Raw genomic sequence first — 144179 nt, 5'->3', positions numbered from 1 at the left:
ACCACCAGGGAATTCCCAATATTTCACTCATTTTATAAATAAGGAAAAGGAGTCTTTTCCTTATCTGACAGCCCTTTCTGCCATCCAGTGCAACCTGCATATGATAAAGACAAGCTGCATTTGCCATCTGCATGCTGAGGGAGACCCTGCATCATGTCCTGACGCATGATGGCACCTAGGTGTTCTCTGCATCTGAACTGACAGAGCCCTAGTGTGGAAGAAGTTTCCCCTCGCCCTCTAAACAATCCCTTTTCTCTTTTTTTGCTGCTATATTGCCAAAGGCGTCTCCCTCCTGCATGTAGTGTTGTCTGAGAGGACTATGGATGGCGTTGGGCATGCTGGGTTGGCAGAGCAGCCAGGAGGGTGCCACCCCCTCTTCAGAGGGTGCTGGCTGTGCCAGGGCACGCACACGTCCCCCAGCATCTATCACAGATAGCCTCCCAGGGGAGGCTGTGGGTGAGCTAAGGAGAGCCAGAAGCAAGGTGGGCTGAGAAGGGAAGAAGGTCCAACAGGGGAGCGGGCATTTAATGAGCTTCAGAGGCTTGAGAGCTCCCAGCCTTCTGGGAGTGGCTCCTCCCCCAGCTGGAGCACAGTGAGGTACAGTGGGGGCCTGGGCTGAGCCAGCCAGAGAGTTAAACCTTTCCCTCCAGCCACGGAAAGCATGGAAAGGTTTTCATTTGGCTTAAGACTCAATCAGATTACAATTTAGACAGACCTCTTGGCTGAATATGGTGACTGGGTTACAAGGGTTCTTAACCTGAAGTCCTTGGAGACAGGGTCTGTGAACTTGGATGGAGAATATTACTTCTTTACTTTCACAAACCTCTAACTGAAATTTACCATTTGCTACAGTGGCAAAAGAAGGCAGCAAATCACAGGTGAATCACCAACAAATCACAGATATTTCCATATCACTTTTCAGTAGTTTTCTGTCATTTATAATCATCAAAATTATGGAAGTTATTGGACGCGCTGCTGGATTTTGTTATTTATGGTGTTAAATAAAGAAGCACACCCCACACACATATATTCCTAAAACACACATTTAAAAATATTTTGTTAACTATAATTGGTTTCTTTGGAATCCTACGTACATACCCTACTTTATGTATATCAGAACATTCTTCTGGCCCATAGGCTTCACAGAATGCCACAGGAGTCCACGGCACAGAAACGTTTGAGACTTCCTGCACTAACATGTGGGCCTCTGAAGGTGGAGTCACCGATTAGAAGGCTCTCGGTTATTGGGGTAGGGAATGAGGAGAATTTGATATCCAGGTGCCCTGCAGGGCAGGTAGGAAGGGCTGGCACAGGAGCTATTGGGAATGGAGACCAGACTGGACCTGGTAACTGGGGAGCCAACCTTAAGATCCATCTACACCTGCACTGACTCTTCAACCCATTCCCATCTGGCTCCACTGAGAACGAATGTCACCAACACCCCACATTTTGCCAAATCCTATGGCATCAGACAAGGGGGTGGGGACAGTGCTAGAGGAAGCATGTAGGGTGAGAAATGACATGCCAAAAAGTTGTAAGAAGTGGAAATAGCCAATGACCTTAAGAAGGCCTATCCAGAAAGGATGGAGAAGCACCAGGGCAACATCCTGAGGACAAGGAGAGCGTGTCAAGAGGGGGAAAGACTCAACAAGGGGCTCAATGGATAGAGAAGTGTCCACTGGATGTAGAAGCTGAAATGCCACTGGTCCCATTCAATCATGAAGCTGAAGTGGGTGGTCAGATTGCAGCGAACTGAGAAGCGTAGGGAGAGGAAGCAGCCACCACTTCTGACCCAGGTATGCCTGCTTTTCTTGGGGTCTAGGTTGCCTTTTCCACCTGGTGAGTTTGGACTCACCGTTGAAGATATGGATCAATTATGTTTTTCCAGTCTGCTGGAGCTGATCGTTAACCCCACTTGTCTTATAGCACGGTACATGGTGTGTGCCTCTGTTACTGATACCAGCATATCATGACAATTGGCAGATGTCCGCTGCCTACAGAACTGTGCACTCCCTGAAAGCAAGGGCCATGCTGTCATCATCAACACCACCATCGCCCTCAACAGCATCATTGTTACTGGTGCCTTCACCACTATCCCCATCAGCAGCCACCGTCATCACCTGATGCCTCCTCCACCATCTCTGTGCTGAAGGTGCTCAGTTAGGGATCTCCAGCCCAGGCCTTCCATGATTTCCAGGCTCATGTATCTAGTTGTGTGCTAGATCCTGAAAGACCTATGAGACATCCAGTGGAGATGCCCAGTAGTAATAATACAAACCTCCTGTTCTGTGCCAGGTGCTGTTATAGGCACATATCAAAACATTTCCTCTCACAACAATGCAGTGGGGGAGGATTTGATCATTATCCCCATTTCACAGATGAGGAAACTGAGCCACAGAAGCATTAGGTAACTTGCCCCAACTCACATAGCTAGTAAGTGGTGGGTGAAGTCAGGATTGAGCCCAGGCAGTTTGGTTCCGTATCTGATAACCTTAAATAATGCTGCATCAGTCTGAAGCTCAAAAGAGGAGTCTGAGCCAGAGATGATATCACTGTCATCCACATCATCACCACTGCCACCATCGTCATCACCATTACCATCCTATCACCAGTTCACCATCATCAGAGTTACCATTACCACCATCACTGTCATCATTATATCACCTTCATCACAACCACCATGATGATCTTAGCTAATGTTATAGAGCACACACAATGTGCCAGGCACTGAGCTAAGTGCTCTGCATGTTCTATGTCCTTTTCCCTTGTGATAAGCCCCAAAGTGAGTACTCTGGAGCTAGCAGAGAAAAAAGAGAAGTAGCTACATTGAGAGTGATGGTGGGGCAACAGTGCTTGCTTCCCAGGGCCCAGTTGTGGGCCCACAGGAAAGGAGGTGGCCTGGGATCATCTTCAAAGGGACATTGCCCTTCCTGCTAGAAGTCAGAACAGTAGTTGCTCTTGGGAAGGAGGGTGGATATAGACACTTGGGACATCCACTGGGCCAGACGGCACCATCCCCAGGTCCCAATGCAAGTAGGACCTGCTCAAGCCCTGGAAGGGGCTGCTGACTTGCATAAACACATGGGGAAGCAGGTGGTTGGAGAAATAGAGAAGACCCTGATGCCCCCAACTCCTCTTCTCACTGCAAGTTTCTCATCCTGGGCTTAAAGGAAACTTAACATGCATGAGAGTTTGAAGTTTTAACATTACTCTGGACAGGACTGATTTGCTTGATTTTTAGGCTGGATGGACTCTCTAGGATGTGCCCACCATATCACCCGAAGGATGTGGAGGAACAAGACCCCAGCGAGGCGTTGAAGGAGCAGTGGAAGGCAAAGTAAGGTCTGGTTTATCCTATAAAATAGTTATACCTATTCAACTTAGTGTAATGGGCAAAAATCAGTCACGTGCTTCAGGAACACTTACTTCGGGAAATGAAGGACCTGTAGGAGAGGCGTGTCTTGAAAGATGTGTGTATGGACAGAGGTAAGTGCTGGTGAATCTTGACAATCCAGCTGCTGCAGGTCAGGGGTCACCTTGAAAATGTCCCCCTCCAGGCTGTTCAGCCTGGGCATCTTCCTTAGGTAGAGGGACGTGAGCTTCGGCAGGTCTCTGATCCATCCTGACTGAACTGAAACACAGAGGGGAAACTGCCCACTACCTGGGAAGGCATAAACCCAGGAGGCCGGCACGGGATTAAGGAAACAATGAGAGTGACAAGGTGAGTGGTGAAGGTCATTGCAGAGCATGGGTACAGTGGGCAGCTTTGGGAATCTCAGAAGCATGAGCCATTTCAGCTGGAAGGGCCCTCGGAGATGACCAGTTATTCCTTTTCCAGCCCCAGGTGGCTGAGGCCCCAGAGGACAATGCCTGGCGAAAGGCCACACAGTGGGGAAGGGACAGGGTGGGGCTTGACCCCAGGACACTGTCTCCAAGTCCACTGTTGCCCCACCCTCTTGTTAAACCCCTCACAGAAGTACCCCAGCCTTTACTCTGATGGCTACTAGGAGCAAGGGAAATCTTTGAGGAATGTAAGGAAGGAGAGGAGGAGTGAGGTAGGAGGAGGCCCATGGGTTCTCCATTTACTAGGGTGCCCCTTCTTCTGTTTCCTGTTCTTTGTTCTCTTGTCGGTGGTGGAACAGGTGATTACAGTAAGTCCCCTACATACGAACATGCAAGTTGTGAACTTTCAAAGATGAGAACATGCATTCGCATGTCCAATCATGTAAGTTAGTTCTATTTGAGGAGGCGCTGTTAGTTTTTGAGGCACAGGACTGGAATGTAGAACAGTACATGAAGGTTGCAGCAGCCATTCAGAATGCAATCCAGTGCTACCGTGTCATCTATGATAAGAAAAAAAGAGCTAATACCCAGATATCACTGGATTTTTGTTTTAAGAGGGTAGATAGAATTGAATCCAGCAAGGAACCAGAACCTGTGCCATCAACGTCAGGCGTGAGTGAAATTGCATCTCACCCTCCATCTCCTATTGCTGATGATTCTCCAGCTCTACCATCTCCCACCTCCTCTCCCTCCTCCAGTCAGTAACTCTTCTTGCCTGTTCACTCGGTGCCAGCCCCTGTGTGCCAGCTGTTGTACTGTACTACTGTACTTTTCAAGGTAGTGTACTGTAAGATTAAAAATGTTTTATTTTTTGTGTTTTATGTATTATTTATGTGAAAAGTATTATAAACCTATTACAGTACAGTACTATATAGCCAATTGTGTTAGTTGGGTACCTAGACTGACTTTGTTGGGCTTACCAACAAATTGGACTTACGAGCATGTTCTAGGAACAGAACTCCTTCGTATGTAGGGGACTTACTGTGTAGATGAGAAGTGTTTTTTTAAAAATAACACCAACCTTGTGAATCAGAGTCAGAACATGCCAAGTACAGGAAAACAGGTATTCTCACCTCCCTCCTGTGTCTTATTGAAGGATTCAACATTCACAGAAAGAGTTTTAGCCAACTGAATAGAAATCAAAGAATGCATCCTCTGAGCATCAGGTGCTTCACGTTAACTAAATGTTTGGTACCAAGTTCTTCCATTCATCAGCCCCAAAGCGCTGCATCCACTCCCCATTCTACAAGCATTGACCAGCTCTGCTGGGGAGCAGAACAGAGAGGCTAAAAGTGTGGGCTCTGGACCCAGAACGCTTGGATTCGGATGTGGAGGCACCGCTAATGACCTGGGAGTCTGCGGGCCAGCCATTCCTCTTTCTCTGTGCCCTGGTTCCCTCACATGCAGAACGGAGATAATAGTCCCCACCTCTTGGAACTCAAGGAATGAAGCCTGGTGCGGCGCTTCGAACAGGGTGCCCTCGGCTCGGGGCGGGTCTTTTTGAGTGGTCTTGTGAGCAGGCGCCAGGGGCAGCGCCCCTCGAGGAAGTTCACAGCCCTTTCTCCCCAGATCGCCAGCCCCTCGGGCTCGACACCCGGCGCCCGCACTCACCGCGCCGGAGGAACGTGCCGCTGAGATCCAGGACCTCGAGCGCAGCCAGGGGCGCGCCACCAGCCCCCGCGAAGGCAGCGTCGGCGATGCCAGCGTGGTCGCCGCGGCCCAGCGCGGTGCAGGACAGGTTGAGCAGGCGCAGCGCGGGGAAGCAGGCGAAGGCTCCGGTCTGCAGCGCCCGCAGCGGGTTCCCGGCCAGCGCCAGCGTTCGGAGGCCGGGCAGCACGGGCCCGGAGCACGGCGGCAGGGCTTCCAGCAGGTTGTAGCTGAGGTCGAGCGTGTGCAGTCCCGCGGGCGCGCCGGGGCCCCAGCGCAGCGCGGCGATGCGGTTGTGGCGCAGCGTCAGCACCTGCAGCCGCGGCAGGTGACCGAGCTCGGGCGCGCTCAGGGCGCGCAGCAGGTTGTGGCTGCCGTCGAGACTGTGCAGCGCGCGCGGCAGGCAGCCCGGCAGGCGCTCCAGGCTGCGGTTCGTGAGGGTCAGGGTCGTGACTCCCGCGGCGGGGAGCCCTTCGCAGGGCGAGACCGTGGCGTTGCCGGCCCCGCTCCCCCAGGGGCCCTGGTGAGTGAGCTGGAAAACTGGGGCCTTCTGGAGTGGCCCCGCCCGGCTCGGGCGCGGTGCCGTCCACGGCAGCAGCAGCAGCACCAGCAGATCCCACCACATGGCGCTTAGCTGCAGACAGAAGAGCGGACCAACCCATTAAATGCATTGGAAACGCCGAACGAAGGGGCAAATGCGCCGCCCCCACCCCCCGCCGCCTCTTCCCCAGGAAGAGCCTGGATGTTCCCTGAAGGGCGAGAGCTGTTTCCCCGCGTCACCAGATGTGCGGTGACTTGGTCCCTGCCTGCTTTGCCCCATCATCTCCCGCATGTACCCCGCGGCACCTCCTGCCCTTCCTTCCCCTAGCTCTGCCTTTCCCTCTCATTCACTCGAGGATTTCCACCCACAGGTGACCTCTTGAGGAAGGCCTCCCTTATCTGCCCCTGAACTTTCCAGTAACCCTCTCCCTTTGCTTGTCCCCATCCCATGAGTTTCTGGGGGGAAGGGAACATGACCTTTCTCTTTGCAAATTCTCTCCAGGTGTGCAGACGCTGCTGCATAAACGTATATTAGTAACACGCCAGTGGATGGCCTCAGTCTGGAGGGAGCTCTGCTGGGGTATAATAAACATGGGACTTAAGGAAGACTTTATTTGTTCCAACGACACTCAGTTGCCCCAATTTTCCCCCTTAGACTACGGAGCCACAGGTGAGTCCAGTTTGCCTGTAAACTAGTTTGCAAGTCACACTTTAAATTCTGGGATCTCTTTCTTGGGAGGACACTCAGGGTTGCCTTCAGGGAAGAAGGGAGCCCACAGACCACTGTGGGGCTTGGGAACCTGGAGTCAAGTATTTCCTCATCCCATGTTGGTCCCAACAAAAGCTAGGGTTCCTGAAGTCAGCCCTGCCCAGAAGGGATGACTGAGGGCTGCTAGAAGTGGAGTTTCTGGAGTGCCCAGGATTGCACAGGGCAGCTGGGAGATCAGGTAGGGATAGATCAGGCAGCCACGGGCTGCTGTGGATGTGTCAGAGCTACTTCCAACTAGGTCCTGACCTTGAGGTCACTGCTTGACATCCCCTCATTTTTGCAGGTGTGCATTCCTGCTCCAGCTCTCTCTGCTGACTGCTAAGTCCCTGAGCAACCACCCTGGCTCCAGGGAAAGGGCCTCCCTCTTGCTAGCTGGGGGGTCAAGGCAGTGAAAAAGATCCTGGAAACTGAGGCTAGGAGTCCATGTGTCCAGCAGTGTGTCATACTCACCTGGAAGCTGTCCTTTCAGAGTGTGGCAGCCTTGGATGCCGGTCTACAGTCTTCAGTTTTGTCTTACAGATTCCAGGAGCCAGTAGCTTAGCAGCTCAACTTTGAATTTCAGAAGGAGGTCTGTTTCCCAGACGCCCCTGGCCCTGGCCCCACCCACCCAGGGATCCTCAGATACCCCAGCCCCTGCAGCCCCTCCTTCCCTACCGAGATATTGTGGTCTTTAGCCAATAACTCTCACTGCCTGTCTCCTGGGCCTGCCCCTGCCCCTTTCCGGGCATGGCACCTCCCCCCAACCCTCCCCCATCTTCACCTGGCCTTTCTCCAGCCAGAAAGCCAGCCAGCCAGCTGCCTTTCCCAGGCCTGAGAGATGGAGGGAGTCCGCTCTTCCGGGACAAGGTGAGCACTGAGGGATAATGGGGGCAGTGGGGCAGAGTCAGCCCCATCACTTCCCAGGAATCTGATCCTCCTGCCAGGTGGTTCCCATTTCCTGGGATGGTTGGAGGCTGAATGGTGAGCTGGTATGAGGAGGAAGCCCCCTTCCCCAAAAGTGGAAGGTACCCCAGTCTATAGGAAGGAAAAAGCGGCAGGAGTGGGGGGTCCTCAGTGGAATGTGAGAGCAGAGGCAGGCATGGACCGGATCCAGGAGCCCCAAGAAGGATGGGTTTGGTTTCTCTGGGACTCAGTTCAGTGACAGCGTGGATGTTTGTCTCTCGTAAGGGGTGGGAATCAATAAAGAGGGCAGAAATGCAGAAAGATCATTCCTGCCCCGTGGCTGGGGTGATCCATCCTGGTTACCAAAAGCCCCAGGTCTCCCTGAAACCCTGGGGATGCTAAATGTGCTTTGCTTAGAGCACATTTGTTTAGAGCAGTCAGTGCCTTTCTCCCCCAGAATTCCAAGACTGTTCATTCATCTGAGGGCCTTTGATCTGCACACCCTAGCTCCCACCCCAGGCCAGGGGTTAATCATCCCCAGCATTGTGTACACAGACCTCTGAGACCACAACTTCATCCTTCCTCTTGTCAGTTCTTATCTGAGCAGTGCTGAGGAACTCCAGGACCTCTGGGAATTGGCATGTTTAATTGGTTAGTTGCAAATCCCCGGGGATCTCTTTTGAGGCCTTCTCCACCCAAAGCCTCAAAAATATCCTTTCAGCCTAATTGCTAGCCCCGGGCCTTGCTGCTCAGAAGTATACCTTCATCAGCCCCACATGGGGGTGGGGAGAGGTCTGTTCTGTGCAGCCCTGTTTGGGGCAGTGCATTTGCTACCAGGGAGCCTGAGTCGCAGGCCACAGAGGTAGAAACGCTGTGCCATAAACAACAGGGAGGTCAAGAGGGATGCAGGAGTCAGGGAAAGGTGGGAAGGTGAGAGGACCAATGTGGGGGGTCAGTGGGCGGCCTCAGGTAAGGCCCTTACCTCTGCCTTCACTTGGTTCACGGGCAGAAGAGCCCCCAGCAGGTCAACTGAAGCCTCAGCTTCTCTCAGAGTGTAACAGCTGGGACTGCCCTGGAGGTGACTGACAGCCTGAGGCCAGCAGAGGTTTGGGGTGTTCAGGCAGGGGTGCCAGATGAGAGGGAGCCGAACCCACTGAAACATGCCCATTTGAACTGAGACTGAGGAGGAAGTGGCTCTCCATGGAGGCCTACAAAGGGACTTCCCCTGGCGGTCCAGTGGTTAGGACTCGGCGCTCCCAATGCAGGGGGCAGGGGTTCCATCCCTGGTTGGGGAACTAAGATACTGTGTGCCTCATGGCATGGCCAAAAACAAGAAAACATGGAGGCCTATGAAGAGGACACCAGAGAGTGATGTCAGTGTGCTCCTCTGTACACTAGAGGGGTAAGAGGTCTGGACAGGCCCTGGCTGAGGTCATCACCTGGCCAGCGTCATTGCCAGAGCCCCAGGCCCTCTGAGCTAGCTTCTTGTCCCTGCTGCTTGCTGGCTAGCTCACCAGTGTCAGCAAGGGCCTGGCCTGGACAGGCGGACCCGACGTCTGAGCTCGGCCCTTGGACTGCTCTGTTGCTCTGGTCATACCCAACCCAAGCAGACACCCTCTCAGGGGGCTGCCCAGTTGGGCCTTAGAGCCGGGGAGTCTGGTGGCAGATCCTGCACGGCAGTGTTTGCTTTGTGATCTCACCCAGGTGGCAGGTGGGCCTTGCCCCAGGGGTGCACTCTGCTTGTCACCAGCATCCTCCCACCTTTTAAAACCGAGCACTTACTATACTCAGAGCCTAATGCCATACGCATTATCTTATTGAATGCTCACCAGGTACGATTTTTCCCATGCTACAGGTAAGGAAACTGAGGCCCCCAGAGGCTGGCTAGGCTCTGGAGCACACTACCAGTTAGTCTGTCTGGCTTACCCACTGCTTTCTATTGCCTTCAACAGGCCTCAGCATTTGACGCTGTAATATCCCTGTAATCACAAAAGAAACTCTTCCAAATATTTAGATAGATCCAAATCACTCAGGAAGCCAGGACAGTTGGGATATTTCCTTTCATAGCTGAGCAGCTCATTCTCCAAAGAAACAGAGCCGACTTCCTGGTTCCCTGTGGACCCAGGACTGAGGCAGATGGCTGGGCAGGGCCACCGGGCACCTCTCAGGAAAGCCCTGGCTGTCTTCTCCAGCCGCTTCTCCTCTTCCAGCTGCATCTGGAAAAGATGACTGAAGTGTTTGTCCCCTTTGGACAAGGGTGCTAAGGTCCCACAACAGAGTCCTGGGGTCAAGTGTGTCCTCCACATGCTGCCCCATACCGAATGCCATGCCTCGTCCCACCCTCCAGCGCTGTTCCCAAGCAGCTCCTCTGTCTGGGTGCCCTCCCTCCGAACACCTTACTCTCCAATCCAGCTCACTCTTCCAGACCTACTGTGGCTTCCCTCAAAAGTCAGCCCTGATGTAAAGACATGAATCCATGTAGTTTATTCCAGAGACCATCCTAAGAAACATGGAGAGGGAGTAAGGAAGGGAGCCCGGGAAGGGCAGGCACTGCAGGTGTGTTAATGAGCAGGTCACTCAGTCCCCCTGGGATCCTCTGGGAGGCTGTGGCCAGGCGCCTTGGGATTATTTCATCACGTGGCCAGGTGGTGGGGTATTTACCCGCTAGTCTCTGCTGCTTGCTGGCTCAAGGCTTCTTCCTGTGGCTCTAACTGCCTGGCACATCTGGTTTGCCCTGAGGACTCTAAGGAGGGCTAGGGGGTGGGTGGGCACTGGCGGCATCTGCTGTAGCACCTTCAAGGTTTCGCTCAGGCAGGTCCTCACTTGGTGTTCTCTCCCAGGTGACCTGGGGTTAACTGCTGTCACTTGGACTGATGCGGCTCCTCCCCAATTTAAGACTCAACTTCCTGAGAACGGGCCACATTGTTCTTCTAGGCATCCCAGGTGCTCAGAGTAGAGTCTGGCACTTGGGAGAAACATTCAACAAATGGATGGGAAAAGAGTACATGGTGAGTTAGAATGTCCTCCGAGGTGCCCAGGAGTGGATAGGGCAGGACACAAAACAGCAAACATTAAATGCAAGTGCCTGAGATTTGCATCCAAGGTCTGCCAGCATCCCAGCTTTGAGAAGGGCTCAGGTAAGGGTTGAAATGGGCATGGCGGGTGCGGGTGGGGGTAGGAATGGAAGGAGAGAACTGAGTCACAAAGAAGTCTCCAATCCATTTTCCCAGTACTCCCATGGATCTTTGGGGGGAAGGCCTCTTGGAAGAAGATCACAAGGTTAGAGTGTTAGTAAACCCATAGCCTGCAGGAGAAAAACAATGAGCCAGTAATTAGACACCTGGCCACAGTTCTTTTCTGGATTTAGATCAAAATCAGAGTCATGGGTCCTTAGCCTTAGACGTGACTTTAGAACTTGTCTGATTCCACCCCTCCTTGTCCATTTTAGAGGGAGAGAACTGAGCACCACTGAGGGAAATTGGCTTGTCTGGGGTCACATAGTTGTGTCCGAATAGTCCAGTGAGAAGGAAGGGTGACCTAATTCTCACTGTTCTGTTCTGGGCTCTGGGCTCATTTGCACAGTCAGCCGGGTCTCACCTGCCCTGGCATTAGCATTGTGGGTCTTTCCCCATAGTTTCCCATGACTAAACACATCTGACTCATCAGGTGACCGGGCAGAGTTTCTAGGGGTTCTGACACCTGCTGTCCTGATGCCACCCCCAGAACCCCAGAAATAAATACCCCTAATACAGGCTGCCCCAGAGACCCAGAATTTGTGCTTTCCAAGGGGGTCCTGTCTGGCTCTGTTCACAGTTCTGGCAGCCTGAGTGGGGTGAGGGGCCTGGCCTAGATGACAGGTGACTGGGCAGCCAGCTCCCCTGCTCTGCCGTCCAGATGCCAGATAACTGTGCTGAAGGTTCTTCCCCCAAGTGCTGGAACTGGAATGTACAAACTTGAAGGCTCATTCTTCTCTGACACCAGAGATAAGCTGGAGGAATGGGAGGGTGATTGGGTGGGAGGAGATGGTACCAGGTTGTCAAGTCTCCAGGCATCAGCTCTCATGGAATGGTATGCAGAGCAGAGGTGGGGCCCAAGACATCTGAGTGGGCTCCACTGATGTGGCCGACTGCCTGTGAGGAAATGACCTTGAGGGAATGAAATAGTGACGGGTTGAGACTCATTTATTTTTCTATTGAGGCGTCACTCAGTGGCAGTAAAATTTTAGCGTGAGGATTTGTAGGATGCTTAGAAATAAAAATATATATATACCATTTGGGGTCTTGTTAAAATCTGTAGTGGAAAATATTAAAACTGAAAAGTCAGAATATGCCACTTTATTCTGCATGTGGCTGTAGGGAGATAAGATAGCATATAGGCTGTTCTTATAAACTACATTCTCGAATTTACCACAGCCCAGAGGCAGCGTACAAGTGAAAATTTCCTTAAATTGGGACAGGATACTGGGTTCGCATCCTAACAGTGCTAATATTTTATTGGGTACAATGTATCCTTAAACTTCTATCTGTCTCATATTTTTAAGTAAATGAATTGGTTCAGGCTTAGCAATTGAGCACATGTATCCTCAGAACATGCCAGCACCTGCCCCAGGTTCTCAGTATGTAAAAGAGGGACCCCGTCCTCAAGCAGTTCCCAGTCTAGAAGGGGCAGAAGACAGAAAACAATCTCGCACAGTGTGAGTGCACTGTTGCGTTACAAAGGGCTGAACTGTGAGCTCTGTTAGCCCCAGGGGGCATCTAGCCCATGCACTGCTGTTTCCAGGGTCTGGCTGTATCTGCATACAGTACGTACTTAAGAAATATTTGCTGAATGAATAAGTGTCTATTAACTGTGTCCTCCGCTTATGTTTCTGATCAGTTATATTTCCTAATTTGGGATTTTACATAGAAGAACAGTCAGGGTTTGCCTGTATATTTATTTAGATTTTTAATATGTTGAATAAAATTCTTCCAAAATCGACAGTTTGAGTTGCACAAAAAAGGCAATGATTTGGAATTTCATGGAGCTTGAATGTTATTTATTCCCATTGCTATAGCCACATGCACATGCAATGTGGACGTTCGATAACATTTTGTGGGATGAAGGAATGCATGCCATCCAATAGACATACAAGCATGTGCTCAATGTCAGTACTCACCATGGAAATGCAAATTTAAACCACAGTAGGATACTAATATGCACCCACCAGAATGGCCAAAATGAAAAAGACTGACAGTGCCATGTTTTGGGGAAGATGTGGAGCAGCTAGAACTCTTATACTCTGCAGATGAGAGTGTCAGGGGGTACAACTGCTTTGGAAAACTGGTAGTATCCATCCATGAATGCCAAGCATACATCTACCTAGTGACCCAGCAATTGCACTCTTGGGTTTCTTCTCAAGAGAAATGAGTGCATATATCCACCAAAAGAATGTTTGTAACAGCTTTATTCAAAGATTGCAGGAGCCATGGAGGAGGAGTGGAGGGAGAGAGAATGGGAAGGTTTCTTGGGCCATTTTGTAAAAGACCCTGTGGTCATCATTTGTGCTATTTGCTGCATATTTCAGGTTCTTTCCCTCTGGCCACTTGGTGAGACTGTACTCCTGGCCCTTTGTGGTTGAGTGGGACCATGTTTCCATGTTTTGTTCCAGCCAATGAGTTGTAACAGGAAGTGGTGTGTGCCACTTCCAGGCAATGCATTTAATTGGTGTATGAGACCCTTCAGGGATCTCTCTTCCCCTCTTGCAATTGGCACTGTTTGGGATAGTGGCTGCTCCATCAGCCTGGTCCCTAGGAAGACCAGAACTCCCCTGAGGCTGAACACAGGCATATATAGTGTGAGAAATAAACCTTGTAGTTTTAGGTTGCTTGTTACTGCAGCATATCCTTGTCTATTCGCATTGATACAGGTCTTGATTATGGTGTCAAGTTCATTTACTCATTTATTCATTCACTCACTAATTCATTAATTCATTCATTAATTCATTCAACACACTGAGCTTCTGCTCTGCACTAACCAGTGTTCTAAATGCTGGAGCAGATTTAGTTTCTTCTTTCAGAAGCTTTCATTCTGTCGGGGAATACAGACAACATGCAAACACATGAATAATTCACAATCTGACTTACAGATTGCAGTAAGAATTATAAAGGAAATAAGCAGGCTGATATGATGTAATGGAATTGGGGAGGAGAGAAGATGGTCATCAAGAGGGGTTGCTTCATTTGAACTGAGACACAAGTGGGGGATGGAGCTGTCATGCCAAGAGCATGGGAATAATGTCCCAGGGAACAGCAGCGAAGAGCCTGCAGGGAAGGGCCTGCTGTGTTTGAGTCACAGAAAGCAGATCTTTGTGTCTAGAGGAATGTGGGGGAGCAGAGGCAGAGGCAGGTATGCTATCTTTTTTTTTTTTTTTTTTTTTAGGGACGCTATCTTGCAAGTAAGTTGTGCATGGCCTGCTTGGTGTGTTAAAAGGTCACTCTTTTTCTATGTCTGTTGTAGGCAAGAGCAAAGCTAGGGAGTTATATTAGGAAGCTGTTGAATGTGTCCAAGGGGGAGGTGATGGTATTGGCTTGAGAGTGATGACAATAAAAGATGAGACAAGTATACACATTTGAAATATGTTTTGAAAGTAGAATCCACAGAATTTGTCAATGGATTAAAAGTGAGGTATGGTAGGCTAAATAATGGCCCCCGAAGATATCCATGTCTTAATCCCTGGGACCTGTAGATGCTACTTTATATAGCAAAAGGAACTTTGCATGTGTGATTAAGTTGATGATCTTGAGATGGGGACATTATCGTGGATTATCTGGATGTAATCACAAGTATCTTTAGAAGAGGGAGGCAGAGGCAGATTTTACTGCAGAGAAGAAGAAGGCAAAGTGGAGACTGAAGGAAGATGCTCGACTGCTGGCGTGAGGAATGCAGCTTTAGAGGCTGGAAAAGGCAAGGATGTGGAATCTCCCTTAAACCCTCTGGAGGGAGCGTGGTCCAGCTGACACTTTGATTCTGGCCCAGTGAATCTGATTTCAGAATTCTCACCTCAAGAACTCTTAAGAGAATACATGTCTATGCTACTGTTGTTGTTTTTATTGTGGTAAAATATACATAACATAATATTTAACATTTTAACCATTCATTAAGTGTTCAAGCCAGTGACATTAAACACATTCACAATGTTGTGTAACTATTACCATTATTTTTGCCTTAAAGACTTTATCATCTGCAATAAAAACGCTGAACCCATTAATAACCCCTCCTTCCCCCCTATCCCCAACTCCTGGTAACCTCTATTCTACTTTCTGTCTCTATATTTGTCTATTCTAGATACTTCCTATAAGTGGAGTCATATAATATTTACCCTTCTATGTCTGGCTTATTTCACTAAGCATAATGTTTTCAAGGTCCACTGAGTTGTAACATATATCAAGTTTTCATTTCTTTTTTTTTGCAGTACGTGGGCCTCTCACTGTTGTGGCCTCTCCCGTTGCGGAGCACAGGCTCCGGACCCGCAGGCTCAGCGGTCATGGCTCATGGGCCCAGCTGCTCCGCAGCATGTGGGATCTTCCCGGACCGGGGCTTGAACCCATGTCCCCTGCCTCGGCAGGCGGACTCTCAACCACAGCGCCACCAGGGAAGCCCCTCATTTCTTTTTATGGCTGAATAATATTATGTGTTGTTTTAAGTCACTGAGGTTGTGGCAATTTGTTATAGCAGCCATAGGAAACTAATACATGAGGGAGGAGAGAAAAGAAGGTATGAAGGATGATCCCTAGGCTTTTGGGCCTGTGGACTGGATGGATTGAGATGCCATTTACTGGGAAAGAGAACTCTCAGATAGCAACAGATTCAGGGTAGGAAAATCACAGGCTCTGTTCAGGCCATATTAAATTTGAGATGTTTGCTGGACTTCAGAGGAGATGTTGAGGAAATAACTAGACTGTGGAATTCTGGGGGGGAGGTCGGAGCTGGAGAGCTACACTTGGGAGGCGTCACCACATAGATGGTACTTAAAGCCAATAGCTTGGTTGAGACTTCCCAGGGAAAGTGTGGAGAGAGAAAAGGAGGGGGCTGAGCCAGCATCTGCGGGTAGAGCCGAGGAGGAGGAGTCAGCCTAGCTGGCTGAGAAGGAGCAGCAAGGGAGGGGGAAGAAAACTCAGGAAAGTTCTGTATCATGAGAGTTTCGGTGAGGAGGGCACAGCCAACCAGGCTTTGAGAGACCGAATAAGGGGAGGACACTTATGACCTGGATGAGAGCAGAGTTTGGGGTAGGAGGAAGGGACAGAAGCCAGAGAAGGAGGAGTTAAGGACGTGAGAAACAGGGAAGTATTAGCCTTCTTAACTCTTTGAAGAAATTTTGCTGTGAGAAGGAGCAGAAAAATGGGATAAGGTGAAGTTCGAAACTTTTTAAGGTTGGAAATATTGTTGTAGTTATCTATGGCTGCCTAACAAGTACCCTAAAACTTAGTGGCTTAAAGCAATAGTCATTATATTCTTTTCCATGATTTTTGTGGGCCAGGAATTTGGTGATAGCTTGGCTGGGTGATTCTTTTGCTCCACGTTGCATCAACTGGAGTCACTGGTAGTATTCAGCTGTTGAACGGGCTAGTTTTGAGGGTTCAGGATGGCTTCACTCATAGGTCTGGCACCTTGGTGAGCATGGCTGGAAGGCTGGGCTCCACTGGGACTGTCGACTGGAGTGCCTTCCTGTGGCGTCTCTAGCATGGTGGTTTCAGGGCTCCAGGTGTCCTGTGACAAGACAGAAGCTACATGGCCTTTTATGACTGACGGTTAGGCATCACAGAATATCACTTCTGCTGTATTCTATTGGTCAATCCAGCCAGAAGCCCACCCAGATTTAAGGGAGGGGACATAGCCCCCACCTCTTGATGGGAGGATAGTCAGAGAATTTGCAGCTATGTTTTAAACTCCTACAGATACAGAACATGTTTGCAGGCTGGATGGGAATGCACCATGAGATGGAAAGAGGTGAATGATGTGGAAGAGAGAAGAGGAAACTTCAGGAATCAACAAGTCCTTCAGAGGTCACGAGGGGACAATACTCAAAGGCTGGAGACTGAGCACTATTCTCTCTGGGGCAGGAGGGAAGGACATTGTGAGGACGGATGCAGAGTGAAAAGATGAGGCTGTTCCCTTCTGATGATTTCACTATGCCCAATAATGTACAGGTCATTACATTACAAATCATCAGCGGAGGGTAGGTGTTGAGGAGGGTTAAGAAGAAAAGAAGGTGTACGTCATAGTAATTTTAGAGAGTAGGAACATTAGGTATTTGTTTGAAAGACAGAGTTTAACAGTGATGGCTTTCTGTTATTGTTGAAAAGAATATAGATCATAAGTACATGATTATTTTTTCTTTCTTTTTTTTTTTTTTGTGGTACGCGGGCCTCTCACTATTGTGGCCTCTCCCGTTGCGGAGCACAGACTCTGGACACGCAGGCTCAGTGGCCATGGCTCACGGGCCCAGCCACTCCGCGGCATGTGGGATCTTCCTGGACCAGGACACGAACCCGTGTCCCGTGCATCGGCAGGCGGACTCTCAACCACTGTGCCACCAGGGAAGCCCAGTACATGATTATTAATCCTCAAGAGTATATTAACAACAAAATCAGTTTATTGGTGAATGTTAATTATGCCAAGTATTTATGGAACATATGAGAGATGCTCCAAATTCTAGGAAGTTGACGACAAATTCTTGCTCACCACACTCCTTTAGATGGGAGGTATGTGCTGTTATTTCAGCTTTATCGCTTGGAGGAACTAGAGTAACTTCATAAAGTAAGTCTGAGAAAGAACCCAGGATTAGAACTCTGAGATAATTTCTTTTTTTTTAGGAGTACTGAGGACATGGAAAATAACTGCCTGTTTTACTTGAGAGGATATTTGGATCATCAACTCCTGAGAGTAATTTAAAAAACTCTTTGGCAAGAGTTGGTCGTGAGCAGAGTTACTTGGTAGGTGGTATCCTTTTGCAAATGATGCTTTTAGTGTTGAAAATATATTTGTAATTCTTGTTCTGGAATTGCTTTTAGAAGGAGTTTATGATTTGCACACAAAACAATCAACAGGATTACTTTTATTTATTAGAGCATTCACCAAAATATTTTATCACAATCTTGTTCTAGGGGCTTCCCTGGTGGCACAGTGGTTAAGAATCTGCCTGCCAATGCAGGAGACACGGGTTTGAGCCCTGGTCCAGGAAGATCCCACATACCGCAGAGAAACAAAGCTTGCGAGCCACAACTACTGAAGCCCGCGGGCCTAGAGCCCGTGCTCTGCAACAAGAGAAGCCACCGCAGTGAGAAACCCACACACCAGAAAAGCAGCCCCCGCTCAATGCAACTAGAGAAAGCCCGCGTGCAGCAACGAAGACCCAACACAGCCAAAAATAAATAAAATAAATTTATAAAAAAAATTATCACAGTCTCATAACTCACCTTATTTAGTTTTAAATATTTCCAAAAACTGTATCCCCCATGAAAGTAATGAATATTCATCTACAGCCAGGATATCCCAAATAAGGTGAATGAGGGTTTGCTGAGAATTTCCAAAGGGGAGTTCTGAGGATACACCTTTGCCAAAGTCCACACATACTTCATAGAATTACATCATGTCAGGAATGATAGAGATATCAGACTCACCCAAAACAAACTCATTGTCTATGTCCACTGATTATTATCTATGCCTCCTTTCCCTCCGGTATCCTTTATATTTATCAACTGGGTTTCCATCCACCCAACTAGCCAAGTTAGAAACTGTAGGTAAAGCTCAACTCTCTGCTCCATTACTCTACAAATTCACTTGTTTACTGTTAACTACAATCAGCTGGGAATACATTCAGCCGAAAGTTATAGAAAACCTACATAATAGTGGCTTAAACACATTTGTTTATTTTTCTCACATAACAGAAAGTCCAGAATTAGGCAGCTGTTGGTGTTCCTTCAGTTGTCCCATGATGACATGGACTCCTGTTTTTAGGCTCCACAATCAAAGGGGATCCTTTCATCCTCAGGTTTGTTGCCTTTGGGTTGTAAGAGGGCTGCTGTACCTCCAGGCAACACATCCACATTCAAGGCAGGAAAAATGGGAAAGGTGAAGCCAGCTGCATATCCCTTTTATCAGTATAGAAAAAGCTTTCCCAGAAATCTCCACAGTGTACTTTCGCTTAGGCTTCATTGGTCAGAACCGGTCACGTGGACACCCCTACCTACAAAGGGAACTGGGAAGTGTGGAACAAGATTATCAGATTGGTCCAGACCAATAAAGATCCATGCCTGGGGCTAGCCACATTCCCTCAGCCAAATTCCAATTCTGTTAGCAAGGAAGAAGGGAAAATTGTGTTGGTAGGTAAAACTGTGTTGGTGGGTAAATAATAGTGTTGGTCACAGTTGCAAAGTCTGCTGATTTTAGTTCTGAGATAGCTCTCACATTTCCTATCTCTCTCTCCACTGTCTTAGCTCCAGTCCTCAGTGTCTTTTGACTTGTCCATCACAGAAGCCTCTGAACTGACCCTCCAACTTCCAATGTAGCCCTCCTACAACCATCCTCCATCAGCTGCCAGACTTATGTTTCTAAAATGCAAATCTGATTATGGCCCCTCAAATATAAGAACATTCAGTGGCTCTCTCTACTAGTGGCTGCTCTGGCAAGCTTGGCCTAATTCCCATCCATCTCCTCACTTGGCAAACTCTTACTCTTCCTTCGAAGCCAAGTCTAAATGTCCCCTCCTCTGGGAAATCCTTCCTACTTTGCTCCTGATCTAACAAAACTATTCTCTCCTTTTTTTTTCTCATATGTCTGTTTTATATATCAAGAATAAGGGGCTTCCCTGGTGGCGCAGTGGTTGAGAGTCCGCCTGCCAATGCAGGGGACGCGGGTTCGTGCCCCGGTCTGGGAGGATCCCACGTGTCGCGGAGCCCATGGCCGCTGAGCCTGTGCGTCCAGAGCCTGTGCTCCGCAACGGGAGACGCCACAGCAGTGAGAAGACCGCGTACCTAAAAAAAAAAAAAGAATAGTACATGTTTATACAGTATTACAAAGTTATTTGTTCAGAGGCCTGTCTCTTGCTAGATTATAAACTCTGTTCAGTAGATTCTCCTTTGCAGCTGGCATAGTGTGTAGCATGTAACAGGAGCTTATGGCAGAGGGAGCTCCTCATCTCCCAACAACTATTCTCACCTTTATCAGAAAAAGAGTGCTGGTTTTTAATTGAGTTCATGTTACTTTGAATAAAGACCAAATATTTCAATCTGCCTTGTAGCTAAATGAAGCCATGTGACATAATGCCTGGAGATAAAGCAGCCACATTAGAGATGACATCAAAGTCACACCATGAGATGGCAGAGTAAAAAGCTAAAAGGATGTGGGTCCCTGACATGGTATATAATGTCTTTTTGGCCTAGGCTTGCCTTAGCTTTAGGTGGAAGAGAAAAAAACTTTCTTGTTTTTGAGCCACTATTATTTTGGGTTTTCTGTCACTTGTAGCTAAACAATTCTAACTGAAATGTGTAAAAATTGTGTGTGTGTGTATTTAACTAAATTGGGTGAATTATAATTGGCTGAACCCTAGCATGGCTTGAAAACTCTTGGCCCATAGGCTGCATTACGTTCTCAGATATATTGGATATATAATCACATATTTTAAAGATATGCGAATACTAGGCTTGGCATGCCTCACGAATCCCTGTGGTCTCATAACTGACTTACTGTGTCCATGCACACTGCCTACCCCTGAATGCATTTGCATTTACAGTGCTTTAGCCTAGAGTGGACTCTGCTAGGTTATAAGCAATGGATTATTCAACAGCTTGCAAAGTGTTTGCCCATTTGTTCTCCTGATGTTTACCCATTTCAAAGAACCATTTACAAAGGGCAGAAAAGGAAGAATAAACACATTTCACTCAGCCTCTGAAAACAGAGCTCAGTCCATGAAGAAGAGTCACCTCTCCCTGGTTGAATTGTCATCAATCATTTATATGCAATGGCAGGAGCTAGGCCAACCCTTTGTCGGGGCTGGGGGTGGGGGGGGTGGGGGTGGTTGTGTGGTGGGAAGGGTTGCCTCCTGTCATGGTTTGGTGTTTGCTCTTCTGGGAAGAAGGCAGAACTCTTTCCCCCTCCTAAACCCCACCTCTGACCCAGATTTGCAGTCAAATGTCATATTGGACAGGTAGACCAGCTGTTGGGGTCTAAAGATTTTTTTAGAGGAAATTTTCACCATTTTGATATTTGAAATCTGATGTAATGTAATTGGGGGGAAAATGTCTATGGAGTTTTGTAGTCCTGATCTAATATGTTCTGGGAAAAGTCACCTCAGTGGTATATTATCACGTATAAAGACAGTCTAGGGCTCTTGGCTCACAAGGCCTTGCCGTTCACATGGGAATATCAAGAGCTGTGCTAAAGTCAGAGGTCTGAGTTCACATCCTCACTTCCCACATTTTAGCTGGGTGATCTTGACTAGTTGCTTGACCTCTCTGTATACAGTTCCAGTGTGTGCTGGAGTCAGGTCAGCCCTGTCAGAGAGCCAGGTGTTTGAATCTCTTCCCAACTCTGTGTTCACTGATGTCCTCTTGGGGTCACGTTGGCTGTAGTAGGAGTCTTTATACCAGGGAAACTGGCAAATCAGGGCTCCCTCCTGCCCATGGAGTTATTAAAAATTTACCAGGACTCCACTGCACTTTCCAGATCTGTACAATGGAGCTGATAATACCTATCTCACCTAGAGGATGAATTGAAAGACCTGGTGGGAAGCACAAGTGATAGCCCTTAATACGTGTTAGCTTCCTAATTCTTTTAGCTGTGGTCTGTTAACTATATTATTGTTGAGACTGTTCTTTGGGGAAGCAGGAGCTGACTTCAGCGGCTTTAAAATGGCACAACCATTTAACCCCTCAGTATCCCTTTTGCCCCTGGGGCATATTTGACTGCCATGGCAGGCTGTCAACCTGTCCTGATATTTGAGTCATCTATGTGGCCTGACACAGATAACAGGGTCCTGTTGGGAGAGTGATGCCAGAGCTTTGAGAGAAAAGCAAATGCGTGGTAGAAAGGCCCGGAGTGTTACAGCAGAGTAGGGGATGCAACTTGGCCTGATTGGGTTGGGGGGAAGGAATGGACTGTAATCACTGAATGCTGGGACGTAAGGGGCTACAAGAAACCACACAGTGCCAAACCCTTGCCTTACAGCTGAGGAGACAAACACTCTCAGACCGAGGCTTGATCTTCCTTTACTGTTGTTTTTCCAGTTTCATTTTTGACCAGGCTGTTGCTCTTAGCTTTTGATTATGGTGAAAACCAGATCAAGTTCAGAATCTGTAAGAGAATTTTCTGAATGGAATCAGAAAAGCAAGCGAGAAAATATCTTAAAATGGGAATGTAAATTGGTGCAGCCACTGTGGAAAACAGTATGGAGGTTCCTCAAAAAGTTAAAAATAGAGTTACCATATATGATCCAGCAATTCCACTTCTGGGTATTTATCTGAAGGAAATGAAATCACTCTCTTGAAGAGGTATCTGTACCCCCATGTTCACTGCAGCATTATTCACAATAGCCAAGATGTGGAAAAAAACTCAAGTGTCCATTGACAGATGAATGGGTAAAAAAAATGTGGTACATCCACACAATGGAATATTATTTAATCATAGAAAAAAAGGAAATGCTGCCATTTGTAACAACATGATGGACCTGGAGGGTTTTATGCTAAGTGAAGTAAGTCAGACAGAAAAAGACTAATACTGTATAATCTCACTTATATGTGGATCTAAAAAACCTGAACTCACAGAAACAGAGAACAAATTGGTGGTTGCCAGAGGTGGGGAATGGAAGGTGGGAGAAATTGGTGAAGGTGGGAAAAAAAAGAAAAAAAAAAGAAAGATAATGTCTTAAAAGATGAAGCATTATGTTTCCACATCAGAAGTTGTAAGCTTAGGGCAGGATCATAGCCCCACAATGTGCATTCAGACAGCACTCAAATAGCTACTTTTTTTTCCCCCAATGAATTTCTTATCAATTAATTAACCAATTTCCACGAGTCTGTAATACCTTAATAGATACTATATTGAAATATAAAAAAACAAAAACAAAAGCAAAAACAAACCAGGGTACAGGATAGTATAAAGACTGGAAAGACACTCAAAAATGCCAACAGAGTATGTCTTTGGATAGCGTTAGGGTGGATAGATAGATAGAGGATCGATTTTTTTTTCTACTCTTCGTGATACTTTATTCTGTGTTAGCTATTCCACAATAATGCTGCTTAACAAATGACCCCAAAACTCAGTTTCAATAGCAAGAATTGATTCCCATACTAATAGTCTGAGGGTCAGCTGATCTAGCTTGGGTCCAACTTGTGGATTAGGTTCTGACCTGCTGCATGTGTCTCATGCAGCATCTGTGGCCCAGGTGATTACTTAGGGAGGCTGTTCTCACAGCCGGTGACAGGAGTGCAAGAGGCCAGTCAGATTGTACAAGCACATGGAGGCCTCTACTCACATCAACCACTAACATCCCATTGGCCAAAGGAAGTGATATGGCCAAGCCCGTACAATGGGGCAGGAGGTATGCACTACCCACACTGGGAGGGGAGCAAGTATCCAAATTATCATGTGAACTTCTTTGAAAATAAGTACGTAAATACTTTTATAACTGAAAGTATGTCCTCATTAAAAATAACGATACTTTACCTTTGTATTGCATTTTATAGTTTTTAAAACATCTTTGCTGTCATTCCGTCCTATATTCTTTCCAGTAGCCCAGTGATATGGTGGGGAAAGCAGCAACCCCATTTTTAAAGATGTGAAAATTCTGGCTATGTTATTTTCCTTGAACTGCCATAAAAGATTATCATAGGCCTGGTGGCTTCAAACAGAAATTTGTTCTCTCACAGTTCTGGAATCTAAAAATCTAAAATTAAGATGTCAGCTGGACTGTGATCTCTCTGAAGGTTCTTGGGAAGAACACTTCCTTGCTCTGGTGCTTGCCAGCATTCCTTGGCTTGCAGCTACGCCGCACTAATGTCTGCCTCTGTCATCACATGGCCTTCTTTCTCTTTGTCTCTGTGTGTCTCTTCTCTTATAAGGACACTGGATTTAGGGTCCACCCTAATTTAGTACACCTCATCCTAACTTGATTACATCTGCAAAGACTATTTCCAATTAAGGTCACATTCACTGGTTCTGGGTGAACATGAAGTTTTGGGGTACACTAGTCAACCCACACACTGGCATGCAGAGTTTATGGCATTTATGCTCATAATTCCTCCAGTGTTTTGTGTCCTCTCCACCAAATCCATGCCACGTGTCTTAGGCCAGAGCTTCTCAAACTTAATTTTGTACACATAGCACCTGAGAGTCTTGCTAAAATGCAGAGTCTGATTCAGAAGTTTGGGGTGGGCCTTGGAGCTGGGACTAGGGTGAGGTAAGGAGGCCCTGATAGTAGGATCTCCTTAAATGTTGTGCCCTGGGTAACTTGCTAGTCCCGGCCCTGTGAGATTCGGCATTTCTGACCAATGCTGTGGATTCAAGCAACACACTTTGAGTAGCAAGGTCTCAAGTTGCAGTCTATGTGGGTTTAATGCTCGGTATCTGACCCTCAATAGTGAAGAGGATGCTTTCCATTTTGAAGCTGGGTGCGTGGGCTTTGTAAGTCGTAGAAAAGAACACTGGTTCTGCTATGTTTTTAATGCTGGGTCTTGTGGGCTGACCTGGCTGCCAATATTGGTGCTTTGGGAACATTGCAGGGAGTTAAGTGGTAGCATGGATATCTAGGGCCCCTTTGTAAGCCCCTCATCAGACCTCCATCCCAAAGCCTGACTGGTTCCTGGGATACCTGACTATTCCAGAGCTGGCTCCCCCACTTTCTATTGTGTTGCCTGCAAGAGCATACTTGTTCTCTCCCAATAGCCACAGTGGGCACAAGTGGGGGCTTCCTTTCCCAGCCAGGTGGTGGGCTCAAACCAGCCATCCCATCACCAACACCTACTGTTGAGCCCGGGCCCCCCAGGCTCTGTTGCATTCCCCGCCCCCTCTTTTCTCAAGGAGATATATATACATGATTTTTTTCCCTTCTGGAACCTCATTTGCCTTCCCTGCTTCCCTGTCATGGGCCCTGCTTGTGGTCATCAAGAACCCTGATGACACATCCTTTGAGTCAGAGGACACAGGCTTGGGCTTTGGACCCTCCCCTCCCCTGAGGCCCTGGGTCACCTCACAAAGGGCTTCGCGTCTTCCCTGGGCAGTTCCTGCATCCCAGGGATCTCAGAGAGCAGCCAGGGGCCCCGCCTCCCAACTCACTGGCCCAAGAAGAGAAACAACACCCTGCTGGGTTCCTGGACAGGAAAGCACCATCAGTGGGGGTCCCCTGAGAAGGAGGGGCTGTGGGATTTTTCCTCTGTAACGACTGGAGAAACCGAGGCCTGCTGGGGAATTATGGGTCTTCAAGGTCACATGTCAAGTCAGAAGGAAGTAAATTCATTTAGTTGAAAATCTCTTCAACAGTCGTTAGTGAGGAGCATTAGTGAGCCTGAAGAGAAACCTCACATTCCCATTCTGCTTATGTGCGTTCATAGGGGCTCTTCTGAGGGAACTGGGTCTTCATGCAACACGGATGTTTGGGCAAATGTGGGTAGGCTCCCGGAGGCTGTTTCTAAATCGTCCGATCTGGTGTTATGTGAAGTGGCTCCCGTGGAGCTCTGGGCTCAAGGGTGGCTTAATTCATTGGGATCCAACCTTTTACTCAGTAAAAGTGTTCAGCTCTGAAGAAGTCTGAGAACCCATCACCCCAAGGCCGGTGGGAGCTCCAGGGCAGCACAGGCAGTTGTGAGGAGGGAGAATGTGCAGGCTGGTTTTGTTCTCTTTGATGGAGCTCAGTAACTCCACTCGGCTTCAGGAAGGTACCTACTGTTGAGAAAGGGGACAGGAAAACTTGAACACAAGGAAGGGCCACGTGCTGACCTTCAGATTTTCCAGGATTTCCAGGGTTCAATGGCTCTTGAAGGAAGGGGGCATGAAGGGGAAAAAGGGGTGAAACAGAACAGGAGGCGGCTCCCTCCTACCCCTGCCATCCAGAGAGATTCTCGGGTGATAGTGGGGCGGCGGGGAGAGGAGGAAGCAGGAAAACCACATGTTTGTGTGGGATAATAATGAAAAAAATTCATATATATAGCATTATTTCACATGATCATATCTCCTGTGATTTCATAAAAATCATGTGTTTGTGTGGGAAAATGAAAGAATATAGTTCATATGTATTTCATTATTTCACATGATTTTCCTGCCTTTTCCCCTTCCTCCTGTCACCGCAGAATCTCTCAGGGAGGTTGGAGGTGTGGAAGGGAGCCTCCCTTTCTATTTTACTCTTTGCTGAATGTACTGAAGTGAAAAAGAAGTCTTTACTTACAAGTGAATTACATTTTTTTTTTTTAGCAATTTCAGAAAACGAATATTGCAGGATGTCTTGGCTTCAAGTGCCTACAACTCAAAGACGAGTTTTGAAATGAAAGACTCATTTGTTTATTTTTCTACCATGGGACTGAAAATGAAACTTGCCCAGAATCAAAATACTCACTTCTCTGACTCCCAGACCTTTTTTTTAAAAAATTAATTTATTTATTTTTGGCTGCGTTGGGTCTTCATTGCTGCACATGGGCTTTCTCTAGCTGTGGCAAGTGGGCGCTACTCTTCGTTGCAGAGCACGGGCTCTAGGCATGTGGGCTTCAGTAGTTGTGGCACATGGGCTCAGTAGTTGTGGCTCATGGGCTCTCAAGCGCAGGCTCAGTAGTTGTGGTGCACGGGCTTGGTTGCTCCACGGCATGTGGGATCTTCCCGGACCAGGGCTTGGACCCATGTCGCCTGCATTGTCAGGCAGATTCTTAACCACTGTGCCACCAGGGAAGTCCCTTCCAGAACTTTTTGATCCACCTGTACCTCCCCAGCTCCTCTGGGGCAGCCAATCCTCTGACTTCCCTGGCCCTCCCCCACCGGTGTGTGACATGGGGACACTGAGCTCGGGAGAGGCCTGCCTTGGGGCTGGGAGTGGGGCAGGCAGTTCAAGGCTGAGCAGGGCTGGAAATGGAAGGGTGGGGTTTGCTGGGTTAAGCTCAGTAGTCTCTGGAGTTAAGACCTGGCTCTGAATCTTGGTTCCACTGCTTACTCTTGGTGTGACCTTGGGCACGTTACTTCACCTTCGGAGCCTGGTTTCTCCTTTGTGAAATGAGAAGGCAAGCCGTTTCTGCTCCCTGTGGGTTGATGTGAGAATTGCACAAAGGGTTATATAGCACGTGGAACTATATTCAATGTCTTGTAATAACCGATAATGGATAAGAATCTGTACACCTGAAGCTAATACAATATTGTAAATCAACTGTAGTTAAATTAAAAAAAAAAGAATTGCATGAAGGGATATCTAAACACTACACATTCCTAACCCTTATGGACCATCTATCACTAAATCAGATGTGCCTGTGACATTGGGTCATCAAATCAGAGGCCCTCTGATGTCCCTCTGCCTCTGGCTACTTTTTTGCTCTATCGTGCTTTTTCTAAAAGGTGGACCCGGATAAAAAGAGCTCACGATATGTCAGGAAATCTAGTGACAGTCAATGAGAAAAGAGTTGAAACCAATGGTTAAGTGAGGTTTCTAAGTCAATCTCACTGCAGAGAATAGCTCAGATATTGGAATTGTGAGGAAAAGCAAATGTTAAACCTGAAAGTTGTACTCCTTTTTCATAATGGAGAAAATATTCGCCTTTTTAGAGGCAACAGACTGGAGAGGACACAACTAGACCATATTCAAATCCATATAAACCATTTAATTTAAAAAGTCATATAAAATAACAGACAAAAAAATGCAGAATTCCCCATGTACTGTAGATAAGAAATCAAACAGGGTTGAAAGGCACACATTCATTTCAAATTTCATCATAGGAAGTCAGGTGACCTTTGCACCCAATGTAAAAAAAAGTCCTTAAGTTGCTCTTTGGAATAGCAGTGTTTAAGGTTTTCCTGCCATGCTTGTTTATTCCTCTGGGATGTGACTGTGGAGTTGTGGAAGAAATGCTCCCCTGAAAGTCTGGTTAAACTGGTCAGCTCTTCTGAGTGTTTTCATGGAAATGTCAGACAGCCAGGAAAAGCTAAGGCAGAAGGTTGAACCAAAGGTTTAGCTTTGGTAAATTAGGCAGAGCTGCGTTTGACAGCAGACAGGGAAACTGTGACATCAAGGAGCATTACTTTAATGTCGGGCCCAGCGAGGCTCTAAAATAATGGAGCCCAGGACTATGGAGAAATGACCACCAAGTTCAACGCAGTTCACTTGGCACTGGTTTCTGTACAAAACGTTTCAAACTCAGTTCTTTTTGACATGGACCAGATTTTCCAAGTGCCCAAGCCACATCCAGGCTTTAAGCTAGGCCTCAGAAGTTCAGTTGCCTGAAGATTCTTCAATAACATTCACCTCTAAGGAGAGGCTGAAAGAGGAATTTCCAGTGACAGCTTCTGGCTCAGGGCCCAAGGGTCCCCAGCCAAGGCTGTCTCGAGGTGGCCCCCAGAATTGCAGAGATCTCTCTTCTCAAACAGTTTTGTTAGAAAATAAAGCAACAGCCAATGTTTTTGGGCATCTGAAATCCAGCCAGGCCCCCTGAGGTTTGCATCCTAAAAGAACTTCAAAATGGAAACAGAGTCTCAGCCTTACCCTTGCAACCCACATCCTTTGTGTGACAGGAGAATATTTATAAAAACATACTAAAATACATCTGATATTTCCCTCTAACCCCAGTACTGCCTTTTACCTTCTTAAAACTCAATCCTCCCAACACTGATGAACCAAAACAGAAAATGACAATTGAGGCAGCTGTTAACTGGCCCACATTCATGTCTCAAGGCAGAGACAACAGAGCAAAAAGTAGAGAAAAAAAGAAGTCCATTATCTGCTTTTGATTTACAAAGCCAAAGGCCTTCAGGGGAAAGGCTGTGAGTCATATAAACAGACACAAATCCAGAACACTGGGTAGTGATAAAAGCAAGGCTTCCCTACCCCACAGACCAGCCAAAGGCCCTAAGTAGACAGAAGCCCCTGGGGAAGCTGAGGGCCCTTAAGTTGGTGGTCTTTGGGTACGGGGCTGCCCTGTGTCCTGTTCTTCTCTCCCTGACTGGTTGGGATGGAGACCTCACTGGAAACCTTGATGCTGGGAGGTGGTTTTTATGAAGAGAGAACTAAGCCCATCTTCCTGAGCCTCAACCCAGAGTAGAAGCTGTTGAGACATGGAGTGGGTTTGAGAAATGGGTTTCCCTGAACCCTTGTGTCACTGTGTCTTTAGAAGGACTTAAGGGATCCCCTTTAATTGTGGTTGAAGGCTCCCCAGGAATGGAATGGGACTTGCAGGTGGGGCAGTAACCGATGTCCAAGACCAGATGGGTCAATGGTCACCTTGGCAGATGTCACTCGGGACTGATGACACTGAGGGCCACTACTCTGACCCCTTGTCACCAACTGGTACCAGGTAACTCCACCTTTCCCCAGACCTTCACCCCCAGACTTTGACCTATGGGACAAAAGTGTATGCGGGGGCTCCCTCTGCCATTTTCACAAGATGGTAGTTAAAGGCACTTCTGTTAAGGAAAGACATTTCTTTTCATACCTGAGTTTGGGGAATAAGATTTGTCCTTGCTACATGTGCTTTTAACCTGTCTTTCCTTTGACTTAGCAAAAAAGCAGATAAGCACACGGACAGCTTCTAGCCATGCACTTGCAGGTTCTGCAGGTCATAGCTACAGGTGGAGCCTTGGAGTAATGCCGAGCAGTGTCCTCTCTCCCGCCCCGCATTACAGAAGAGGTTAACTGAGGCCCCTTCCACAGCGGGTAGCAGAGGGCAGAGTGAGGAGAGGGATGTGCTAGGCAGGGTGCTGGAAATGAGGCGAGGGTCCGGGTGTCCAGTGGTGAATATATGCTGTCAGCCTGGAATGTACACATGGTGCAGGCTGTTGACCCAACGTCCGGGTAGGACTGCCCTCTGTGTAGGTCCAGCAGGCCTGCTTTGTTCACTCCTGGCCACCGGTCAACTTGTGGAACAGGTCCTCGTCGAGAGTTTCATTCTGGTCCTTGGAGCGGGTGGACAGGAAAATGTAGCCCCCGATGTACTCATGCACGACTTTGCAATCCGCGCTCAGGCAGGTGAATGCGATGGAGACGTTCTGGTCAAATTCGATCGCCACCTGGAAGAGGAAGGCACAGGTATACTTAAGCTCTGACAAAGACGAATGAGAAAGAAGCCGCTTGGCTGGAGATGGTCCCAGAGCTGAGGACTCCTGAGGTGCTGACAGATGGGTTTCCCCAAACCCTGCATAACCCACTGCTTGCATCAAAGCTTACAGAAAACGTCTCTGCTCTCTGGGCGCCCTCTTGTGGTGTCAGCTTTGCTGCACACCTGGCAAAACATTCTAACGCTCAACACAAAAGATATTTCCTGTCTGGCTCTTGTTTAGATGAAAGAACTGTCTAAGCACTCCCTGTGTGGAGGGGCAGAGTGCTTTGCAGATTTTTTAGTGGAGAGAAAAAGGCTCATGTGAATTTTCCTACAGCCACGGCCCTCACTCCTTCCCAGCTGGAAGTCATAAACTCTAACACTGGAAGAAACTGAAGCTTCACCCGTTCTCCACCTTGGCTGCCCAGTGGAATCAGCTGGGGACCTTTAAGAATCACTGATCTACACAGAAACATTCTAGTCTAGAACCCTTCATTTCTCCCAATTACTTCTTTCCATCATCCAACAGTGGGTGAGTACAGGCACATGTGTCACTTAGATGTGATTTACAATTTCATTTCCAAAGATCCTTTTCAAAAGACGGCCTTTCAATGAATTTTAACACAAAAGTGTACAAAATGTGTTAGTTTACCAACTCTACTTTTGTCATACATTGGCAACCCCTTTAATATCTAGAGACTAGATATTATAAAATTAGGACCCATTTGTCCAGTATGTACATAATATATACAGTAAAGTTAAACCAAAGGCATGTAACATATAGAGCAATGGATAAGTTGAAATGTTCAATAGTACACACCAGCAAAAGTCTTTTGCAAGGCTCATTCTTTATTTTGCAACATCTAAGCTTTTAGATATCCTGAGGTGACAATGTATGATAAAAAGTAGAGCTAATGAATTAACCAATTGGTAAATATCTTTGTTACAACTGATAAAAAAAAGCAGCATCTTGGATATGGAATTGTTAAACCGTCTCTGAGAAATGTACGTCAGGACTAGCTCATTAGGTTAGCAGCAGAGGGGCAGAAGGAAGTATAAAGGGAGGCATGTATGTGGATGTGTTTGTATTTATATTTTGCTTTCTGTCTCATTTTTAATGGAACATTAAGGAAATGTGGTATTTTAATCATAACTCTTCCAATATCTTTATCTAGAGGCCTGTTGCCATTTTTGTCTTTTATGAAATTTTTGTTGCCAAGCAAGGCAGGATTACATTTTTTTCCTTGTAGATTGAGTTGGTGTAGTGTATTCTTGGTTATCAAAATACTCAAATAGCTTTGGGACGTTGAAATGGTAAATATTCCTGATGTCTGAAAAAGCACAGTACATAACTGTATGATCTTACTTATATGAAAATGGATGCTTAGTTGTATAGATACACCAATGAGACCTAGAAGGACACATCAAACGGTAAACTGCTTATGATTATGGATGACTTTGCTTTTTGCTTCTTGTGTTTTTCGGTTTCCTATTATGCACATGTTAACTTTTAAAAAATAAATGTTATTTTAAAAACAAACAAACAAAAAAAGAATCACTGATCTCAGTAATTCCCAGAGTCAGATTTTTTTTCCAAACTGTGTTATTGAGGTATAACCGATGTATAATAAACAGACCTATTTAAGGTGCACAGTTGGATCATTTTTTTTTAAATTGTAGTTGATTTACAATGTTGTGTTAACTTCTGCTGTACAGCAAAGTGATTCAGTTATACACATATACATTCTTTTTTAAATATTCTTTTCCATTATGGTTTACCATAAGATATTGAATATAGTTCTCTATAACCTATACAGTAGGACCTTGTTTATCCATTCTATATTTAAAAACTTACATCTGTAACCCCAACTTCCCACTCCATCCCTCCCCCAATCCTCTCCCCCTTGACAACCACCAGTCTGTTCTCTATGTTCGTGAGTCTGTTTCTGTTTTGCAGATAGGTTCATTTGTGTCATATTTTAGATTCCACATACAAGTGATATCATATGGTATTTGTTTTTCTCTTTCTTTTTTTTTTTGCGATACATGGGCCTCTCACTGTTGTGGCCTTTCCCGTTGCGGAGCACAGACTCCGGACATGCAGACTCAGCGGCCATGGCTCACGGGCCCAGCCACTCCGCCGCATGTGGGATCTTCCCGGACCGGGGCACAAACCCGTGTCCGGTGCACCGGCAGGCGGACTCTCAACCACTGCACCACCAGGGAAGCCCTGTTTTTCTCTTTCTGACTTATTTCACTTAGTATGATAATCTCAGGCTGCAACCATGTTGCTGCAAAAGGCATTATTTTGTTCTTTTTTTATAGCTGAGTAGTATTCCTTTGTACCTATGTACCACATCTTCTTTGTCCATTCATCTGTTGATGGACATTTAGGTTGTTTCCATGTCTTGACTATTGTGAATAGTGCTGCTATGAACATAGGGGTGCATATATCTTTTTGAATTAAGAGTTTTGTCAGGACATATTCCCAGGAGTGGGATTGCTGGATCATATGGTAATGATCATATGGTAATCATATGATACTGGATCATATGGTAATTCTATTTTTAGTTTTCTGAGGAACCTCCATACTGTTTTCCATAGTGGCTGTACCAACTTACATTCCCACTAACAGTGTAGGAGGGTTCCCTTTTCTCCACATCCTCTCCTGCATTTGTTATTTATAGAGTTTTTAACGATGGCCATTCTGACTGGTGTGAGGTGGTGCCTCATTTTTTGTAGTTTTGATTTGCATTTCCCAGAGTCGGATTTACACGACCTTGGGGGTACAAGGTTTTCGAGTCACTGCCTTTGAGGCCATCTAATCTCAGAACATTGTTCTGCAAATGAGTCCAGATGGTCAACAGCCCTGCTGAGAGGAATCCATGGTTCTTAAAAAAAGAAAAATGTGAGTCACTTATCCTCGCTCTACATTGACAGCTTTATACTGGAAAAATGGGAATGCCAAAGGAATGCGATAAAGATCCTATATCAGCAACAGCAGAATGTTTTAAATCATCAGGACACTCAGGTGTGTCTGACTTGGTCTAGCACGTCCTGTGATGCAGGCATGGCCTGACCTGGTTCCTAGGGCGGGGACGATGGGGGCTCAGGGCTCCTGAACTCAGAGGCTAAGTTTCCTCCATGACCCCTGTGTACCTCGCTGGCTTCTCTGATACTTTTCCCCTTTGGGACTGGAATGCTCTCCAGGTGGGCAGTTGAGCCTCTGAGTTCTCAACCAGTTACATCTCTTGGCAGCCAGTCAGATGACGCCTGTTTTGTATTTATTTTGTATGATATTTACATCTCAGGTAGTTTCAGCTAAGTAATGGTCAGCCTAAATCTTACATAATCATACACTGAGTTGAAAGAAATTAATCAAACTGCTCAGCAATTTTAGAGTCTGTCTGTATGGAGACTAAGCCAACTTGTGTTAATTCAAAAGCATTTGGTCTGTGCTTGCTAGGAAACTGCTCAGAACTGCATGTGATTATTTTAGCAGACAATTACCACATGCTTGTGGTTTCTGAGTTCTAAGTATAATAACACCTTCTTAAAATCAAAATAAGCTGCAGTTCTGAGGGAACACACATTTATAGGCTCAATGCTGAATGTACCAAAAACTTTCACTTTACCTGCCGGATTTCCCAGTTTACATTCCACTGTTTCATATTTGTAAATCTCCATGTTGTAATTGGAATCCCAGTGGCTGCATCGATTCTAATCAACCTATTATATGAAACTCCCAGGATGTCATCTTTCTTGCTTCCTTTAAATCTGAAAAAAAAATAATTAAAATATGAAACTGCTTCCTGTAACATGATGTTCATTCACATACAACTTCTTAAAGAGAATACCAACATTTCAAATCATTTCTGAAGAACAGACAATGAGGGATTAACTTTCTATAGAAGGGCATTTTCATTAGGATAGAATATGAAGGCTGGAGAGTAGGCTGTCCTGCAGACATTATTTAAGTGAAACTAACATCAAAAGAAAGCAAAATAAGAGGCAGTCAAGTCAGTTAATTCGAATTAGCACGAACTGTGTATGCTAGGTACCTTTCTAGGCACTGGGAATACAGCAGTGACCTAAACAGACAGAAGATTCCTGACCTCATGCAGCTTGTGTTCTAGTTGGGGGAGAGGGTCATGAATAAGTGAAATATACATGCCAGATAAGGTCATAAAGGAGGATAAGGCACAGAAGTGGGACAGGGAATACTGGCAATGAGGTTGTTACAATTTTAAATCGAGAGGGAAGGTATCAGTGAGAAGGGAGATTTGATCAAAGAACTAATGTCTGTGAGGGAGTGAGCCATGTGGATATCTGGGGAAAAAGTATCTTAGGCAGAGGGCACAGCCAGTGTGAAAGCCAGAGTCTTTTTTTTCCCTCAGGCTCAAGGCCCTGCTAGGAGGCCAGTGTGGCTGGGCACAGTGAAGGAGGGGAGAGGATGTGAAATTCCAGCACTAAGGTCTTGTAGGGCCACTGTAAGGATTTGGCTCTTACTCTGAGTATGACACAATGCCTTCAGTGGTGGTGAGCAGAGGCCTGACGTGGTTTGACTGAGATCTTAAAAGGATCACTCTTGCTGCTGAGTTGAAAACTTAGGGGACCCAGGTGAAGCAGAGAGATCTGGTAGGCACTGTGAACAGAGGTATGGAAGATTGTCATGAGCAGCCAAAAGTGTTTGGGCCATTTGTGAAAGGACAGTATTCTAAAATTAAAAAAAAAAAAAAGAAAGAGTTCTACATTCTAGACCAAATGAGAATAAACTGGGCTCCATGAAACCACTTAAAATTGAACAGAAAGTGAGAGAGGCAAGTGAGCATTGTAATCACCTGACAAGGTAGTAGGTGAGGCCGAATTCAGGTAGAGACTGCCATGCCTGAATGAACTGCAGCTTGGCTTCGACCAGGGGCATCTGGGCCACGTTCTGATGGGCTTCCAGGATGCGGGCTGCCAGCTAAGCAGAAGTGGGAGATGTCAAATTCTCCTTAGCAGGCACTGACTCTCTACAGCAATCATCCCGTTGGCCCCGGGTCCCCAGCGAGAAGAATGAATGCAAGGCCCAACTACAGCTCCACAAAGACAATTCCTCCCATTCATTCATTCACTCTCTCTCTCTCTTTCTATAATACATGCAAATCACTGTGGAGAAACAGGAAGATGGACCAACACATAAATATCTAAGCTTTATGTAGATGAAGAGTCCTGAGTTCTTTCTGGGGTCTGTGGTCTCCATGGACAATGGTTCTACTTGAATCAGTTTATCTGTGTAACTTTCAACCCCACTCTTATGGAAGCATAACTTAAAATTTTAATTTGTGGGGACTAAATCATTATTTTTAAATTAGGTTTATTCTGAGAATATTGCCATGTTCAGTTAGCAGTATAGTCACTGCTAACAAAATTCACAATAATTTCTTAATATCATCTAATACCCAGTTCATAGTCAAATTTCCCTATCAGCTGATTTTTCATGATGATGATCTCAGTCATTTAAATTATTTATTTTATTTCAGAAAATACAGAATTTGCTGCAGACAATCACCCCAACCAGATTAGCAGTACCTGTTTAGACTTGTGCTTTTTTGCACACCTAGGTGACACAAAACATTCTGGGTTCATATCCATGTTTTCAAGACCGGAAGCCACCTGAGATGCTGAGTTCCGGTTTTTCATCCTCAGAAATGAAAGGATGTTAAGGACCTCTGGCTGGTAGGAGCTGTCCGCCATGGTTTTGCCCTTTGATGCCAAGATGCAGGCAGCCATCCACTGGGCATACTGACTCTCCTGCAGCAAACACCAGAGAGCTGAGAAGTAAGTTCAAATGCAAAGCAGCCATGCTGGGAACAGAGCAGGACCTGGGCTTTCATCTCTATGATACAAAACCGTCACCTTCCCAGCAAGGAAAGATATGAAGTGGCACACATTCAGATTGACTGTTAACCACGTAATTTAAAGTCCAATGAGAGCTTTTGAGTCCTGTGTTGAATTTCTAGATACCACGGGGCTAGAGAATATGAATGTCAACTTTAAGAAATTTCATGTGGAGAACTTTGCATTTAAAGATGAACCAAGGAGGGACTTCCCTGGTGGTGCAGTGGATAAAACTCCATGCTCCCAATGCAGGGTCCTGGGTTCGAACCCTGGTCAGGAACTAGATCCCACATGCATGCTGCAACTAAGAGTTTGCATGCCACAACTAAGGAGCCTGCGAGCCACAGGTAAGGAGACCGTGTGCTGTAACTAAGAAGCTGATGAGCTGCACTAAGGAGCCCACCTGCCGCAACTAAGACCTGATGCAACCAAATAAATTAAAAAAAAGAAAAAAGATGAACCAAGGACAAAAAGGAGCTCCACGGGGCACAGACAGGTGAAAACCCAAACTACCCGATAGCCTCCTTGACACATATTTCCATTTTCATATCACATCTTATCTCTATGACAGAAGAAAATGAGGAAAAATCATTAACTGACTTCTCACATTATTTCTCCCCTGGCCTATCCTTAGTAAAGATTCTAATCCCATAGCAGGAATCAGGTCCATTGGTGGTGCTGAACCAGTTAGTGGTGGCTTCTATTGTTCTTTAATGTCTGTGCTCATTTGTTACTTCAGGGAGCAAAGGGGAGTGGTCCCAGAAGCCGAGGGGATGCAGGTGAAGAATTGAATTAATTCTTCAGGGCAACAGTAGGTGTGGTTCACTGAATCACTGGCCTCAATCTTCACCCTCCTAGCATCCACACCTCTTGCCATGTAATTTTACAGTCCCTCCCACCAGAGCTAGAGTGTAATTTCCCATATCTTGACTTTGGGCCTGGCCATGGATGTGCTTTAGTCAATGGAGCATGGGTGGAAATGACAGTGTACCTACCGATTGACTGCAAGCTTAAGACTTAGGAGGTCTCACACGTTCCCAGTTCCCCTCTGGCACTTCTGCCATCACTATGAGAAGAGCCTCCTCCCCAGGCAGCCTGGGACCCAGAATAAATCCCATGAGCTCAGCCTGCGATAAGGAGCCAGCCGAGCCAGGTGGATGGCTTGAAGCAGATCTGCCCAGTTGCCCTCAGCCTGGATCACTCAATCCCCAGCCCACCTGCAGAACGTTTATTCATATGTGTCTGTGTGATTTTTGTGATTGTTTGTTACAAAGCAATAGCTGACTGATGAGTGCCCTCATTTGAGAAAACACCTGAGATGGTTTGTCCTGAGGCTTAATAAAGGTGAAGTGACTTACCATTTTTGTGGTTTTACTTACGTGGTCACATCTCAGATATACTTCATTCATACCATCAGCAACCGGGATTAGTAACTTGATTCCAAATTTTCTCCCTGCTACATTTACATCTGGCACAACTTCACAGCCTGAGTGATAAAAGGCAAGGACAGAACTGAGTTCTGAGAGATCTCTTAGACAAATATCAGATGTGCATCTAAAATAAAGACTTTGAACATAAGCTCCTCAGATTTGGTTCTCTTCTGAAAAACTGAGGAGCAGGCTGATAACATTAATTAAAGGATAACTAGATAAGTTATGAACATAACATGGATAAATAAAAATATTTCTTTTATGGATTTCTTAAATAATCATCAGTTGAATTCATTTTTCAGGTTGATTTGGCTATTCTAACTCATATAATCAGTTATTGAATATAAGCTTTGAAATGAATTAAAGCAGAGGGAATCCTCTGATTGTCACAATGATAAGGGAATTGAGTGCACTAGTTAATTAAATTTTTAGTTAATGGAGTTACCAGTACACTCACGGCCACTTTCAGAAATCAGGCACAAAAGTGATACTGAATTACACATAATTGTTTTGGAATTCAGAGTGTTTTTCAGGATCCAACAATGTCTAATGTACTATGTTTATGACACCAATTACCACCACTTCAGAGAGTTGGACACACTGGGAAAGAAGGGACAGCATAACACAAATAACCATTCACTGGTTTGCATTTCAGGTCCATGTTTCACAGGGAGGAGGAGCTGCAGGCAGGCGGTCACTGACAACCTGTGACATAAGAGGTTCCTCTGGGAGTGAAGCTGCTTCACTGGTGGGAGTCTTGGCTTTCATCCGCTTGCTGGGCCATGACAAGCCATACCAAGATATTGGACCCTCTTACCTCTAAGATTTAGTTTTTCTACTGGTTCTCCTTGTTCAAGTTCCTTATTTTTAAAGTAGGCTATAGACGTGTCTTTAAAGACGAACCAATATTGTTTGAAAGCTTTTAATATTAGCTTCTTGGGCCTGCAAATTAAAGTACAGTAAGCATTTGAAAAAGCATCCAGAAATGTAGGACACATTGCAAATTCAAGTGGATCAAGATGCTCTAGGGACCCTTTGAAACAACATCCTCTGTATTTTTAAAAATAATTTTCAAATTGCTAACTCATTTCTAAAAACTGAAAATGGGGTTTTGATATGAGATGCAGAAGTTAACGCAAAATCTCAGGAGCTAGACCACCTGGGGCTACACTCTGGCTCTGCTACTGTATAAATGTGTGACCCTGGAAAAGACACTTCATCCTTCTGGGCCACATGTACTACTTCTGTGTGATGGGAGAGTATCAGCCTCCAGTTCATAGGGCTTTTGTGAGGATGGAAAGAGGGAATCTCTATAAGGTACCTGGCAAACTGAAGTGCTCAACAAATTATTATTATTATTACTATGATGATGATGTGAGAAACATCCATGAATCTGGTGACATCTAAAATTTCAGTTTACTTCTTGAACCTGAAAAAGCTGTCTATACGGACAACACAATCTTCAGATTATCAGACATAAAAATCAGATATAAAGGTACTTTTCTGTACTTTCCTCTTGACCCTTAAGAGAAACCATGAGAAAATTCCTAGTGAGCCATGGAAATCACCAAAATCTACAGCTAATCTACATAGACTCACTCTTATTAAAAAATATTTTGGCACAACATTGTAAATCAACTATACTTCAATTTAAAAATATTTTGGGGGAAGACCTCCAACCATGATATCCATTGGGGCCAGAAAACTTTGTACTCTGGGCTAGACAAGGTTGGCAATGCCAATGGCAGGCCTCAGCTGGGTCATTCAACATAGAAAACAAGAGATCGAGCTGGGGAGTAGGGAAGGGGATACAGATGGACAGAGAAAAGGTAATAGGAATTGTATGTGGTTTAATGGAACAATCCCAGCCTTGGGGGTGCATCAGGGTATCTCATGTCTGAGGGGTAGATTTCTGCATTCAAGAACAGAGGAAGAGAGGAAGCTTGGGCTTAACTGCACTCATATATAATTTGGGGTAAGTCTTTTAACATGTCAGTACTAGTCTTTCATTAGCTAAAAATGTGCTATCCTTAACACCAGGATAAGAGAGAATATGTTCATTAAAAAACCAATGTATTACAGGAGATTATTATATAAAAATCACACAATAAAACTGAAAAACATTATACGGAGTTAATAGTTCTAGGATTTAGAAAATCACTACCTTAAAATAGTATTTATCATGTTGAGAGTTGTAGGTACTATAATTCTAAGGAACATATTTAAAAGATTACTTGTCTAAGAATCAGATTCTCTAAAGTTAATATTTTCAAAATAAAATCTAAAGACACAGCCTACAACCAAAAGACAGTGAAGTCTCAGTTTAGTCCTAGGCATCTAAATATTTCTATTCAGAATTAAGAATGAAACTCTGCTTCTCTATTTTAACTGGACTTTAAGAGTATCAAAAGATCTTAAATTCCCTCTACTATTTTCTTCCAGGTTGGTTCATCCTCCAGCTGCTTTTGCATATCCCCAAAACTAATGATGTTCCAGAGGCTGAGGCAGGGCAGGGAAGGAGGAGTGGAGAAGGTGGCTGGGTGGGGAATGGTGCACACAAGAATGAGATAGTTTTTTGTACACTGAAAACTAGATGACGCTGTTGAAAGAAATTGGAGAAGACACAAATAAATGGAAAGATATTCCATGCTCATGAATTGGAAGAATTAACATTGTTAAAATGTCCATTTTACTTAAAGAAATCTACAGATTATATGCAATCCCAAAGATATTTTTCACAGAAATAGAATAAAAAATTCTAAAGTCTGTATGAAACCACAAAAGACTCTGAATAGCAAAAGCAATCCTAAGGGGGAAAACAAAACAAAACAAAATGAAATGAAACAAAACAAAAAACAAACAAACAAATGAAAAAACAAAGCTGGAGGTATCACCCACCCTGACTTTAAACTAAATCACAAAGCCATAGTAATCAAAACAGCATGGTATTGGCAGAAAAACCCATGCAGTTATGGACAATTAATTTATGACAAAGGTGCAAAGTACATACAATGGAGAAAGAATAGTCTCTTCAATAAATGGTGCTGGAAAAACTGGACTGCTACAGGCAAAAAATGAAACGAGATCACCATCTCACACCATACACAAAAAACAACTCAAAATGGATTAAAGACTTGAATGTAAGTCTTAACCATACCTAAAACCATAAACTACTAGAAGAAAACATAGGCAGTATGCCTATGTTTGCTAACATTGCTAAGACATTGGTCTTAGCAATATCTTTCTAGATAAATCTCCTCAGGCAAGGGAAAAAAAAGCAAACATTTAAAAATTGGATAACATAAAACTGAGAAGCTTCTGCACAACAAAGGAAACAATCAACAAAATGAACAGACAACCTACTGAATGGGAGAAGATGTTTGCAAATGGTATATCCAATAAGGCATTAATATCCAAAATATATAAAGAGCTCATACAACTCAACAACAACAAAAAACAAACAACCCAATTAAAAACCGGGCAGAGGAGCTGAATAGACATTTTCCCAAAGGCATACAGGTGGCCAACAGGTACATGAAAAGATGTTCAACATCACTAATTATTAGGGAAATGCAAATCAAAACTACAAGGTTAAAATCATCTCATGCCTGTTAGATCGGCTATTATAAAAAATACAAGAAATAACAAGTATTGGTGAGGTTGTGGAGAAAAGGGAACCCTCATACACTGTTGGTAGGAATGCAAACCAGTGTAGCCACCATGGAAAAAAATATGGAGATTCCTCAAAAAATTAAGAATAGAACTACCATATAACCCAGCAATTTCATTTCTGGGTATTTATCCATAGAATACGAGAACACTAATTTGAAAAGATATATACACCTTTATGTTCACTGTGGCATTATTTATTGCCAAGATATGGAAACAACCAAAGTGTCCATCGATAAATGAACAGATAAAGAAGATGTGGTATGTATATGTATATGAATATATACATATATATTCACAATAGAATATTAGCCACAAAATAGAATGAAATCTTGCCATTTGTGGCCACATGGATGGACTTTGAGGGTATTATGTTAAGTTAAATAAGTCAGACAGAGAAAGATAAACACCATATGATTTCACTCATGTGTGGAATACAAAGAACTAATAAAAAAACAAAAGACAAAATAAATGAACAAACCAAACCAAACCAAAACAAACACCTAGATAACAGAGATCAAAGTAGTAGTTACTAGAGGGGAAGGGGTGGGGCAGGGGTGGCAAAATGGGTAAAGGGGATCAACTGTATGGTGATGGATAGAAACTAAATTTTTGGTGGTGAGCACACTGTAGGGTATACAGGAGTAGAAATATAATGTTGTACATATGAAACATATAATGTTATAAATCAATGTTATCTCAATAGAAATAAATTTCAGAAAACCAAAAAACAAAACAAGCAATCAATAAATGTTACCTGAAGTATGACAAAAAAAAAAAAAGAAAAAGAAAAGAGACAGTGTCAAATACTCTTGGAGCTTGTAATTAAAAGAGGGAAATGTATAAGTAAATAAATATAATAAAATGTGGTAAGTCATACCACAAGGACATAGGAGTGGTGAGTAACAGAGTACACAACATTTAAACATAGAATGAAGGATCAATAAGAATTTGATGGGAGGAACAGGGAAAAGAAATTTCAAAAAGAAAAGTTCAGGGACTTCCCTGGTGGTGCAGTGGTTAAGAATCCACCTGCCAATGCAGGGGACATGGGTTTGATCCCTGGTCTGGGAAGATCCCACATGTCATGGAGCAACTAAGCCCATGTGCCACAACTACTGAGCCTGCGTGCTGCAACTACTGAAGCCCATGTGCCTAGAGCCCGTGTTCCGCAACAAGAGAAGCCACAGCAATGAGAAGCCCGCACACCGCAACGAAGCGTAGCCCCCACTCACCACAACTAGAGGAAGCTCACATGCAGCAACAAAAACCTAACACAGCCAAAAATAAATAAAATTAAAAAAAAATAAAAAAGTTCAGGCAACTGCATGTGCAAAATGCAGAGACAAATCAGAGCCTGGCACCTTGCTGGTAGGAGTTGGGTCAACACTTCTTGGACATCTGCCTCATGCTGGGTGCCAGGCTGAGCCATGGAAATGGACAAAGAGGCAGTTTCTGAGGCTACAGCATTTCCATGTGTGGGGCTGATGGGGACCAGAACAGCAAGCAGACGAGGGACACAGTGGGACTCTGAATGTCCACCTAAGGAACTGGGCTTTATTTTCTAGAAAAATGGTTCTCAAATTCTGGTGTTCATCAGAATTGGGAGGGAACTTGCTGAAGACATACAAGCCTGGGCCCAGTCCCAGAGAATCCTTCCTATTCAGCAGGTCCAGGTTAGGGCCCAGGCATCTTCATTTTAAGTAACCTTTCCTAACATGGTTCCCTCGTTTGAGAAACACAACTCCAGACCAGTGATCTCCAAACTAAAATGTGGCACACCCAATCCTTAAAATATTTTGAGTACCTACCCCCTAACATATTTACAATTATTTATTTGTAATATATTACAATATATACATTACAAAACTTATATAAACCTAAATTAAAAATAAATATATGTGAAAAGTTTGGTTTGTTTCAAGAAGGGAGGTTGTTGCTCAGTTATACAAACCCCAGTGGAGGAAGCACACTGTTGGCCGTGTTTACTAAATCACACTATTCATATTTTAATGCCGTCTACCTGTTTGTGAAGGTTTTTGTTGAAACAAGGCTGCTAATTTCCATCTTTGCTGATGTCAATCATTCACATATGCAAATTGATCAGGATATGTTGCTCTTTAATATTTTTAATGAGTGGGTTTAAAATACACTATCACTCTTAATTTGGATGCTTTAACACAGCAAAATTCTGTTTCCAGGTTTTAAAGGTGAGCAGATAATATTGCTTTAATAGGCAGTATCATTACTGGCAACACTGTGGCAATGGAAACATTTCCAAAAAATTGTTTCAAAATGTTCTCTTCATCAGTGTCTTATAATTTTCTGCATACAGGTCTTTTTGGTAGGTTTATTCCGAGATATTTTATTCTTTCTGTTACAATGGTAAATGGGAGTGTTTTCTTAATTTCACTTTCATTTTTCATCATTAGTGTATAGGAATGCCAGAGGTTTCTGTGCATTAACTTTGTATCCTGCTACTTTAACAAATTCACTGATGAGCTTTCGTAGTTTTCTGGCAGCATCTTTAGGATTCTCTGTGTAGAGTATCATGTCATCTGCAAACAGTGACAGCTTTACTTCTTCTTTTCTGATTTGGATTCCTTTTATTTCTTTTTCTTCTCTGATTGCTGTGGCTAAAACTTCCCAAACTATGTTGAATAAGAGTGCTGAGAGTGGGCAACCTTGTCCTTTTCTTGATCTTAGTGGAAATGGTTTCAGTTTTTCACCATTAAGGACAACGTTGGCTGTGGGTTTGTCACATATGGCCTTTATTATGTTGAGGAAAGTTCCCTCTATGCCTACTTTCTGCAGTGTTTTTATCATAAATGGGTGTTGAATTTTGTCAAAAGCTTTTTCTGCATCTATTAAGATGATCATATAGTTTTTCTCTTACAATTTGTTAATATGGTGTATCACGTTGATTGATTAGCGTATATTGAAGAATCCTTGCATTCCTGGAATAAACCCCACTTGATCATGCTGTATGATCTTTTAATGTGCTGTTGGATTCTGTTTGCTAGTATTTTGTTGAGGATTTTTTGCATCTATGTTCATCAGTGATATTGGCCTGTAGTTTTCTTTCTTTGTGACATCTTTGTCTGGTTTTGGTATCAGGGTGATTGTGGCCTCGTAGAAAGAGTTTGGGAGTGTTCCTCCCTCTGCTTTACTTTGGAAGAGTTTGAGAAGGATAGGTGTTAGCTCTTTTCTAAATGTTTGATAGAATTCACCTGTGAAGCCACCTGGTCCTGGGCTTTTGTCTGTTGGAAGATATTTAATCACAGTTTCAATCTCAGTGCTTGTGACTGGTCTGTTCATATTTTCTATTTCTCCCTGGTTCAGTCTCAGCAGGTTGTGCATTTCAAAGAATTTGTCCATTTCTTGCAGGTTGTCCATTTTCATGGCATAGAGTTGCTTGTAGTAATCTCTCATGATCCTTTGTATTTCTGCAGTGTCAGTTGTTTCTTCTCCTTTTTCATTTCTAATTCTATTGATTTGAGTCTTCTCCCTTTTTTTTCTTGATGAGTCTGGCTAGCAGTTTGTCAATTTTGTTTATCTGCTCAAAGAACCAGCTTTTAGTTTTATTGATCTTTGCTATCATTTCCTTCACTTCTTTTTCATTTATTTCTGATCTGATTTTTATGATTTCTTTCCTTCTGCTAACTTTGGGGGCTTTTTGTTCTTCTTTCTCTAATTGCTTTAGGTGCAAGGTTAGGTTGTTTATTTGAGATGTTTCCTGTTTCTTAAGGTAGAACTGTATTGCTATAAACTTCCCTCTTAGAACTGCTATTGCTGCATCCCATAGGTTTTGGTTCGTTGCGTCTCCATTGTCATTTGTTTCTAGTTATTTTTTGATTTCCTCTTTGACTTCTTCAGTGATCACTTGGTTATTAAGTAGTGTATTGTTTAACCTCCATGTGTTTGTATTTTTTACAGATATTTTCCTGTAATTGATACCTAGTCTCATAGCATTGTGGTCGGAAAAGATACTTGATACAATTTCAATTTTCTTAAATTTACCAAGGCTTGATTTGTGACCCAAGATATGATCTATCCTGGAGAATATTCCATGAGCACTTGAGAAAAATGTGTATTCTGTTGTTTTTGGATGGAATGTCCTATAAATATCAATTCAGTCCATCTTGTTTAATGTTTCATTTAAAGCTTGTGTTTCCTTATTTATTTTCATTTTGGATGATCTGTCCATTGGTGAAAGTGGGGTGTTAAAGTCCCCTACTATGATTGTGGTACTGTCGATTTCCCCTATTATGGCTGTTAGCATTTGCCTTATGTATTGAGGTGCTCCTATGTGGGTGCATAAATATTTACAATTGTTATATCTTCTTCTTGGATCGATCCCTTGATCATTATGTAGTGTCATTCTTTGTCTCTTGTAATAGTCTTTATTTTAAAGTCTATTTTGTCTGATATGAGAATTGCTACTCCGGCTTTCTTTTGATTTCCATTTGCATAGAATATCTTTTTCCATCCCCTTACTTTCAGTCTGTATGTGTCCCTAGGTCTGAAGTGGGTCTCTTGTAGACAGCACCTGCTGAGACTGAACCAGGAAGAAATAGAAAATATGAACAGACCAATCACAAGCACTGAAATTGAAACTGTGATTAAAAATCTTCCAACAACAAAAGCCCAGGACCAGATGGCTTCACAGGCAAATTCTATCAAATATTTAGAAAAGAGCTAACACCTATCCTCAAACTCTTCCAAAATATGGCAGAGGGAGGAACACTCCCAAACTCATTCTACGAGGCCACCATCACCCCGATACCAAAACCAGACAAAGATGTCACAAATAAAGAAAACTATAGGCCAATATCACTGATGAACATAGATGCAAAAATCTTCAACAAAATACAAGCAAACAGAATCCAACAGCACATTAAAAGGATCATACACCATGATCAAGTGGGGTTTATTCCAGGAATGCAAGGATTCTTCAATATACGCAAATCAATCAACGTGATACACCATATTAACAAATTGAAGGAGAAAAACCATATGATCATCTCAATAGATGCAGAGAAAGTTTTCGACAAAATTCAACACCCATTTATGATAAAAACCCTGCAGAAAGTAGGCCTAGAGTAAACTTTCCTCACCATAATAAAGGCCATATATGACAAACCCACAGCCAACATTGTCCTCAATGATGAAAAACTGAAACCATTTCCACTAAGATCAGGAAAAACACAAGGTTGCCCACTCTCAGCACTCTTATTCAACATAGTTTTGGATGTTTTAGCCACAGCAATCAGAGAAGAAAGGGAAATAAAAGGAATCCAAATTGGAAAAAAAGAAGTAAAGCTGTCACTGTTTGCAGATGACATGATACTCTACATTTCCCATTTCCCATTGCAACAAAAATAATAAAATATCTAGGAATAAACTAAGTAGACAAAAGACCTGTATGCAGAAAATTATAAGACACTGATGAAATAAGTTAAAGATGACACAAATAGATGGAGAGATATACCATGTTCTTGGATTGGAGGAATCAACATTGTGAAAATGACTCTACTACCCAAAGTAATCTACAGATTCAATGCAATCCCTATCAAACTACCACTGGCATTTTTCACAAAACTAGAACAAAAAAATTCACAATTTGTATGGAAACACGAAAGACCCCAAATAGCCAAAGCAATCTTGAGAACGAAAAATGGAGCTGGAGGAATCAGGCTCCCTGACTTCAGACTATCCTACAAAGCTACAGTAATCAAGACAGTATGGTACTGGCACAAAAACAGAAATATAGATCAATGGAACAGGATAGAAATCCCAGAGATAAACCCACGCACATACGGTCACCTTATCTTTGATGAAGGAGGCAAGAATATACAGTGGAGAAAAGACAGCCTCTTCAATAAGTGGTGCTGGGAAAACTGGATAGGTACATGTAAAAGTATGAAATTAGAAAATTTCCTAACACCATACACAAAAATAAACTCAAAATGGATTAAAGACCTAAATGTAAGGCCAGACACTATCAAACTCTTATAGGAAAACATAGGCAGAACACTCTATGACAGAAATCACAGCAAGATCCTTTTTGATTCACCTCCTAGGAAAATGGAAATAAAAACAAAAATAAACAAATGGGACCTAATGAAACTTCAAAGCTTTTGCACAGTAAAGGAAACCATAAACAAGACGAAAAGGTAACCCTCAGAATGGGAGAAAATATTTGCAAATGAAGCAACTGACAAAGGATTAATCTCCAAGATTTACAAGCAGCTCATGCAGCTCAATGACAAAAAAACAAACAACCTAATCCACAAATGGGCAGACGAGCTAAATAGACATTTCTCCAAAGAAGATATACAGATTGTCAACAGACACATGAAAGAATTCTCAACATCACTAATCATTAGAGAAATGCATATCAAAACTACATTGAGGTATCACCTCACACCGGTCAGAATGGCCATCATCAGAAAATCTGCAAACAGTAAATGCTGGAGAGGGTGTGGAGAAAAGGGGACACTCTTGCACTGTTGGTGGGCATATAAAATGATACAGCCACTATGGAGAACAGTGTGGAGGTTCCTTAAAAAAGTAAAATAGAACTACCATATGACCCAGCAATCCCACTACTGGGCATATACCCTGAGAAAACCATAATTCAAGAAGAGTCATGTTCCAAAATATTCATTGCAGCTCTATTTACAATAGCCAGGACATGGAAGCAACCTAAGTGTCCGTCAACAGATGAATGGATAAAGAAGATGTGGCATATATATACAATGGAATATTACACAGCCAAAAAAGAAACGAAATTGAGAGATTTGTAGTGAGGTGGATGGACCTAGAGTCTTTCATACAGAGTGAAGTAAGTCAGAAAAAGAAAAACAAATGCTGTATGCTAACACATATATATGGAATCTAAGAAAAAAAGAAAAGGTCATGAGGAACTTAGGGGTAAGACGGGAATAAAGACACAGACCTACGAGAGCCTGGACTTGAGGATATGGGGAGGGGGCAGGGTAAGCTTTGAGAAAGTGAGAGAGTGGCATGGACATATATACACTACCAAACGTAAAATAGATAGCTAGTGGGAAGCAGCCGCATAGCACAGGGAGATCAGCTAGGTGGTTTGTGACCACCTAGATGGGTGGGATAGGGAGTGTGGGAGGGAGGGAGATGCAAGAGGGAAGAGATATGGGAACATATGTATATGTATAACTGATTCACTTTGTTATAAAGCAGAAACTAACACACCATTGTAAAGCAATTATACTCCAATAAAGATGTTAAAAAAAGCAAAAGCAAAAAATCCGCCCCCAAAACCCAAAATGTTCTCTTCACAGCATTAATATCTTTCAAAAACTGGTTATTTTCTCACTCATTTTACAATCACCTTTTCCTAAATGACAGATTAAGTGCATTTATTATTTTGAAAGTATCTGGAGGCTCACTACTGATGGCCACTTATCATCACAGAGAGGTCATAGATTTGGAACTTCTTTTTTTTTTTTTTGGCTGCCTTGGGTCTTCGTTCCTGTGCGCAGGCTTTCTCTAGTTGCAGTGAGCAGGGGCTACTCTTCGTTGCGGTAGCAGGCTTCACATTGCAGTGACTTCTCATTGCAGAACACGGGTTCTAGGTGCATGGGCTTCAGTAGTTGCAGCACGTGGGCCCAGTAGTTGTGGCTCTTGGACTTAGTTGCTCTGTGGCATGTGGGATCTTCCCAGACCAGGGATCGAACCTGTGTCCCCTGCAGTGGCAGGTGGGTTTTTAACCAGTGAGCCACCAGGCAAGTCCCTCTTTTTTTTTTTTTTTTTTTTTTAAGTATAACTCTTACAGGTAATTTTGCATGTGATAACCAGTGAGCCTTAGAGTAGGACTAAAGATTTTCGTAGTCACCCTCCATCTCTTTAAAAATACTGTAAAGATTCTACCAAATTTAAGAGTCTCTTATTTATGAACTAAATCACACTGACAGTCTTCTATAGCACATTGGGTATGTTTGACTGGAACTTCTTTGCTACAGTAACGATTATGAATGACTCCATGAATGAGTTTTATTTGTAACCTCTCCCTATAACCCTGCTGTGGAGCCATTTATTCCAAGGTAGTTTCTCCAACAGTGGTTACACCTTACAGTTTGGAGATAAATCATTGTTTTTATTAAATATGTAATTGACTATTAGGATTGTATCTTGCCTGATTTATATTTAAGGGTTTGTAGCAAGTAAAATGTTGAGAGATTGGGCATAAAGTTCTAGATTGATTGTTATCTTCTCTTAGCCCTTTCAAGATATCTTCCAGCCAACAAGAACAGTTTTTCCTTTATAGGAAATCTATCTTTTCTCTTTGACTTCAAAGACTTTCTCTTACCAATGGTTGGCCACACCAAGATGTACGTTTATACTGATTTATTTTGTTGGGATTTGTGATTCTTGAATTTAAGGAGTTTGTCTTCAACAATTATGGAAAATAAGCATTCTCTTTGGAATGTTTGCTTCTCCCCTTTTTTTCCTTCTGAAACTCCTAGTTGAACCTTCTCATTCTATCTATACCATATCTTCCACTTCTACCTTTCTAAGTCCTCTCTTTGTGTTTTGAACTTGATGTTTAATACATGTATTCAATTTTAAATTTCTATGACTATATTTTTCTTTTTTAGAGTTTCTAATACTGCCTTTCATTACAATTTTTACCTTTCAATGTACTTAATGATTCTAAACATACTCATTTTATGGTTTCTTCAGATTGTTCTATTACCTAAAATTATTAAAATGGCTAATCCTCTTATTTACTGGGCCTACTGACTTTTCTTTATGGTGGTTCATGAACTCACATGGTTAGTAATTTTTATTGGGAGGTTGTTTGTTTGTTTGTTTTGGGGGTGTTGCTGTTTTCTGTAGAAGGTCCACGCATCCTAGATTGTGAATATTTCCCTCCAAGTATTTTTGCAATTACATTTGCTAGGGTTTCATAGCTTTTGTGGTTCTGGACCAGTTTGTGTTTTATTTTTCAGAATTCTCTTATCATATAAGACATTTAAATTTAGATCTACATCTGTGTGTGGCACAGACCTTGGCTCTGACTTTTCAAGAGACATTTCATCTCCCCACACAGCACTCTATGCAAGGCTGAACTTACTCTTCCTTTGACTGATAGGCAGTTTTTCTACTCCCTGTTAAGCAGGGAAGGCAGCTCTTGCAAGTTTCTGGCTTTAGGCAGCAGATTCAGTCCTGGCTCATAACTTTACAGGAGGCAACCCCACCTTGAATCCTGTGTGGGGATTAAAATTCCAGCCCTGAGCCATGAGAATCAATGTTCATGGCCAAACCCCCCTGTGCAGCTGAAGCTTCATTTGTAGAACTAGTTCCCTCTTCGTTTCCTGCAAGCTGAGATTTCCCAGTCTCACTTCAAGATCAACTTTGTATTGACAATTCTTTTTATCTTACCCAACATTCAAATGAATTTATAGTGAGACTGAGATTTGCATCAGATCAGAGGCCATGTTGCTAGGAAGTGAAGTTCACTATTTATATAGTGGTTCAATAGATGTGTTTAGGGGGAAAAAAAGAGCTTCACTGTCAAAGAAAAAAAAAATTAAAAATCAAAGGGTTAGTTCAATGCTCTTCTCCTGCTGAGGAAAGGAGGCCCAGAGAAATGAAGGGTCTATAAGGGTCACACACCCACTAGCAGCAGAGCTCCACTCTCCAACATCTTTCCTCCCTTCCCTTCTCCTTTTCTGTTTCATCCTCACCCCCCGCTTCCTCCTTTATTATTTTCTTCCAGAAACCATATTATATTATACATTCAACGCCTTGAAACCTTTGGTAGATAAAGTGGCCACTGGTGAAATATGAGGACAACTTTGTGAGTTTTAGCATAATAATCACCCTAAAGTGATACGGATTCAGGGCTTAGTTTCAGGATATCACTTCCTTCATCAAAAACATCTATAGGAAGAATATTGTCATTATTTGGTTTGCGAAGAGCTCAATTTGCACTATATAGAGAAAACGGCAACTGAATTTCTTTTAAGAACAATTATTAATAATTTATTAAGATATATTTGTGGATTCAAATCCTTATTTTTTTTCTGTAGCTCTGACTATAACAATATGCATGGTTGCAACTATTTATACCACGGAAGTTAAATGAATGACCCTATTGTTTGGAACCATCTGCTAAAATCACACTAAAAAAAAAAAACCTTGTAGAAACCCAGTGACAAATATTGTTACCTCCAGACGCTTGTTTCTCATTTATAGCTGATTCATTGTTCATTCTTTCCAAGTCTTTCTTTGCATTATATGTTAAAAAAAGCGACTTGTGTTTCTTTTCAAGCCAACTGACTCAGTGAAGTGTCAGCTTGTTAAGAAAAGTCAACAAACCATAAAGTAACTGATAGAACTTCAAAAGGACCCTACTCTTTTCATCCTAACCCACCTTGGCACCATCACAAATGTGGCAGCCCTTTCTTCCCATGAAGAAGGTAAAAAACTTCTCTGCCTTTTTAACAGTTTCAGATTGACCTGAGGTGGCTGGGGAGTTTATCAGAAATACTTTAACAGGTGAAGGTAGATAAACTAAGGTGACTACTCTCTATAAGCCCAGGATCAAAGTTCTAGAGACAACTGATTTTTAAACCATGAAAGAGTTTTCAAATAGTGTGAGAGTCCTGAGCAGGTGGACCATAGAAAGAATTCCAGTCTGGCATATGTGTTTAGTATCACTGACACCAGCCGTGTTTACACCACCATTTAATGAGCCAGGCACCATGCTCAATGCTTCATATGCATCATCTAATTTAATTCTCCCAACAAGCCTAAGGGAAGGTATATCCCCACTTTATAGATCAGGAAACTGAGGCTCAGGGACATAAGGACAATACCTGAGGTCACCCAGCTGATGTGCATAGTGGAGCTAGGACTCCATCCATTGCCTGATGCCAAAGCTCATGCTCTTACCTTTGAACAATGAACCTGCCTAATGGATGTTCAATTTAAACTCCTAGACTCTTTACCTGCAAGATTTTGTGTAACTTCTTTCCTCTTCAAGGGTGACTTACCTAAATAATCTGAGATTATCTGCAAGTTTAGGGATATCAGTAATGTCCTCCTGAGGAAAAGCAGATAACATTTGACAAGCAGTAATTAGACAGGTGGTGCTGATACTCTGTACCTGCACTGTCCCACACTGTAGCCACCCGCCATGTGTAGGTATTTACATTAGAATTAATTAAAATTAAATAAATTGAAAAACTCAGTTCCTCAGTCCACCAGCTACATTTCCAGTTGTTACCTTGGGGGTGAGGTGGGGGAGGGTTAGGACTAGGATCGGGCACATGTGGGACTTCTGGGGTGATTGGTAAAGTTCTAGTTCTTGATTTGGGTGGTGACTTGGGTGATAAATTAATACTAATTTGTTAAGCTGTACGTTTTTGTATTTTTTACTTTCCTGTGTCATATATTACACAAATGAAAAAAGATTTTAAAAACTGCCACACACTATCACTCAAGTTAAAAATCTGAGTTAGAAACTACTAATTTGGGGCTTCCCTGGTTGTGCAGTGGTTAAGAATCCACCTGCCAATGCAGGGGACACGGGTTCGAGCTCTGGTCCGGGAAGATCCCGCATGCCGCAGAGCAACTAAGCCCGTGCACCACAACTACTGAGCCCACGTGCCACAACTACTGAAGCCCGCGTGCCTAGAGCCCATGCTACTCAACAAGAGAAGCCACCACAATGAGAAGCCTGCATACTGTGATGGAGAGTAGCCCCTGATAGCTGCAACTAGAGAAAGCCCACGTGCAGCAACAAAGACCCAACGCAGCCAAAAATAAATAAATAAAAGAAAGAAATTTATTAAAAAACTACTACTTTTATGTATAAACAAAATATTTTACAATGTTTATATCAGAGTGGATAAGTCTTGCTATATCTAGTTCACTGATTAAACTCTCAGAAGGAATCTCATTCAAAGTTCATTCTGCAGTGTAGGTTGGTGCCTTTTTTCAAACTGAAAAGACTATTGTTTGGCATCAAAAAAAAATACTGAGGAAGGTGAGAAGGGAATTTTTTATTTATTCTAAGAAGGATGACTTTTCCATTGTAAGTATTTAGTGGAGGATGTAGACAAAAGAGAAGTCCAGTTTCATGGGGCCCATGTCTCTAACAAATGTGATTCAGGGCCTGAATCTCTACAGAATCTGGGAATTCAGTTTGTATGAAGTATTTGCTTTGGCATGATACCAATTTCCTATTTTAAGGAATTTAACCATAATAGAACACACATTAAATACAAAACTATATAATGACTCATTTTTATCTATTACTATTTATAGCCAATTACAATGACTCTACCTCTCTGATTCAATGTGATTAAACTAATGACTGAAGAAGTTATACAAAAGAGTGGCTCCCAATGAATGAATCAAACAAGGAGGGGCACTGCAATTATAAAGCTGACATTCAGCCACATTTCTTGGATAAGGAGCAATAAAGATGATAAAACAGTGTTATTTCTTTATGTTTTACTGGAGAGTTTTTCTTTATTTACTAAAGTCAAAAGGTTCAGGAACTTTTTACAATGTCCAACCTTGCCCAGTTGAAATGTATGACTAAGTCAACAGATCATATGGTTTCTCTACTTTCACAGCTACCTCATTCTTCTAGACTTAAGTTAAAGGGCCAATTCATGTTCCACACTAGTGAAATGGAGCCCTCAGCAGTCTTTCCCTCATACAAGCTAGCTTATCTTTAAGAAGAAATACAATATGAAAGAATTGTCATTGAGAGTGATGAAAATACCTTACCGTCTCTTACAGAGCGACCTGAGAAAAGCTAGTCCGTTCTTGCTAGGTTTAAGTTTGTCAGATGAAGAGAGTATTTTCTATTTTTCAAAATCAGACAAAATATTCCCTTATAGTAATAAAAAAACTCATCTATGTTTGTCAATCAGAGCAAAGCCACAATTCCGAGTTATCAGAAAAATTCATACCAAAGTGTTGTCTGCTTTTCCACCTTCCAGGGTCACTTCCAAATTAGAAAGTGCTGCTTCTACTTCGTCGACCTCAGACTCATTTGTAAAATCCTGTATTTCAGTAGACAACGACAGTTTGCTAATGTGATACTACAACAAAAACAGAGGTTTTAGGAATGTTATAAACACAAGGGAATCCATCGGCCATTTCTTCTTTGAAGACAATTCCCCTGTAATACTGAACATCTCCTGGAAGGAGATCCCCCAGCTATGTAGGGAAAATGAAATATAATTTAAATTATTTTGAGATTTATGGTTAGTCATGTTCCAACTCAGTTCTTTCCCATCACTGGTTGACCTTGTAGTGCAGAAGAGATGAGGACGGCAAGACTGATGCTTTATAAGATGTGCATGTGGATGGGTTATGAGGAATATTTTAAATAATTTACTACCCTCATTTTCAGCTCTTTTTCAAAGAAAAACAATCAGTATGAAGAAAATGAAACTTTAAGGAGAACAAATTTGCTTTCTCTCCTTTCAGAGAAAGGTACCGAGGTTCCCATACCTGTAGTGCTGCAAAGATCAACATTTCTTCCTCCGTGCAGTCAATTTCTTCTAAGAGAATGGCCCACCTGGCTTGTTCATAAAGTTGGTTTATTCGGACAGCATCGTACTAGAGAAAGAAAGAGATATATGTGTGTGTATGTATGAGGGGGCATATTTACATTCCACAGTACAAAAGATCTAGAATAACTGAGGCCAATCCTTGTTAATCAGATGCAATAAACTTTAGTTCAGGTAACGGAAAGAAACCCCTCTATCTTTCCACTGCCCCAGCTCATTTTACTTCTGAATTAAGAACTTTCTTTCTCAAAATATTTTCCAGAGCTTCTTGAAGGGGCCAAACTGACCCAGCTTAGATTCCAGTATTTTCCCTTTCTTATCACACTTCTATTGTTGGGAAACACAGGTAGTGAAATGGTTTATGTGATAAGTAGTATAAGGAGAAGGGGTCCCCAGGCTAATCTGTAGACTCTGTAAATCTAATCAGAATCTGACAGGGGTTTTTAGTGGAACTTCATGCAAGCTGATCAAGTTGGGCTGGAAGAGACAATGTTCAAATATCTCCAAGAACATTTTGAAAAAGAACAATGCTGGGGAGACACTTGTCCTCCCAGATATTAAAATATATAATAAAATGGCAGCAACTAAAATAGTGTGGTATTGGTATAGCAATTCACAAAATGTCAGTAAAGCAATATCCAGCAACAGACCTATGTATGTATATAATTTAATATAAAAGAAAATGGCATTTTATCAGCAGGGGAAGAAAGAATTCAGCACTATAACAGTGTTAAAAATGCCAAGCAATTTGGAGAACAAAAATCGAAAATCACAAAACAATCTTACACATCCAAAATACATAAATTACAGATAGATTAAAGAATCTAAACATGCAAAACCACAATGAGATACCACTTCACATCCACTAGGATGAATCTAATCTAAAGGGAATGTGGACAAATTGGAACCCCTGTGCATTGCTGGTGGGAATGTAAAATGGTGTAGCCTCCATGGGAAACAGTTTGGCAGTTCCTGAAAAAGCTGAACATAGAATATGATCCAGCAATTCCACTCATAAGTATATACTGAAAAAAAATTGAAAACCGGGACTCAAACAAATACTATTACACCAATGTTCATAGTAGCATTATTCACAATTGCCAAAAGCTAGATACAACCAAAATATCTATCAATAGATGACTGAATAAACAAAATGTAATGTATATCCAATACATACAATGGAATACAATGGAGTATTATTCAGCCTTGAAAAGGAAAGGAATTCTGATACATGCTACAACATAAATGAACCTTGAAGACATTACGCTCAGTGAAATCAGACAGACACAAAAGGACAATTATTGTATGATTCCACTTACATGAAGTACCTAGACTAGGCAAATTCATACAGACGGGAAGTAGGATAGAGGTTACTAGGGGCTGGAGGAAGGGGAAAATGGGGAGCTTTGTTTAATGGGTACAGCGTTTCTGTACAGGATGATGAAATAGTTCTGAAAATAGTGGTGATAGTTGCACAACACTGTGAATGTACTTAATGCCACTGAATTGTAGACCTAAAAATGGTTAAAATGGCAAATGTTATGTTTTGTATATTTTACATTAATTTTAAAAAGTCAAAAAAAAACAAAACCGAGACTTGTACATGAATGTTCACAGCAGTATTTTTCATAATAGCCAAAAAGTAGAAACAATCCAGATGTCCGTCAGCTGACAAATGCATAAATACATATATATATAATGGAATATTATTTGGCAATGAAAAGAAATGAAATACTGATACATGCTACAATATGAATAGACCTTGAAAATTCTACGCTAAGTGAAAGAAACTGTCACAAAGTACCACATAGTTTGTATATTGTATAACTCCATTTACATGAAATGTCCAGAATAAGCAAATCCATAGAGACAGAAAGTAGACTGATGGTTGCTTAGGATTAGGAGGGTTGGAGGGAAATGGGAAGAGACTCCAAATGGGTGATGGACTTCTTGGTGGGATGATGAAAATGCTCTGAAATTAGATAGTGGTGTTGGTTGCACAACTCTGTGAATATACTAAAAACCATTGATTTGTACATATTAAATGGGTGAAATGTTGGTATGTGAAATGCATGGTATTATGTGAATTATATATCTAAAAGCAGTTATAAAAAATCTAAAGATAACAATCAAAACTATTAGAAGGAAACATGAGAGAAAACTTTTTGTAATTTTTCAGCAAGGAAGCCCTTTCTAAGCAAGACAGGAAAACTTTAGGTTATGCTGTATAAGGCTGACTTGACAATCAATAACTAAACTTTTTTTTTTTTTTGCGGTACGCGGGCCTCTCACTGTTGTGGCCTCTCCCATTGCGGAGCACAGGCTCCGGACACGCAGGCTCAGCGGCCATGGCTCATGGGACCAGCCTCTCCGCGGCATGTGGGATCTTCCCAGACCGGGGCACGAACCCGTGTCCCCTGCATCGGTAGGTGGACTCTCAACCACTGCGCCACCAGGGAAGCCCAATAACTAAACATTTTTAAGTGAAAAATCCCCTGAATAAGATTATATGTTTATAAGGTATAGATTGAAAGGAAATATCTGCAATAAAAAAGGTAATATCCATTACACACAAAGTGCTCCTATAAATAAAATACAAAAAATATAAAGAGTTCAATAGAAGATGGGGCAAATATATATATCAACAGGCAATTCACAGAAGAAAACAAAATGGCCACATAAACATTAGAAAAGATTCTCAACCTCACTAGTAATCAGAGAATTCAAATTAAAACAAGAAGACATAGGGCTTCCCTGGTGGCATAGTGGTTAAGAATCCGCCTGCCAATGCAGGGGACACAGGTTTGAGCCCTGGTCCGGGAAGATCCCACATGCCGTGGAGCAACTAAGCCTGTGCGCCACAACTACTGAGCCTATGTGCTGCAGCTACTGAAGCCCATGCGTCTAGAGTCCATGCTCCACAACAAGAGAAGCCACTGCAATGGGAAGCCCTCACACCACAACGAAGAGTAGTCCCCACTCACCGCAACTAGAGAAAGCCTGCACACAGCAACGAAGACCCAACACAACCAAAAATAAATAAATAAATTTATTAGAAAAAAACCCCAAAAACAAGATGACATAATTTCTATTTTCTTATGGGATTTACCCAGGCTGTAAGTGCTGGTAATGGCTGGTATTGGTGAGGATGTGGTGCAAACGGGCACTTACACATATGAGATCAGTAGGAAGAACTTTGGTGGGATATTTAAATGTTTTTTTTTGCCCTTTCATGAGCATGTCCACAGTTACTATTCTAAAGAAATGCAAAGCACTCATCAAAGACACTTGTACAAGAATGTTCACAGTTTTTGAAAGAGGAAAAATTTCAAGCAACCCACAGGTCCTGATAAACTATAGCCTTTCCTCTGATTATTTTGTACTGGTTAAAAAAAGTGAGTCAGACACATATGCTGACATGAAAAGATGGCTGTGATATATTATGAAGTAAAAAGAAGCGAGCTGCACAGCAAATACATGATCCTATTTATGTAGGAAGAAAAGATCCTGAAAATCTGTTCAAAAATACGTTTATAAATGTATGTGAAAAAATCTGCATGAATGATTAATCATTAAGCTGTTAACTGTGGCTAGTTCTCAGGAGAAAGGTCATGGTAAAGGACTATTTTCCATTTTTACTCTAAATAATTCCTTTTTAGTATTAGCCATTTTTAAGTGTATGGTTCAGTGGCATTAAGTACACTTGCGTTGCTGTGCAACCATTACCACCATCTGTCTCCAGAACTCATTTCATCTTACAAAACTGGAATTCTGTACCAATTAAACAATAACTCTCCTATGTTTGATTTTCTTTTCTTTTTTTTTTTTTTTCATATTGAGGCTATACTTTACTGTATCCTTTAAAAACGATAAACTGTTAAAGATAACATGGGGGAGAAATAGAAAGATAGAGTACCTAAACAGGTTTATCACGGGTTGGTTGGCATGAGTTTGTTTTTCGTTTTGCATTAACTTTATGCACACTAGGGAAAAAGGTGACAGGGAAGGTCAAAATCCGCAGTGAGCCCGAGCCTGGCAAGCGGTGCTGCTCTTAGGCCAGTGGGACCGTGACCTGTCCACAGGCTCCCTCCTTCTCAGCATTTCTAAAGCTGCTTGGAAAGGAGGGCAAATGCAGATCCAGGGGTGTGGTTTTCAGGAGGCTGGAATAATAAGAATCTTAAGAAAGTCTGTCCTTGTTTTGTGAACTTCAACGGGTGTCATGGAAATCCTCAGGAGTTTGCCCCAGAATCCTCCAAAAACAAACTAAAATATGACACACGTAAAAACATTCATGGTAGCATCATTCATAACAGCTCCAAACCAGAAACAACCCAATGTCCCTCAGCTGGAAAATGGATAAACAAGTGTATCCAAATGTGTCCATCCACACGATAGGACACCACTCCGGCAAAAACACAGATAACCTTCGAAGTCATCATGCCGAGAGTCCAGATACAAGATTACACACTGTATGATTCCATATGTGAAATTTCTAGAAAAGGCAAAACTCAAGACAGAAAGCACACCAGGTGCGGGCTGGGGCTGGGGGCAGGGACTGACCACAAATGGGTATGAGGAAACATTTTTGGGTGACACAAGTGTTTTAAAACTAGATTGTGGTGATGGTTGCACAACTGTATAAATTCACTGAAAATCACATTGTACACTTACAACGGGTAAATTTTATGGCATGTCAATTATACTGTAATCCAAAGACATGACAACTAAACAAACCACACACACAGTGCACACCAAAACCAGGCAAGCAACCCCCAACCCACTCCCCCATAGGCCCCTGCCTTTAATTCACAGCTGAAACACAAAATCTAAATAGTATGTGCGGTTGCCGAAATCTGAATTGGACTAACAAACTGTCATATTTGTCTATCTATCTATCTATCTATCAATCAATCAATCATCTATTTCTCCCTCTCTGTCTGCTGTAGGGGTTTTAGTGAGAGTAAGTTAAATCACCCTGTAAGGCTTCTCTCTCAAATGCAGTCAGTAAAGATTTAAAAAATTTAATAAGAGCTTTCTCACCTAAAAATACTTAACTCCCCTCCACCCCAAGCCAGATTAAAAAAAAACTCTTTGACAGAATATTGGTTAAACAAGAGTTGCCTGCATTTACAGACTAACATCAAGAGAAGATGCCGGGCCAGCCTGGCTCCTGCTGAGGAACCTGGATTCCTCTGCGGCATCCACAGAGCTCTGGATTTTCCTCTTTGGAGGCTTGTTCACATTCCCACTGAGGCTCTGGGACAGCACAAGGTCCTGGGTCTTCACAGGTTCATTCATTAACAGGTGTCCCAAAAGCTTTTTTCCTGAGAACTCTTTCAGTGGTTTCAGCTACTCAGAAACAAATTTTTCCCTGGTGGGAACTGGCTACTGCTGCCCTCTCCTTGGCCCTCAATTTCCTTTGTCTCCTGGTTAATTGAAAATAGAAACCACCAAAGCACGTGGTTTCTGCCAACCCCACTGCTTGAATCCCTGTTTCTCCCTATCTAGTCAATTCAGTAAACCCTTCCCTCCTTCCACCAACCAACAATATAAAAAATAACAAAACCTACCACCCATAGTTTTCATGCTCTCAGGAAAGGATTACTATTTGGATCTAATCACTCTTAAGTGATTCCCTAAAAACTTGGGTAGCAAGTTTTTTAAATTAATTAATTATTTTGGCTGTGCTGGATCTTCATTTCTGCGCACAGGCTTTCTCTAGTTGCTGCAAGCGTGGGCTACTCTTCGTTTAGGTGCGCGGGCTTCTCATCGCGGTGGCTTCTCTTGTTGCAGAGCATGGGCTCTAGGTGTGCGGGCTTCAGTAGTTGTGACATGTGGGCTCAGTAGTTGCGGCACGCAGGCTCAGTAGTTGTGGCGCACGGGCTTAGTTGTTCTGCAGCATGTGGGATCTTCCCGGACCAGGGCTCAAACCCGTGTCCCCTGCATTGGAAGGTGGATTCTTAATCACTGGACCACCAGGGAAGTCCCCAGTTGGATAGCAAGTTTTAGTATCTTCTAGGCCTCTTATTAAAACTGATGTACCTTTTCTCTAGTGAACATTTAAAAAAATACTATAAACTACTGGAGTCACAAAAGTTTTTTTTGTTTTTTTTAAATGCACACATTTTAAAATGCACTTAAATGGGGCAAAAGAGTATATAATGATGGAATTCATTTTGAATGAATTCAAAAGGGACAAAGGGTGTACAATAAAAAGTCAGTCTCTTTCCCTTCCTTGTTCCCCACAAAGTGTAGTTTCTCTACCGATTGTTTTGTACCTTGTTCTTTTTCATTCAGTAATATTCCCTGAATATGCTCCCCATCAAAAGAAAGCTGATTCATTCCTCCTAATCAAAACACTATATGAATGGACCATAACGTATTTAACCAGTTCCCTATTGATGGATGTTTAGGTGTTTTCCAATTTTTCCCTAAAACAAATAATGTAATAACTGTTCTTGTGTACAGACATATCAACTCACATATTTGAGTATAACTGTGGTATAAATATCAAGGGGTGGATTTTTTGGGTCAAAGCCATGCAGAATGGTAATTCTGATAGAAATTGCCAAATTGCCTTCCATAGAGGCTAGATTAATTCATAATTTGACCTACAAGCAGTGTATGTATGAGAGAGCCTATTTCCCCATACTCTTGCTAACTCAGATAGTGCATGAAACTTTTTGATCTTTGCCAGTATAAGACCTTATAAGAGCCATTGTAGTTCCTTTTCTATGAACTATGTGTTCACATCCTTTGCTTATTAGTCTACTGGGTTGTTGGTATTTTATTATCGATTTGGAAGAGCTCTTGATATATTAGAGACTGGCCTTTTGTTTGTAGTATGTGTTGCAATGACTTTTTTAAACTTCATTTATAGTTTTTTTGTCATGCATAAAATTTTCATTTTTTTAATTAAAATGTACCAATCTTTTCTTTATGGATTCTGGATTTTGCATTTTTAAAGTATATCATATTTGAAATGTATTCTAGTACTTTCATACATCTGAGATTTTAATCAGTGCCTGTTGCCTCAGCTCTATAGCTTGCTTGGATCTCTCCTCTGAAAGCCAGAGAAGAGAAGCTCCCTGGTCCTATTATATGATTTAACTCCTAAATGTAGGGTACCTTGTATGTTTGCAGTGGTTTCATGGGTGCTATCTTTGCTCTTCTTGATTTGATTGTAGATTCTTTGAAAGCACAAACTCTATCTTAATTTTCTATATCCCTCTACCCAGGAGCCTTAAACTTGGTTTCATTTATAGCACTCTGTACTTTAGGAGGGCAGAGAAGGGAGGGCTGCCACAACTCTAGAGTGGTTGGGGAATCATCCTGCACCCCAAAGTCCTATCTCACCAGCTTGAGTTTTCCTGTCACCTTTGGGTTGACAGCTGCTATTTGGCTGTTAGATTCAGATACATTTTGTTCATAGGCTATGGACACAGAACTCCTTACCAATTAAGCAAGCAGGGGCTGGAGGCAAAGAGCCTAGGACAACAGCCCTAGTAACATTTGCCTTCCGGGTTCTTGTTCCCTTCTGGAAGAATGATTCCTTTCAATCTTCCACTTTTTAGACAACACATTTTTAACACTGCCCCTCCATGTTTGATATTTATGCTGATGATCTGCCATGTCTGAATTCCTTGACTGTGATGTCACTTACATGTTCCTGACTATTATTTTAAGCAGTAGATGACTGAGTTTACTTTTAACATTGAGCTCAATTGCCAAAGCAAGGGTTTTAATGGGGAATCTCTTGGCAAGGAAATTGATAGGAGGGTCTCCAAGGACCAGCTGATCCCATCCTGGAGGAGGCGACTAGGAAAGTCTGACTCTCCCAGCATCCTTGCAGCACGTAGGGGTTGAGGGTAAAGGAAATATCAGAAGTGTTCCATAACTCCAAGGAGTTTGAAGTTTATTTGTAGAGAAAATCCATGAATGTGGTACAATTAGAGGTGTGAGTCCTGAAATTACACTCAGTTGTGGCTCAGAGAAGAGATGGGCCAGTGTGACCAAGAGTAGAGAAAAGCTCCTTTCTGGAAGGAATAAGACCGGAATGTGATCTTAGGGCAGGGTTTCTGAATCTGCGATTCTTGGATTTGGGAGTCTAAATCAGGTGGTCCATAAGCCTGGATTAGAAAAAACTACACCTCCATTTGCACCGGCTTTTAATGGAAATTTAGCATTTCCTTCCATGGTGAATGTAGGCCACAAACCACAGTACTACAGAGCACTTGTGACTTCATGACTACCAGAATCACAGATTTTTCATATTGCATCACAGTTGCTATTTTCAAACAATGCTCACCTTCATCATCACTTTGATATCAACTAATTAAACAGATATGTTACTTATATCCATTTTGAAAAATATTTTGGTTACTATAGTTCAATATAGTTCCATTTTGTAATCCTATGTATTTTATTTCATAAATTTGAAAACGTTATTCTAACGTCCAGCAGTTTTGGGCCCTCAACTTCTATTTTAGTTCTTGGCACACGGTAGTTGTTCGATAAATAATTGAATAAATAAAACAACAGGGGCACAAGGCTGAAGAGATAAGTTGGGGCCACATTCCTGACTTAGCAATTAGAAAATGCATAAGTATGTTTTGTTTATGTGTTATCTAGTTTCAGAAAAAAATTTAAGGCAGTTTATTAGAATAGATAGCATACAACAAGGTAGATTAAGTTACCTAGGAACTAGGCAAGGAAAGAGTAAAGCTGAGTCAGGAATGAGGCTAAAAAATGATGTTACAGAAAGTGTAAAGATTTGATTCTAGAAGGCAACACAAAAAGGAAAACCTGAATAATTGTATAATTCACATTGCCCTTAAGAAAATCAAAACAATTGGTTAAGAGAAGCCGTAACAGTAATTTCTCCTGAAGATTTTATCAAAGAAGAGCCAAAGTTTGCTTTCTTACCATGATTCACTGGAAGTGATGTACTCCAGATGCAAGTTAGGCCCATGGGCAGTAAGTTGGATCTCAATCAAAGACTGAGCAAGAGCTCCACAGAAACAAGGAAGAGGGCTTATTTTGAAGCAGATGCCAGTTAGGTAAGCAGTGGGAGTCCAGATGGGCCTCTGGAGACCAGACAAAATGAGGACCAAGCAGAAGACAGTGACACAAGAGGCGGAAACACTGCCGTGGATGAGGAAGGAACGGGTGCAGAAAAGGTGACCCGAGGCAGGCCCCTTGAACAAGTGCCCGGTGATAATTGAAGAATAGCAGTCAGCTCGGAACTGGGATGGGAAGGATACCATCATGCTGTGCACTCAGAGGACTGGTGACCCAGTGTGTGTTTTCTACTTTGGGCCACTTTAAGTGCCGATTCACAACTCTACAAAAGGGAGAATTGGGACAAGGAAGGGGCAGATGTTCAGAGGACTTATTTCACCATTCAGCTGTCCTAGGAAACTTCAGGTGGGAGATGTGCACTTAAAATGAGAGTTGGAAACCAGCTGGGGGTCTTTATTTATCCAGATAATCCCTCTGTCTCATCACCCAAGACTCATTCAGCACCGCAGTGGGGAGCCAGGTGTGTGCTATCATGAGGTCCTGGCTTCTTTGCCAAAACCCCTTCCCTTTTAACCTGGGCCTTGACAACTCCCTCCTTCCTAAGCATGAAGGGCTCCAACTCTGTGAGTCACTCTCTTTTTGTTCCTGCTTCACCGTGAATGGAGAGGGACAGCACATGCCTTAGAGACTCCCCTAACTCAGGGGTAGCCTACCATGCTCGCTAGAGACAAACAGATGAAAATCCAGAGACCAGTATACATTTACTGGTCTAACCCTACAGAGCTAAACAGAAGGTTACATAAATTAATCCTAATTTTGAAAACTAAATAACTCGATTTTACACTTTCATGCATTCACATTAAAAAAAAAAGGGAGAGACAGAATACAGAAAAAGTATCTTACTTTGGGATTCAAGTCAAAGAAAGTGTAGTATTTGAATCGTAACAGCAGCTGCTCATCCTCCTGGATGCCTTGCTCCATAAGGGAACGTGAGGAGTCTAGCCAACTGGAAAACAACAGGATGAGTTTTAAAAGTCAATCAATTTTACATACATAATTATAGTATTATACAATGTGTTTTTATATACATATACATGTATATCTACATGTATATGTGTGTATATATACACCCTTGGACAAAGTCCGGGTTAGTAATATAACCAAAACTCAGTAAGGGAGATGACTTGATAATAGCTTATATCTCCATTTTATCATACAGCTTTCCAAGTGCTTTTTTGTATGTATATATTTTCTCACTGACACTTTAAAGTAACCAACTGAAGGAGCCAGGGCAGTTCTTATTTTTATTTTTTTTTTGAGTTAATTTTTTTACAATTTAATTTAATTTATTTTGGCTGCACCAGGTCTTAGTTGCGGCATGTGGGATCTTTAGTGGTGGCATGTGGACTCAGTTGCAGCGGACGGGATATTTAGTTGTGGCATGCGGGCTCTTAGTGGCAGCATGCGGGATCTAGTTCCCTGACCAGGGATTGAACCCGGGCTCCCTACATTGGGAGCACAGAGTCTCACCCACTGGACCACCAGGGAAGTCCCCCAGGGCAGTTCTTATTTTCTCAGTTTTACGGATGAGGAAAATGAGCCTCAGCAACATTAAGTGATATGTTCAAGGTCACATGCCTCGTGGTGGAGCCAGAATTAGAATCTGCGCTTGGTGACTATTGCATGTACTTGTTCTGCATGTATTTGCTGACTGCTGACCACTTCTACACTAGGTGGTCCAACCCAGAACTGACTCTATCTTACAGAAAGTTCTATGTAGAACTTTCTGTAACGATGGAAATATTCTATATTGCCCTGCCCAACTGAGTAGTCACTAGCCACATGTGGTTACTGAAGGTTTAAATGTGGCTAGTGCCACATTTTAATTTTAATTAAATTCAAACATAAATGTAAATGTCCATATGCGGCTAGTGACTCCTGTACTGGGTAGCACAATTCTAGTGTTTGAAAAATAAATACTGGCAATGGTGAGGTGTGATGAAAAGTTAACAACAAAACAAGGTGGGAATGAAGGGCATCCAATACCACTGAAGGAAAATGGTTTGAACTTCTATCAAGTATTTTATATATGTTTATATATATTGATTATATATATTCATATATGTAATATTCTATTACATATTATATATTCCCTTTTGGGAGAATAAGAATAACCAAGATGCAGTCTCCAACCTAAAGGAATTGACAGTCCTGTGGGGTAACCAAGCCTTATACTAAAGGAACAAGGTAACACTGGAGCCAAAGAACAGAACTCAAGGGAAGTGACTGATCTTGAATGGTGACATCTCAGAAGGAAACTGTATGTGGCTGGGCTTTAAAGGACAAACAGGGACAGGCTGGTAGAGGAGGAGGGAAGGAGAGGGTTCTGGAGCAGGGGAAAAGCTGGAGGTGAGGCGGTGACACAAGAGTGAGCATGCACGTGGGGGGATGGGGTGCATGACAGCACAGCAGGACGGACAGATGGATATCTTCGGGACCAGATCTCACAGGGAGTGGAATGCTGTTAACAAACTTGACTTGACTTGGTGGACAACAGGGAGTGAAATAGATGGTGGTTTGAGAAATAAATTGTGTTTTCTGAGACCACTTCATACAAAAGCTGAAGGACTCACTTGTTGGATCACAGAATGGAGGAGTGCTCTACGAAAGACAGTGAGGTCACCTTGGGTCTCCCCTGCTGCTCCATGGGGACCAACCCACTTATAAGCTGTTCTACATTCCATAAAATACACTTTGCACACGTGTACGGTCAAAGAATTAGTATTCACATACAGTAAACCGTTGAATTAACCCAGTGAGTAAATGTTGTTACACTTTAAAAGTATTGAAATGATGAAAGGCTGCATTTTTCCCTTTTGTTGCTAAAATCAGCACTGACTTTTGTGAATAGTATACAATCCCTAGGTATGCTAACTTAAAAATGAAACACCCCTTCCCCCATCCCTGCAGCATCTCTCTTACTATATCAACATCAGTTCACAGAGACACAAAACAAAGTCATGTCCTTACCCTGCGTTAAGCTTGGCTTTGTCAACCAGAGACCGAGGCTGGTACATGTCTGCAAGAGCTTCTGGTGACTGAGGGGGCTGGCTGAATGCGAGGATACTGCAGTTTTGTTCAGTCAAAGGGCTGTCACTGAACCAAGTCATTGTGGATGACGCTGGCGTTCCGTTGATGGGGTCATATGTGGGGGTCATGGTTCTACTGTATAAGCCAGGACTTACTGCAAAGCAAAGAAGAGAATGAACTAGGATATGAGATTTGGGGTAGGAATCTTTAGAAAAATAATTACCAATATTGCTTGTACTAAAATGGATTTTGAAGTTAAATGTTTGTTAACATTGAAAATAATCAGATAAGTCATGAGTGATGGGGAGAGAAGTTAAACACAGGTAAAACTCCTGTCTGAATATTTAGCTCCTGGGAAGCTTGGGAACTCAGAGGCTGTAAAAATTTCCAAAATCAACCCAGACAGATGTGGGACTATCTCCTTCTCAATAATTCAAAATTCTCCTATTTCAGTAGTGAGTTCTGGCACTATTAGAAAACTGGAGCTCTCGCAGAATGCATGAATACACTATATTTTTTTGACAAATCCCCTAAACAAATCACAGTATTTAAAATTTTAAGAAACCAGCTAGTTGACGGTTTATAAATCATCTGACTCTATTTTGCATAAGGAAAGCATAAATAATCCTTTTCATTCTTTTCATTGGAATATACTATGCAAGAAGCCCTCAGAGTTGCAAGCAAGCTAGAGATTAATTCTTTTTTCTTTTTTTTACATCTTTATTGGAGTATAATTGCTTTACAATGGTGTGTTAGTTTCTGCTTTATAACAAAGGGAATCAGTTATACATATATATATGTTCCCATATCTCTTCCCTCTTGCGTCACCCACCCTCCCACCCTCCTTATCCCACCCATACAGGTGGTCACAAAGCACCGAGCTGATCTCCATGTGCTATGCGGCTGCTTCCCACTAGCTATCTATTTTACGTTTGGTAGTGTATATATGTCCATGCCTCTCTCACTTTGTCACAGCTTACCCTTCCCCTCCGCATATCCTCAAGTCCATTCTCTAGTAGGTCTGTGTCTTTATTCCCGTCTTACCCCTAGGTTCTTCATGACATTTTTTTTGCTTAGATTCCATATATATGTGTTAGCATATGATATTTGTCTTTCTCTTTATGACTTATTTCACTCTGTATGACAGACTCTAGGTCCATCCACCTCACTACAAATAACTCAATTTCGTTTCTTTTTATGGCTGAGTAATATTCCATTGTATATATGTGCCACATCTTCTTTATCCATTCATCCGATGATGGAAACTTAGGTTGTTTCCATCTCCTGGCTATTGTAAATAGAGCTGCAATGAACATTTTGCTACATGACTCTTTTTGAATTATGGTTTTCTCAGGGTGTATGCCCAGTAGTGGGATTGCTGGGTCATATGGTAGTTCTATTTGTAGTTTTTTGAGGAACCTCCATACTGTGCTTCATAGTGGCTGTACCAATTCACATTCCCACCAGCAGTGCAAGAGTGTTCCCTTTTCTCCACACGCTCTCCAGCATTTATTATTTCTAGATTTTTTGATGATGGCCATTCTGACCGGTGTGAGATGATATCTCATTGTAGTTTTGATTTGCATTTCTCTAATGATTAATGATGTTGAGCATTCATTCATGTGTTTGTTGGCCATCTGTGTGTCTTCTTTGGAGAAATGTCTATTTAGGTCTTCTGCCCATTTTTGGATTGGGTTGTTTGTTTTTTTGTTATTGATCTGCATGAGCTGCTTGTAAATTTTGGAGATTAATCCTTTGTAAGTTGCTTCATTTGCAAATATTTTCTCCCATTCTGAGGGTTGTCTTTTGGTCTTGTTTATGGTTTCCTTTGCTGTGCAAAAGTTTTTAAGTTTCATTAGGTCCCATTTGTTTATCTTTGTTTTTATTTCCATTTCTCTAGGAGGTGGGTCAAAAAGGATCTTGCTGTGATTTATGTCATAGAGTGTTCTGCCGATGTTTTCCTCTAAGAGTTTGATACTTTCTGGCCTTACATTTAGGTCTTTAATCCATTTTAAACTTATTTTTGTGTATGGTGTTAGGGATTGTTCTAATCTCATACTTTTACATATACTTGTCCAGTTTCCCTATCACCACTTATTGAAGAGGCTGTCCTTTCTCCACTGTGCATTCCTGCCTACTTTATCAAAGATAAGGTGACAATATGTGCGTGGGTTTATCTCTGGGCATTCTATCCTGTTCCATTGATTCTATATTTCTGTTTTTGTGCCAACACCATACTGTCTTGATTACTGTAGCTTTGTAGTATAGCCTGACATCAGGGAGCCTGATTCCTCCAGCTCTGTTTTTCGTTCTCAAGATTGCTTTGGCTATTCAGGGTCTTTTGTGTTTCCATACAAATTGTGAATTTTTTTGCTCTAGTTCTGTGAAAAATGCCAGGGGTAGTTTGATAGGGATTGCATTGAATCTGTAGATTGCTTTGGGTAGTAGAGTCATTTTCACAATGTTGATTCTTCCAATCCAAGAACATGGTATATCTCTCCATCTATTTGTATCACCTTTAATTTATTTCATCAGTGTCTTACAATTTTCTGCATACAGGTCTGTTGTCTTCATAGGTAGGTTTATTCCTAGATATTTTATTCTTTTTGTTGCAATGGTAAATGGGAGTGTTTTTTTGATTTCGCTTTCAGATTTTTCATCATTAGTGTATAGGAATGTCAGAGATTTCTGTGCATTAATTTTGTATACTGCTACTTTACCAAATTCATTGATGAGCTCTAGTAGTTTTCTGGTAGCATCTTTAGGATTCTCTATGTATAGTATCATGTCATTTGCAAACAGTGACAGCTTTACGCCTTCATTTCTGTTTTGGATTCCTTTTATTTCCTTTTCTTCTCTGATTGCTATGGGTAAAACTTCCAAAACTATGTTGAATAAGAGTGGTGAGAGTGGGCAGCCTTGTCTTGTTTCTGATCTTAGTGGAAATGCTTTCAGTTTTTCACCATTGAGGACAATGTTGGCTGTGGGTTTGTCATATATGACCTTTATTATGTTGAGGAAAGTTCCCTCTATGCCTACATTCTGCAGGGTTTTTATCATAAATGTGTGATGAATTTTGCCAAAAGCTTTCTCTGCGTCTATTGAGATGATCATATGGTTTTCTCCTTCAATTTGTTAATATGGTGTATCACGTTGATTGATTTGCGTATATTGAAGAATCCTTGCATTCCTGGAATTAACCCCACTTAATCATGGTGTATGATCCTTTTAACGTGCTGTTGGATTCTGTTTGCTAGTATTTTCTTGAGGATTTTTGCATCTATGTTCATCAGTGATATTGGCCTTTAATATTCTTTCTTTGTGACATCTTTGTCTGGTTTTGGTATCAGGGTGATAGTGGCCTCATAGAATGAGTTAGGGAGTGTTCCTCCCTCTGCTATATTTTGGAAGAGTTTGAGAAGGATAGGTGTTAGCTCTTCTCTAAATGTTTGATAGAATTTGCCTGTGAAGTCATCTGGTCCTGGGCTTTTATTTTTTGGAAGATTTTTAATCACAGTTTCAATTTCAGTGCTTGTGATTGGTCTGTTCATATTTTCTATTTCTTCTGGATTCAGTGTTGGCATGTTGTGCATTTCTAAGTATTTGTCCATTTCGTCTGGGTTGTCCATTTTATTGGCATAGACTTGCTTGTAGTAATCTCTCATGATCTTTTGTATTTCTTCAGTGTCACTTGTTATTTCTTTTTCATTTCTAATTCTATTGATTTGAGTCTTCTCCATTTTTTTCCTTGAAGAGTGTGGCTAATAGTTTATCAATTTTGTTTATCTTCTCAAAGAACCAGGTTTTAGTTTTATTGATCTTTGCTATCATTTCCTTCATTTCTTTCTCATTTATTTCTGATCTGATTTTTATGATTTCTTTCCTTCTGCTAACTGTGGGGGTTTTTTGTTCTTATTTCTCTAATTGCTTTAGGTGCAAGGTTAGGTTGTTTATTCGAGATATTTTCTGTTTCTTAAGGTAGGATTGGATTGCTATAAACTTCCTTCTTAGAACTGCTTTTGCTGCATCCCATAGGTTTTGGGTCGTCGTGTCTCCACTGTCATTTGTTTCTAGGTATTTTTTGATTTCCTCTTTGATTTCTTCAGTGATCACTTCATTATTGAGTAGTGTATTGTTTAGCCTCCATATGTTTGTATTTTTTACAGATCTTTTCCTGTAATTGATATCTAGTCTCATAGCATTGTGGTCAGAAAACATACCAGATACGATTTCAATTTTCTTAAATTTACCAAGGCTTGATTTGTGACCCAAGATATGATGTATTCTGTAGAATGATCCATAAGCACTTGAGAAAAACGTGTATTCTGTTGTTTTTGGATGGAATGTCCTATAGATATCGATTAAGTCCATCTTGTTTCATGTATCATTTAAAACTTGTGTTTCCTTATTTATTTTCACTTTGGATGATCTGTCCATTGGTGAAAGTGGGGTGTTAAAGTCCCCTACTATGAATGTGTTACTGTCGATTTCCCCTTTTATGGCTGTTAGTATTTGCCTTATGTATTGAGATGCTCCTATGTTGGCTGCATAAATATTTACAATTGTTATATCTTCTTCGTGGATCGTTCCCTTGATCATTATGTAGTGTCCTTCTTTGTCTCTTGTAATAGTCTTTATTTTAAAGTCTATTTTGTCTGATATGAGAATTGCTACTCCAGCTTTCTTTTGATTTCCATTTGCATGGAATATCTTTTTCCATCCCCTCACTTTCAGTCTGTATGTGTCCCTAGGTCTGAAGTGGGTCTCTTGTAGACAGCATATATATGGGTCTTGTTCTTGTACCCATTCAGCCAGTCTGTGTCTTTTGGTGGGAACATTTAATCCATTTACATTTAAGGTAATTATCGATATGCTGGTTCCTGTTCCCATTTTCTTAATTGTTTTGGGTTCATTATTGTAGGTCTTTTCCTTCTCTTGTGTTTCTTGCCTAGAGAAGTTCCTTTAGCATTTGTTGTAAAGCTGGTTTGGTGGTGCTGAACTCTCTTAGCTTTTGCTTGTCTGTAAAGGTTTTAATTTCTCCATCAAATCTGAATGAGATCCTTGCTGGGTAGAGTAATCTTGGTTGTAGGTTTTTCTCCTACATCACTTTAAATATGTCCTACCAGTCCCTTCTGGCTTGCAGAGTTTCTGCTGAAAAATCAGCTGTTAACCTTATGGGGATTCCCTTGTGTGTTATTTGTTGCTTTTCCCTTGCTGCTTTTAATATGTCTTCTTTGTATTTAATTTTTGACAGTTTGATTAATATGTATCTTGGTGTGTTTCTCCTTGGATTTATCCCGTATGGGACTCTCTGTGCTTTCTGGACTTGATTAACTATTTCCTTTCCCATATTAGGGAAGTTTTCAACTGTAATCTCTTCAAATATTTTCTCAGTCCTTTCTTTTTCTCTTCTTCTTCTGGAACCCCTATAATTCGAATGTTGGTACATTTAATGTTTCCCAGAGGTCTCTGAGACTGTTCTCTGTTCTTTTTATTCTATTTGCTTTATTTGGCTCTGCAGTAGTTATTTCCACTATTTTATCTTCCAGGTCACTTATCCGTTCTTCTGCCTCAGTTATTCTGCTATTGATCCCTTCTAGAGTATTTTTCATTTCATTTATTTGTTGTTCATCGTTGCTTGTTTCCTCTTTAGTTCTTCTAGATCCTTGTTAAATGTTTCTTGCATTTTCTCTATTCTATTTCCAAGATTTTGGATCATATTTACTATCATTATTCTGAATTCTTTTTCAGGTAGACTGCCTATTTCCTCTTCATTTGTTCGGTCTGGTGGGTTTTATCTTGCTCCTTCATCTGCTGTGTGATTTTCTGTCTTCTCATTTTGCTTATCTTACTGTGTTTGGGGTCTCCTTTTTGCAGGCTGCAGGTTCATAGTTCCCGTTGTTTTTGGTGTTTGTCCCCAGTGGCTAAAGTGGGTTCAGTGTGTTGTGTAGGCTTCCTGGTGGAGGGGACTAGTGCCTGTGTTCTGGTGGATGAGCCTTGATCTTGTCTTTCTGGTGGGCAGGTCCATGTCTGGGGGTGTTTTTTGGGGTGTCTGTGGACTTACTATGAGTTTAGGCAGCCTCTCTGCTAATGGGTGGGGTTGTGGTCCTGTCTCGTTAGTTGTTTGGCATAGGGTATACAGCACTGTAGCTTGCTGGTTGTTGAATGAAGCTGGGTGTTGGTGTTGAGATGGAGATATCGGGGAGATTTTTGCCATTTGATATTATGTGGAGCTGGGAGGTCTCATGTGGACTAGTGTCCCGAAGTTGGCTCTCCCTCCTTAGAGGCACAGCACTGACTCCTGGCTGCAGCATCAAGAGCCTTTCTTCCACATGGCTCAGAATAAAAGGGAGAAAAATTAGAAAGAAAGAAAGAAAGAAAGAAAGAAAGAAGGAAAGAAAGAAAGAAAGAAAGAAAGAAAGAAAGAAAGAAAGAAAGAAAGAAAAAGAAAGAAAGAAAAAGAAAGAAAGAAAGGAAGAAAGAAAGAAAGAAAGATAGCAAAATAAAATAAAGTAAGATAAAATAAAATAAGGGCTTCCTTGGTAGCGCAGTGGTTGAGAGTCCGCCTGTCGATGCAGGGGACATGGGTTCATGCCCCAGTCTGGGAAGATCCCACATGCCGCGGAGCGGCTGGGTCCCTGAGCCATGGCTGCTGAGCCTGCGCATCCGGAGCCTGTGCTCCGCAACGGGAGAGGCCACAACAGTGAGAGGTGGGCATACCGAAAAAAAAAAAAAAAAGTTATTAAAATGAAAAATAATTATTAAGAAAAAAAATTTTTTTAAAAGTACCAAAACAACAACAACAACAAAACTAAGGAACTATAGAACCCTAGGACAAATGGTAAAAGCAAAGCTATAGATTCAAAATCTTACACAGAAGAATACACATACACACTTGTAAAAAGAGGAAAAGGGGAAAAAATAATAAATCTGGCTCTCAAAGTCCACCTCCTCAATTTGGGATGATTCGTTGCCTATTCTTGTATTCCACAGATGCAGGGTACATCAAGTTGATTGTGGAGATTTAATACGCTACTCCTGAGGCTTCTAGGAGAGATTTCCCTTTCTCTTCTTTGTTCGCACAGCTCCCGGGGCTCAGCTTTGGATTTGGCCCTGCCTCTGTGTGTAGGTCACCGAAGGTTGTCTGTTCTTCACTCAGACAAGACGGGGTTAAAGGAGCAGCTGACTCGGGGCCTCTTGACTCACTCAGGCCGGGAGGAGGGAGGGGTACGATGCAGGGCGAGCCTGCAGCGGCAGAGGAGGGTGGGATGTTGCACCAGCCTGAGGCGTGCCGTGCGTTCTCCCAGGGAAGTTGTCCCTGGATCCTGGGACCCTGGCAGTGGCGGGCTGCACAGGCTCTCCGGAAGGGAGGTGTGGATAGTGACCTGTGCTCGCAGAGGTTTCTTGGTGGCGGCGGCAGCAGCCTTAGCAACTCATGCCTGTGTGTTAGCCGCGGCTCGCACCCGTCTCTGGAACTCCTTTAAGCAGTGCTCTTAATCCCCTCTCCTCGCGCACCAGGAAACAAAGAGGGAAGAAAAAGTCTCTTGACTCTTTGGCAGGTCCAGACTTTTCCCGGACTCCCTCCCGGCTAGCAGTGGTGCACTACTAACCCCCTGCAGGCTGTGTTCATTCTGCAAACCCCAGTCCTCTCCCTGCGCTCCAACTGAAGCCTGGGCCTCAGCTCCCAGCCTTGCCTGCCCCGGCGGGTGAGCAGACAAAACTCTCGGGCTGGTGAGTGCTGGTTAGCACCGATCCTCTGCGTGGGAATCTCTCCACTTTGCCCTCCACCCCCCAGTTGCTGTGCTCTGCTCCGCGGCTCCGAAGCTTCCCCCCTCCACCACCTGCAGTCTCTGCCAGCGAAGGGGCTTCCTCGTGTGTGGAAACCTTTCCTCCTTCACAGGTCCCTCCCACTGGTGCAGGTCCCGTCCCAATTCTTTTCTCTCTGTTTTTTCTTTTTTCTTTTGCCCTACCCAGGTACGTGGACAGTTTCTTGCCTTTTGGGAGGTGAGGTCTTCTGCCAGCGTTCAGTAGGTGTTCTGTAAGAGTTGTTCCACGTGTAGATGTATTTCTGGTGTATCTGTGGGGAGGAAGGTGATCTCCGCGTCTTACTCTTCCGCCATCTTCCTCCGACCGAGATTAATTCTTATATATAGGCATATCTTATTTTATTGTGCTTTGCAGATACTGGTTTTTTGTTTTTTTAGAAATTAAAGGTTTGTGGCAACTGTGTGTTGAGCAAGTCTACTGGCACCATTTTTCCAATGGCATTTGCTCACTTCGTGTCTCTGTGTCATATTTTGGTAATTCTAATATTTTAAGCTTTTCCATTATTATTATATTTGTCATGGGGGTCAGTGATCAGTGATCTTTGATGTTACTGTTATGACTTGCTGAAGGCTCAGATTATGTTAGCATTTTTGTAAATAAAGTATTTTTTAATTAAGGTATGTACATTTTTTTTAAAGACATAATGCTATTGCACACTTAATAGTAACAGTAGAGTGTAAACTTTTAGCTTTTTTTTTGCATACGCGGGCCTCTCACTGTTGTGGCCTGTCCTGCTGCAGAGCAGAGGCTCTGGACGCGCAGGCTCAGCGGCCATGGCTCACGGGTCCAGCTGCTCCGCAGCATGTGGGATCTTCCTGGACCGGGGCATGAACCCGTGTCCCCTGCATCAGCAGACTCTCAACCACTGCACCACCAGGGAAGCCCTAGAGTGTAAACTTTTATATGAGCTGGGAAACAAAAAAAATTCGTGTGACTTTCTTTATTGCTGTGGTCTGCAATAGCTCTGATGTACGACTGTAAAAATAAAAGGATGATGCCTTTACAGAATTTTTACTGCCCCTCCTGTTACACGCCCAACTCAAAATTTAAATTGAGTTCAGGAAAGAGTGATATGAAGGTAGGATCAGGAAGAGAAGTATATCTGAGTGATCTAACAAATTTCCTTTACTCCCCAAATTCATGGCCAATTCTACTAAAGTTTTACATTCATCCGTGACCTAATACATACAATTAAAATAATGAGGCATACAACATACCTTGTCAAAAAATTTCTGTTAGTTCTAAAATTAGTTGGATATTCTATCCTCATCACTGGAATCTTCAATTTTAGTCCTTCTTTGTTTGGGGGAGAGAAGAAAGGTGACCAGAGGGGAGGAGAGTTCTTGGGACTTAAGAATTTAAGAAATGCTTGGATTTAATAATGAATTAAAACAACAAAACACCTATCATAAATCTTACCTGGCGGACCCGAATTTGTTGGAGAACACTCCAGGCTTAAAATATCTTCAATTATGGGCTCCTTATTATTTTTTTCTTTTCTTTTTTTCTTTTTAAAATATTCACCAGAAGGCTTTAACAAGGAAACTTCTTCTGCTCTTCTAATATCTAAAAAATATATAAAAAAGAAAGAAGACATGCAAAAAGTAAAAAGAAAATTCCTTCTAAGACTCAAGAGTCATGTTGGGCATCTGAAACCATTTCTCAGGAAATTCCTGAGAGATAAATGGAACTAAATCGCATTCCTTTTGAAGAAATTGAAGGGGATAAGTGACCCCCAAAATGGGTGTGTGTGGGGGTCAGATAGTGGAGAGAGATTCAGTCTAGGAAAATTTCTAATTTGTTTTTTAATCTACTGTGAAAATATTTCAAACATATCCAATGTGAAGGGAATAGTATAGTGGCTCCTTCCTGTGATCATCACTCTGCTTAAACTGCTCTCAGCATTTCGCTATGCTTGTGTCATCTATTGACTACGTTTTCCCCTCCCTCCTTGCTTCTTTCCTTCCTCCCTCCCTTCCTTCCTTTTCTGTTTTTAGGTTTTTAAGCAACAACAAAAGACCCCATCTTTTTTCTTTATGGAACAGCGGTCTTCAGAGCCTTTCTCTGCCCAACAGCTACTTTCATCCCCGAGGCAGACATGGTAGGTGCCCCGCCCACCCCTTGGCCATCACCATTTCAGTGAGCTCTGACCCCCTTCCAATGGCAGCTAGGATGTGTCTCTCTATCCAAGGGCTTGCTCTGGATGCCAGAGTCCACACTGCTCAGATACAGATGCAACTGGCCACATGAGTTCAGTGAATTAATGCTCCCCAAGATCAGCCCTTGATGACTCAATGACTGATGAGAATGGTGTATTAACACCCTAGTTCCCTTGCCCCTTGGGTGGCACAGCCCCAAGACATGTCCACACTGCCTCCCAGAGGTCCCCAGTTGCCCAAAGTGTGACTTGATCAGTGATACTTGCTCATTAGTGGCCTTCTCTTCCCAGTCTCAGTTTCCCACTCCCAGCCAGTATTTCCTGGCATCACCTTCCAAATAAATAATATTTGTACTTGAATTCTTATCTCAGGTCTGCTTCTGGAGTACTCAAACTAAGAAGATAGTCCCCATTTTCCTCCATTAATCAAATATACTTATAACTGCCATTTCCAATCAGCACTGATAACTTTATAAACACACTGCGCTGCTAGGATCCTAGGTAAAAGCCAAGGAATGTGGATGTTAGAGTTTCTGGGCAGCTTTCCTGGAGGTAAATGCACTGATTCCATAGGTCCTCCTACCTCTTAGTTCAAACACTGCTTGGTGCTGAGGCTGAGGCTGGCAACTGGGCTCGATTCCCTCCCTTTAACCAAGCCTGACTGTCAGGTTGCAACACACACCTGTGACCATTCCAAATGCATAATTTATGCACAAAACCCGGAAATGAATCAAAATTTCCAGTGGAAGCTTTACAAACAAACAAAACAAAACAAAACACCGATATCTCCAAGCTCAAGATTTGTGTCTTGTCTTTTCTTTGAGGGAAAAAATCATCCTATTGCTAAATTTGATTTAGTTTCAATTGGTCACATATAAAAAGTGATTATTAGGGAATTCCCTGGTGGTCCAGTGGTTAGGACTCGGCCCTTTCACTGCTGTGGACTGCGTTCAATCTCTGGTTGGGGAACTGAGGTCCCACAAGCCATGTGACATGGTCAAAAAGAAAAAAAAAAAGGGTTTATTAGAAATGCCAAGTTGAGTCCTTTAGAACTACCATGAAGGTGTAATCTGGAAAAGAAAAGAATGTATGAATGTTTCTGTTTATTTCAAAACTTCCAAGTTTTCGGCCTCAGCTACAATATGTGCTTCCAGTCCACTGTGGTGTGTGAAATGTAGAATTTTATTTACTCATTTACTCTGTTTTCAAATTTTCTTTAGAATATTACTGAAAGCAAGGTGCCCTGTGCTTGTCATTTGCTCACCATGCATCAGGGACAATTCTGGAACTTATGTTTTGTAATGGAAGCTTCCATTCATTTGTTCAGTCAACAACCAGTTACTGGAGTTGAGGAAGATGGCGGAAGAATAAGACGCAGAGATCACCTTCCTCCCCACAGATACATCAGAAATACATCTACACGTGGAACTGCTCCTATAGAACACCCACTGAACACTGGCAGAAGACTTCAGACCTCCCAAAAGGCAAGGAACTCCCCACTTACCTGGGTAGGGCAAAAGAAAAAACAGAGACAAAAGAATAGGGACGGGACCTGCACCAGTAGGAGGGAGCTGTGAAGAAGGAAAGGTTTCCACAAACTAGGAAGCTCCTTCACGGGCGGAGACTGCATGTGGCGGAGGGGGGAAGCTTTGGGGCCGCGGAGAAGAACGGAGCAATAGGGGTGCGGAGGACAAAACGGAGAGATTCCCGCATAGAGGGCAGGTGCCTACCAGCACTCCTCAGCCTGAGAGGCTTGTCTGCTCACCCGCGGGGACAGGCGGGGGCTGGGAGCTGAGTCTCGGGCTTCGGTCGGATCCCAGGGAGAGGACTGGGCTTGGCGGCGTGAACACAGCCTGAAGGGGATAGTGCACCACTGCTAGCAGGGAGGGAGTCCGGGAAAAAGTCTGGACCTGCCAAAGAGGCAAGAGACTTTTTCTTGCCTCTTTGTTTCCTGGTGCGCGAAGAGAGGGGATTAACAGTGCCGCTTAAAGGAGCTACAGAAACGGGTGTAAACCGTGGCTAAGAGCGCGGACCCCAGAGACGGGCATGGGACGATAAGGCTCCTGCTGCTGCCACCAAGAAGCCTTGTGAGCAAGCACAGGTCACTATCCACACCTCCCCTCCCAGGAGCCTGTGCAGCCTGCCACTGCCAGGGTCCCGTGATCCAGGGACAACTTCCCCGGGAGAATGCACAGCGCGCCTCAGGCTCGTGCAACATCATGCTGACCTCTGCTGCCACAGGCTCGACCCGTGTCCGTACCCCTCCCTACTCCCGGCCTGAGTGAGCCAGAGCCCCCGAATCAGCTGCTCCTTTACCCTGTCCTCTCTGAGCGAAGAACAGACGCCCTCAGGTGACCTACACGCAGAGGCGGGGCCAAATCCAAAGCTGAACCCCGGAAGCTGTGCGAACAAAGACAAAGGGAAATCTCTGCCAGCAGCCTCAGGAGCAGAGGATTAAATCTCCAAAATCAACATGATGTACCCTGCATCTGTGGAATACCTGAATAGAAAATGAATCATCCCAATTAAGGTGGACTTTGGGAGCAAGATATATTATTTTTTCCCCTTTTCCTCTTTTTGTGAGTGTGTATGTGTATGCTTCTGTGTGAGATTTTGTCTGTAAAACTTTCCTTTCACCATTTGTCCTAGGGTTCTGTCTGTCAATTTTTTTTCACTTAAAAAATTTTTTTTCTTAATAATTATTTTTATTTTAATAACTTTATTTTATTTTATCTTACTTTTATTTTATCCTCGTTCTTTCTTTCTTCTTTTTCTCCTTTCTTTATTTATTTCTTTTTGCAGAACACGGGCCTCTCACTGTTGTGGCCTCTCCCGTTGTGGAGCACAGGCTCCGGACGTGCAGGCTCAGCGGCCATGGGTCACGAACCCCGCTGCTCTGTGGCATGTGGGATATTCCCGGACTGGGGCATGAAGCTGTGTCCCCTGCATCGGCAGGTGGACTCTCAACCACTGCGCCACCAGGGAAGCACAGTTTTTCTCCCTTTTATCCTGAGCCGTGTGGATGAAAGGCTCTTGGTGCCCCAGCCAGGCATCAGCGCTATGCCTCTGAGGTGGGAGAGCCAACTTCAGGACACTGGTCCACAAGAGACCTCCCAGCTCCACGAAATATCAAACAGTGAAAATCTCCCAGATATCTCCATCTCAACAACAAAACCCAGCTTCACTCAACGACCAGCAAGCAACAGTGTTGGACACCCTATGCCAAACAACTAGCAAGACAGGAACACAACTGCATGCATTAGCAGAGAGGCTGCCTAAAATCATAATAAGGCCACAGACACCTCAAAACACACCCCCAGATGTGGACCTGCCCACTAGAAAGACAAGATCCAGCCTCATCCACCAGAACACAGGCACTAGTCCCCTCCACCAGGAAGCCAACACAACACACTGAACCAACCTTAGCCACTGGGGACAGACACCAAAAACAACGGGAACTACGATCCTGCAGCCTGCAAAAAGGAGACCCCAAGCACAGTAAGATAAGCAAAATGAGAAGACAGAAAATCACACACCAGATGAAGAAACAAGTTAAAAACCCATCAGACCGAACAAATGAAGAGGAAATAGGCAGTCTACCAGAAAAAGAATTCAGAATAATCATAGTAAAGATGATCCAAAATCTTGGAAATAGAATAGAGAAAATGCAAGAAACATTTAACAAGGATCTAGAAGAACTAAAGAGGAAACAAGCAACGATGAACAACACAATAAATGAAATGAAAAATACTCTAGAAGGGATCAATAGCAGAATAACTGAGGCAGAAGAACGGATAAGTGACCTGGAAGATAAAATAGTGGAAATACCTACTTCTGAGCAGAATAAAGAAAAAAGAATGAAAGAACTGAGGACAGTCTCAGAGACCTCTGAGACAACATTAAACGCACCAACATTCGAATTATAGGGTTCCCAGAAGAAGAGAAAAAGAAAGGGACTGAGAAAATATTTGAAGAGATTATAGTTGAAAACTTCCCTAATAAGGGAAAGGAAATAGTTAATCAAGTCCAGGAAGCACAGAGAGTCCCATACGGGATAAATCCAAGGAGAAACACACCAAGACACATATTAATCAAACTATCAAAAATTAACTACAAAGAAAATATATTAAGAGCAGCAAGGGAAAAACAACAAATAACACACAAGGGAATCCCCATAAGGTTGACAGCTGATCTTTTGCAGAAACTCTGCAAGCCAGGAGGGAGTGACAGGGCATATTTAAAGTGATGATGGAGAAAAAACTACAACCAAGATTACTCTATCCAGCAAGGATCTCATTCAGATTTGATGGAGCAATTAAAATTTTTACAGACAAGCAAAAGCTGAGAGAGTTCAGCACCACCAAACCAGCTTTACAATAAATGCTAAAGGAATTTCTCTAGGCAAGAAACACAAGAGAAGGAAAAGACCTACAATAACAAACCCAAAACAATTAAGAAAATGGGAACAGGAACCAACATATCAATAATTACCTTAAATGTAAATGGATTAAATGTTCCCACCAAAAGACACAGACTGGCTGAATGGGTACAAGAACAAGACCCATATATATGCTGTCTACAAGAGACCCACTTCAGACCTAGGGACACATACAGACTGAAAGTGAGGGGATGGAAAAAGATATTCCATGCAAATGGAAATCAAAAGAAAGCTGGAGTAGCAATTCTCATATCAGACAAAATAGACTTTAAAATAAAGACTATTACAAGAGACAAAGAACGGCAGTACATAATGATCAAGGGATCGATCCACGAAGAAGATATAACAATTGTAAATATTTATGCACCCAACATAGGAGCACCTAAATACATAAGGAAAATGCTAACAGCCATAAAAGGGGAAATCGACAGTAACACGATCATAGTAGGGGACTTTAACACCCCAATTTCACCAACGGACATATCATCCAAAATGAAAATAAATAAGGAAACACAAGCTTTAAATGATACATTAAACCAGATGGACTTCATTGATATTTATAGGACATTCCATCCCAAAACAGCAGAATAGACATTTTTCTCAAGTGCTCATGGAATATTCTCCAGGATAGATCATATCTTGGGTCACAAATCAAGTCTTGGTAACTTTGAGAAAACTGAAATTCTATGAAATATCTTTTCCGACCACAATGCTATGAGACTAGATATCAATTACAGGAAAAGATCTGTAAAAAATACAAACACATGGAGGCTAAACAATACACTACTTAATAACGAAGTGATCACAGAAGAAATCCAAGAGGAAATCAAAAAATACATAGAAATAAATGACAATGGAGACACGACGACCCAAAACCTATGGATGCAGCAAAAGCAGTTCTAAGGGGGAAGTTTATAGCAATACAATCCTACCTTAAGAAACAGGAAACATCTCAAATAAACAACCCAACCTTGCACCTAAAGAAATTAGAGAAAGAAGAACAAACAAAACCCCAAAGTTAGCAGAAGGAAAGAAATCATAAAGATCAGATCAGAAATAAATGAAAAAGAAATGAAGGAAATGATAGCAAAGATCAATAAAACTAAAAGCTGGTTCTCTGAGAAGATAATGAAAATTGATAAACCTTAGCCAGACTCATCAAGAAAAAAAGGGAGAAGACTCAAATCAATAGAATTAGAAATGAAAAAGGAGAACTAACAACTGTCACTGCAGAAATACAAAAGATCATGAAACATTACTACAATCAACTATATGCCAATAAAATGGACAACCTGGAAGAAGTGGACAAATTCTTAGAAAAGCACAACCTTCCAAGACTGAATCAGGAAGAAATAGAAAATATAAACAGACCAATCACAAGCACTGAAATTGAAACTGTGATTAAAAATCTTCCAACAAACAAAAGCCCAGGACCGGGTGGCTTCACAGGCGAATTCTATGAAACATTTAGAAGAGAGCTAACACCTACCCTTCTCAAACTCTTCCAAAATATAGCAGAGGGAGGAATACTGCCAAAGTCATTCTACGAGGCCACCATTACCCTGATACCGAAACCAGACAAAGATGTCACAAAGAAAGAAAACTACAGGCCAATATCACTGATGAACATAGATGTAAAAATCCTCAACAAAATACTAGCAAACAGAATCCAACAGCACATTAAAAGGATCATAGACCATAATCAAGTGGGGTTTATTCCAGGAATGCAAGGATTCTTCAATATACGCAAATCAATCAATGTGATAAACCATATTAACAAATTGAAAGAGAAAAACCATATGATCATCTCAAAAGATGCAGAGAAAACTTTCAACAAAATTCAACACCCATTTATGATAAAAACCCTGTAGAAAGTAGGCATAGTGGGAACTTTCCTCAACATAATAAAGGCCATATATAACAAACGCACAGCCAACATTGTCCTCAATGGTGAAAAACTGAAAGCATTTCCACTAAGATCAGAAACAAGACAAGGCTGCCCACTCTCCCCACTCTTATTCAACATAGTTTTGGAAGTTTTAGCCACAGCAATCAGAGAAGAAAAAGAAATAAAAGGAATCCAAATCGGAAAAGAAGAAGTAAAGCTGTCACTGTTTGCAAATGACATGACACTCTACTTAGAGAATCCTAAAGCTGCTACCAGAAAACTACTAGAGCTAATCAATGAATTGGTAAAGTAGCAGGATACAAAATTAATGCACAGAAATCTCTGGCATTCTTATACACTAATGATGAAAAATCTGAAAGTGAAATCAAGAAAACACTCCCATTTACCATTGCAACAAAAAGAATAAAATATCTAGGAATAAGCCTATCTAAGTAGACAAGAGACCTGTATGCAGAAAATTGTAAGACACTGATGAAAGAAATTAAAGATGATACAAATAGATGGAGAGATATACCATGTTCTTGGATTGGAAAAAAATCAACATTGTGAAAATGACTCAATTCCCAAAGCAATCTACAGATTCAGTGCAATCCCTATCAAACTACCACTGACATTTTTCACAGAACTAGAACAAAAAATTTCACAATTTGTATGGAAACACAAAAGACCCCAAATAGCCAAAGCAATCTTGAGAACGAAAAATGGAGCTGGAGGAATCAGGTTTCCTGACTTCAGACTATACTACAAAGCTACAGTAATGAAGACAGTATGGTACTGGCACAAAAACAGAAATATAGATCAATGGAACAGGATAGAAAGCCCAGAGTAAACCCATGCACATATGGTCACCTTATCTCTGATAAAGGAGGCAAGAATATACAGTGGAGAAAAGACAGCCTCTTCAATAAGTGGTGCTGGGAAAACTGGACAGATACATGTAAAAGTATGAAATTAGAAGACTCCTTAACACCATACACAAAAATAAGCTCAAAATGGATTAAAGACCTAAATGAAACTATCAAACTCTTAGAGGAAAACATAGGCAGAATGCTCTATGACATAAGTCACAGCAAGATCCTTTTTGACCCACCTCCTAGAGAAATGGAAATAAAAACAAAAATAAACAAATGGGACCTAATGAAACTTCAAAGCTTTTGCACAGCAAAGGAAACCATAAACAAGACCAAAAGACAACCCTCAGAATGGGAGAAAATATTTGCAAATGAAGCAACTGACAAAGGATTAATCTCCAAAGTTTACAAGCAGCTCATGCAGATCAATAACAAAAAAACAAACAACCCAATCCAAAAATGGGCAGAAGACCTAAATAGACATTTCTCCAAAGAAGATATAGAGACTGCACACAAACACATGAATGAATGCTCAACATCATTAATCATTAGAGAAATGCAAATCAAAGCTACAATGAGATATCTTCTCACACTGGTTAGAATGGCCATCATCAAAAGATCTAGAAACAATCAGTGTTGGAGAGGGTGTGGAGAAAAGGGAACACTCTTGCACTGTTGGTGGGCATATAAATTGGTACAGCCACTATGGAGAACAGTATGGAGGTTCCTTAAAAAACTACAAATAGAACTTCCATATGACCCAGCAATCCCACTACTGGGCATACACCCTGAGAAAACCATAATTCAAAAAGAGTCATGTAGCAAAATGTTCATTGCAGCTCTATTTACAATAGCCAGAACATGGAAGCAACCTAAGTGTCCATCAACAGATGAATGGATAAAGAAGATGTGGCACATATATACAATGGAATATTACTCAGCCATGAAGAAAAACGAAATTGAGTTATTTGTAGTGAGGTGGATGGAGCTAGAGTGTCATACAGCATGAAATAAGTCAGAAAGAGAAAAACAAATACTGTATGCTAGCACATTTACATGGAATATAAGGAAAAAAAAAAGAAAAAGAAAGGTCATGAAGTACCTAGTGGTAAGACGGGAATAAAGACACAGACCTACTAGAGCATGGACTTGAGGATATGGCGAGGGGGAAGGGTAAGCTGTGACAAAGTAAGAAAGTGGCATGGACATATATACACTACCAAACGTAAAATAGATAGCTAGTGGGAAGCAGCCACATAGCATGGGGAGATCAGCTAGGTGGTTTGTGACCACCTAGAGGGGTGGGATCGGGAGGGTGGGAGGGAGGGAGACGCAAGAGGGAAGAGATATGGGAACATATGTATATGTATAACTGATTCACTTTGTTATAAAGCAGAAACTAACATACCATTTTAAAGCAATTATACTCCAATAAAGGTGTTAAAAAACAAACAAACAAAAAACCAAACAAGCAGTTACTAAGCAGTTGATGTGTGCCAGGCATTCTCCTAGGTGTTAGGAACACAGACATGTTCAAGAAATGGTTCTGTCTTCACCTTATTTAATACTATACCAACCTGCCCTGCCCAACACTGGCACTCTCAATCCTGTGTACACTATATACTTTTTCCTTTTTTTCTCCACTACCTATCTCCTTTTAACATCTTATTTTTTTACATGATTTATTTTCTGTCTCTGTATGCTACACCGTAAGCTCAAGGAGGGCAGAGATTTTGGTCTGTTTTTTTTGCTTAACCCATCCCTAGCACTCATCCTGGTGCCTGCCAAACCAATACGTATATATTTGTTGAAGGAATGAATGAGCAGTTTACAGTTTAATGGGGAGATAGATCACTCACTCACATACCGTATATACTGTGTTCAAATACTAAATCTTTGCCTTGGAACTCAAGAATATACCTACACACTTTCAAAAAATATAAAATAAGAACACCTTCCTGACCCAGGGTTTGCTCCTATTATGGAAGTCCCAGGAAGAAGAAATGTTTGGACAGTGTTGTCTCTAATGGCTGTTAAAGTTTCTGATCCATAATTAAGTGTACTTTCCTGCTTAAAATAAACTCCACAAATGATGTTTGCGGACAGAGTTATTTACTGGAGCCAAATGTTAGGGAAGCAATTAAGACATTGCATCACCATTATCTCAAAAACAATAAAGACACATTGGCTCTATGGTGATAATAATTTAATGGAACTCTTTTTTTGTCTTAAATATAATGATGATTTCAGTATGGCTTAGAGAAATGAGTTTTGCGGGGGGAAATCTTAATGGGGTTGTCTCTTCTGTTTACAAATCTCTTTGAAATAGTTTTAAGCTTTGTGGAAGTGAATCTGATTTATTCCAATAATTTTCCGTTTGGTTTAACTTCACTTAAATGGCTAAAGTCTCCAGAACTGGGCTCAAAAAGTATGCTCCTAATAAGGCACATGTTCTGTAAAGCCAACTGCTTGTGGACAGAAGTGCACGTATTTTCCTGTCCTCCTCTGCTGAGAGTCCAGAGGGCGCAGGCGCCTGCGGAAACTCACTCAGGGCTCTGCAGATGTCGCTGACCGCTCTGAAGACCACGGCTGAGAAGCTGACTCGCAGTCGCACTGTCTTCACGTTGGGCAGGCGGAGGCGAAGCATTTTATGCTGAGGGGTGAAGAGAAGCTTTGCATCTGCCTGGACCCCACATTTGTCCAGGGTCCAGTGCGTTTTCAGAAGCCAGCAGTGCTTTTGTTCCCACCAAAGGGCAAAGTCTGACCAGTCCTGGGCTATGTCTGCAAGAATGGAGAACACAGTGCAGTAAAGTGAGAGTGAGCACTCGCACCCCAGAGTCAAGTCTCTTGTGTGCAAAACTGAAGCCAACGCTGGTCTTCAGCTCCCACCTCCTCTTACAACCCAAGGTTTCATCATTCTTGGCTTCTTGTCAAAGTCCCTACGGCACGGCAGGTAGGAGACAGACTGAACCTTACCTTCTTTATATTTAAATACTATGGAAGGAAGAGAGACATACAATTTTTGTTCCTGATGAAATACTAAAGTTATCTTCTCCCAAGTCCCTTGGTGCCATGGTCCTTTCTGGGAAGGCCAGGAGCATCACCTCTGTTTAATCAAGATTATTTCTCTAATAGAAATGAATCTTTCCACAAGGGAATATCAACAGCTCCCAATCAAATTCCACGCAGAAGTACTGGGAAGCTGACATTTCACTCTTCTCAGGAATGTCCATCTCTTATTAGCTCCACCATATTCCCAATTTCCAAAGTGTTTACACTGAAATCAGAGCTGAATATTTTCTCTCTTAATGGTAGCATCAACATTGAATTCTTCCCCTTCTTCAATGCCCCTTGGTATCTAGGTTGAATCTTTCCCCTTTGCCAATGTTAGAGTCAATATTCAATCTTTTATTTTGCTAAATTAAGAGCCACCGGTATTTTTATTTACTTAAAAAATAGTTTCTCCCTCTTTCTTTCTCTCTATTTAAATTAGAAAATGTTTCTCTCAGTGCTGTTAGAAGTATAAATGCTATAACTATTTTGGAAAGTCCTATTCGGTAATTTTTCTCTGAGCTATATACCCATTAGAAATGCGTGTACTATATAGACCAAAAGACAGGTACTATCTGTAAAAGCCCCCAAATGGAAACAACCCAAATATCTATCAACAGGTAAATGGATAAATTGTGGCATAGTCATACAATGGAATATTATACTGCAATGAGAATCAATGAACCCAAACTATATGCAATACCATGGTTAAATCTCACAGACATAATGTGGCAGGAAAGAAAGCAGATGCCTAAGAATTATACTTATATAAGTATAATTCCACTTATATACAGTTTACTGTACAGTTTACTCCTATGGAGTAAGAATTCAGGACAGTGGTTACCCTTGGTGGGGCAGTGGCTGGGAGGGGTTAGGTGCGGGACTTCGGTGGGGGAACAGGTAATGTTCTCTTTCTTGATCTGGGTGGTGGTTATATGACTTTGTGAAAATTCACTGAACTGTACACTTATAATAAGTGCACTTTTCTGTACGTATATGATACTCCAATGAAAGCTTACTTAAAAATACTTTATATCACTAGTGTAAATGATAAGCTAACATCTGTGGTCTTAAGTAGAAGACAAAAAATAAATAAAAAGAAAATAGAACATTATTAAATTCTAGGTACCTCATGTTGACTCGTGATGTGAAGACTCTGACCCTGAAGACTTCTTTCCTTGTTTTAAACAGGGTAAGTAGCAAATGGTGGACAATGTTAAAAGACATATTGGCACCAGGCCGCCTGCATCTCGGAGCAATCAAGCATTAACAGAGAATCACACAATAATCTAAGGCCCCGGGTGTGGTCTAAAGTCACAAGGGAAGGGGTCCTGTTCTTGTGCAAATAGGTTTTTACACCTACTGGGGAGCTTTCGTTTGCCACCAAAGACTCAAATTTTCACATTGGGGGTCAGGGGGTGGTTTGGGCTCCTTCAGGCATTTCTCTTCCTCTTGCAGGCAGGGACCATTACAAGATGGATGATCAAAAAAATTTAGATGGTCAGACAATCCAGTTCAGCCATTTAGTGGTGATGCAACAGAGAGGGTTTCAAATGTAGAGAAACCATAAAGAAGCAGCAACTTACTGATCTGTTCCACTAACTTGAGCATCACTCCCCCAATGTGCAGGTCTCCAGACACTCTCAGTGTGATATCCTTCTGCTCCTCTTCATTTGGATGGTCAACTTGGATCACGAGCTCCCAAGAAGCAGACGCAAAGTCACTGGATGAGAGCATTGTGGCAAATGCAGGTGTCTTTGCGTAAAAAGGCAGATAGATCAGAAGGAGGGTGGGACTCGCCAAGCAGACCTTGCAGAGCAAAACATTTTTTCCCCCATTTTAGCCCCCCTTCAAAAATGCCACAGGGTTCCTGATATTAAATTCAGCATCTTAACTTTAAAGAGAAAAAGTCTTATAAAATTATCTCAGGCCTTCTAAATTTATGTACTTCACTTTTCCACCCTCCCAGGTCCACCTGGCTATTTTCTGTGCCTGCCCAGTGCATCCATCCCTCTCTACTGACTCTTCTTGACCTTCTCTGAACTATTTTAGCAATAGGTAACAAATCATGGCAATCCTTGACACTTAAAAAAAATCAACTTTATTGAAGTATAATTTGTATACAATAAAATGCATTGAATTTAAATGTACACTTTGATGTATTTTGTTGTATGCAAATTATACCTCAGTAGAACTGATTTTAAAAAAGGAAATTAAAATCTTTACCTTGGTACTTCCCTGGTGGTGCAGTGGTTAAGACTCAGTGCTCCCAATGCAGGGGGCCAGGGTTCGATCCCTGGTCAGGGAACTAGATCTCACATGCAAGCCACAATGAGTTTGTATGCTACAACTAAGGAGCCAGCAAGCTGTAACTAAGGAGCCCTTGAGCCACAACTAAGGAGCCTGTCTGCTACAACTAAGACCCAGCCCAACCAAATAAATAAATATTAAAAAAAATTTATCTCTAATGTATATATATATGTATTATTACATTCCTCCCACAAATACTGATGACATCTTCTGGTATGAAAATTCAAAAAATAAAAATAGAGCAAAACCGTTTCTTTTTTAGTCATATAGCATAGTTTTATCTTAAGCACATAGAGATGCAGGTCATTAGTTATTGCCACATATTTGATTTACTTGAATAACTGTTTTATATCATATAGAGGTTGATAAACAAGTGCATCAATTAAGTTTTTGGACACACCTTTAGCAACAGATTTAAAACAGGAGTGACAGACATTCAAACCCACTCTTCAAAGTACAGTTAGGGGTGAGAACTTCAAACCCATAGTGTTCTCCTCGTTGGAGGAACTATGATGAAAGAAGCTAAGCAGTATCAGAACTGAGTGTTGTGGGGTAATAGGAACACTGGGATCCAAATTGGCAGAACTTAAAAATGTCAGCTCTCTCTTAAATAGAAAGCAAATGATACTACCTCTCTTGGCTATCTTAAGATTTAAAATAAAAAATCAGTCATTTAAGTGATAACACGTGCTTTTCATTTTTCCAGGTAAAGACAGCTTATGAGAAATCTATGTTTTCATAAGGCCTGTTTTTGAGAAACATCTGTGCATGCAAACGGCCCAGGAAAGGGCTTCTCTAATGGAAAGTGCACATGAACCCTGAGAACCTTATTAATATGCAGATCCTATTCAGCAGGATCTTATTAACATGCAGGTTCTAGTCAGCAGGTCTGGGGTGGATGTGGAAACCCTGCATTCATAACAAGCTCCAGCTAATGCTGGTCTTCCTCTCACACCCTCAAATTGCAATAGCTACTTGAAAAATTAGCTCCAGGACTCATTTCCTCCCTTCAAACTAACTAGATCACTTATAAAGCCAGGTCTATGGTGACCTCTGAGAAGGTCTGCAGAAAGTGGGCATAGAGGGAACGTACCTTAACATAATAAAGGCCATATATGATGAACCCACAGCTAAAATCATACCCAATGGTGAAAAGCTGAAAGTATTTCCCTCTAAGATCAGGAACAAGACAAGGATGCCCACTCTAGCCACTTTTATACAACATAGTATTGGAAGACCTAGCCACATCAATCAGACAAGATAAAGAAATAAAAGGAAGCTAAATTGGAAAGGAAGCAATAAAACTGTCACTGTTTGCAGATGACATGATACTATACATAAAAAATCCTAAAGATGCCACCAGAAAACTACTAGAGCTCATCAATGAATTCAGTAATGTTGCAGACCACAAAATATATATACAGTAATCTGCTGCACTTCTATACACGAACAATGAATTATCAGAGAAATTAAGGAAACAATCATATTTACCACTACATCAAAAAGAATAAAATACCTAGTAATAAACCAACTTAAGGAGGTAAAAGATCTATACTTGGAAAACTATAAGACACTGAAGAAAGAAATTGAAGACAACACAAACAGATGGAAAGATATACCATATTCATGGATTAGAAGAATTAATATTGTTAAAATGACCATACTACCCAAGGCAATCTACAGAGTCAATGCAATCTCTATCAAAATAGCAACAGCATTTTTCACAGAACTAGAACAAATAATTTTAAAATTTGTATGGAAACATGAAAGACCCCGAATAGCCAAAATGATCTTGAAAAAGAAGAGAGCTGGAGGAATCATGCTCTCTGACTTCAGACTATACTACAAAGTTACAGTAATTGAAACAGTATGGGACTGGCACAAAAACAGACACATAGATCAATGGAATAGAACAGAGAGCCCAAAAATAAACCCACACACTTGTCAATTAATCCACAACAAGGGAGGCAAGAATATACAATGGAGAAAAAACAGTCTCTTCAATAAGTGGTGCTGGGAAAACTGGACAGCTACATGTAAAAGAATGAAATTAGAACACTCTCTAACAACATATACAAAAATAAACTCAAAATGGATTAAAGACCTAAATATAATCAGAAACCATAAAACTAGAAGAAACCATAGGCAGAACACTCCTTGACTTGAATTGTAGCAATATTTTTTTTGATCTGTCTCCTAAAGCAAATGAAATAAAAGCAAAAATAAACAAATGGGACCTAATTAGACTTAAAAGCTTTTGTATAGCAAAGGAAACCATAAACAAAATGAAAAGACAACCTATGGAATGGGAGAAAATATTTGTAAAAGATGCGAAAGACAAGGGGTTAATTTCCAAAATATACAAACAGCTTATACAGCTCAAGTAAAAAACAAAAGCAAAAACAACACAGTCCATTAAAAAAATGGGCAGAAGACCTAAATAGACATTTCTCCAAAGCAGACATATAGATGGCCAACAGGCCCAGGAAAAGATGCTCTACATGTTAATCATCAGGAAAATGCAAATTAAAACCACAGTGAGATATTGCCTCATACCTGTCAGAATGGCTATTATCAAAAAGACTACATATAACAAATGTTGGCAAGGATGTGGAGAAAAGGGAACCCTCCTACACAGTTGGTGGGAATGTAAATTGGTGTAGCCACTGTGGAAAACAGTATGGCGGTTTCTCGAAAAACTAAAAATAGAACTACCACATGACGCAGCAATAACACTCCTGTGTATATATCAGAAACAAAACAAAACAAAACAAAACAAAACAACTGAAAACACCAATTAGAAAAGATACATGCACTCCAATGTTCGTAGCAGCATTATTTACAATAGATATGGAAGCAACTTAAGTGTCCATCAACAGATGAGTGGACAAGATGTGTAATGGAATATTAGCCATAAAAAAATAATGAAATTTTGCCGTTTGCAACAGCATGGATGAACTTGGAGGGTATTATGCTGAGTGAAATAAGTCAGACAGAGAAATACAAATACTGTACAATATCACTTATATGTGGAATCTAAAAAAATAAAACAAACTAGTGAATATAACAAAAAGGAAACAGACTCACAGATATAGAGAACAAACTAGTGGTTACCAGTGGGGAGAGGAAAGGGGGGAGGGGCAAGATAGGGGTAGGAAATTGAGGTACAAACTATTATGTATAAAATAAATAAGCAGCCAAAACTAACACAACATTGTAAAGCAATTTTACTCCAATAAAAAAAATTAAAAAAAAATAAAATAAGCTACAAGGATATATTGTACAACTCTTAAAACTCTGAGCTAAACTCTCAATACCTTCACTAAGCATTCCTACTAACATAAATCTTTCCCAGTGAGGACACAATAAAGATAACTCTTTCATAGACAAACTCATAACACGCCATTGAAATATTTGACTTTAAGATCCTTACAATTTCTAAAATGCTATGATTTGAGGCTTTGTTATTTAAAATGTTTTGTACATAAAGAAAATAACCTTACTTTTAAGGTGATCCTTACTGCTTGTTTCGTGAGCAATCAGACAGAGGGTTTTTTCTTTTCCTAACCTGGGCAATCAAAACACTTCTCATTTAGGCAATAAATGGTGATTCCCTTACAACGAAATTCTGGCTAAAATTAGGCAATCTGGTTTCCCCACATTCCTCTCCTATCTTTTCTGCGCCTTTTTGAGCGAACTTCTCACGTTCAGCAAGCTGTTACTTGTTGAGGAAAGCACATCTAAGTTAAAGACAAGAACAAGAAGCAAAGCGCACCACCAGACCTGCCTTCCTCTGGGGAAGCCCAGTTGCCCACTTCCTCGGGTCCTTTATAGAAAACTCAATCAAGAAAGACAGACAGACGCAGGCAGGCAGACAGAGAGAAAGATGGGGGGAAATAGACCCAACGCTTCCCCTGGAAGATCAGAGAGTGAGTGGGTCCGAAGGCCTCTGGCCTGTCTTTTGCCAGCTCTGCAGGGTCCTGGGGCCCAGGGGAGTGTGGTGGGTGGGTAAAAACCTGCCCCCTACCCCCATAAAGGCCTCTGGCCTGTCTTTTGCCAGCTCTGCAGGGTCCTGGGGCCCAGGGGAGTGTGGTGGGTGGGTAAAAACCTGCCCCCTACCCCCATAAAGGCCTCTGGCCTGTCTTTTGCCAACTCTGCAGGGTCTTGGGGCCCAGGGGAGTGTGGTGGGTGGGCAAAAACCTGCCCCCTCCCCCCCCCCCCCCCCCCCGCGGCTGGACGGACAGTTTACTTTGCGCAGCCAGATACGCAAGGACGGAGAAGATGGTCACAAGCCGAGGACGCGGTTTTTAATTCACCAGCCATTTAAGTGCAAGGGGCTGTAGAAAGGCAGGGGCGGGGGTCTCGGGAACCTTTGGCGCCCATCGCAGCCTCCCCTCCCAGCCTGGTCCCGGCCCCTCGCCACCCACCTCCTTTCCGGAGCCTGCGGCGTGCGGAGTCGCTGTCCCCTGGAGACCCGGCCAGAGGCCACTGCGGCCGAGCCAGGGGCGCGCGGTGGCGGCAGCTGCTCCGCGAGGTTCGGCTGGCGAGGGCTGCGCGCGGACCTGCCACCTAGACAGGCACCCGCCCCCGCCGCCCAGTCTCCGCCCCGCGCGGCCCCCGGGGCAAGGCCGGCCAGCACAGCGGGCAGGCGGCTGCACGCCCAGCCCCCGCCTGCCAGGTCCCGCTGCCCTAGGAGGAGGCGCTCCGCAGACTTCACGGGCAAAGGGTGGTCGCCCGGCTACCGCGCGGCGAGAGGGCGGGGAGAACCCGGCGGAGGCTCAGCCCCGTGCCCCTCTTGCGACTTCTCATCCTGCCCACCCTCCCTTAGACCGCCTCCAGTTTCCCGGTTCCCAGAGGCCCGCCCAGTACTAGACCGGTGATTAAGGTCCTGCTACTTCCCCGCCCTCAGGGTGTACCAGTCACTCACACCCCGGGGTGCGTCCACGCGCCAGGAGCCCCGGCTTCAGGCGGGAACAACCGCCTCCCCTCTAGAGAGCCTGGAGGACCTGTGGTCGCCAGGTGGAAGAAACAAAAGCGGTTCATCTCTGAGTAAGAGGGTGGTGTAAACCCCTGAGAAGGGTGAGGCACCCCAAACATGCACGATGGAAGACCCTGGGGGAACCCTAGGCCCCGCCCCTCGCGGAAGTCTGGGTGGCTCACCTCACATTCACCACCCAGCGCTCCGCTCACCCTCCTGTGGGATTCATCCGAAGAGAGCAGGAAGGGTGGGTGACCTTGGGGAAGTTACACAACCTCTCCAAGTCTCCTTCGCCCAAATTACACACTTTTGTTGAGTGTTTACTATGCACCAGGCCTGGGGTTGAGCTTTGAGGATACAGTCAGTGGTTATAAAATAGACAGGAAATTATAGTTTTCTCATCTGTAAAATGGGTAAAGGGATGGAATTCCCACCACCAGAACTGCATTCAGTCCATGGAGGAGTTTTATGCAGTATAATAGTCTTTAGCGATTTTTGTCAAGTACATAAAGCTTTTGATAACTTAAATATTAATTTAAGATGTTGTAAAATTTAGAAATGGAATCTTTGTTTTGCTTGGACATTACCATATTCAGCCATTATTATGTTTTGAAAGTACTTTACATTTAATTTTAAAAGGTCAGTTGAACAACCGTCAGCAAATATGGGATTTTATAATTAAAATGATTAAAAAATTTGAAACTGAATTTCCTAATTTGGTAGAGTTTGTCAACTATAGGAAGGTGGTCAGCTGTCTTCTGATCTGACTTCCCCACATGCCTAATACCGACTGAGCAAATATGCACTTATTTGGGGCAGAAAGTGTCTAAGACTTGCTTTCTGGAGACTGTGCATGGTTGATTAGACCATAGACTGTCTTCAGGATCTTGGATATGATCAGGAAGCAGTAACGGCTTTCTTTACGCCAAATTGGTTTTCCATTTTAGTTGAAAATATCTGGATTGCGCTAAAGAATTTAACTGGTTTTAAGCTTTCTGCTTGGCCTAAATTCTTTTTTAAGCCTTTTAATGGAAATATTATATATTTATATGCAAGAACACAAATCATAAATATACAGCTGGTGAATTTCACATACTGAACACACCTGTGTTGTAATGAAATTCCGATCAAGAACCAGGACATTGCCAGTCCCCAGAAGCCCCCTAATCCCACCTTTTAGTTACTACCACCCCTCACCAAGAGTAACCATTATCCTGACTTCTAATCCTCAGATGGGTTTTGCTGATGTTTGTACCATACATAAATGGAGTTGGATGATGTATGCTATTTTGTGTCTGGTTTCTTTTGTTCAGCATTATATTTTTTAGTTTCATCCATATTGAATGTCCTAGGCTTTTTTTTTACTACCTAGTTATTATTGTGATGCAGGTCCAACTCATCCCCTAAGGTTCTAGTTTAGAAGTGTATTAAAAAGTATATTCTGGACTTCAAAATTTCATACATATATAAACAAGCAATACTCACCGTAATCCCTCTTAAAAAACAAGCAGAATCAACATTTTGAGTCTGTTATTTAATCCATACATACTCATCAAGCAATGAATAAGCTTATTTATTCATTCAGCCACTGTATAACTGTGAGCTAGACACAAAAACAAGTGCTGAGAATGCTCAGATTAGGCACAGACTTTATCTTCGTATCATAATATGATACGAAGGAATACAGAGGAGGGATGTGTACCTCTCCCAGGTGTGTACCTCTCCCAATTGTGTGGTGTGGTGGGGAGTATGAGAAAAGGCTTCAGAGAGGAGATGGGTTTTGAGATGGAATTGGAAGATTTAGTTGCCTACAATAAACTGTAGTCTCTAGAAAAATGTTTTAAGGTATTTTTTAGTTAGCAGATAGTTATTGTACTTCAAGAGATGTATTTCCTGATCTTAAAAATTTCCATGTTCATGGTGCAAATAGTGAAACAATAACTATTATCAGATACTTATATATGGCAAAGCTGGCCTGAGAATCATTACCCTCAATAGGTAAGTTAGTCATGTTTGCATTATCATGTGGGATATGAGTGTGTAACAGAAAAGAACAAACCTGAAATGTACATGATAGCCCATTCTCAAGGCTCTGCCTCCCTTTAAAGATATAACACTTCTCATTCATGTAGAGATAAAATGTTGTGGAACAGAGGTTTACAGGAACCTTGTTGGAGGTTTACAGGAACATGGTGACCTGACTTACATGGATAGCTGCAAGCACAAAGGATTCCAGCACCAAGAAGTTTGAAACAACCAGCCACACTGCTCCTCTTTTACTGTAAAAAAAGCCTGAATTCTAACTCCAGGAAGATGGTTCTTTGGGACACTAGTATACCATCTTCTTAGTCTGCTGGATTTCTAAGTAAATTCGCTATTCCTTGCACCAATAGCTTGTTTCTCGATTTATTGGCCTGTCATATGGCGAGCAGTATGAGCTTGGTAATAAGTACATTGGAGTGGATGAGAGATGTGTCCATGTTCTTAATCGCTGAACAGAAAAGGGAAATACAGCAGTAGAGGGCCTTTGACCATCCTGGCTACTTCAACCTGTGAAGCACAAGTGACTTTCTTCCTCTAACACCTTTCTACTTCCACCACATGAGCCCTCAAAGTTTAAAAAATTCTTTATAATTAACTTAGAGAGAATGAGAAAGCTGCTAGAAGGAGAAAAGAGGTGTTTTTTCTGGGTTGATGCTTTTATTTGACAAAAAAAATAGGCCGTTACCCAATGTAAACTTCTGTGTTGTGCATTCAGCTTATAAACATTCTGCAAGTCTGGCAACTAAGAAATGACAAGAGTCACCGAAAATGTATTTTTGTTTGCACTGAGTCCTTGGGACTCAGCAGTTGTGTTCACGTTTGTGGACAACACGTTCTATTGAGTGCAAAGAAGCAGAATGTGCCTATTATAGCTACACCCTCCTTTCCAGCTGTACAAATAATGAGCACTTTCTATGCCCAGGCAAGTTCTAAAATGTTCTCCCTGACAGGGTAAAGAGGTGTGTCTTGATGTATCGACAGGCACTGGATGAAGAAGTGTGAGGAAGAGCAAAGGAGGCCTTGCTCCCTGCTGTTGAGAGTGAGAGGAGCAAGAAAGATGGTGCCTCCCTCCCTCCCTTCCCCTCCTTCTTTCTTTCTTCTTCCTTCCTTAGCATCCATCTCAATCAAAGGGTACAAAAGAATATACACTGATAATTAAGTCTTCGTCCTCTTCTGATAATGAAGTTCCCTTCCCCGGAGAAAACTGTTACTATTTCCTCTTGAACCTTCCAGAGATAGTCTTTGTGCATAGACTATTTAACTTTTATATGGTAGTATTCTATACATATATTTTTCTGTGTTTTGTTTTCTCACTTTAAAATATCTTAGTTATCGTAGTGGACATCATTCATATTCATGGCTGCCTACCACCCTTGGAAAGTCCTCTTTACATATTTGTAGAAATTCTTATGTTATTATTTCAATCTAGAAATCGGAGCTCAAATTCTCAACCTCCCTTGCGGCTAGGGCACAGGCCTATGACCTACACCCTTTCGCTCGGGCACACATAGACATAACTTTAATTTGGAAGTGAGTGAGATGCAAAGACAAGATGTACCTGAGGTTTCCATCTGATAATCATAGGCAAGAATCATTGATGGATTATAAAATGAGTAAAAGTATGTTGAGAAACAGGATATTTGTAGTCTCAGAATATCTCCCTACAAAGTATTTGTCAATTACATAGGGAAAGATACATGGTAACTTCAGAGTGGAGAAAACTGGCAGTTATCACCTTAATCAAGTGATCAAAATGAACATCATCTGTAATAATGCATATTGACCTCACACACCTGAGAAGACACAGCATCACTTCTGTAGTATTCTTGCCCAAAATATACAACCTCAATTTAATCATGAGAAAATGTCAAACCCAAATTGGAAGATAGTTTATGAAATAAGTAGTTAATATTCTTCAGAAGTGAGAATGAGAGACAGAAAAACTGAGAGACTGTGTCAGATCAGAGGAGACTCAAGTGACAACTAAATGCCATGTGCGATCCTGGATTTAGTCCTGGAATGGAGAGCGGACATCGGTGGGGAAGGCCTGTGAAATGTGAACAGGGCAGTAGGTTAGTTAATAGTATTATTTCAATACTAATTTCCTGGTTTCCATAAGTGTATTGTGGTTATGTACAAGGGTAGACAAGTTCTCTGTGTACCATTTTTGCAACTTTACTATAAGTCTAAAATTATTCAAAGTGAGGAGGAGGAGGAAGGTGGTGGCAGGAGTATGCTCTGACCCTGAAGCAACTAACTAAGAGGATAAGGAGGGTTCAGGGTTCTGGATTCAGCTATGACCTCCAGTGAGCAAGGGGAGAAAAGTCCATGTACAGATGGTTGTTTGTTGTAACCCAGAGTTTTCAAACTGGCTTGGGGTTTGGAGCCCACGTCTGGTACTTTTACCCCGGCAGTGAATTTATAGCATGATGGTTCAGGACTTAAAAACTGACAAATTTGGGTTCACCTGTTGGTACTGCTGACAGAACAGAGCAGAGGGCTTGGGCATGTTTTAATCTGGATCTCTGACGAAACTGAGATCTGTCTGATCTCAGTTTCTGGTTCTGTAAAATGGGAGTAATAATACCCATCTCGTAAGGTGCTGTGAAATGAGAGAATGTTCCTGAAGCACAGAGCACAGAGCCTGAAACATGGAAAATGTTCAATAACTTTATTTATTACTGGAGTAATAAGTAAATAAGAAAGAGTGGGGGTGTTCTCTGGGAAAGAGGAGGAATTGGAGACTCTGAGGCTGTTGCATCTCATCCCAGTGAGGTAAGACTGTGCTTACCTCTCCTCCTTTCTTGCTCAGAGGTAAGGGACCAAAGAAGGGGAGGAACTGTCACTTAGGTGAACCCGTAGGAATTTATTAACTTTTTCAGACTGCATCACAGGGAAAATGTGACAGTTTACACCCAGGTTAGCAGGAAAAGGTTCACAGTGAGCTCTTTCCAAATCCCAGTGCAGGTGTAAGGTGATCTAGAAATATTGGAATGATTTCTGTCCTGCTTTCTTGTAATATATGTTCAATAAACACTAGCTATTATTATAGTAGTGTTTGAAAAATCCAGAATGCTGAGTGTGAGAACGGTCATGGTCCTTTATTTTTCTAAATATAACTTCATATTTTGATTTTTGGTTGAAAATAATTGATTGAAAACTCATACTTATCTTTCCTTCCTATTGACTCCCTGCTAAAATTATAGTATAGGAATAAAAAGGTATAAACTTACAATGACAAAGGTTAACAGGAGAAAGGCCATCAGCCAATAAGAGATTTCAAGATTTCCTAGAAGATAGAAAATTGAAGAAGAAATGGTTAGTAATGAAGCAGAGTAGTGAAATCCATAGTCTAGGAGTGAAAATGGGAATGTGACTGAGGCTTTCCAGAATATTCTCAGAGAAACTCAAGTCCTGGAAATATCAGGTGTGACAGACAGTGGATATGAAATGTGTTGTCAAAAACAAGGGAATGAATAGAAAATCTCTATAAAGAATAGTCAGTCCTCTCACTGTCACATTCAGGGTGAATATATGGCTGCCAGATCTCCACCCTGCGGGCCCAAATCCAGAGGGCTCTGGTCCTTAGAAGTTAAATGTTTCCGGGATTCCCTGGTGGTGCAGTGATTAAGAATCCGCCTGCCAATGCAGGGGACACAGGTTCGAGCCCTGCTCCGGGAAGATCTCACATGAAGTGGAGCAACTAAGCCCATGCGCCATAACTACTGAGCCTGCATTCTAGAGCCCGCGAGACACAACTACTGAGCCCGAGTGTCACAACTACTGAAGCCCGTGCACCTAGAGCCTGTGCTCTGCAACAAGGGAAGCCACCCAATGAGAAGCCCGCGCACCACAACGAAGAGGAGCTCCCGCTCGCCGCAACTAGAGAAAAGCCCGCGTGCAGCAACAAAGACCCAAGGCAGCCAAAAATAAAATAAATAAATTTATTTAAAAAAAAAAGTTAAATGTTTCCTTTGAAAACGTTACTTGGTATTAAGGCCAACTCCCCACTCAATTACCCTAAAGCAAAGCGTATCAGTGAAACCTCCCAAATAGATCAAAAAAACTATATCCTCATTCTCAAATGCTATCAAACATTTAAGGAAATCCTCCAATATAAGAGAGAAACAAACTTTAAAAAATCCTTATTTTATTTTATTTATTTTTTCCAGTTTTATTGAAATAATTGACATGAGAAAATTTAACACAAAAAAATGAGTAAAAGGATAAGAAACCTAGAGGGTCAATACAAGAGAAGAGCAAAAATACAGTGGGGTAGATTATCACAGAAATAATGTGAGAAACTGCCCAGAAATGTGGAACATGAACCTCCAGTTTAAAGAGTTTACTGGATACCCATCAAATAAATAAGAGATAGCTACACCAAAGTACAGCATTATGAAATGAAGATCACTGTGGAAATATAAAAAACCTAAAAGCTTTTAGGAAGAAAAAACAGCTTATCTACAAAAGAACCCAAATGAACACTCTATACCCAGTCAGACCATCAATCAAATATGTTTCAGACATGCTGGGACTAAGAAAATTTAATTCTCACAAAACCTGTCTTAGAAACATTCTCAAAATGAGCTCTAGAAAACAAGGAAGTGAATCAAGAGAGAGGAAGACCTAGGATGCAGGAAACAGTAGATCCAATCCAGAAAAGCAAAGGAGAATTGATTGCCCTGGGAGGAGTTCTCTGGGGCAAAAGAAGACATCGTAGAATATCTGATGTTATGAGAAATTCGGAAAAAGATTTGGGATATGGTAAAGAAAAGTAGGGCAAAAAAAAATAAACTCATTTAGAAAACTCAGGAAAGCAAATGGACATGAAAAAGGAAATATAACTTTTTCAATTTAAAAAATTAATCTATAAACAAAGCAAATAAGACTTAATTATAGTTATGAAACAGAATGTAAACATTGTCAGTGTGATATAATAAGAAAGATATTTGGTCTTTATCCGGTTCCTGACACACAGTTATTAAAACCCTTGGAATTTCCTGAGTGATAAGGGTGACAGGAGTGTCTTTCATTGTAACTGGTGGCTCTTGGCAGGGCCCTGGATAGCCTCAGGCTGGGGGCTGCTTGCCAGAAAGACCAGGCCTTGATTAAAATCTTGGAACTTTCAGTACTACCCTCTAATCATTAGGAGCCGGAGTTTGAGTTAATCACTAACTGCCACAATCATGCCTATGTATTGAAACCTCCATAAAAACCCTCCAGCGATGGGTTTTGGAGAACTTCTGAATTGGTGAACACATCCACATGCTAGGAGGGTGGTGCACCCCAACTCCACAGGGACAGAGACCCCTGCACTTGCCATCCTTCTGGACCTCATGCTCCGTACTTCTTTATCTGCCTGTTCATTTGTATCCTTTCTTATTAACTGGAGTAGTAAGTACAGCATTTTTTCTGAGTTCTGTGAGTCTTTCTAGCAAATTATTGGACACTGAGGGAGGGGGACTGTGGGAACCCATGACTTTGTAACCAAGTCAGACAGAGTACAGGTAACTTGGGGATGCAATTCTTGGAACTGGCATCTGAAGTGAGAGCAGTCTTGTGGGACTGAGTTCTTAAACCTGTGGGGTCTGCTGCTACTCCAGGTGGCCAGTGTCAGAATTGTACTGACTTGAAGAACACCCAATTTATGTCAGAGAATTTAGAGAATCGGTTGGGGTAAAAGCCCTCCAGTCAACATCAACAATGCAAAAATAAATGCACAGGTGACAGAATTTGAGGGTGGAAGAAAGAAAGAATAGATGAAGGCAAATGTTAGAGGTGCTAAAAGCCTCATGTTACATTGTGGGATGCCAGAGATATGGTTGATAAGCAAGTAATCAATGTTTTAGTATATTACTTGAAGTAACAAAAGTAACCAAGAGAAGAACTAAAATAAAAATAAGTCTAAATATAACTGTATTGGGAGGTGGGAGTTTTATAAGAGAACTTAATACTCATCTATTACACGTGGAAGTCCACAGATGATGTCCAAAATTGGTAAATTGAGAATTAGTAGTAGAAACATATTATATACAGTTGATTCTTATTATTCATGGGAATTATGTTCTATAAAGTTGCCATGAACACTGAATTAGCCAATAACGAACCATTGCTCCTAGGGAAAATATGTGCAGACACACACACACACACACACACACACGTACATATCTCACATAGATCATAATCTTAAATTTAAAAACAACTCATCCTTGTAGATCCTATTTTTAAAAATTTTCTGAAGTTCAGAAGTGTTAAGTGACTAACCCTAGGCTGCTCCACTAATAGATGCCAGAGTTGAGATTCATACTACATCCAAGTGACCCCAGAGCTGGAGCTTTTTGCAGGACACTGCACTGCCCACTGATCTCCATCCTCTTGTCATCTCTGTAGTGGAAGAAATTTTCACATATTGAAGTACGGGGAAATCATTCTGGCTTATAAATGATTTAGCTTAAACTTTATGCTAAACTATCGATAAAACAGCCTGTTTGTGGTCTACCAAACATCTGCTTTAATCATTAAAGGGTGCATTGATTAGAAGAATGTCCATATTAAAAATAAAGATTAAATGCCTCCTTTCCTGGGATGGCAGTGCTGGTATTCCTTCGATGATAAGATGCCCTTCCCAGGTGCCAAGGACTTATTGACTCGCTGTGTATGTGCTGTGCTGATCTGTTTAGTTTTGAAACCTTGAAAGAATGTATGCCTGACTTGTTTGATGTTCTTTGTTCTGACAAGATGTAAAAGTGCTGAAAACCATGCTTCTCCAGAGTGGTTTCTCAGAGTTATTGGAGAGGTTATCTCCCCAACTATAGTCCTCAATTTGGGCCAAATAAAACACTTTTCTATTCCTATTATAGATTGTTTATTGATTATTTCCAATGACATTGCTTGGCATAGCCCATAGCATGTCAGAGAAACCCACCTGAAATCGCCTGGAGTCTACTTTGGACCAGCGCTTGGTACAAAGAACGGGCCCTGTGAGCCCCTCCAGCTTCACAGCACCTTTCAGGTGCTTCAGTGAGTTTTTCCTGATATCTGGGTCTCCTTGCATTAAGTGACAGTCCATGAATTTTATTTGAGCTGTTTGTTATCTTAAGACTTGTAGTCTTAAGATAACAAACCAGTACATTTCCTAGTGGAAGGAACCTAGGGGAAAGTTACTAGGCAGAGAACCTAGAGGGAATTTCTAGGCAGGAAAAGCCTAGAAGGAACTTTGGAGTGAACTGAGTTGGCTGACTTCTTTTTAAAAAGTGGCATATTGGAAATATTTGTCCTTTATAGTAAAATGAAACTAAAAAAAACAAAACTAAGGGCGGGAAATTGTGCTTTTAATGCCTACCAGCTCCTGGACAGGAAGCCACCCACTGGAACTCCAGTTAGGTTCATGTACAATTGGTACAGAGCTAACACTTGAAAGTACTTATCTAGCCCTACAATGGCCAGGATGGGACACTTTTGAAATTCCAAAACTGTTTTTTTGTGTGCACAGTTAGAATAAGCTGCCTTGATAAAACATCTTTTTAAAATTCTGACCCTGAGAGAACAAAAGCACTCCTAGGAGAATATTGGAAATTATAACTCTTATCATGTCCTTGAAATGTAAACATAGCCCACATTGCCTGAGACTACAGCCCTGGCTCAATTAGTAGAACCTAAAACTTAAAAAAAAAAAAAAAAGGGAAAAGAGGCCTTTTAAAACTCAAGCAGGAAAACTATGAGATCTCTGTGTCTAGCTGGATGTATGTATGTCTGTGTGCACATTATAAATATGATGTTTCTACCTCCAGATGATATAAAATTAATTTTAAAAGAGCTCTACTAGTTGACTTAAATATTAGCACTTACAGATCAATATTTCTTTTTTTTTTTTTTTTTTTTTTTTGGCCGCTCTGCGCAGCATGTGGGATCTTATTTCCCCAGCCAGGGATCGAACCCATGCCCCCTGCAGTGGAGCATGGTGTCCTAACCACTGGACTGTCAGGGAATTCCCAAATCAAATATTTCTTTTTATTTTTTATTTTTAAAACTTTTATTAGGGTATAGTTGCTTTACAGTGTTGTGTTAGTTTCTGTTGTACAGCGAAATGAATCAGCTATATGTATACATATAACCCCTCTTTTTTGGATTTCCTTCCCATTTAGGTCACCAGAGAGCACTGAGTAGAGTTCCCTGTGCTATACAGTAGGTTCTCATTAGTTATGTATTTTATGCTTAGTATCAATAGTGGATATATGTCAATCCCAATCTCCAAATTCATCCCACTTCCTTTTCCCCCTTGGTGTCCATACATTTATTTCATACATGTGTCTCTATTTCTGCTTTGCAAATAGGTTCATATGTACCATTTTTCTAGATTCCACATATATGCATTAATATAGGATATTTGATTTTCTCTTTCTGACTTACTTCACTCTGTATGAAAGTCTCTAGGTCCATCCATGTCTCTGCAAATGGCACAATTTCTTTCATTTTTATGGCTGAGTCACATTCCATTGTATATGTACCATACCTTCTTTAGCCATTCCTCTGCTGATGGATGTTTAGGTGGCTTCCATGTCCTGGCTATTGTAAATAGAGCTGCAATGAACATTGGGGTGTGTGTATCTTCTGGAATTATGATTTTCTCTGGGTATATGCCCAGGAGTGGGATTGCTGGCTCCTACGGTAGTTCTATTTTTAGTTTTTTAAGGAACCTCCATACTGTTCTCCATAGTGGCTGTTATCATTTACATTCCCACCAACAGTCTGGGAGGGTTCCCTTTTCTCCACACCATCCCCAGCACTTACTGTTTGTAGTTTTTTTTTTTTTTTACATCTTTATTGGAGTATAATTGCTTCACAATGGTGTGTTTGTTTCTGCTTTATTTTTTTTCTTATTTTTTATTTTTTTAAGACAAATATGATTGAAGCACTTTCCATCTAGTATTTTCTATTTTAACATCTTTATTGGGGTAAAATTGCTTTACAATCGTGTGTTAGTTTCTGCTTTATAACAAAGGGAATCAGTTATACATATACATATGTTCCCATATCTCTTCCCTCTTGCGTCTCCCTCCCTCCCACCCTCCCTATCCCACCACTCTAGGTGGTCACAGAGCACTGAGCTGATCTCCCTGTGCTTTGCAGCTGCTTCCCACTATCTATTTTACGTTTGGTAGTGTATATATGTCCATACCACTGTCTCACTTTCTCACAGCTTAACCTTCCCCCTCCCCATATCCTCAAGTCCATTCTCTAGTAGGTCTGTGTCTTTATTCCTGTCTTACCCCTAGGTTCTTCATGACATTTTTTTTCCTTAGATTCCATATATATGTGTTAGCATATGGTATTTGTCTTTCTCTTTCTGACTTACTTCACTCTGTATGACAGACTCTAGGTCCGTCCACCTCACTATAAATAACTCAATTTTGTTTCTTTTTATGGCTGAGTAATATTCCATTGTATATATGTGCCACATCTTCTTTATCCATTCATCCGATGATGGACACTTAGGTTGTTTCCATCTCCAGGCTATTGTAAATAGAGCTGCAATGAACATTTTGCTACATGACTCTTTTTGAATTTTGATTTTCTCAGGGTATATGCCCAGTAGTGGGATTGCTGTTTCATATGGTAGTTCTAGTTGTAGTTTTTTAAGGAACCTCCACACTGTTCTCCATAGTGGCTCTATCAATTTACATACCCGCCAACAGTCCAGGAGGGTTCCCTTTTCTCCACACCATCTCCAGCACTTACTGTTTGTAGTTTTTTTGATGATGTTCATGCTGACTGGTGTGAGGTGATACCTCATTGTAGTTTTGATTTTCATTTCTCTAATAATTAATGATGTTGAGCATCTTTTCACATGTTTGTTGGCCATCTGTATGTCTTCTTTGGAGAAATGTCTGTTTAGGTCTTTAGCCCATTTTTGGATTGGGTTGTTTGTTTTTTTGATATTGAGCTGCATGAGCTGTTTGTATATTTTGGAGCTTAATCCCTTGTCAGTTGCTTTGTTTGCAAATATTTTCTCCCATTCCAGGGTTGTCTTTTTGTCCTGTTTGTGGTTTTCTTTGCTATGAAAAAGCTTTTAAGTTTAATTAGGTTTCATTTGTTTATTTTTGTTTTAATTTGCATTACTCTAGGAGGTAGGTCAAAAAAGATCTTGCTGTGATTTATGTCATAGAGTGTTCTGCCTATATTTTCCTCTACGAGTTTTATAGTGTCCAGTCATATTTAGGTCTTTAATCCATTTTGAGTTTACTTTTGTGTATGGTGTTAGGGAGTGTTCTAATTCTATTCTTTTACATGTATCTGTCCAGTTTTCCCAGCATCACTTATTGAAGAGACTGTCTTTACTCCATTGTCTATTCTTGCCTCCTTTGTCATAGATTAGGTGACCATAGGTGAGTGGATTTATCTCTTGGCTTTCTAACCTGTTCCATTGATCTATTTTTCTGTTTTTGTGCCAGTACCATATTGTCTTGATTACTGTGGCTTTGTAATATAGTCTGAAGTCAGGGAGCCTGATTCCTGCAGCTCTGTTTTTCTTTCTCAAGATTGCCTTGGCTATTCGAGGTCTTTTGTGTTTCCATACAAATTGTAAAAAAATTTTTTCTAATTCTGAGAAAGATGCTATTGGTAATTTGATAGGTATTGCATTGAATCTATAGATTGCTTTGGGTAGTATAGTCATTTTGACAATATTGATTCTTCTAATCCAAGAACATGGTATATCTCTCCATCTGTTTGTGTTGTCTTTGATTTCTTTCAACAGTATCTTATAGTTTTCTGAGTACAGGTCTTTTCCTTCCTTTGGTAGGTTTATTCCTAGGTATTTTATTCGTTTTGTCACAATGGTAAATAGGAGTGTTTCCTTAATTTCTCTTTCTGATATTTCATTGTTAGTGTATATGAATGGAAGAGATTTCTGTGCATTAATTTGGTTTCCTGCAACCTTACCAAATTCACTGATTAGTTCTAATAGTTTTCTGGAGGCATCTTTAGGATTCTCTGTGTATAGTATCATGTTATCTGCAAACAGTGACAGTTTTACTTCTTCTTTTCCAATTTGTTTTCCTTTTATTTCTTTTTCTTCTCTGATTGCCATGGCGAGGACTACCAAAACTATGTTGAATAACAGTAGTGAACGTGGACATCCTTGTCTTGTTCCTGATCTTAGAGGGTATGGTTTTAGTTTTTCACCATTCAGAATGATGTTTGCTGTGGGTTTGTCGTATATGACCTTTATTATTTTGAGGTAGGTTCCCTGTGTGCCCACTTTCTGGAGGGTTGTTTTTATTTTTTTAACATAAATGGGTGTTGAATTTTGTCAATAGCTTTTCTGCATCGATTGAGATGATCATATGGGTTTTATTCTTTAATTTGTTAATATGGTGCGTCACATTGATTGATTTGTGCATTTTCAAGAATCCTTGCATCCCTTGGATTAGTCTCATTTGATTATGGTGTATGATTCTTTTAATGTGTTGTTGGATTCTGTTTCCTAGTATTTTGTTGAGGATTTTTGCATGTAAGTTCATCAGTGATATTCATCTATAATGTTTTATTTTTGTAGTATTGTTGTCTGGTTTTGGTGTCACGGTGATGGTGGCCTTGTAGAATGAGCTTGGGAGTGTTCCTTCCTCTGCAATGTTTTAGGAGAGTTTGAGAAGTATCAGTGTTAGCTCTTCTCTAAAAGTTTGATAGAATTCACCTGTGAAGCCACCTGGTCCTGGACTTTTGTTTGTTGGAAGATTTTTAATCACAGTTTCAATTTCATTACTTATGATTGATCTGTTTATATTTTCTGTTTCTTCCTGGTTCAGTCTTAGAAGGTGGTACTTTTCTAAGAAATTGTCCATTTCTTTCATGTTTTTCATTTTATTGGTGTATAGTTTCTTATAATAGTCTCTTATGATCCTTTATATTTCTGTGGTGTCAATTGTAATTTCTCCTTTTTCATTTCTAACTTGATTGATTTGAGTCCTCACCTCTTTTTTTCTTGATGAGTCTGGATACAGGTTTTTCAGTTTTGTTTATCTTCTCAAAGAACAAGCTTTTAGTTTCATTGATCTTTGCTATTGTTTTCTTCATTTCTATTTCACTTATTTCTGCTCTGGTTTTTATGATTTCTTTCCTTCTACTAACTTTGGGTTTTCTTTGTTCTTCTTTTTCTAGTTGCTTTAGGTGTAAGGTTAGGTTGTTTATATGAGATTTTTTCTTGTTTCTTGAGATAGAATTGTATGGCTATAAACTTCCCTCTTAGAACTGCTTTTGCTACATCCCATAGGTTTTGGGTCATCGTGTACTCATTGTCATTTTCTTCTAGGTATTTTTTAATTTCCTTTTTGATTTCTTCAGTGATCTTGGTTATTTAGTAGCATATTGTTTAGCCTCCATGTGTTTGTGATTTTTACAGTTTTTTTGTAATTGATTTCTAATCTCATAACATCGTGGTCAGTAAAGATGCTTGATACAATTTCAATCTTCTTAAATTTACTGAGGCTTGATTTGTGACCCAAGATGTGATCTATCCTGGAGAATGTTTCACGTGCACTTGAGAAGAAAGTGTATTCTGCCACTTTTGGGTGGAATGTTCTATAAATATCAATTAAACCTATCTGGTCTATTATGTCACTTAAAGCTTGTGTTTCCTTATTAATTTTCTGTCTGGATAATCTATCCATTGGTGTAAGTGTACTGTTAAAGTCCCCCACTATCATTGTGTTACTCTTGATTTCACCTTTTATGGCTGTTAACATTTGTCTTATGTATTGTGGTGCTCCTATGTTAGGTGTATAAATATTTATAATTGTTATGTCCTCTTCTTGGATTGATCCCTTGATCATTATGTAGTGTCCTTCCTTGTCTCTTGTAACAGACTTTATTTTAAAGTCTATTTTGTCTGATATGAGTATTGCTACTGCAGCTTTCTTTTGCTTTCCATTTACATGGAATATCTTTTCCCATCCCCTCACTTTCAGTCTGCATGTGTCCCTAGGTCTGAAGTGGGTCTCTTGTAGACAGCATATTTATGGGTCTTGTTTTTGTATCCATTCAGCCAGCCTGTATCTTTGGGTTGGAGCATTTAGTCCATTTACATTTAAGGTAATTATCAATATGTTGATATTGTATGTTCCTATTATGTATGTATGTTCCTATTATGTTCCTATTATGTATGTATGTATGTATGTTCCAATATGTATGTTCCTATTACCATTTTCTTAATTGCTTTGGGTTTGTTTTTGAAGGTCTTTTTCTTCTATTGTGTTTCTCGCCTAGAGAAGTTCCTTTAGCATTTGTTGTAAAGCTGGTCTGGTGGTGCTGAAATCTCTTAGCTTTTGCTTGTCTGAAAAGCTTTTGATTTCTCTGTTGAATCTGAGTGATATCCTTGCTGGGTAGATTAATGTTGCTTGTAGTTTTTCCCTTTCATCACTTTAAATATAACCTGCGACTCCCTTCTGGCCTGCAGAGTTTCTGCTGAAAAATCAGCTGATAACCTTATGGGAATTCCTTTGTATGTTAATTTTTGTTTTCCCTTGTTGCTTTTAATATTTTTTCTTTGTATTTAATTTTTGATAATTTGGTTAATATATGTCTTGGTGTGTTTCTCCTTGGGTTTATCTTGTATGAGACTCTGTGTGTTTCTTGGACTTGATTGACTATTTCCTTTCCCCTCTTAGGGAAGTTTTTGACTATAATCTCTTCAAATATTTTCTCAGACCATTTTTCTTTCTCTTCCTCTTCTGGGACCCCTATAATTTGAATGTTGGTGAGCTTAATGTTGTCCCAGAGGTCTCTGAAACTCTCCTCATTTCTTTTTATTCCTTTTTCTTTATTCTGCTCTGTGGCAGTTATTTCCACAATTCTATCTTCCAGCTCACTTATTTATTCTTCTGCCTCAGTTATTCTGCTATTGATTCCTTCTAGTGTATTTTCATTTCACTTATGGTGTTGTTCATCACTGTTTTTTCTTTAGTTCTTCTGGGTCCTTGTTAAACATTTCTTGTATTTTCTTGATCTGTGCCTCCATTCTATTTCTGAGATTTTGGATAATCTTTACTATCATTACTCTGAATTCTTTTTTAGGTAGATTACCTATTTCTTCTTCATTTATTTGGTCTTGTGGATTTTTACCTTTTTCCTTCATCTGTGACATATTTTTCTACTGTCTCATTTTTGTTGATGGGTGGAGCTGTGTTCCTGTTTTGCTGGTAGTTCGGCCTGAGGCTTCCTGCACTGGAGCTTGTAGGCTGTTGGGTGGAGTCAGGTCTTGGTGTTGAGATGAGGACCTCTGGGAGAGCTCACACCGATTTGTATTCCCAGGTGCCTGAAGTTCTCTGTTAGTCTAGTGTCTTGGACTTGGCGCTCCCACCACAGGGGCTCAGACCTGACCCTTGGCCTGGGAACCAAGACCCCACAGGTTGCATGGCATGGCAAGTAAAAAACAAACAGAAAACAGACAAAGACCAATGCAAATAATAAAAACAAAACCGAACAAACACACAAACAAAAAAAGAAAAGAAAACAAACAAATAAAACCCAAAACAAATTAGAAAAACAAATCCAAGCAAACAAAAAGCAAAGCAACAAGCAAACAACAACAACAAGAAAAAAAAATCACAAGGAAAGCATAAAACCAGAAGACACCCAAACAAACAAGAGAGTTCAAAACCAATAATAAAAACAAAACTAACATAAACAGAAAACAAAAAATAAAATAAAAGAAAAGCTAAGAGAACAAAAGACAAACACACAAAAATGACAAAAACAAAAATAAAAAAAGAAATAATAAAAGAACATAAAAGCAAAAGAAAATAAAAAACACAATAAAAGAAAACAACACAAAAATATCCAAAGAACAAACCAACAGAAAACCAAAACAGACAACAAAAAAGAACAGAACAATAACAAAGAATAAAATATAAAATAAAATTAGAAAAGTTAAAAATATATTAGAAAAAATGAAAATGAAACAACAAAACAAAACACAACAACAGCAAAAAAAAAAATTAATTAATTTTAAACAATTCCCTGGTACCTCCACTATGAGTGTCCTTGTTCCCACGGTGAAGTGCATGCAACTCTGCCTCCCCAGCTGGCCCTCCAAGACCTCTAGGTAGGTCTCTGGACCTGCTGTGTCAGCCTCACCTCTGCGTGTATTCCTTTCAACCAGCATCTGCTCCTGAAGCTGGCCCAGAGCACATGTGCCTGTGTAAACCAGCTGGGGTGCAGGCTTCCATGTGTGTGCCTGCAGGGGCTTGCGAAACCAGAGAGGGCCTTGAAGGTGGGCAGTGCTCAGTCTGTCTGGACCCATAAGGCCAGAGGAGGCCCCATCAGGGGACACACATGGGCCGCCAGGACCCACGCAGCCTGTGGAGGCTTTGTGGGGTGTGCGGTGCTTGGGTCCACTGGGACCCACATGGCCAGAGGAGACTTTGGTGGTGGCAGGGCTCAGGTCCAGTACCCACGTGGCCTGCAGAGGCTTTGGCTGGTGTGGGGCTCAGGCCCAGGACACTAGCAGGCTCACCAGGGCCTGAGCAGGCAAGGGAGAACCTGGCTTGAGGGGAGGATGAGCCAGATCAGGTGTGCACCTGTGCCACTGCCCGAGGAGGTTGGGCCAGCAGGTGGGGAAGGGTGTTACAATGGAGGCCCTGCCAATTGTGTTCCACTCATCAATGGTGCCTCACTTCCTGCTGCCCCATGCTGCCTCCCTACCACCAACAGCCATCCCCTGCCTGGGTCCACCCTCCAAATTCCACTCTCTGGCACCCAGCCTTCCTCCCTACCAGGGAACACAGCTCAGGCTGGGGTGTGCAGGGCTGTGGCATGGACCATGTGCATAGGTCCCACTCTGTCCTACCCTCCACTGACTGACTGTTGCATTCCCCTCCAAACCCCCTATCCCCTGAAGGTCCCTCTCTGTCCCTGGTGATCCCCTCTCTTCTCTCCCAGCCCCACCTCAGGGGTGCTGGTCCCATCCCGCCTCCACTTTTCTTTACCCCTTCCTTCTCTCTCACATCCTAACCGGTTGTGCGGGGATTCCTCCCGTCCCCTTAGGTGTCTGAGGTCCCTCATTAGTGCTCAGTAGGTGCTCTGCAAGAATTGCTCTGATGCATTCTTGTACTTGTGAGGAGACACAAACTCCACATCCTCCTACTCCACCATCTTAACTCTACCCCCAAATCAAATATTTCCAAATATAACAAAAAACTATTCCCAAATCTTTAGAAGATCATGTGATCTAGGATTAATCTTTAATGAGTGAAAACAAGTATAAGTTTTTGGTTTGATTAATACAGACATGTCTTTAGAGTCATAAACATTAACTATAATACTTTTACCTAGGTTTACTAAAAGTCAATAAGCTCATATTATCTCTGTTACAAAATTTGTCGACAAGAAAATTAACTTGGTAAGATGATATTTTTGTAAGTAATAAATAGAGGATAAATGGGATAAAAGTTTTTAAGTGAACTCTTTAAGAATGATTGTTTTGTGGTATGTCTACCTAAAAATAGTTTCTCCAGACTTGAAACTTTAGAATTTTCCTAGGTTAAGTTAAATGATAAGAGTTCATTGAATATACAGATCACTTCCAATTAAGGTAAAATACTAAAACATTAATTGCTAAGAAAGTCTAAATTTACCTACTTTTGTCTCCTTATTAGAGAAAAACTAAAGATGCTTGAGTTTGTTGGAAAGACGTCTTGTACCCCATTGAGGGAAGAAATTGGGTTATGAGAAAACGTATGTTTTTAGAGATTATGGAATATGTTCACAAGTTTGCCAATCAGGAAATGCTGATATGACAAACAGTTCACAATTGCTTGCATCTTGGTTTTTGCCAGAGATTAAGGTTTTTTTAAAGGTTAAAATTGATAATATATAGGTAATTAAAGATATTAGAAATAATAAGGGAAATATTTCAGTATACAATGAAAATAAGATGTGTGTTTTCAGTAAAAGAAAGTATGAAGAATGGAAATGCATTTTGCTAAGGGAAAAGAAAGTGATTTTTGTCCTGAAGCATCTCAAAGAGAGATATTAAACTAATTAGGTTTATTCAGTATGTTAAATTATGTGGGAAGCATTGTCAAATAAAAGGTAATATTAAGTCTTCTTCATGTTATATCTACATAAGTGTATATTATGAGTTCCAGAAATTATATGAAATTCCTGGAAGTCTTATATGTCCTGACATAAAATGTTATGTTGTCATCAAAATTGAGGCTTATGCTAAAGGGACTGAACCCAAGTATCAGGAGAATGCCCTAGATGACTTTCATGCAAAGGCAACAACAACAGAATCTGTATAGATAAAATCCATTCCAATTCTGCAAGAAAATTGACCCCTCATTGGCAGGATTTTGCCACCCTGATGTCCTTGTAACAAGGCAACAGTCTGTTCCTAAATGAGAGATATTAAGGTGGGTAAGCAATACCTGTGAATTAAACAGTCAGGGTTATGGGAAACCCAAGATGGCTACTGGATTCTTCCCAGTTCTCTGATGAACCCCATTTTTCATGCGATGGGTTAAAGCCTTCTCTTTCTGCAAGGCTGATGATGTCACAATGGTAAAGAAACTGTTAGAAAATGTATTTTCCACTTGGAGAATATTTTCCACAATCCCCAGTGATCAAGACACTCACTTCATTGGGCAAATCATATGAGTCTTAAAAAAAAAACTTGAAAATTTCTTGAAATTATCACTGTCACTGTCACCTTCAATCTTCAGGCAAGGTCAGTAAAACTAATGGAAAAACTGGACTTGAGCAGAACAAAAATTAATTACATGGGATTGAATGAACTGGTAAATACAATTTTTATGACTTTTTGTCTGAAATATTACTGGCTTTTAATTTTTGTCTTCCAGACATAAGGGAACCTTTCCTCTTAAGCTAATTATAACTTACAGCAATTATGTAAATTATATCTTTATAAGCAGATTGAAGCATTTATCTTTCCTCTCTACTTGATCCCTCCAGAGATTGGAAATCCTTAGGTTCCCAGAAGCATTTCCAGGTGAATAAGGAAGACCACTTCCTGGCAGGTGCAGGAACCTCAAGATATTTTAGACTTCAAGAAGAGAGGTATACACCTAAATCTGTAGGTATTGCAGGCAGAATCTGATGGCAAGTTCTTGGCATGGCTTTCCTCATCTTGAGAGGACTTTTAAAAGTTCAATTTGAGATTCCTCTTGAAAAGTTCCAGCAAAGCCAAATTTAAAAGAACCTATACGATCAATTCCACTTATGTAAATAATCAGGCCAAGTTTATTGAAATCAGACTTATTTTTGAAAATAAATCAGTCTTAATTTGACTATATTTGGTGAAAAATGAAGATAATTTAGAGAGAAAAATCATTTTTCCATAATATATCTTGTGGATATTGAAGTTTTGTATATACCGAGGTTTTCTATTTACTACCTACATCCAAGATGCCTCTTTGTTGCTATGTTACATTATTGTAAAGTTTATTGAATTATTGAAAGGATATTCTAAGCTTGCTTCTGAAGCTAATCACAGTAATCTATCTTTGGATGAAGATCAGATGCCACATGACCTGCATCCAGGAGATCATGCTTACTGGAAAATACATCATAAAAAGGACACTCCAACCTAGATGAAAGGATCCTTATCAGGTATTCTTAAGTAGCTCATGTACAGTGAAACTTACGGGAATTGACTCTTGAATTAATATTTCTGACTTAAGAAAGCCTCTGCACCTGAGTGTTGTATAGAAAGGACTTCTGACCTCAGATGACATCCACACCAGGACAAAAAGATGACAACAATGGTAGACAGCTGACCCAAGAATCTGGACTGGGCCTGTAAGACTCATCCTATTAATTCAATTGTACTGTTTACCAAATACTCATCTCCCTATCAAAATTGAAAGTTATTGTTTTACTTCTAGCTATACTTTTGATGCAATGTTCAAAATGGAAAGAAAATTCTTTAGTAAAGTTGTCACAGAGTATAGCTCCTGGAGGCAATCTAACTGACTGTTGGATTTGTCATCAAATTCCTCCATCAGTACAAGACCAATTTGGCCCCTCCTAACACCTATATCATGACTTTTCAGATGTTTCTAACATTACCACCCACCTTGACTGACCTCCCTCTGGCCTAACCTTTCAGGTTCAAATTCTTTAACATATTAATTTGTCTATCCTTTGTCTGATACTATCCATGATCCTTAGAGACCTGACACAACTTACCCTAGGACACCTCACTCTGTTCCTTACTTAATTAACAAATGTCTTAAAGAGAAAAACATAAGAAAATTATGCCAGCAACTCCCTTACATCAAATACCATACAGATAGGTTTTGGAAAGCCTACAAGAGAAATGACCCATGGTTTAATACCGCATTAACAAAACTTCCAACTGATGAAGCTATCAATGAGAGCACTCTAGGAGGGATCACTTGTGCTCCCCCATGTTTTGTCTTCGTGTGGTATTGGAATTGATCCACTTTCCTAAAGATGGGCACATAGTCTTACTAGCTGGCAAATAGAAGGTTTATTTTTACTAGGATAATATGTTACTCCATTGTCTATACATAAGTAAGTAGATGAACCTCCTTTCTCTCTTCATTACAGAGTCAAGAGATCCATGTTAGCAAGATACCAAGATATCTCATGACAAAATCTTTTGGCAATCTTGGTTCCTAATGCAGGAGTATGTGTAAACAGAGATATGATTAGAAATCTATCACCCACCATTGGTCAAATAGTTGAGGAAACTGAAAAAAAGCATTGCAGCATAACAGACATCCCTAAATTCCTTAGCCCATATAATGTTAGATAACAGAATTGCCTCATATTTTTGTTGGTTAAACAAAGAACCATTTATGTTATTGCTCGCACTACTTGCTGCACTTATATCAACAGCTCTGGAGAAGTAGAGGCACACACACACACAATTTCCCAAAAGAGTGAAATGGCTACAAGATCAGACATTTTTTTCCCGTTTTGCTTACAAATGATTATCATTGTCATAGTATGTATTGTTATTCTTTTCCTGGCTATGAAGCTACTCAGGACATGTATCACTACTTGCTTTAAGCCTACTGTTTACAGCAGGTGTAACATAGCCAGGTCATTGGAAGCAACCTAAATGCCCATCGACAGACAAATGGATAAAGAAGATGTGGTACATATATACAATGGAATATTACTCAGCCATAGAAAGGAATGAAATTGGGTCATTTTTTGAGACGTGGATGGATCTAGAGACTGTCATACAGAGTGAAGTAAGTCAGAAAGAGAAAAACAAATATCGTATATTAACACACATATGTGGAACTTAGAAAAATGGTACAGATGAACCAGTTTGCAGGGCAGAAATTGAGACACAGACGTAGAGAACAAACGTATGGACACAAGGGGGGAAAGCGGCAGGGGTGGGGATGTGATGAATTGGGTGATTGGGATTGACGTGTATACACTGATGTGTATAAAACTGATGACTAATAAGAACCTGCTGTATAAAAATATAAACAAAATGAAATTTTAAGAAAAGCAGGTGTAACAATGTTTATGTGACAATTCAACATAATTGATAAAATGTATAGCCTATAAAATGTTTCCCCATTAGCATACGTCTGTGCTTGTTCACTATGTCTGATTAGACACCCCCTCCCTCCCACCCCCCAAGTGGATAACTAGGCAAATCTCTTCTTTTTTTTTTTTTTCTCATGAATGAAAAAAATGTCAAATTTTGGTCACAGCTCTAAGGCAGACGTTACATTTTTCACAAGGATGGAAATGGAGACACCTAACGCTGGGTGTTAAGGAGGTGGGTTCATACGGCTCTCACAGCACTATGGCCTGGATGATGATCTCTGGGATCTTGATGTCCTTCTTGCTCTGGACAGTCCTCAGCTACAGCTGGGCTGGGCTGGGCTTCAGTCCTTCCACAGCCTTGGCTTTTGCACACTTGATGGTCTGCTGCAGAACATGGTGCATGGCCGACACAGTATTTTCACAGGCCACCTTGAGACTGTTGAGTTGCTTGTGCATCCATGCCAAGAGCACGGCAGTGAAGAGGTCCCCGGTGCCTATGGAGACTGTGTCCACCTTGCACATCTCCATGAGGATGCTCTGCATCATCACGGTGCCGTCAGGGGTCTGGGTCATCTGGCTCCCTGGCATGATCAGGTAGTTAATGCCCCTTGGGGATGGCAGGTCTAAGCTGGTGATGACCACTGTGTTGAGGCCCATTAAGTGCAGCACGTCCATCACTCACTGCTAAGTCTTCTTCTTGGCTGTGAATCTTTCTGCTGCTCAGCAACTCAGTCTCAAATTGGTTGGGGGTTATGATGTCTGCAACTGGCATGTCCTTCTCTCTGTAAACCAGAAGAAGGTCCTCAGGTAGGTAGATGGAAACTTCTCTGTTCCATTTGTCTCCCATCACGGGGACGCACATGATCAAGAGCCTGGAGTTCTGCTGCTTCAGCTCCTTCCTGGTGTCCACCACCATGGCCAGGAAGAACTTATCTTTCATGTAACCTGTGAGCACATAGTTATATTTGTTCATGTTGTTCAGCTCCAGCCCGTCATACAGCTCGTGGAGCTCATCTGAGTTCAGCACTTGGCCATTCCAGTGTGAGTAGCCTGTGTGGTTTAAAAACTGGACAGAGTTCACTACATCAATCTTGAACCCCAAAACATGTAGTGGGAGTGTGACCGCCTGATTGCCCATGTAGCCACAGATGACATGGCTCTGAATGGAGAGCACCTGACAATCTTCCTCCTTGCCAGGTCTGCCTCAGGGGCAGGGCCAGGCAGGGTCATTGTCTCCGCCGCATGCTGGGGCTGTGCTCCACTTGGTTCCAGCTGCACTCAGGCTCTGCTCCGCTGCAGCCCTGCTCAGTGAAGGCACTCTGCTTGAACGATGGGCCACCTCCCTCTTAGGCAAATCTCTTTACATGTATAAACAACAAAAACGGAAGCCTAACACTGAGGGACATGATGGACCCAGGGCAGGCAGAAACTACCCTGGCATTGAGAGACAAATATTTTGATCATCAGTGCTTTCTATTGAAAGATTTTCAATCAGAAGGGAGAAATAATGGAAGGAAATTTTCACATATTGAGGTATGGGAACGTCTGGTTTCTGGATTATACATGATTTGACTTAAATTTTATGTTAACCTAAACAGCCTGTTTGTGGTCTATCAAACATACATTGTACATCTGCTTTAATCATTAAAGAAAAAAGTACATTGACTAGAAGTAAAGAATGTCCACATTAACAATAAAGATTAAATGCCTCTCTTCCTGTGATGCCAATGCTGGTATTCCTTCAGTGATAAGACTGCCTTCCTAGGTGTCAAGGACATACTGACTTGCTGTGTATGTGCTGATCTGTTTATTTTTGAAACCTTGAAAGGATGGTGTCCCTGACTTGTTTGATGTTCTTTGTTCTGACAAGATGTACAACTGTGCTGAAAACCATGCTTCTCCAGAGCAGCTCCTCAGATTAATCTGAGAGGCTGTCTCCCTGACCATAGTCCTTAATTTAGGTCAAATAAAACTCTTTTATTTTCCTATTATAGATTTTTTATTGATTATTTTTGAAGACATCTGTGTGAGAGCTGAAACAAGAAGGCAGACTACTGCCTTGCTCTACCTCACCTGGGCAAAAGCATGTTAGAGATGATTCAAATTTTTTGTTTCTACCACAAAAGCACCTTGAGTATTAATTCTGGAGTTACAAATAAATTTTAGCTAGTAGACAAATTCACAAATATGGACCCATCGAGTAGTGAGGCTTCACTGTATAGAGATATGGACTTGACACCCAGGAGAAAGAGCTAAAAGAATTAGAAATAGTTGTCTCTGGGAACAGGACACTGGATGGCAAGGAGTGAGTTATGGGACAGTTGCTTTTAATCAAGTATAAATTTTAATTTGTTAACAAATTTAAAATGAATAATTTTTCAAAAATATTTTAAACCACTCCTTCTTCCATGACTTCTTCTCCCCTTCGTCCAGACTGGTGGAAAATGTAATCCATCATTATTGGGTTTCACTTCCCTGACCTCCAGCATCTCAAGAATATCCTGAGATTATTTTAGAAAAGGCAGAGCTTTCTGGAAGGGCTCTCTGGACTCCAGTCTAACTGGTCTCTAAAAATTTGTCTTCTCTAAGTACTTACTTGAAAGAAATGTCTCTCTTTTTCTGAGCCCAGTTTGAGACTGGGTCTTGCCCTGTGGCTTCCAGGGCCACAGTGAATACCTCTCTTGCATTTTTCTGGGAAGAGGATGGTTCTTGGGAAGGGGGCAGGGGCAGATGGCAACCTCAACTTCTCAGTAGGAATTGCAAATGACAGTTGTTTCCAATCCTTGACCACTGGGAAGGGTAAGTTCAAGCTTGCTGTTTCCTGAGTCATGAAGGCAAAATTTAGCCTTTTGTTGAGCACTATCTGTGTCCCAGGCACAGTGTCTAGTTCTTTGTATGCATTACGTTACTTAATCCTCACAACCTAAGGGGACATTTTACAGATGAGGAAACTGAAGCTTAGGGAGCTTAAGCAATTTGCTCAAGGTCATCCAGCTACTAAGTGGCAAACTTGGGATTTGAACTTACACCTGGTTAACTCTCAAACCAATGCTCTCAACAGCTCACAATACTATTGGCACACACATGCAGTATTCCTTTTGCAAATTTCAAATTCTACTTAGTTTTGATAGGTTGAATTTCTGGCAGCTTCTGAGAGTTTATTGTCATTTATGAGGACTTTATCTTGGCAGGATGGTTTCCTTAGAGTCCACCAAGGAAGGTGTGCTTTTTGTTGCTTCTCACTTTGTTTAGACTGTTCCTTCCATCTGTACTGCCTTCCCTGACCCTTTCTTTGTGTATAATTCCTAGCCATCCTTTAAGAACTAGCACTGTAGGTGGTGAAGCTGTGGGAAGCACAGGTGGAGGAAGGAGAAATTTTAACCTTGAATGAAGATTGACATTTAAATTTTTACTTGGAACTGGACTATCTCTTACGAAAGTGAGATTTTTTTTTTTAAAAGGACCACTGATGTTGGGAGCACTTTTCATGATCTAAGAGGGTCCAAGTGTTTTATAAAAGTTGCCCTGATTTTCATCCAAGGAGCGAAATATAAATACCTTTTCTCATGTCAACAGGCAGAATGGGAAACAAATAAAATAGTTTTAAAAAATTATGCTGCATGAGTCTTGCTTAGTTATTGTATTAATAATACATATATTTGTACAATACTTAATGTGATTGCAAGCTTTCTACTGTTTGGATAAACATAATTTATTTTAAACCATTAAATCTACTGTTTCAAATTGTCTCCATTTTCCCCCAATTTAAGACTATGCTGGACATCTTGTTAAATTTTTTTTCATGTATGTAAAAATGTAAAGGGTTTTGGTATGATTGTAAATATTTTTTGCCAGAATATTCTCTCTAGAAATATATCAGAGCTCCTCTAAGATTATTATGCATTGTTACTATCACTGTCCTGTATGAAATATTGTGCTTTACTAGGTCCTTGGGATACCTGCCTTTGACACTCAACTGAAACAGCAAGGGACATATGGCAACACTATAATAATGACAATGTATGTGTTTATTATTTTACAGTTTCATTTACCTTAATAAATGAACAGTTTCATGTACCTTTCATATTCAAGGCTTCTCAAACTATACTGTGCAGATAAATCATTTGGGTATCTTTTTTTTTAACATCTTTATTGGGGTATAATTGCTTTATAATGGTGTGTTAGTTTCTGCTTTATAACAAAGTGGATCAGTTATACATATACATATGTTCCCATATCACTTCCTTCTTGCATCTTCCTCCCTCCCACCCTCCTTATCCCACCCCTCAAGGCGGTCACAAAGCACCGAGCTGATATCTCTGTGCTATGCGGCTGCTTCCGACTAGCTATCTACCTTATGTTTTGTAGTGTATATATGTTCATGCCTCTCTCTCGCTTTGTCACAGCTCACCCTTCCCCCTCCCCATATTCTCAGGTCCATTCTTCAGTAGGTCTGTGTCTTTATTCCTGTCTTACCCCTAGGTTCTTCATGACATTTTTTTTGCTTAAATTCCATATATATGTGTTAGCATACGGTATTTGTCTTTCTCTTTCTGACTTACTTCACTCTGTATGACAGACTCTAGGTCTATCCACCTCATTAAAAATAGCTCAATTTCATTCCTTTTTATGGTGAGAAATATTCCATTGTATACATGTGCCACATCTTCTTTATCCATTCATCCAATGATGGGCACTTAGGTTGTTTCCATCTCCAGGCTATTGTAAATAGAGCTGCAATGAACATTTTGGTACATGTCTCTTTTTGAATTATGGTTTTCCCAGGGTATACACCCAGTAGTGGAACTGCTGGGTCATATGGGAGTTCTATTTGTAGTTTTTAAGGAACCTCCATACTGTTCTCCATAGTGGCTGTACCAATTCACATTCCCACCAGCAGTGCAGGAGTGTTCCCTTTTCTCCACACCCTCTCCAGCATTTATTGTTTCTAGATTTTTTGATCATGGCCATTCTGTCTGGTGTGAGATGATATCTCATTGTAGTTTTGATTTGCATTTCCCTAATGATTAATGATGTTGACCATTCTTTCATGTATTTGTTGGCAGTCTGTATCTGTATCTTCTTTGGAGAAATGTCTATTTAGGTCTTCTGCCCATTTTTGGATGGGTTGTTTGTTTTTTTGTTATTGATCTGCATGAGCTGCTTGTAAATTTTGGAGATTAACCCTTTGTCAGTTGCTTCATTTGCAAATATTTTCTTCCATTCTGAGGGTTGTCTTTTGGTCTTGTTTATGGTTTCCTTTGCTGTGCAAAAGCTTTGAAATTTCATTAGGTCCCATTTGTTTATTTTTATTTCCATTTCTCTAGGAGGTGGGTAAAAAAGGGTCTTGCTGTGATTAATGTCATAGAGTGTTCTGCCTATGTTTTCCTCTAAGAGTTTGATAGTTTCATTTAGGTCTTTAATCCATTTTGAACTTATTTTTGTGTATGGTGTTAGGGAGTGATCTAATCTCACACTTTTACATGTACGTGTCCAGTTTTCCCAGCACCACTTATTAAAGAGGCTGTCCTTTCTCTACTGTACATTCCTGTGTCCTTTATCAAAGATAAGGTGACCATATGTGCATGGGTTTATCTCTGCGCTTTCTATCCTGTTCCATTGATCTATCTTTCTGTTTTTCTGCAAGTACCATACTGTCTTGATTACTGTAGCTTTGTAGTATAGTCTGAAGTCAGGTGCCTGATTCCTCCAGCTCCGTTTTTCGTTCTCAAGATTAATTTGGCTATTCGGGGTCTTTTGTGTTTCCATACAAATTGTGAAAATTTTTGTTCTAGTTCTGTGAAAAATGCCAGTGGTAGTTTGATAGGAATTGCATTGAATTTGTAGATTGCTTTGCATAGTAGAGTCATTTTCACAATGTTGATTCTTCCAATCCAAGAACATGGTATATCTCTCTATCTATTTGTATCATCTTTAATTTCTTTCATCAGTGTCTTATAATATTCTGTATACAGGTCTTTTGTCTCCTTAGGTAGGTTTATTCCTAGATATTTTATTCTTTTTGCTGCAGTGGTAAATGGGAGTGTTTTTTCTATTTCACTTTCAGATTTTTCATCATTAGTGTATAGGAATGCCAGAGATTTCTGTGCATTAATTTTGTATCCTGCTACTTTACCAAATTCATTGATTAGCTCTAGTAGTTTTCTGGTAACATCTTTAGTATTCTCTATGTATAGTATCATGTCATCTGCAAACAGTGACAGCTTTACTTCTTCTTTTCTGATTTGGAATCCTTTTATTTCCTTTGATTCTCTGATTTCTGTGGCTAGTACTTCTAAAACTGTATTGAATAAGAGTGGTGAGAGTGGGCAACCTTGTCTTGTTCCTGATCTTAGTGGAAATGCTTTCAGTTTTTCACCATTGAGGATGATGTTGGCTGTGGGTTTGTCATATATGACCTTTATTATGTTGAGGAAAGTTCCCTCTATGCCTACTTTCTGCAGGGTTTTTATCATAAATGGGTGTTGAATTTTGTCAAAAGTTTTCTCTGCATCTATTGAGATGATCATATGGTTTTTCTCTTTCAATTTGTTAATATGGTTTATCACATTGATTGATTTGCGTATATTGAAGAATCCTTGCATTCCTGGAATAAACCCCACTTGATCATGGTGTATGATCCTTTTAATGTGCTGTTGGATTCTGTTTGCTAGTATTTTCTTGAGGATTTTTGCATCTATGTTCATCAGTGATATTGGCCTGTAGTTTTCTTTCTTTGTGACATCCTTGTCTAGTTTTGGTATCAAGGTGATGGTGGCCTTGTAGAATGAATTTGGGAGTGTTCCTCCCTCTGCTATATTTTGGAAGAGTTTGAGAAGGATAGGTTTTAGCTCTTCTCTAAATGTTTGATAGAATTCGCCTGTGAAGCCATTTGGTCCTGGGCTTTTGTTTGTTGGAAGATTTTTAATCACAGTTTCAATTTTAGTGCTTGTGATTGGTCTGTTCATATTTTCTATTTCTTCTGGATTCAGTGTTGGCACGTTGTGCATTTCTAAGAATTTATTCATTTCGTCTGGGTTGTCCATTTTATTGGCATAGACTTGCTTGTAGTAATCTCTCATGATCTTTTGTATTTCTGCAGTGTCTCTTGTTACTTCTCCTTTTTCATTTCTAAATCTATTGATTTGAGTCTTCTCCCTTTTTTTCTTGATGAGTCTGGCTAATGGTTTGTCTATTTTGTTTATCTTCTCAAAGAACCAGCTTTTAGTTTTATTGATCTTTGCTATTGTTTCCTTCATTTCTTTTTCATTTATTTCTGATCTGATTTTTACGATTTCTTTCCTTTTGCTAACTTTGGGTTTTTTTTCTTCTTCTTTCTCTAATTGTTTTAGGTGCAAGGTGAGTTTGTTTATTTGAGATGTTTCCTGTTTCTTAAGGTGGGCTTGTATTGCTATAAACTTCCCTCTTAGAACTGTTTTTGCTGCATCCCATAGGTTATGGGTCATCGTGTCTCCATTGTCATTTGTTTCTAGGTATTTTTTTTATTTCCTCTTTGATTTCTTCAGTGATCACTTCGTTATTAAGTAGTGTATTGTTTAGCCTCCATGTGTTTGTATTTTTTACAGTTCTTTTCCTGTAATTGATATCTAGTCTTATGGCATTGTTTTCCGAAAAGATAATTGATACAATTTCAATTTTTTAAAATTTTCCAAGGCTTGATTTGTGACCCAAGATATGATCTATCCTGGAGAATGTTCCATGAGCACTTGAGAAAAATATGTATTCTGTTGTTTTAGGATAGAATGTCCTATAGATATCGATTAAGTCTATCTTGTTTAATGTACCATTTAAAGCTGGTGTTTTCTTATTTATTTTCATTTTGGATCATCTGTCCATTGGTGAAAGTGGGGTGTTAAAGTCCCCTACTATGAATGTGTTACTGCTGATTTCCCCTTTTATGGCTGTTAGTATTTGCCTTATGTATTGAGGTGCTCCTATGTTGGGTGCATAAATATTTACAATTGTTATATCTTCTTCTTGGATCGATCCCTTGATCATTATGTACTGTCGTTCTTTGTCTCTTGTAATAGTCTTTATTTTAAAGTCTACTTTGTCTGATATGAGAATTGCTACTCCAGCTTTCTTTTGGTTTCCATTTGCATGGAATATCTTTTTCCATCCCCTTACTTTCAGTCTGTATGTGTCTCTAGGTCTGAAGTGGGTCTCTTGTAGATAGCATATATATGGGTCTTGTTTTTGTATCCATTCAGCCAATCTGGGTCTTTTGGTGGGAGCATTTAGTCTATTTACATTTAAGGTAATTATCGATATGTATGTTCCTATTCCCATCTTCTACATTGTTTTGAGTTCGTTATTGTAGATCTTTTCCTTCTCTTGTGTTTCTTGCCTGGAGAAGTTCCTTTAGCATTTGTTGTAAAGGTGGTTTGGTGGTGCTGAACTCTCTCAGCTTTTGCTTTTCTGTAAAGGTTTTAATTTCTCCATCAAATCTGAATGAGATCCTTGCTGGGTAGAGTATTCTTGGTTGCAGGTTTTTCTCCTTCCTCACTTTCAGTATGTCCTGCCAGTTCCTTCTGGCTTGCAGAGTTTCTGCCGAGAGATCAGTTATTAACCTTATGGGGATTCCCTTGTGTGTTATTTGTTGTTTTTCTCTTGCTGCTTTTAAGATGCTTTCTTTGTATTTAATTTTTGACAGAGTGATTACTATGTGTCTTGGCATATTTCTCCTTGGATTTATCCTGTATGGGACTCTCTGTGCTTCCTGAACTTGATTAACTATTTCTTTTCCCATATTAGGGAAGTTTTCAACTATAATCTCTTCAAATATTTTCTCCGTCCCTTTCTTTTTCTCTTCTTCTTCTGGAACCCTTATAATTCGAATGTTGGTGCATTTAATGTTGTCCCAGAGGTCTCTGAGACTGTCCTCAGTTCTTTTCATTCTTTTTTCTTTATTCTGCTCTGCAGTAGTTATTTCCACTATTTTATCTTCCAGGTCACTTACCCGTTTTTCTGCCGCAGTTATTCTGCTATTGATCCCATCTAGAGTATTTTTCATTTCATTTATTGTGTTGTTCATCATTGTTTGTTTCATCTTTAGTTCTTCTAGGTTCTTGTTAAATGTTTCTTGCAATTTGTCTATTCTATTTCCAAGATTTTGGATCCTCTTTACTTTGATTATTCTGAATTCTTTTTCAGGTAGACTGCCTATTTCCTCTTCATTTGTTAGGTCTGGTGTGTTTTTGTCTTGCTCCTTCATCTGCTGTGTGTTTTTCTGTCTTCTCATTTTGCTTATCTTACTGTGTTTGGGGTTTCCTTTTTGCAGGCTGCACGTTCGTAGTTTCCATTGTTCTTGATATCTGTCCCTAGTGGCTAAGGTTGGTTCAGTGGGTTGTGTAGGCTTCCTGGTGGAGGGGCCTAGTGTCTGTGTTCTGGTGGATGAGGCTTGATCTTGTCTTTCTGGTGGGCAGGTCCATGTCTGGGGGTGTGTTTTGAGGTGTCTGTGGCCTTATTATGATTTTATGCAGCCTCTCTGCTAATGGGTGGGGTTGTGTTCCTGTTTTGCTAGTTGTTTGGCATAGGGTGTCCAGCACTGTAGCTTGCTGGTCGTTGAGTGAAGCTGGGTGCTGGTGTTGAGATGGAGATATCTGGGAGATTTTCACCTTTTGATATTATGTGGAGCTGGGAGGTCTCTTGTTGACCAGTGTCCTGAAGTTGACTCTCCCACCTCAGAGGCACAGCACTGACTCTTGGCTGCAGCACCAAGAGCCTTTCATCCACACGGCTCAGAATAAAAGGGAGAAAAAGTAGAGAGAAAGAATTAGTAGAAGTAGGAAGAAAGAATGAAAGAAAGAAAGAAAGGAGGGAAGGAAGGAAGGAAGGAAGAAAGAAACAAAGAAGAAAAGAAGGAAAGAAGGAAAGAAGGAAAGAAAGAAAGAAAGAAAGGAGGGAGGGAGGGAGGGCGGGATGGTGGGAAGAAGGAAGGAAGGAAGGAAGGAAGGATGGAAGAAGGGAAGGAAGGAAAAAAGAAAGAATGTAAAATAAAATAAATTAAAATATAATAAGGTTATTAAATTAAAAAATAATTATTAAGAAAAAAATTAAAAAAAAAAACTGGACAGATAGAACCTTAGGACAAATGGTGGAAGCAAAACTATACAGACAAAATCTCACACAGAAGCATACACATACACACTCAGAAAAAGAGGAAAAGGGGAAAAAATCATAAATCTTGCTCTCAAAGTCCATCTCCTCAATTTGGGATGATTCGTTGTCTAAAGGAGGGAAGGAAGGAAAGAAAGAAAGAAGATAAAGTAAAATAAAATAAAGTTATTAAAATTCACTGTTAAGAAAAAAATTAAAAAAAAAAAACGGACGGATAGAACCCTAGGACAAATGGTGGAAGCAAAGCTATAAAATCTCACACAGAAGCATACACATACACACTCACAAAAAGAGGAAAAGGGGAAAAAATCATAAATCTTGCTTCCAAAGTCCACCTCCTCAATTTGGGATGATTCATTGTCTATTCATGTATCCACAGATGCAGGGTACATCAAGTTGATTGTGGAGCTTTAATCCGCTGCTTCTGAGGCTGCTGGGAGAGATTTCCCTTTCTCTTCTTTGTTCTCACAGCTCCTGGGGCTCAGCTTTGGATTTGGCCCCGCCTCTGCGTGTAGGTCGCTGGAGGGCGTCTGTTTTTTGCTCAGACATGAAGGGGTTACAGGAGCCGCTGATTCGGGGGCTCTGGCTCACTCAGGCCGGGGGGAGGGAGGGGCGCGGATTGCGGGTCAAGCCTGCGGCGGCAGAGGCCGCCATGACATTGCACCAGCCCGAGGCCCGCCGTGTGTCCTCCCAGGTAAGTTGTCCCTGGATCCCAGGAATCTGGCAGTGGCTGGCTGCACAGGCTCCCCGGAAGAGGGGTGTGGATAGTGACCTGTGCTCGCACACAGGCCCCTTGGTGGCAGCAGCAGCAGCCTTGGCATCTCCCGCCCATCTCTGGGGTTCGTGCTTTTAGCCGCGGCTTGCGCCCGTTTCTGGCGTTCCTTTAAGCAGCGCCCTTAATCCCCTCTCTTCGCACACCAGGAAACAAAGAGGGACGAAAAAGTCTCTTGCCTCTTCGGCAGCTCCAGACCTTTTCCCGGACTCCCTCCCGGCTAGCCGTGGTGCAGTAACCCTTTCAGGCTGTGTTCACGCAGCCAACCCCAGTCCTCTCCCTGCGCTCCGACCAAAGCCCGAGCCTCAGCTCGCAGATCCGCCTGCCCTGGCGGGAGAGCAGACAAGCCTCTCGGGCTGGTGAGTGCCGGTCGGCACCGATCCTCTGTGAGGGAATCTCCCCGCTTTGCCCTCCGCACCCCTGTTGCTGTGCTCTCCTCCGCGGCTCCGAAGTTTCCCCCTCTGCCACCCGCAGTCTCCGCCTGTGAAGGGGCTTCCTAGTGTGTGGAAACTTTTCCTCCTTCACAGCTCCCTCCCACTGGTGCAGGTCCCATCCCTATTCTTTTGTCTCTGTTTTTTCTTTTTTTCTTTTGCCCTACCCAGGTATGTGGGGAGTTTCTTGCCTTTTGGGAGGCCTGAGGTCTTCTGCCAGCATTCAGTAGGTGTTCTGTAGGAGTTGTTCCACGTGTAGATGTATTTCTGGTGTATCTGTGGGGAGGAAGGTGATCTCCGCGTCTTACTCTTCCGCCATCTTCAGAACACCCCTCCCCCATTTGGGTATCTTGTTAAGATGCAAATTCTGACTCAGTGGGTCTGAGTTGGGGCCTGAGAACCTGCATTCCAGCAAACTCCCAGATGTTGCTGATGCCACTGGTCTCAAAACTACATTGTGAATAACTAGTCTTTGTTTATCTTAATTCCTGTGATAATCTAACAAATAACAAAAACCTCAAGTTAAGTGATTTGTCTTCAGTCCTGACAATGCAGCTTCTTTCAGTCATTCATTTGTTCACTCACTCACTCCTTCAGGCACTGTGGAGACTGAAGCCAGTGAAACCAAACCCCACCTTTGTGGGACTTGTCTTCTAGTGGAGAAGACCGACTATAGGTGAGTAAATAAATAAATACAAATAAAACAATTTCAGGTAATAAAAGTGTTTACAAAGGAAAATAAAGCAGGGCAAGAGATTGACTATTAACAGGGGTCTTCTGGATCTAAAGTTTACTCTCTATACTCGTCGATTAAAGATATGGCCTTCACTATTGCATAACACTTCGTAGGTCATGTTTTGCTATCAAATCTCTTCCCCCTACTTAGTTTTCACAATATCCCTGTGATAAGTTTAGGCAAGGATTCCACATAATCCAGCTGGTGAACCATTCAAACTTCTTGAACTAAAATACAGAGGGAGAGAGGCACCCTCCTTAAATAAAAGGTCTTTTGTTTTCATTTGAGTTGACAAAGGAACCTTTGGCCTCTTCTTGCCAATCTCACTCATGGAGGTCGAAGGGGAAGGGAGATGGGAGAGATGACTGATTGTGTGTGTGTGTGTAGGTGTGTGTGTGTGGGTGTGTGCACCACACTCAATCCATTTGTCTTGGAAGACTACATCTAGCTGTTAGGATACTTTGGCTGTAGGCAACATAAACCAATTCTGTCTTAAAAGGGTAAACAAATAAAATTGAAAGATATGGTTAGGTACGTATAGTTCACAGAATCAGGAAAAAAGCTCCCATTAGACTTCGGAAAGCACAGAAACCATGGCAGATCATGGATCTAGGGAGTCCCTTTAGGCTTCTCTCTTCAGACGAATGGGCTCCATATAGTTTCAGGCTTTGTGTCTGTTAGGGGTTGAATTGTATCCCGCCAAAGTATATGTTGAAGTCCTAGCACCCAGTACCTGCAAATGTGATCTTATTGGGAAGTAGGGTCTTTGCAGATGTACTCAAGTTAAGACGAAGTCATACTGGAGTAGTGTGGCCAATCCAATATGTCTGGTCCCCTTATTAGAGGAGAAGTGACAGAGACATGTGGGGAGAAGATGGCCATTGACAATGGAGGTAGAGATTGGAGTGACACATCTAAAACCCAAGGAATGCCAAGGATTGCCAGCAAACACCAGAAGATAGAAGAGGCAAGGATGGATTCTCCCCTACAGATTTCAGAGAGAGCATGGCCCTGTCAACAACTTGATTTCAAAATTCTACCCTCCAGAATTGTGAGACAAAAAATTTCTGTTGTTATAAGCCATTCAGTTTGTGGTACTTTGTTATGGCAGCCCTAGGAAACAAATACAATGTTTTTCTGCTCCAGGTTCAAACTCCAAGGAGCAAACATCTGAGTAGCCCAGCTTATGTAATGTGCACACTCATGAGATCATATTTGGGGGGGTGGGCGGTTCTTCAATGAGTAAATAGATGCTGTTGCCAGCAGTAGGGAGAATGGATGAGGGCAGCAAAATAAGGATATGTACCTGGTATGAACCCATGTGTGCTGCTGGAGCCTCATGACCTGGGGTGGGGGTGGAGGAGTGATTTAGGAATGTTCAGGCCACTTCCTTGGGTTGCTCCAAACCCTGGTGGTGTTTCTGTGAGTTCTTCCTGACTGGAGCAAATTCAAACCTCTTTACAAATTGAACATTATCACAAGGATCTTGATAACTATACTGAAATTTTCCATTTTTAAAATCACTCACCCACATATGCACCAACCAATAAACAATTTATCTGTTTACCCACCCATCCATCCACTCCTTGACCTACGCACCCTTCTCATCACTGTTAACTGATCTATATGTTTATCCACTCATCTACTCTACCACCTGTTCACCTAACTATCCATAAATGAGCACCTACGTTTGTCAGGCAATATTCTTTTTTTTTCTTTTTTTCATTTTTTGGTCACACTGCACACCTTGTGGGAGCTTAGTTCCCTGGCCAGGGAGTGAACCCAGGTCCATGGCAGTGAAGGCACTGAGTCTTAACCACTGGACTGCCAGGGAATTCCCCGTTAGGCAATGTTCTTCAGTTTGTTCATTTATTCAGTCATTCATTCAATAAATCAATCAGTATTTGTTGAGTGCCTCCTCCATTTCAGACAATGTTCTAGGTGGTGGAGATAAAGCAATGAATAAGAAGATATGGTCTCTGCCCTCATGGAGTTTGCAATATTGTTGTAAAGGTAGATGTTAAACCAATAACTAGGAAGACAATATGTGAGGCAACTTCTCCTTTTGTCGTAATTCCTTTTCCTCTTGTACCTCCCTCTGTTTAGTGTGTATGGAAAACTTTGATTTTGGAAAATTTACAGAGCATATAGCATAGGCAGATGACTGGATTGGAGAAAAGGAACATCACTTCCTGAGGTGAGTGAGATTGAAGTCCACTAGACTCTAAGCTCCTGGAGGGCAAGAAGAGTGTATATTTTAATTCATCACTTTTTCCCAGGACTTGTCACAGAGAAGACACCAAACAAATAGGTGCTAAATGATAAAAAGGGCAAATATTTACTCTGTAATTTCCTGAGTTTTGACCCTTTGAAATATTTTTTTTTTCTGATTCTGGCACTTTCAAGATCATAGTTTATTTATTACTTCAGATAAAAAGATAGTATACATATTAGGGAATCCCTTAAAATTCAACTCTAGCATTATACAGCATCTATAACTTTTGCACTGAATGTTAACCAAAAAAAAGCTCTAAACACCTGAAAGCCACACTAGTAACATGAACTATGGTAATAAAAAATTTGACATTTAATTTGCTCAATATATAGTATTTACATTATGAAACCAATGGTGATACGATAAACAGTGATAAAGAAATAGTAAAACTAAACTTTACAAAGCAAAGTTTTATATTCTTACAATATGCTAATTATCATAATTGTATATAAAAATTAAAACATAGCAGAGCTTTCTGTTAGAGAATTCTTAATTATCTGAGTTGTAGTCATTACTTGCTAACGATTTACATGCAACATTTGCTAGTACTGACATTTGATTTTTTTCCCCCAAGAAAGTGTAAGTAGATATTTATTTAAGAGCAGACATTAATTTACTTGTGGACAGAAAAAGATAAAACTGTACTCAAGATTCGTACTGGTCACAAGCCTCTTCTCTATAGAAATGATAAAAATAGTAAGACCGAAAAAAATTCCTGAAAGGAGATGCATAGGCAAAGAGTACCATGAATGGCACAGCTCAAAAAATCTTGGGACCAATTAGACACACATCTTTTCTCTCTCCTTCAATGATGAGAGGTCTATTTTGCCATCAAATTATAATAACTGCAGCAAGTAAAGGGTACCATCAAATTATAATAACTGTAGCAAGTAAAGGGTACCAGGTATACAACTAATTAAACCTTGCAAAATACTAAGATGGGCAGGGGTGGCCGGAAGAAGGAACAATTTCCATATAATTCAAACTATATACAGCATAACTAGAATGGGAGCTCATCCCAAACTGACTATATGAAACAACTGGACTTTTATGATTTAATAGTTAAAATTATAACAAGTGTAATAATACAATAGAGTTACATGGGAAGCAAGAGCCAAGGGGCACTTTATATTATTTACTGTGTATTTCAGTTTAAAAATAATTTTGCTAAGTATACATCTCAACTGAGGTCTATGTATAAAATGTACTAACAGATACAGATATTTACCTTTGGTGACTTAAAGGCCTTTTTGTGACTTCTGTCTGAATTGCAGGCAGAATGCTAGATGTACATGCACATGTGGAAAAACTCAACCTGAAGTAATCCAAAAGATGTGCATGTGAGGAGCCTGGAGGTACTCTGACATTCAAAGCACACCAGAACCCAAACAGGCAACAGTGAGGATGGCCACAAGGAATGGAATGCCAGTATGGCAGAAAGAGGAAGGCCAGCAGAATCCTGCATACATACACAAAAGAAAAAGCCACCCACCATTTCATAAAACAAAAGCCAATTATAGTGTGGGAAGTGCAAACTGCAGAAAATCAGAAGTCCACAGAAGAAAAACGACTGGCTCCTGTGAGAGAAAGGAGGACGCTTCGTTCTGAGCAGGGTCACTTGGTGAAGGCTGTCATGGTCACCCAGAGCACCTGTTGGTGCTGGCCTTCAGACACTCCACCTCAGAGACCCTTTGAAATATTTAAGGACAATACTTAAAAAAAATAAAGACAATACTTAAACAAAAAGAAATTAGGGACGACCTTACGTAATATTTTTACAGATTTCTGTAGCTGTTCTATCTCCATTGTAGAGATAAAAAACCATCCCAGGAAACTGAGAGGAAATATAGACAAAAGAATTCAGAATAGACAATTCAAAGATGATTGCACTTTAAGGACTCCCAAAGAGCAAAAATAAATACTAGGAAAATCATTCTCAGCATTGTGAAGCTTGGCAGGACTCAGACAAAAAACTTATTTCAGTATATTTTCAACATACGTTATAATGCTTTTTAAAATGCATTTTTCTCGATTCTAAGATGCACATCAGTGGTAGAAGATGTAAAATGGAGAGCCCCATGGGGAACCTCACTCTCTCCTCCTCAAAGGATCACCTGAGTTCTTCCATACTCTTTTTGGGAGAGGTCCTGAATGAAAGCCAAGCTGTTCCTATGTTCCTCTGACAGTCCTTTACTGAGGAGACACCAAAGGGCAATAAGAGGGAATTTTATGGCACCGCTGGTAAGTGGTGCCTTCAGTCCAGCTGCTTGGGACCCAGCTGGGAGAACTTGAGACAGATGGCCACACCAGGGACATTAACAAGTGGAGATTCTGGGTTTGAGAAGGTTCCCTCCATCTATTTGCCATTGAGGTGATCAGGTAGCAGTGGGGAGGATGGAAGTGAGAGAACATAGCACATCACACCTGCCAGCTGCTGAGTCTTTGGAAGTCTCTTTATAATTTCATTTATTTATTTTTACTAAAGTATAGTTGATTTACAATATTATGTTAGTTTCAGGTGTACAGCACAGTGATTCAGTTTTTAGAGGTTACACTCCATTTATAGTTATTATAAAATAATGGCTATATTCTTTGTGATGTATAAACATCCTGGTAGCTTATTTATTTTATACATAGTAGTTTGTACTTAATCCCCTACTCCAATCTTGCCCCTCTCCCCACTGGTAAACACTAGTTTGTTCTCTATATCTGTCAGTCTGTTATATTCATCCATTAAAACTTTTTTAGATTCCACATATTAGTGAAAACATACAGTATATTTGTCTTTCTCTGTCTGACATTTTTCACTTAGCATAATACTGTCCAGGTCCATCCATGTTGCTGCAAATGAATTTTTTTATGGTTGAGTAGTATTCCACTGTGTATATATACCACATCTTCTTTATGCATCATCTGTTGATGGGCACTTCGGTTGCTTCCATACGTTGGTTATTATAAATAATGCTGCTATGAACATTGGGGTGCATATAACTCTGGAAGTCTATTAGTTAAAATCCCAGAAACACACAAAATGTTATCCATAAGCCACTATCCAGAAATGATAAACTTGTTAATATTTGGATGTAAGTTTCTTTAGTCATTTTTTTCTGTCTCTATATAGAAAAATATACAGAAAAATATTTTTGATAATAATAAGGTTCATATATATAGTTTTATAAACTGCCTCTACCATCTAAAGGATTAATGTATAATACATTACGTATTAATGTATTTTTCCCATTAAATATTATTAGTCAATGGATATTTGTTTACTACCTGGCCCTACTATGCTACTTGCCGAGGGACTTTTAAAAACAATAAATTTATTTATTTATTTTTGGCTGCATTGTGTCTTTGTTGCTGTTCATGGGCTTTCTCTAGTTGCGGTGAGTGGGGGCTTCTCTTCAGTGCGGTCCACAGACTTCTCATGGCGGTGGCTTCTCTTGTTGCGGAGCAGAGGCTCTAGGCGCATGGGCTTCAGTAGATCTGGCATGGAGGCTCAGTATTCGTGGAGCAGGGGCTGAGTTGCTCCACGGCATGTGGGATCTTCTGGGACCAGGGCTCGAACCCATGTCCCCTGCATTGGCAGTAGGATTCTTTTACACACACACACACACACACACATATATATATATGCATATATATATATATATATATATATATATATATATATTTAGGTCCATATTTTTTTAATTTTTTTTTATACAGCAGGTTCTTATTAGTCATCAGTTTTATGCACATCAGTGTAAACATGTCAATACCAATGTCCCAATTCATCACACCCCCTCCCCCCTCCCCCCCCCCCCTTCCCCCCCTTGGTGTCCCTATGTTTGTTCTCTACATCTTTGTCTCCATTTCTGCCCTGAAAACCTGTTCATCTGTACCATTTTTCTAGGTTCCACACATATGCGTTAATATATGATATTTGTTTTTCTCTTTCTGACTTACTTCATTCTGTATGACAGCCTCTAAATCCATCCACTTTTCTACAAATGACCCAATTTCATCCCTTTTTTATGGCTGAGTAATACTCCATTGTATATATGTACCACATCTTCTTTATCCATTTGTCTGTCGATGGGCATTTAGGTTGCTTCCATGACCTGGCTGTTATAAACAGTGCTGCAATGAACATTGGGGTGCATGTGTCTTTTTGAATTATGGTTTTCTCTGGGTATATGCCCAGTAGTGGGATTGCTGGGTCATATGGTAATTCTATTTTTAGTTTTTTAAGGAACCTTCATACTGTTCTCCAGAGTGGCTGTATCAATTTACATTCCCACCAACAGTGCAAGAGGCTTCCCTTATCTCTACACCCTCTCCAGCATTTGCTGTTTGTAGATTTTCCGATGATGCCCATTCTAACTGGTGTGAGGTGATACCTCAATTGTAGTTTTGATTTGCATTTCTCTAATAATTAGTGATGTTGATCAGCTTTTCATGTGCCTCTTGGCCATCTGTATGTCTTCCTTGGTGAAATGTCTATTTAGGTCTTCAGCCCATTTTTGGATTGGGTTGGTTGTTTGTTTAATATTGAGCTACATGAACTGTTTATATATTTTGGAGATTAATTCTTTGTCCATTGATTCATTTGCAAATATTTTCTCCCATTCTGAGGGTTGCCTTTTCATCTTTTTTATGGTTTCCTTTGTTTTGTAAAAGCTTTTAAGTTTCATTAGGTGCCATTTGTTTATTTTTGTGTTTTTATTTCCATTACTCTAGCAGGTGGGTCAAAAAAGGTCTTGCTGTGATTTATGTCAAAGAGTGTTCTTCCTATGTTTTCCTCTAAGAGTTTTGCAGTGTCTGGTTTTACATTTAGGTCTCTAATCCATTTTGAGTTTATTTTTGTGTATGATGTTAGGGAGTGTTCTAATTTTATCCTTTTACATGTAGCTGTCCAGTTTTCCCAGCACCACTTATTGAAGAGATTGTCTTTTCTCCATTGTATATCCTTGCCTCCTTTGTCATAGATTAGTTAACCATAGGTGTGTGGGTTTATCTCTGGGCTTTCTATATGTTCCATCTATCTATGTCTCTGTTTTTGTGCCAGTACCATATTATCTTGGTTACTGTAGCTCTGTAGTATAGTCTGAAGTCAGGGAGTCTAATTCCTCCAGCTCCGTTCTTTTCCCCCAAGACTGCTTTGGCTATTCAGGGTCTTTTGTGTCTCCATACAAGTTTTAAGATTTTTTGTTCTAGTTCTGTAAAAAATGCCATTGGTAATTTGATAGGGATTGCATTGAATCTGTAGATTGCTTTGGGGAGTAGAGTCATTTTCACAATATTGATTCTTCCAATCCAAGAACATGGTATATCTCTCCATCTGTTGGTATAATCTTTAATTTCTTTCATCAGTGTCTTATAGTTTTCTGCATACAGTTGTTTTGTCTCCCTAGGTAGGTTCATTCTTAGGTATTTTATTCTTTTTGTTGCAGTGTAAATGGGAGTGTGTCCTTAATTTCTCTTTCTGATTTTTCATCATTAGTGTATAGGAATGCAAGAGATTTCTGTCCATTAATTTTGTATCCTACTACTTTACCAAATTCATTGATTAGCTCTAGTAGTTTCCTGGTGGCATCTTTAGGATTCTCAATGTATGGTATCATGTCATCTGCAAACAGTGACAGTTTTACTTCTTCTTTTCCAATTTGTATTCCTTTTATTTGTTTTTCTTCTCTGATTTCCATGGCTAGGACTTCCAAAACCATGTTGAATAATAGTGGTGAGAGTGGACATCCTTGTCTTGTTCCTGATCTTGGAGGAAATGGCTTCAGTTTTTCACTATTGAGAATGATCTTTGCTCTGGGTTTGTAATATATGGCCTTTATTATGTTGAGGTAGGTTCCCTCTATGCCCACTTTCTGGAGAGTTTAGGTAGGTTCCCTCTATGACCACTTTCTGGAGAGTCTTTATCATAAATGGGTGTTGAATTTTGTCAAAAGCTCTTTCTGCTTCTATTGAGATGATCATATGGTTTTTCTTCTTCAATATGTTAATATGGTGTGTCACATTGATTGATTTGAATATATTGAAGAATCCTTGCATCCCTGGGATAAATCCCACTTGATCATGATTCTTTTAATGTTTTGATTCTTTTAATATGTTGTTGGATTCAGTTTGCTAGTATTTTGTTGAGGATTTTTGTATCTATATTCATCAGTGATATTGGTCTGTAATTTTCTTTTTTTGTGGTATCTTTGTCTGGTTTTGGTATCAGGGTGATTGTGGCCTCATTGAATGAGTTTGGGAGTGTTCCTTCCTCTGCAATTTTTTGGAAGAGTTTGAGAAGGATGGGTGTTAGCTCTTCTCTAAATGTTTGATAGAATTCACCTGTGCATCCATCTGGTCCTGGACTTTTGTTTGTTGGAAGACTTTTAATCACAGTTTCAATTTCAGGGCTTGTGATTGGTCTGTTCATATTTTCTGTTTCTTCCTTGTTCAGTCTTTGAAGGTTATACCTTTCTAAGAATTTGTCCATTTCTTCCAGGTTGTCCAATTTATTGGCATAGAGTTGCTTGTAGTAGTCTTTATGATGCTTTGTATTTCTGCGGTGTCTGTTGTAACCTCTCCTTTTTCATTTCTAATTTTATTGATTTGAGTCCTTTCTCTCTTTTTCTTGATGAGTCTGGCTAATGGTTTATCAATTTTGTTTATCTTCTCAAAGAACCAGCTTTTACTTTTATTGATGTTTGCTATTGTTTTCTTTCTTTCTATTTAATTTATTTCTGCTCTGATATTTATGATTCCTTCCTTCTGGTAACTTTGGGTTTTGTTTGTTCTTCTTTCTCTAGTTGTTTTAGGTGTAAGGTTAGATTGTTTATTTGAGGTTTTTTTGTTTCTTGGTAGAGGTAGGCTTGTATACCTATAAACTTCCCTCTTAGAACTGATTTTGCTGCATCCCATATGTTTTGGATTGTCATGTTTTCATTGTCATTTGTTTCTAGGTATTTTTTGATTTCCTCTTTGATTTCTTCAATGATCTCTTGGTTATTTAGTAATGTATTGTTTAGCTTCCATGTGTTTGTGTTTTTTACGACTTATCCCCTGTAATTGATTTCTGATATCATAGCCTTGTGGTCAGAAGAGATGCTTGATATGATTTCAATTTTCTTAAATTTACTGAGGCTTGATTTGTGACCCAAGATGTGATCTAGCCTGGAGAATGTTCCATGCGCACTTGAAAAGAAGATGCAATCTGCTGTTTTCAGATGGAATGTTCTATATATATATCAATTAAATATCTCTGGTCTATTGTGTTTAAAGCTTGTGTTTCCTTATTAATTTTCTGCTTGGATCATCTGTCCATTGGTATAAGTTGGGTGTTAAAGTCCCCCAGTATTATTGTGTTACTGTCAATTTCCTCTTTTATAGCTGTTAGCAGTTGCCTTATGTATTGAGGTGTTCCTATGTTGGGTGCTTATATATTTATAATTGTTATATCTTCTTGGATTGATCTCTTCATCATTATGTAGTGTTCTTCCTTGTCTCTTGTAACATTCTTTATTTTAAAGTCTATTTTATCTGATATGAGTATTGCTACTCCAGCTTTCTTTTGGTTTCCATTTGCATGGAATATCTTTTCCCATCCCCTCACTTTCAGTCTGTATGTGTCCCTAGATCTGAAGTGGGTCTCTTGTAGACAGCATATATATGGGTCTTGTTTTTGTATCCATTCAGCATGTCTGCGTCTTTTGGTGGGAGCATTTAATCCATTTAAGTTTAAGGTAATTATCAATATGCATGTTCCTATGACCATTTTCTTAATTGTTATGTTTTTTTTTTCTTCCCAGTACACGGGCCTCTCACTGTTGTGGCCTCTCCCATTGTGGAGCACAGGCTCCAGATGCGCAGGCTCAGTGGCCATGGCTCACAGGCCTAGCCGCTCCATGGCATGTGAGATCTTCCCGGACCGGGGCACGAACCTGTGTCCCCTGCATCGGCAGGCAGACTCTCAACCACTGCACCACCAGGGAAGCCCTATGGGTTTGTTTATGTACGTCCTTCTCTTCTCTTGTTTTTCCTACTTAGAGAAGTTCCTTTAGCATTTGTTGTAGAGCTGGTTTTGTGGTGCTGAATTCTCTTAGCTTTTGCTTGTCTGTAAAGCTTTTGATTTCCCCATAGAATCTGAATGAGATCCTTGCCGGGTAGAGTGATCTTGGTTGTAGGTTCTTCGCTTTCATCACTTTAAGTATATCATGCCACTCCCTTCTGGCTTGTAGAGTTTCTGCTGAGAAATCAGCTGTTAACCTTACGGGAGTTCCCTTGTATGTTATTTGTCGTTTTTCCCTTGCTGCTTTCAATAATTGTTCTTTGTCTTTAATTTTTGCCAATTTGATTACTATGTGTCTTGGCATGTTTCTCCTTGGGTTTATCCTGTATGGGACTCGCTGTGCTTCCTGGACTTGGGTGGCTATTTCCTTTCCCATGTTAGGGAAGTTTTCAAGTATACTCTGTTCAAATATTTTCTCTGGTCCTTTCTCTCTCTCTTCTCCTTCTGGGACCCATATAATGTGAACGTTGTTGCATTTAATGTTGTCCCAGAGGTCTCTTAGGCTGTCTTCATTTCTTTTCATTCTTTTTTCTTTAGTCTGTTCCACAGTAGTAAATTCCACCATTCTGTCTTCCAGGTCACTCATCCGTCCTTCTGCCTCAGTTATTCTGCTATTGATTCCTTCTAGTGTAGTTTTCATTTCAGTTATTGTATTGTTCATCTCTGTTTGTTTGTTCTTTAATTCTTCTAGGTCTTTGTTAAACATTTCTTGCATCTTCTCGATCTTTGCCTCCATCCTTTTTCTGAGGCCCTGGATCATCTTCACTATCATTATTCTGAATTCTCTTTTGGAAGGTTGCCTATCTCCACTTCATTTAGTTGTTTTTCTGGGGTTTTATCTTGTTCCTTCATCCAATATATAGCCCTCTGCCTTTTCATCTTGTCTGTCTTTCTGTGAATGTGGTTTCTGTTCCACAGGCTGCAGGATTGTAGTTCTTGCTTCTGCTGTCTGCCCTCTGGTGGATGAGGCTATCTAAGAGGCTTGATGGGAGGGACTGGTGGTGGGTAGAACTGACTGTTGCTCTGGTGGGCAGAGCTCAGTAAAACTTTAATCCACTTGACTGTTGATGGGTGGGACTGGGTTCCTGCTCTGTTGGTTGTTTGGCCTGAGGCAACCCAACACTGGAGCCTACCTGGGCTCTTTGGTGGGGCTAATGACAGACTCTGGGAGGGCTCACGCCAAGGAGTACTTCCCAGAACTTCTGCTTCCAGTGTCCTTGTCCCCACGGGGAACACCTCTGCAGGAGAACCTCCAACACTAGCAGGTAGGTCTGTTTCAGTCTCCCCCGGGGTTACTGCTCCTTCCCTTGGGTCCTGATACGCACACTACTTTGTGTGTGCCCTCCAAGAGTGGAGTCTCTGTTTCCCCCAGTCTTGTCAAAGTCCTTCAATCAAATCCTGCTAGGATTCAAAGTCTGATTCTCTAGGAATTCCTCCTCCCGTTGCCAGACCCCCAGGTTGGGAAGCCTGACGTGGGGCTCAGAACCTTCACTCCAGTAGGTGGACTTCTGTGGTATAAGTGTTTGCCAGTCTGTGAGTCACCCACCCAGCAGTTATGGGAGTTGATTTTACTGTGATTGAGCCCCTCCTACCATCTCATTGTGGCTTCTCCTTTGTCTTTGGATGTGGGGTATCTTTTCTGGTGAGTTCCAGTGTCTTCCTGTCGATGATCGTTCAGAAGTTAGTTGTGATTCTGGTGTTCTCACAAGAGGGAGTGAGAGCACGTCCTTCTACTCTGCCATCTTGAACCAATCAGCAGGAGTATTCTTAACCACTGCACCACCAGGGACATCCCTTGCTGAGGGATTTTAAAGATGTATTAATTAGAGTTTCTAGCACCAAGGAGATTACAATTTAGCTAATAAGAAGACATAAAATACGTATAGTAATAAAATAGCTAAATAATATGACAGCATTAGAAGAGTCCACACATTACAGTTTGGGGAAGATTGTTTGTTGATGGTGATATAGAATCAGAAGATTTGAAATTATCTCAACAATATTGTTCACTAAATGAATTTGCCACACAATCATTTTGAGTCTCCTCATCTATAAAACGGGAATAAGGATAAAATCAGTACTAACTACTCTGAGAGGTTGTTTTGGGATAAAATAACAACAATAACTTTAGTAATAGTAATAGAAGGCACTTATACAGATATTACCATGTGCTGAGTACTGTTCTAAGAATTTAACATACATTAGCCAACCAAACATCATGGCAGCCTTAAGTAAAGAACTGTAATTATCCCTATTTTATAGATGAGGAAATGGAAGCACAAAGAAGCTGAATAACTGGCCCAACATCATACAGTTTAGAAGGGGCAAAGTGGGCTTTGAACCCAGGCAGTTTAGCTTTGTGTTGACTATGTATCTGAAAGAGGCTTCGCAACTGGAAAATGCTTTATAAATGGGATTATAAATTTTACTGTAAATAAAAAGTTCTAAATGAGAGGCCCTTGGCTGTTAGAACTGTGGGTTTCTTTTTATTTTTTGACCACACTGCATGGCTTGTGGGATCTCAGTTCCCCGAACTCAGGCTGTGGCAGCGAAAGCCTGGAATCCTAATGACTAGGCTACCAGGGAACTCTCAGAACTGTGGGTTTCAATGCAGGAAGTTTCCCTGGTGGCACAGTGGTTAAGAATCTGCCTGTCAATGCGGGGGACATGGATTTGAGCCCTGGTCCGGGAAGATCCCACATGCCGCAGAGCAACGAATCCCATGCACCACAATTACTGAGCCTGCGCTCTAGAGTCCGTGAGCCACAACTACTGAAGCCCGTGTGCCACAATTACTGAAACTCATGCACCTAGAGCCTGTGCTCCACAACAAGAGAAGCCACTGCAATGAGAAGCCTGCGCACTGCAACAGAGTAGCCCCTGCTCTCAACAACTAGAGAAAACCCACATGCAGCAATAAAGACCAACACAGCCAAAAATTTAAAAAATGAATAAATAACTAAATTTTTTTAAAAAAAGAGGGGTTGGGGAAGGCTTCTGGAAGTCATGGCCCTTTGAAATGGGAGCAATGTCTCTGTTTTGAAATCAGCTGCTGTCTGTATCTTTCACTAGTCTCAAGAGTGAAATCAGGAAGTGAAGAGACCATCTGAAACTAGCTCAAGGACAAAAGGAGTATGTTGGTCATAACTGAGATGTCGAGAGGCATGGCTGGACCTGGGATTTCATCAGAGCCCTGTCTCTTTCTCACCTTGTCTTGGCTCTGTTTTCTTCTGCAATGGTGTTATTCTCAGGCTGACTCAACTTGGTGAAAAGGATGACCTTCACTATGCCCATTATGACTGCACAGTTGGAAATGCTGAAAAGTTCTGACAATGTCCTGGGAAGGCCTCCCATCAGTCTGGTGGGAGCAGGTGCCCACTCTTGGGAGGGTGGAACCAGCCTCAAGTGAATCACATGGACTGAGGAGGATTCTTATGGAATGGGAGTGGGATGGGTTCTCCAAAATAATGAGATGCTGGGCAGAAAAAAATTATGTCTGCTCTCGACTTGCTACTCTGTGTGGTCCACAGATAAGCAGCATCAGCATCACCTGGGAGTTGCTAGAAATGCAGTTTCTTGCTTCCCACCGCAGAGCCATGGAATCAGAATCTGCATTTTAACAAGATCCCAGGTGATTCCTGTGTCCAGTGAAGTATAAGTGCTGTACCATAGAGTGCTGTTAGAGAGATGTGGTTGATCTCTCTCACTTCTCTTCCATGTGGACTCTGTGAATGTCTAGAGTTGCTACAGTCATGAAAACATCACAATCAGAAAATGCAGGAGAAGGGAGGACAGGTAAGGGCAGTGATACCCTTAACTCTTGGCAAGAACTCTCTCCTGTCCCTCAGCTCTCCTCTGGCCTTGTCCATCCCACTGGCTGAGAAGTCCATGGGGCTTAGAGGAGTGCCCCCTGCAGACCACTTCTAGACCCTTTTAGGGCTTCCACTGGGTACCTGAGACTAAGGAATTCTGTGCACAACTGGTCCCAAGCATGTTTCTGCCTGGGCTTATTCTCAGCCATTGCACTCTGATCACCCAGGTCCCAATGCCTCTCCAACCTGCCCTGAGCAGTGCCTCGGGCTGCCCTTCTTTGCAGGGTGGATCCACAAGTGCGTGCTCCTCTAGGTCTGAGCAGTGGCCCCGGGACCTCACTTTCTTTCAAATGCTGTCCATCTTACTTCTTCTTCTTCCCTTCTTCTCCTACCTCTGAGGCACTTTGGGTTTGTTGGAGGAAGGCAAGAGGAATGATCCAAGGGGGAGAGAACATGGAAGTAGTTTGTGGGGAATTGAATGACTCCACCCCAGGTCTCCAATATTATAACCTACTTCAGTGCACACGTTTTTCTTTGTTTTCATGGACAAATATCCCTTGCCTGGGTTTGGTCATCTCATATCTGCCTGACTTTTTACTTTGGCACTAAATCTTCAATCAGCCAGTCTGTGAAAGGGAAGAGTAGTTCCTGTGTCTGGGACTTGGCTTAAGTGTGTACCCATGAGGCCATTATTGTGTGGGACGGAGCCAGGGGAGGGAAAAGTGCATGAGTGGGCTGTTGGCCTGGGCCTAAGGAGATATTAGTCTATAATAGGTGCTCAATAAATGTTTAATGATTGTGTCTTTCTGTGCTTGTTTCTATCTGCAGCGTTCCTTGGTAGGTAGTCGAAGTGCTTTACCACATAGCTCCCACTAGATGTCACTGTTGTCCTGTTTGCAAATCATATCTACTACTTTTCCTCCCGCCCCGCCCCCATCTTGGTTTGATTTCATTAGATCTAGAGCACAAATATGTCCAGTTTTAAGTTAGAGGGCAGATTTTCCTTTAACAATTATCAGAATCCTTGCTTTACTTACATGTTGTCACTGACTTCCTATTACTTTTGTTGTTTTACTTGCTCACACTGGGCATTTGAAGGTCTCTGTAGGTACTTAAAATTTGAATTGAATTGAAAAGAGGGAGTTTCTAGGGATTTGAGGAGGATAGTGTCCTCCTACTTTAACTTACTACAGTACTATTTGTTTCTAAAAATTAAGTAAATGCCTTGATTC

At 41.3% G+C, this 144179-nt stretch overlaps 2 protein-coding genes, 1 non-coding gene and 1 pseudogene across 4 annotated transcripts in view; all 4 read right to left on the bottom strand.

The window, feature by feature from the left end:
• The window catches only part of TRNAE-CUC (transfer RNA glutamic acid (anticodon CUC)), a 72-nt gene extending 61 nt beyond the window's left edge, over window positions 1–11 (bottom strand). The window contains exon 1 of the tRNA in view: window positions 1–11. This exon is cut by the window's left edge and continues 61 nt beyond it. This is a non-coding gene — a tRNA (tRNA-Glu).
• Window positions 1–6652, bottom strand: part of LRRN4 (leucine rich repeat neuronal 4) — a 12346-nt gene extending 5694 nt beyond the window's left edge. Inside the window, exons 1-2 of the mRNA XM_027118200.1 lie at window positions 5455–6652; window positions 3427–3631 (exon numbers count right to left, since the gene is read on the bottom strand). Of these exons, the coding sequence (XP_026974001.1) occupies window positions 3427–3631; window positions 5455–6115 (866 nt within the window). The 5' untranslated portion in view covers window positions 6116–6652. The remainder of the gene's footprint in view (window positions 1–3426; window positions 3632–5454) is intronic.
• A 20826-nt stretch (window positions 6653–27478) lies between these two features.
• On the bottom strand, window positions 27479–93713 carry FERMT1 (FERM domain containing kindlin 1). Of its 2 annotated transcripts, XM_027118195.1 has the most exons (15): window positions 93579–93712; window positions 88428–88596; window positions 86338–86571; window positions 75854–76000; window positions 66548–66761; window positions 64421–64523; window positions 54438–54545; window positions 53891–54022; window positions 51959–52008; window positions 38062–38186; window positions 37194–37300; window positions 35506–35727; window positions 34773–34897; window positions 33567–33708; window positions 27479–29902 (listed from the first exon to the last, which is right to left on the bottom strand). In XM_027118195.1, exons 2-15 carry the CDS (start codon window positions 88576–88578, stop codon window positions 29729–29731), a joined length of 2034 nt encoding a protein of 677 aa, XP_026973996.1. In that variant the 5' UTR covers window positions 88579–88596; window positions 93579–93712; the 3' UTR covers window positions 27479–29728. The 2 variants fall into 2 exon arrangements, with proteins under 2 accessions (XP_026973996.1, XP_026973997.1); XM_027118196.1 differs by lacking the exon at window positions 75854–76000 and having other exon boundaries at window positions 93579–93713.
• A 23317-nt stretch (window positions 93714–117030) lies between these two features.
• On the bottom strand, window positions 117031–142429 carry LOC113626633 (pyridoxal kinase pseudogene; annotated as a pseudogene).
• Between the last annotated feature and the right edge of the window lie 1750 nt (window positions 142430–144179).

This window comes from Aethalodelphis obliquidens, unplaced genomic scaffold (genome assembly GCF_003676395.1).
Source record: "Aethalodelphis obliquidens isolate GAN/ISIS:26980383/991018 unplaced genomic scaffold, ASM367639v1 scaffold18, whole genome shotgun sequence".
NCBI lineage: Eukaryota > Metazoa > Chordata > Mammalia > Artiodactyla > Delphinidae > Aethalodelphis > Aethalodelphis obliquidens.
This window is presented reverse-complemented; position numbering and strand designations above follow the sequence as displayed.

Bases quoted from the DNA above. Each gene is read 5' to 3' on its own strand.
- FERMT1 (XM_027118195.1), bottom strand. From the start codon at position 88,578: ATGCTCTCATCCAGTGACTTTGCGTCTGCTTCTTGGGAGCTCGTGATC. The intron at 64,524-66,547 runs GTAAGGACATGA...GTTGTTTTCCAG, and splicing joins AAAGCCAAGCTTAACGCAGG to TTGGCTAGACTCCTCACGTT. The intron at 54,546-64,420 runs GTAAGATACTTT...TTCTTTCTCTAG, and splicing joins TCTTTGACTTGAATCCCAAA to TACGATGCTGTCCGAATAAA.